We start from the raw sequence: 121,896 nt of genomic DNA, 5'->3' as shown, positions 1-121,896 counted from the left end.
TTTTAAAATCAGCCAGAGGACGACCAGAAGTTTGTGGATGTATATCAGAAGCACCCAACTGAGGTGAAAATGGCCGAAATGTAGTGGGTGCTCTGAGTTGTCTGTCGACCTGATCTATATGAGGGAAAGTTCAAGTCTATTCATAACATTTAGATTGTTTTTTCTGCTAATTATTGCCAAATGTCCCAAGTGCCTTGACAAAATAATACTGTAGGTATTAAAGAGGTACACGTGTCATACAGTAAATAAAATTTATTTTCATTGTTGAGACAACACACAGATTCCTCAGTCAAATGGAGTAAAAAGTCACTCATCAGTCAGCAGCCATGCCTGCATTTCACATAGCTCCTGATGCTGAGGGGAAGCAGCTTTATAAATATCAAGGCTCCTCAGGACTGTGTGCTGTGAGTGGGGGGAGGGGAGGGGAGGTGGGCTACATGTGGCTGTGGAGGCTCATTTGCGTTGAACTTGTGTAAAAGATGAAGGCAGCTGGATTGGTTGGACAGACTGGAAGGGCTGGATGGATTTCTTGCGGGAGTCTGGGGAGACCCTCTGGACTGCAGAGGGCAGCAGCTGGTTCCGTTTGATGATCTGCAGGGCCAGCTGAGTGTTTCCTGAAGACACATGACACATCAACATCATTATCTCTGGACTGGCTCAGAGACAGCGCATACATCAGGTTAAACCACGCTGTTCAGACCAGATGAACATGATGACTGCTTTAGTATTCAGAAAGCCATCAATAATCCCGAGCACTCTGAAGACTGATACCAGCATCACTGTGATGCCTCTGTACTGATCCAAATTATACTACACTGGCAGATATGATCTGATCTGAGAGCCAAACTTCTCAGCGTCGCTTTTACACAAATACCTCATTAAGAAATTTGTCAGAAGGAAAAATCTGTATCAAATGAACACAATTAGGGTTTCAATCAAAAGATGTCATTTATTAAACAAGTTAACCAGACACCTTTCTGTTACCGACATTTCACATTCACTCTGTTTCTGTTGGAACATTTTTAACTTGTGGATCAAAAAGCATCAAAACTGTTGGTCTGATGGTTATTGTGGCTATATAGGTTCTACACATATTTTTTGATCTACACAATGTGGGAAACTGACATGAGAAGATGCTTAACAACTTCTAATTGTTTCAAAGTGGCTAGGTAGAGTGTGCCAGTGAGTGTTTGTTGAAGATCTGACCGTTCTGTAGCTCTAAGTAGACTCCCAGCAGGATGGCCTCCGGTGGAATCTCCTTGGTGTTGACCATAGATGCAGCCTGATGAAGACGACACAAATCACAACTGGGTGAATTATAAATTGTTACTGCACTGTAAAATGATTTGGATAGGAGAGATTGTTTGGTGGAACATTTGCACTTTAGTCTTTGTTTTTCATGGATTTGAATGCAACATGGTGCACACATCAGACGCTTCAGTATCTTGTAATGTCAATATAAAGACCACTTTGGTTAAGTTTTGACCAAATCACCGGGTCTGAAAAGTCATCAACAATCATGGCAGCCTGAGGAGTCCAAATCATCACTTGAGAAAATTCCATGAAAAAGGAAAGACATACAGACACTGTACACTGTAAAACACCCACCAACCGCTGTTAACATCCGTTTCTCTTCAAATGTACAATGGAAATTTATTCCCGCATCAACTGACTCTGCTGTTGTCACAGATATTTATTGTCTCCACCACCAATTGGCTGTGATGGGAACACAGTGATATTGCTGCGACGTGTAATGAAGCTGAGGATGCTGGCTTTTCCCTTTTTCCCTCTGTCACTGTCAAGCAGTTTTAATGTCGTTCAATCAGCACTTCAAATTAGTTTGAACGAGAGATGTATGTAAATTACACTAAAACATTGTGCCAAGTATTGCCTGGTCAGTCCAGCACATGTGCAACTCTCAACAGATCAGAAAAGAAGTGAGATGTCTCACACTAACCCAATTCAGAATATCATTCATTATTGAATTATAGATTACGGTGACACTTTCAGGACCTGCTGCGGTCATGGAGCTTATGTCATGGTTACCTGATGCAGGCACTTGCGGGCCTTCTCATACTCGCTCCTCAAGCAATAGGCGCTCCCCAGGTTGAACAGCATCATGGCCCGAGCTGACGTCACACTGCTGGGGTAACACATAGGAGTCTGCTTGCCTGCTATACACACACACAGACACACACACACACACTGAGATTTTGGGAGTAAAAATCAGGCTTTAATGTTTGAAGGAGGTAGACTTACGAGACTCGACAGTATCATCTCCTTTCTCAGACCCTGTTGAGGAAAACAAATCAAGCATTTAGCACACATGATGAAATCCCTTGTTTTGTAGAATTATGTGTTAAACTCACAGACCTTGATCTTGCTCGCTGGTCAGCACTCCCATTGAAACATCACTGACATTCTCTGGGTTAAGGTGAGCAATAGCATCAGAGATTCTGTCCAATGAGATGAGGGCTTCAGCAGCGTACAGGTGACCCAGGAACCTAAAAACAAAGCAGAGGAGGAGAAGGACAAAGCAGACAGGTAGAGAAGGATCAGTGCACTCAGCTCTTTGGATTCTGGAAAGACTCATCAGCAGTTTGAGAAACTCAGCACTTACTTGAGGGACCCAGACACCTTAGTTTGATGGAGTAGTTTCTCAGCATGGTTTAGAGCCATCAGGTTGTCTCCCAGTGCTAATGCCACATAGGCACTACAGGCCAGGATGGAACATCTAGACATCAGACAGTTGGCATTAGACTTAACAGTTGGCTTGCTGTAGCAGTCTGCTGTTTTACTGCTGTTACACAGTGCACAGGGTTTAGCTTTAAATATGGTGCAATCATAAATTCAGTCAGAAATGGCTGCTCAGAAATGCTCAGAGCCTCCGCTGTATGGAAGATATATTGGGTCATAGTCAAGCCCTTGTAGAATTGAAAATGAAACGATATACAATTAAAAGATTATTATGTTATTTCACTACAAGCGACAGTAAGATTGTAATTTTATAAAAGGGGAATCAAAAGAGTACATTTAAAATATAAAATAATAATTTGAAAATGTATAGTGAGTCAATGAAAGAAGTGACATTTAAAATGCAAAACCTTAAAATATGTAAGAATTTTAGTTTATAACATTTTAGAAGTAAGTACAATTATCAAAAGAACATGAGGAATTAACTTAAGTCGTCTATGTATTGTGTTGTAGAGATATCTCTGGAAATTAGCGTGCTAACTGGCTAACCCAAGGCCTGAAACCCCCTTTCTCCCAGCAGTCAAATGGTCCTGTGCCAGAGATGTAAACGCAAACTCTCTGGCTAGCTGCAAGACTATCTGAGTTAACAGTAGCCAACATCATAAACAGACCATTGTTAGCAGCAGTTAGCTACTGTGGTGATATGCTGCCTGTATTAGTTTGGAGTGTGTTCAATAGGTGGTCAATTCTTATATATTGCACCTTTAAAATGAAATGCTCAAACTGACAGCATAAATGGTGACAATGAAAATGGCAATGCATATAAGATGGGAAACATCAAACGTAAAAAGGTGTATCAGACAAGCTGTAAATTCTTGAATAGCGTATTGTAGACTGTAACTGACATGAGTCAAACACATTGCATTTCCTCTGACTACTTCAGAATAAAAGCTAACTCCAGTTTGACCAGTTTGATACTGCAGCAGTAGGAAATGCTCAATTTTGCATGAGCACTGATAGAACTTAAACGACCCTTGAGTGTCAATGACACGGTATGATCAGGAACACCGACATCACAAGCTTACGCGGTGGAAAAAAGACCTGGCCGCGGCATTCTGACTGTACAGCCCTCTGGGTTGTACAGGTTGGTTAATGTTCCTGAATAATGACTCATGTCAGTAGAACTGAGGGGCGAAGAGAGAATGAGAAGAGATGAGAAGTCCCATTACCTGAGGTTTTCTACCTCCTGTTTTCTGAGAGGAGACGATGGTGCTGCAGATAAGAACTTATCAGCTTCCTGCCCTTTCCCACTGCAAAACACATAGTCAAACACAGCATTCATCAAAACAGCAGCTGTATGCAGGACAAACTCCTCTGTGGTCATTACAATAGGTTAACCCTAACGCTAACCCTAATGAGTTAAACAAACATCAGCCATTGGCATGAGGGGGTGCACTTGAACACACCATCCACCCAAACACCAATGTGAACCAAGTGGCATCCACATGAAAGCCAGAATCCAAGGTTCCCAAATAGAAAAATACTATGACAAGAAGGTCAAAGTTATGTAGTTTGTCTGTCAGTGGTTTTAGTGTTGTGGCTGATCAGTGTACACTGTAATATATTAATATATTAAGCCCATCTTCACTCCCACTGTCAATTCATCAAGATCACTGAGTCTTGTTGAATTTGAACCACTCATGCCAGTGTACTATATGGTGCCACATGTGTAACTAGCAAGCTAAAAGGTAGAACTTGGAGGTAGAAAACCCAGCATCACTGAGCTTACATACCATTTTAATTGTGTTTTTTAACAATGTTGCTTCACTGTGTTTACATCTTACTCATCAACATATGTTTAATGCTCTCATTAAACAATCCTTTCACTAACGTTTGGTTTGAGACTTTATACACCTTTAAGAAAATATGAGAATTTAAGAAAATGACAGCTTGAGTTTACCCAAACCTAGCAGTTAGTCGAACCTTCTATAAGATGACGTGTCAGGTAGATTAGGTTCATTAATGACACAAAACAGCACCATACATAAAAGACGCAGGGCAAAAACACAGACAGGTCGGACCTCCATGTTTAACACTTCAGTCACGTCCAGACCTGCCAACCTTGGAGAAATTTTATGAGTACAACTCTCCCACTCCCCCAAATAGCACAACCGTAACCTAAATCCTGTTCTGTAATTACTCTATTTATTTATTTTATGTTAATCAGCACCTATCCTGTCTAAAACCTTCTAGATCTCTAGACATTTGACCACTTTTCTAACTGAACAGGTGTTTAGCCTTAAGAAAACCACTAATCAGTGAGGCTAATCCGAAAAAAAAGGCTTCAATTTGCTAGGGAGCATAAAGATTGGACTCCGGAGCAATGGAAGAAGGTCATGTGGTCTGATGAGTCCAGATTTACCCTGTTCCAGAGTGATGCTGCATCAGGGTAAGAAGAGAGGCAGATGAAGTGATGCACCCATCATGCCTAGTGTCTACTGTGCAAGCCTGTGGGGGCAGTGCTATGATCTGGGGTGGCTGCAGTTGGTCAGGTCTAGCTTCAGCAACATTATGTGGCCAAAGAATGAGGTCAGTTGACTACCTGAATATACTGAATGACCACGTTCTTCCACCAGTGTATTTTTTCTTCCCTGATGGCAAGGGCATATTCCAAGATGACAATGCAAAGAGTGGTTCAGGCAACATGAGACATCATTTTCACACATGGATTGGCCACCACAGATTCCAGACCTTTACCCCATTGAGAATATTTGGGATGTGCTGGAGAAGGCTTTGCACAGTGGTCCAACTCACCCATCATCAATACTAGATCTTGGCAAAAAACGAATCCAACACTGGACATAAATAAATCTTGTGACATCGCAGAAGCTTATCAAAACGAAGCCACAGTGAATGTGTGCTGTAATCAAAGCCAAAGGCGGTCTAACAAAATATTAGGGTGTGTGACCTTTTTTTGGGTGGCAACTTTTTTTTTTTTTGGCCAGGCGGTGTCAATCTGAACTTGCATAGAAACTGAAACGGACGAACTGAGAAATGCAACAAAATGTACATTAGGAGAGCAGCAATTCGTTCAAGCGTACTTAAGGGTCAAAATGCGTACCGAGTACACAAAATGCGTACAAGTTGGCAGGTCTGCACGTCTTGAAAGTGACAACCAACATAAACAAGATCGGTGACTTCAGATATCCTTGCAGTGCCTACCTGGAAGTGACAACTGTTGTTAGCACGATGTCACAGTGATTCAGTCAAACCCTCCAAACCCACCTTTGTGAATTTCACAGGTAGAATGGAAACACTGCTCCAGTTCTTACCAATTAATCACTTCAATAACAAACCTTATATGTCTGTTGATATTAACCAGTGTGATCTGTGTGTGTGTGTGCGTGTGTGTGTGTGTGTGCACATGGGTGAGTGAGAGAGAGAGAGAGACCGACCTGCAGGCATCACTGTTCTCACTGCCACTTTCTGTGCTTCCTGACTGACTGGAAGTCTTGGAGCCTGTTTCTGTCTTGGTGTCCTGCTGCTGCTGATGTTCAGGCAGCAGCAGCAGAGCGTTCCTCAGGCAGATGGCTGCAAACTCCATACTGGCAACTGGGATAGCTGCCGACTGGCCCTCACTATCCAAACACAAAAACACACAGGGCTTGGGATGGTTCTGGGCAAGAGGAACATCAGCAGTATTAGTCGCTAATTACCTATCACTTAGTCAGTGTTATTATAGACTGGGAAACAGTGTGAGAATGATGTACATTGTATGTAATTCCATCAATAAAATGGTGCAGACATTAAATAAAACTCAAGTCAACATACAGAACAACCATACTGTATAAGAGATAATTCCATACAATCAATTTACTGTTTCAAAGAACCTAAAAAGTCCATTCAAGCATTTTGTATTGATTATAGCACCTTCAAGTCATGTAACTGCATATGTTTGATGAGCACCTCTTAAATGCATTCAGTGCAGTTTGAGATCTTTAGGTGTACAGTCCCAGCCCTTTATAGACATCCACAGGTTTGCATTTACATGAAACTCAATTAGCAGACTCTGGAAATGTGCCCGAGTTATGTCATCAAAGTGAAAATCATGTAATCACAGAGAGCAAAGCCCAGTAAAATGGCAATCATAACCAGTGAAGCGATGGTACAATACGTGAATTTTGGAACTTTGGTCAGATTTACTCAAGGCTCATTTAGTCCAAGTTCAAGCTTTAGGTAATGAACAGACATGAAACTTAAACTGATCTTTTTGCTTTTGGCAAGTGAGCAATAACTATTTTTTAAGTAGAAAACCAAGATTAAGAATTGATCATGGTGTCAGCATCTTACATGGATCCTACATGCAGCCTTCTGTTGGATAGCAAAGGTAAATGCATAAATAAGTAGTTCCTTTAGTGACGTTCAGGCAAGGGGGATACACTTGTTGGAGTTGATCCTAGGCCTGTCATGATAATCAATAAATCAATTAATCCTACGATAAATAAAAATGAGCTTGATAATTTTGTGAGCCTCGATTGTTTTCCTCGTGTCTCTCACGTGAACCCTTGTCAGTCACTCTTTGCCTCTGTGTGGGGAGGCGGGGCCCCTGATATAACACATAGTGCAACATGGGAGCTTCGTGAGGAGTAGCAAGCCAGAGGTAACACTAGTTGAGATTTGACGAAATAAAAACAAAAATGGTTTCAAAGCCGAACACGACAGCTGCAGTGTGGGAGCACTTCGGATTTAAACCGAATGACCGTGGTGAACCAGTTAACCTGGACGAGCTGGTATGTCGCATTTGTTGTTAAACAGTAGCAACTAAAAGCGGTAATACAACAAACATGCATCTGCACCTAAAGCATAATCATCCAATGCAGTTTTCCCAGCTGGGAAAAAAAACTGCAGCTAAAGCTACAGAGGGGCCATCTCTGTCTTCCAACAGTCCACAATCACTGGGGCGTTTAGTTGACAAAATACAAACAGGACAGTGCAAAATGGTGCGCACTCACAGAAAGTGTAGTTCGCTACATTGCTAAAAAGATACAGCCCTTTAATACCATGGAAAAGCCAGCATTTAGACAAATGCTGAAGACATTTGACTGCCAGTACAAATTACCTGGGAGAACATACGTGTCACAAACGGCAATTCCACAAGTGTACTGTGTGAAAGACGATATACTAAAAGGGTTAGGGTTATTATTTTTGGTTGCGTGTAATTCAAGTGCAATTTTTGCTAACAGAGACCGAGAGTCCTTTTTATTTATCGTTTCTGGTTGTTTTGTTAATTTACTTTGGATATTTAAAATGTCTTCTTCAAATTCCAATTCCAATGTTAAATATTCTTTAGAAATAAAAGTTTATTGATCTTTGAAAGGGTGTACTTGCATTATTATGACATTATCATTATGTTAGTTGAAAAATTGTCTATAAATGACAATATTATCGTTTATCGCAATAATTTCTGGGACAATTTATCATCCAGCAAAATTTGTTATCGTGACAGGCCTAGTTGACACTGACCTGTAGATAGTATTCTGAGTAGACTGGGATGCCAGGACAATCTTGCGATGGTAGCCCTGCCCGACAATAGACTGAACTATACCTTTCTTACAAGGTAAACCTTTGCTCTCCTGCTCTGAACCCTGAAAACATAAACAAAGAGGACACAACATTAAAAAAACTCAGCTAAAAGAAAAATCCAACAATGCCAGCGGTTAAACTCAAATAAGGATCTACATCAGTGGAGTCATACCCCTTTGTTAGCAGATATGCAGCACTCTGCGAGCCGCAGCCACAGTCGAGGGTTGGAATGGTAAACCTGCACAGCCTCCATCAGGCACTCAAACGCTGCCAGAGGCCTGCCGATGTGCAGCAGCTGAATACCACAGTTATACAGAAGCTCATAGCGCTTGTTGGCTAGTAGAGCACACATGGGGATACCAGTGAACGTCTTAGCTGGATATTAAAGGTAACGAGAGAAGAGAGGAACTTGTTATTCTCTAGAATGCATGTGTTAACAATACACTGGCTCAGTTCAAAACTGAAACAACAATATTACACAATGAGTGTGTTTACTGAATAAAGGGCAGTCCACACCAAGAATTATGATTATAACTAGAAAGAGAACTATGAGAGCCCTCACAGCTGAACAGTAAGATTCTGCAATGCAGAGCATGTGCTGCTCACTCCAGCTATGGAGGCTAGGGAAAATTGATATTGATGACCTGTTACTTTGTGAGAAATAAAAAGAAAATCCACCCAGAAGGCTGTTGTTGTATTAAATTCTTAATTAGTTGAGTTAGAATTTGACATTTTCTTCTTTTAAGTCAAATTCTATTCATATTTTTGGCTGAGTGACGGCAGCTATCCTTATGAACGGTATATAAAATACTTACCCCATTAGCACCAGTGACTGTTTGGCAGTAAATTGGTGTTCTTTGTGTGTAATTTGCAGCTTTATATGGGTCATTTAAGCATTTCATAACTTGCATGAAAAAAACAAGAGGGGGTTATTAGAGAAGACCAACTACAAAGTATTTCCTGAATGCCATCAATTATTTCACATAAGAGGTCAGCCACAGATTCAGAAACCAGAATTACAATCACTCCTGCAACATTATTTTATGGGAAAATAACCCTGACATCAAGTGACGGCCTTGTTAAACTGAGATGGATTCTCATTGGCTGGCTGTGTTTATATCGTTGATCAAACCACTCTAACAGTGATCCCAATGTTATCATTCACCTCTGTCAGTCCACACCACAACAATAAGGATATTGTTGTGGTGTGGACTGACGTTACTGTTATGACTCTCATGTACTTACTGTTATAATCATTGTTTCTGGTGTGGATGGCCTTTAATTCAACATCATCAATACTTAGTATGATCTTCATCATCATCATCTTAGAACACTTAAACTAGATGTGCATATTCCTCACAACGAAGCAGTACTCGATACAAATTCTGCTCCTGTCGGTTTGAAATATGACCTTGTAGACATGAAAAGCCTCTTCACATGAAGACAAAAGAAATATTTTTGAGTTTGGAGTGTGCAGTGGGATCTCTCCACACAGACAGTTTTCATTTTGTAAGTGGATATCTGTCTCTGAGATTATTGTCCACCGTAAGTATATATTCATATTTTCTTAAATGCTGCTGTGCAAAGTAGACAGTTTGGATTCCAATGTTGATGACTCCAATGACTGAGGTACTGTCTTCTATAAAGGTGTTTTCCAGCCTAAGGGTCTAAGTACTTGCTAAAATAATTCAGTATCACTTTAAAGCTCATCAGGTTCATTCAGGAAAGAGTACTTGCTGTGACCCACATTGCCCGTTACTTCCGTCTCCAAGCTGTGCGCATGTGTGGTCATTCTCTTGCAGTGCCTTCTTGAAGTAGAAAATGCCTAGGTTATGTTTCCCCATTGCAAAGTGAATGCAGCCCAGATTGTTCCAGAACATACATCGAACACATTCACCTGAATGAGACAAGACAATACAACAATCCATTACGTGGCCCAAAAATCATCAGATGTTTCAGTGATATCTTCAGTGCATACAGTATTTGAAAGCACCATTTAGGACATTAACATTACAAATCATGGTTTTTGACGCCAGGCTTATCAGAGAAAGCCATCAGTCATGAGAGATGTATGAGTTGTCACCTGTCTTGATGGGTCCAGGATGCTCTGCGATGTTGGAACTGTTCAGCAGCTTCACTGCTTTCCGGTAGTTTCCTCTCAGGTACTCAAAGTTACTCTTGAGGAAGAGTGAGGGTGCAGACTGATGGATGGGACAGGAAACACAGGTCAGAGCGAGAACCAGGAGAGGGTATGCACTGATGTCACTTATCCACATAGTTACCTGAACAATGAACTATAAAAAAAAGAATTCTCTTCACGACTTTTGCAAAGTACAGACACAGTTAATCCGATCTACTCCACAGTGGGTGTGTTGCTGAGGACCAATCAAAGTGGAGTGTTGAGTGGGAAGTTGTTTTGATCAGAAATGTTAACAATGTCATTAAAAGACAACGTTTAGCTTATCCGAAGCTCCAATATGGCGGCAACACATATATAAAACGACGGTGTACAGCAGTCAATAAGTAGTTTTTCTAGACAACCGTTCATCTGAGCAACTTCACACTTGGCGGTTGTGTAGCTGAGGACCAGAGGAAGTGCAGTGTCGAGGGTGAAGTTGTTTAGACACACAACACGTTTAATGAACTTCAAATAAACACACAAACAGTTTGGCGCAGAGCTTTCACTTAATAAAAAAACATAGTCACATCACATTAGAGCAGGGTGGGCTTCAGGGCTCTGACTGACAAAGGCATATATTCCTCTCAGTGAAACTACCTGGGAGAAAATGTGAGTGCACACAGGACAAAAAACAGAGGCAGTTTAACGAGCCCGCAGGAGTGCAGACATGTTGGTGAACAAAATGCTTCAGTTTGACTTCCTTTCATCAAGATCAGGCATCTGACGAATAGGGTCTACAATTATCATTATTCATATTTTATAACAATGGAGCGAAATGGACTACCTCAGTGACTTCACCCAAGCCGAAGTCACTGAGGTAGTCGGGAAGCTCCTCAGTGGCAAAGCACCGGGGGTGGATGAGATCCACCCTATTTAAAAAGGGGGACCGGAGGGTGTGTTCCAACTATCGGGGGATCACACTCCTCAGCCTCCCTGGGAAAGTCTATTCCAGGGTACTGGAGAGGAGAATTCGTCCGATAGTCGAACCTCAGATCCAGGAGGAACAATGCGGTTTTCGTCCGGGCCGCGGAACACTGGACCAGCTCCATACCCTCCGCAGTTTGCTCGAGGGTTCATGGGAGTTTGCCCAACCAGTCCACATGTGTTTTGTGGACTTGGAGAAGGCATTCGACCGTGTCCCTCATGGCATTCTGTGGGAGGTGCTCCGAGAGTACGGGGTCGGAGGCCTTCTGTTAAGGGCTGTACAGTCCCTGTACGAGCGGAGCAGGAGTCTGGTTCGCATTGCCGGCAGTAAGTCAGACCTGTTCCCGGTGCATGTTGGACTCCGGCAGGGCTGCCCTTTGTCACCGGTTCTGTTCATTATTTTCATGGACAGAATTTCTAGGCACAGCCACGGGCTGGAGGGGATCTGGTTCGGGAGCCACAGGATTTCATCTCTGCTTTTCGCGGATGATGTGGTCTTGTTGGCTCCTTCGGGCCGGGACCTCCAGCATGTCCTGGGGCGGTTTGCAGCAGAGTGTGAAGCGGCTGGGATGAGAATCAGCACCTCCAAATCCGAGGCCATGGTTCTCGACCGGAAAAAGGTGGCTTGTCCCCTCCAGGTTGGGGGAGAGCTACTGCCTCAGGTGGAGGAGTTTAAGTATCTTGGGGTCTTGTTCACGAGTGAGGGAAGGATGGAGCGTGAGATTGACAGGCGGATCGGTGCGGCGGCCGCAGTAATGCGGTCGTTATACCGGTCTGTCGTGGTGAAGAGAGAGCTGAGTCGAAAGGCGAAGCTCTCAATTTACTGGTCAATCTACGTTCCTACCCTCACCTATGGCCATGAACTTTGGGTCATGACCGAAAGAATAATATCCTGGATACAAGCGGCTGAAATGAGTTTCCTCCGCAGGGTGGCAGAGCGCTCCCTTAGAGATAGGGTGAGGAGCTCTGTCACCCGGGAGGAGCTCGGAGTAGAGCCGCTGCTCCACCACATCGAGAGGAGCCAGTTGAGGCGGCTCGGGCATCTGTTTCGGATGCCCCCAGGACGCCTCCCTCGGGAGGTGTTCCTGGCATGTCCCGCTGGGAGGAGACCCCGGGGAAGACCCAGGACACGCTGGAGCGACTATGTCAACCAGCTGGCCTGGGAACGCCTTGGGATCCTCCCAGAAGAGCTGGAGGAAGTGTCCGGGGTGAGGGAAGTCTGGGTGTCTCAGACAGACAGCTGCCCCCGCGACCCGGTACTGGATAAGCGGAAGAAGATGGATGGATGGATGGATGGATGGAGCGAAATGGAAGTTAGATAATGATGATGAAATGATCTAAATGAATGGTTATATCAATTGAGTTATAAAAATAAACCTTTACAAAGTCGAATGAAATAAGTCATTAGTCATGAGCTGACTAATTACAAAAAACTACTGATAGCTTAATCGCTAAAATAACTGTTTGCTGCATTATAGACTAACCAGAGAGAAGGTGAGGTTAACTCCCTCTCTCAGCAACAGTCAGTGTGAGGTGTGGAGTAGGGCTGCACGATATGAGGAAAATCTGCAATGTGTGATAACACTGTTAAATATTGCGATGACGATATAAGTTGCGATAAATAAACAAATATTGAAGTGTGCATATGAGCTTGATGTTAAGCTTTTAGCCAAACTTACCAAATTTCTTGTCTGAAATGGAAAAAGTAGGCCTATTTTTAACTCCATAACCCTCTGTAGGCCCCAAGGCCTATTTAACACTATTAAGAATAAAAATATATATTCTTACTGCACTTTATGACTAGTGCAGTAATTAAATATTCAAGGGCTGTCAATATAAATGTATTATCTTTCTGGCAATCAATTTGAAAACCTTAACCTTACAAGAAATATTTTGATTAATGCAATTTAATCACATTACCTTTTTTGACCCTAATCACCTCCCATAACTTGATCCACTTGTTGTTTACCTTCATGAGTCCTCTGACACACAAACTGGGAGAATGATGAGCGAGCAGACATCCCCTGCTCTGCTGAACGGATCGTTTCATTATAAAAAGTTTATAAATGGACCTTTTGATTAAACCAGTTGTTGTGCAGTCACAGTGATTAACGGTCTTTACAACGAAGCATGTGAGCATGCTGCTAACGTTAATGATGCTAGCGGTGTTTTCCCAGTGTGACAGAGCCGACAGTTACTGCACGTTTACTGCACCTTTACATCAGAGACAAATGGAATATATCACCATTCAGCATTACGTTGTTGAAGACTCCTGTGTACGTGATTACTTTGAAACACTGTAACACTGGCCAACCGCCTGGACCGAGACGCTCCGTCTCTCTGTCCTGAACCCCCGGGTGAACCTCCCCCCTCTGCGGGTCTCTGTTAAACACTAAGCAGAGTCTCCCATGTATGTTCTCTCCATGTTGTCTCGCTTCGTCCTGCCACTCCCGGTGCCGCAGTCCACAGCACGCATGATGCGTGTAAATCAAATGATTTTTCTTATTCATCGCATTTCAGGCAGTCTTTTGATGTGTTTATCGCACATGTAGTTTTTATGTAGAATGTTTGCCATTCGGGGGGGGACATCACATGCTGGTTTGAACAAGACAATGGAATAGCATTAAAAGAGACTGAGACTCACATTCCCTGCTGTGTTCATCACTGATTTGATCTCCCTTTTACAGGCCTTAGAGGATTTCATCTGAATGTAGGCTCTTACTTTGTACTGTAAAAAAAAATCAAACATCAATCACAGACAACAGGATGGAGACTGAAACAGAAACAGTGCACGTAAAAATCTAGAGGCAACTTGCCTGATGCATCTTTGATTTAGCCGCCTCAATCATGGCTGTGAACTCTGCTTTCTGGTTCGCTCCATCTTTGTTTGAAGTGTTGTTCTGGAATCCAGCATAGCACACAAACAACTGTCATCTGGATGCTTATCTAAGTGATTTCACTTTTTTCTTGATAGAGAACATCTCCTACCTCTCCCTTGCCATTCTTGTTGCCTCCTTGTACAGACAGCTTGTCTAGCACAGCCAGCAGATGGAGGGCCTTCTCTGGTTGGAAGGTGAGCAGGTACAGATCCACCAGCAGGAAGCACACGGCCTGAGCAAACTTCTCTTCTAGGACAAACACCATGATGAGTCTATGTCAAACTCAAGGTTGACACATGGACCTTATAAAGCATCTGTTCATCACTGGTACAACAGTCAAGTATATAAATTTTTTTTCCCATGTTGTGGATTTTATCATTGGAAATTGTTCTATTGACAACAGATGATGACCATCTTACAAACCATTAATGCTTGTGCATATAAGTAACATCATGTTAACAGAATGGTTTCTGTTCCTGCCTGCCTGGCTGCCTTCAGTGCCCGCCCCTATCATGGACATTGTGATGGTGTTGTGTTATATATTCAATATTAGATCGACTGAAAACAGATGAGCGAGCTCTGGCTATGACAGACTACATATGACTTGAATGCCACACCTATCAGCCTCCGGTACAATCATTTGATCCAACATTTAACAATACAGCGGTACTGCAAAGACTTAACGGTAGCCCATGTTTCCTTTCACCAACACCAGTGGAAAATTCCTTTATGAAAGAAATATCTTTAATGTGATACTTGTGACATGTCTCTTACTTTAGTTTACATTGAAAAACATTACAGTGATTAAAGTCTGTCATGCATGTATGGCTGCTGTATATCTAACGTTAACATACATCAGTTACCTGTCTGAGTCAGTTTTTTTTTTGAGGGGATTTAGATATTTTCATCAGAACTGGTCCTCAACTGATGATGAGGACTAGCCCATCCTCCATGCAAAATGGTGACAAAGTAAGATATGTTAATATGTTGAAAAATTTAACAATTTTTTTTAAAAAGTTCAGCCGATAAGTGGGGATGATCATTTTTGCATCACAATTTTCATTTTCACTGAAAAAATAATTGCTCGGTGCAAAACAAACAACTTTTTTGTTTTTTTACATCTGAAGAGCCAGATTTGTAAGGCAGGACACCTCTGCAGTGCTGCAGTACTCCATATAATTATTTAGATTCATTGTGCGGCTCTTCTGACAACGAAGATATATTCTTAAAAACAGCGCCTGCTCACACAATCACTAAATGTTATGTAGTTTTGTTCTTGATAAAAGTTTTAAAATGCCAATCAAAACTGCAACTGTTGATCAACTGATTGATAATCCAATTAAACCATCAGCACTAGATGTTACCAGACCCATATTAACAGCTTCAACATACCAAATGGTTCCAGAAACTGGTATAGCCTCTCCCCTATGGAGATGGCTTCAGAGAACTGCCGCATATGATAGTGGATGATGGCTTGATTATAGTACAGCAAGCTATTTTCAACATCGTCCAACCCATCTGCGTCCTCTGCTGATGTGTGAACCTGAAAAATAAGGACAGGATAAGCAATCAAGTGTTGTGTTTGAACTTCACTGAAAACAAATTCAGCTGAAAGCATGACAATAACACAACACACGTTTCAACAGTTACCTGGTTCTTCATTGCCATGAGAGACTGCTTCAGAATCCCTGTGGTAGTCTGACCACTTTTGTAAAACTTAACGACAGCTTTATTCATGGTGATCTTGTAGTCCTCTTTGTTGAGCTCCTGCAGGGCTTCAAGGTGTTTGAGAGACTCTTCATACTTCCCAGCCTGTGAGGAACACAGAGGCCCGTTTCACCACATTTGACAGCTGTCATTCTTGGATCTTAAAATCTAAAAACTTGTCACTAATAGGGGTGTCACGATTCTCAAGGTCAAGGTAAACTTTATTAACCCACAGGTGGGAAATTCATATGGTTACCAATGGTAAATGGTAACTTACCTTTGCACATAATAAAACATAACAAAGCATTTAACATGAAACTCTCACCAAAAAGCAACCGAAGCTTTATTTGTGATTGAATATGAGTCAAACCTTCATGGTAAAGCGTAATTACGACGAAAGAGGCACTTTTGAGATTTACCATAGTTTTGTTTTCGGGCAAGCTAATTTTCAATGGAGTGCATGGGGCACTGGCACGCTAGCATCAAATTGGCTACTTTTAACTACTCACTACTCACCGTGGAGCTCAATCTCCGGCGTTGTGCCGTCATTGCAGACAGTAAGTGTTGATCCCCGAGTGTGACCTAACAGGCAGGAGAGTAATGGTGGACCCATAGATATAACATACATAGACGCATCATAGATTGAGGAAGGTGTATCCCCAGCTACAATAATCATAACTCCCCAAATATTTACCGGATTTTCACACAGTTACAAATGGCAAAGATTTGGTTATGATACAGGACGCTGTCACAAAAATTATTTAAAATAAAAATAAAATTGTGAAAGGTAATGCCCTGTGATCTGGTAACAATACTGAACCGGTTATTGCAACCGTGACCTAGTGCTGGGCGGTATGACCAAAAACGGTTTACCGGTATATGACGGTATTTTTTTTTAATGCATAATCAGGTGTTCACAGCATTTTCTACTGGTTGAGAGAGGAGTTACTAACCCCTTTTAGATAGAAAAGTGGCACATTTGCTGCAAGGTAAAGGTTGCACTCTGCCGCCCTGTCTTTCTAAAAGGGAGGTTTAATATTCCTTCTTTCCCAAAAAGCCGCCACGGGGTAGGCATAAACATGTCATGTGACGTGAAGCACGAAGTTGGGCAACAGTGTGCAACATAAGCATCGGAAGAAATGGGGCGAAACTTGATAGATTTACTTAATTATAGACCTGTGGCCCATATTCTCGCCTCCTCAGTCAAACACAAGCTGATGTTAAACCCCCACTGTTAAAGGAAACGTGCAGCGGAGCGCCTCGCGTTAGCTGCCTCAAGCAACAGACAGCTAACCGGAAGCAGGTCGAATTTGTCTTCAAAATAAGAGCTTTACATTGCACCCCATTGGAGTTTAGAACTGGGTTCCTAGCGGGGGGCTTTTAATTTGAAAGTACTGACCGTAGTAGCGAACAGCAAGCTGACAGCTACAGAGACCGAGGAGAGCTTGCATCTCCCGGATCTCAGTGGCTTTCCAGTTGCTCATCTTGACATCCACAGATGAAGTCATGAACTGCTATCCTCTCCATCTTCACTGTAACGTAACACCAGAGCACTACTGTTTACCCTCACCATGCCTCGTAGTTGCAGCATGCCTGTTTAGAAGCGCAACACTGAAAAGGGTCCGGTCTGAAACAGTGTCGCGCTGATTCATATCACAACAAAAATATACACTGGTATTCGTTGTGAACCGGTATACCGCACAGCACTACCGTACACTGCACAAAATATGGTCATAGTTGCTCACTCTCCGTTGATTCCAACTGACTCTGGTGCCAGCCTAGAGTGAGGAGGCCCAACCAATATGGCGGCGACGCTGAATTACATTCCAGCACGTCATGAGGCGTCTACATATATTATGTCTAAGGGTGGGCCTCCTACCTGTTATGTTGCACTCGGGGATCGACACTTTTTGTCTGCCATGACGGCGGCGCATCGGAGGTGCAGAGGCAACCGTGAGTTGTTCAGAGAGAAAATAAAAGAAACAATAACAGGACAGGCAAAACAGTAAGAACACTGAGGAGACATGACAAGCATGTGTGAATAAATAAAATAGTTGAATGTTCATTTGAAATAGTTTAAAATACTTTTTTTTATTTTGTTGAATAATGTTGTACAGTCTAATTGCTGTAGGCACAAAAGACTTGTACCTTGTGGTCCTAATTTTCCTCTGCAGGTTTCTGTCACTTGACCTGCTACTTCTTAAAAAAGTCAGGTGAAGAGGGTGGGTCGGGTCATTTAGGATTTGATCTGTCTTTTTTAAACTGAGGTCACTGTGAAATTGAGCAAAATCCTCAATTCGATTAAATTTTCGATTCGTCACGGTTCAATTTGATTCTCGATTTTTACATTTTTTTTTTTTTTTAAAGCACAGGTTCCTATGCCATTTTTTGACTAGACTTTTATGCAATATAATATCTGACCTTTGTTCCCAATGTAGCACACCACATTGTCAAATTTAAAACATTTACTAACAACACAATGTAACAATAACCTATATCTTCAGTAAATTGGAAACTTAATAACCCGACATCTAGTTGCTGAAGAGCTTACAAACTGTGGCTTTTTTGTCGACACTGCAAACATTGTCAACATAACTCACTGGAAATCCAAAACACTTCCACACCAGCTGCTTCAGTGAAAGAGGAAGGTGTTCAAGTTCTGTTAGGGTTGTCAACCGTCCCTTGAAAAACGAAATTGTCCCGTATTTAGAAACAAAGTTGCGTGTCCTGTACTGAGCTGAAATGGGAGGCACTTTGTCCCGTATTTCCGTGAGAATTAAAATGGTCTTTAAAGTGTCAATGGAATCAATTAATGACAGGGTGTTTCATATGAAAATTTACGGTAATCTTATTGCCAGCCCTCTCCTGCTCTGTGATCAATGAGCTGACATGCTGGCACATTCACACAAGAATAATAATACAGAATCTGGTTCTTCTCATTGGTCGAAGTACTGTTGCTTGCAAGAAGATACTGGAAGAGACTGGGGCAACTGGGAAAACAAACCAGCATGGCTAACACGGAGGACACGGATTGACAGGACACTGCAGATGGTACACCTCCCACCATGTTACAGACTCAAGTGGGAAAGAGAAAACATGTGGCTAGAAAAAGTGTAGATAATGTCTACAAGGTGTACTGCACTGTCTGCCGGTGCACTTTTTCTGTAGCCCATGGTGGACTGTTTAACGTTAAACAGTGTGCTTCTAGGGGTCGACACATTAAAAACGTGAGGGACAACCAGGTGGACCCTTGAACGGTTTGTTGTCCATCAGGCAACAACAGAGGCAGATATGGTATATAAAAAAAATATTTATTTTATTCTGTCAAGGTTAGCAGGACAGATTTCAGTTAAAAATATTTTTTATTTTGCACTCAAATTGTTGAATGGAAGTCATCCAGAGGCTCTGTGCCAAATTTGGTGCAAAATGGCCTATAGGTGGCACTATGACAGATGCAAATATGTTTTTGACTTCAACTTACCCATTTTAAAGAACACATTCATAAACATCACATTTATGTATTTCACGAGTAGAGAGGTTTTCTGACATAGGCCCCGCCCACTTCTGCTGCACTTTTCCTTTGTTCAGTCACCACGCTCTAATCAACATAAATGCATTTTTCTTTGTCACTCCCCTTTTTTGTTGCCATAATAAAAATGTAATGAAATGCTATTGGTATGAAAACTTTTTCTCAAATATTTTTTTTTTTCTCTCAGATCATTTATTTTCTCGCATGTAATAAAGACACAAATCCAACTCCATATGTATCCACCCCTGTATAATAGGTTGGCCAATATTATTAGTCAATATTGGCACGGATTTCACAGATATACAGGTTTGACATCTATGTTGTCCAGTATGTACCCATGTTAGAGATTTCAATGCAGAAAGAGATGCTAAGGATAACTTAAATTTACCAGTGAAGTTTAACATTTCAGTGCACTGGTGTCATCTAAGACAAAAGTTTGTTTTTAAACTGCATGGATTAAAGCAAAAAAAATCTTTTGACTGAAACGTTTTTTCGAGTTGAAGCCAAGTCATATTTCCAATTTGTAATTTGTGAAACATGTTACAGGGCACGTTACTTGACACATGCTAAAAAAAGTTTAAATATTTGACCAACAGTGTTTTACAGGAGGATGATCTGAACAGCTGTTCTATTCACACTTGAAATGTTTTTGTCTTTTCAATGTAATTTTCAATTTATGAAATCAAACTGTGCCTTTTTTGCCAAGCTTCTCTCAAGTTTTACTCTTTCTTGACACTCATATTTGAGGGATCACTGCAAAAAAACTGCACCTGTATCGGCCGATATCAGAATCTTTATACTCGGCACAGCCCAATATTGGAGTATCAGTGGGGCCCTAATGGTGTGCATAACTGGTCCAATGAGAAATATTTGACAATCTGAGAATGAGACTCAACAGTCAGCGATCTTTCTCCATCATCAATACTCCTCTTGGAATACAATTCAAACTGTGAGTGGGAATCTGGATATCATGACTGGAGAAATGTAATACGTTGGACTTCAAAAGATTTTTCAAGTTTACATACATCACACCATTCCCTTAAAGGAGGGTAAGTGTGACATTTTGAAATTAAGCCTGGTGTGATTCTATCTCTTACCCAGAACTTATTACTCAACTGCTAGTGCTAGATGTACAGTAGCTGAGCTGGGCCATTTTGATGGGTGTCAAGGTGTTATAGCAGAGAATTGCCGAAGCTGTTGTGGATGGCTTTTTGAGTATGTAAGGAAAGAAAGAGTATGACATACCGAAAATGATTCATATGCACTGGCTGCCACTTCTTTCTCTTGGTCTGTCATTCCAGGAGACGATGAGCTGTCATGTTTTGCCTCATTTTGTTCTGTTGAAAATGAAAAGACAAGAAATGTCAGTCTTACGTAGCATTGGTCTCCAGCTAAGGCTAAAACTGCAATGGGGATGAGTTTCACTTAGTGCCACTTTATTAGGTAAACCTTTCTACTACCCCCAGAAAAGTCTGAATTCACTGACTCAACATGGATCCTCAGTGAGTCTGGTCCATGTTGGCACAAAAACTTCATACAGTTGCTGCAGATGTGTCAGCTTCACATTCCTGCTGCAACACCCCTGTTTCACCACATCCCGAAGGTGCTCTAATGGACTGAGATCTGGTGACCATGGGGGCCACTGGACTTCAATAAACTCATTCATTATAATAGAGCCACCTATGCTGTGACTTGGTCTGATATATAGCTGAAATAAGACAGACATAAGAAAACAGACTGTGGCCATACGTAGATGTCTGTAGCATAATATGTAATCATACTCCACTGATGGGAGTTTGGTGATATGACAGCCGCTTCTCTGTGAGAAGATAGTCAACAGGCACAGATTCTGCCATGCAACAGTGGTCTCAACAATGGGTTAGTAAGGTGGCTCAGTGGTCAGAACCGTAGCCTCACAGCAAGGAGGCCTGAGGTCAATTCTTGGCAAGGACACAGATTAGGTTTACTTGGTTTACAATGTGTAAGATTGTGACAACTTAAGACAATAAATCCTGATTCACATCTACATATTCTGTGGGAGTTCTCCCTTTAATAAATATGTTTATATCACTTTTTCAGTGCTTAATTATAGGGCTTAATTTGTGCCAATAAAATATCCCCCACACCACCATCCTCACCAACACCACTGCCAGTACCAGAAGCATGAACTGTTGACACAAAGCAGGATGATCCAGCCAGTATGTGGCAATAAAAATGAGAATTACAGTCCTGTTCAGCTGTGTGAGCCTGTGCCTACTGATGCCTCAGTCTCTCGTTTGAAACCAGTCTTCCTTTAAAGGGTCATTCCACAAGTTTTCCACATCAAAGCGTGTTAACATGTCTTGGAGAGAGATGCTGCACATGCGAATAAAGTAGTATAAAGCCTGTCTCCAGGGGAAGCTGCAAGTAATCTGATAAATTCCCTGTATGATGTCACACTATGGCAGAGTTGCACTGTGGATAATCTAGACACCTGACTTTGAAAAGCAGTCCACTAGTTTAACATTGCACTACTACAACAAAGTTGGACTCATTATGGACAGTTTAAAGACATAATCAAAATCGACACATTACAGAGATATTACCTTTTTCATTTCACACATTCTTCTTGCCTTTCAAAACACTGAGCCTACATTACCCACAATGCAAGTTAGCAAGAGTGAATTCACTGGAGGCAATTTATCAAATTACACAGAGCTTCCTCTGGAGCCAGTACAGGCTTTCTACCTCCTTTTTACATATGCAGCATCTCCCCAGGGCAAGTAAACACACTTTGCTGGAGTGACCTCCACAAATTTACCACAGCAACATGTGTTAACATGCCTTTAAGGCATTCACTTGGCAGTTTAGAAATACCCTCGGTGTAAGTGACTCCCTCCAGTCAGCTTGAAGCAGTACAAGGCATTTTCACCTGCATGCAGGCTGTTTTTTGTGTTTGGCAAAAATCTGTGTGAACAACAGGCTGGTGTGGTGAAATCCCAGGACAGCAGCAGTTTAGACATGCTGGCTTTAACAATCCTTCGACAGTCAAAGTCACTTACATCACACTTTATCCCCATTCTGGTGTTTGCTCTGAACAGCAACTGAAGCTCCCGACCATGTACTGACTGCCACACGATTAATTCAGTTTTGATAAAGTGTGCCCTGTGTGCTAGAGGTGAGGAGATTTCAGCTGGACAATAAGTTACATCGCAACATTGCTCCCATGCTTTGAACTGTGGACTGACGTAAGTAAGTCTAGATAGATAGATAGATAGATAGATAGATAGTTTATTCATCCTGAGGGAAATTTGGAAACAATTACATTACTTACATGGAAGGTATGTCAGAGGCAGGCAGAGATCATCTGCAAGTGATAAAAAAAACTAAAAACTTCAGAGTATTTTTTTCTAACAGACATCTCAGGGTACATGTCAGAGTTTATGAAGCACGAATGGGACGAGACCCATGCTGAGCATGACTAATGCCTCACAACAATTACTAACTGCATTAGCCATTTTCACCTGAGCTCAGTCTGCAGTCATCCAGCAAGTCCAGCTAATCAGCCAAGATCTGAGAAGCCCAGTCAACTTTACCATCCAACTCTAACAGATACAAATGCCTTATCTAAAAGCTGCCATGAGAAAACAATATTACTGTTAGATCACAACAAACGTGTAAGGCACTGCTGATGGATACATGTTTTCTTGTTTTGTAAAGACAGCTTGCAGCTTTTATTTTGCAGACTGCTGCAGTCTGATCATTGGAAGGACTTTCTGAATAAGAGGGGAATTTAAATAATGAAAAAATAGCCAAGTAAAGTAAGTTAGATACATGCCATACACTGAGATGCATCGAGAATCGTTTGCATATGAATCATAATTGAATCGAATGCTGAGTCCAGTGAAGATGCACCTGTGTACTGTGTTCACAGTACATGAGCTGACAGTTGACCTTAAATTGAGAACCTCAATCAAAACTGTGACATGTGATATCCCCGCTCTGGTGTCGCTCTTTACCTCACTGTGAATTAAAATCACGTCACCCGAGAGCCGTTTACATCGCTTCTCCACGACAACCGTAGCTAGCAGTTACTAATGAACCGGTGAACCACCGTAAATGTTACTGTGGGCAGGAGCGCATGGGGTTAATGCTAGCCTTGGATAGTGTTACTGCTCGGTGTGTGTGTGTGTGTGTGTGTGTGTGTGTGTGTGTGTGTGTGTGTGTGTATACGGTACCGACAGAAGTCTGCATGCATTTTTGGCTCGCTGATGCTCGGTTAGGAAGGAGCTCCAGAACTACATTTCTGTCTAATTTCTCCAGAACACGTCCTCGAGCAACATGCATCACGGCTAGGCTATCGTTTAACGGCGCAGGCGTCCCGGGGGGCTCTCCTCTGCGCACAGCACAACCTTAGCATCAACCGAGGGTTACATGAGCGATTCACTTCAGGGTTAAATCCATTCTTCATGTGATCATTTAAGTGTAAAGGTGCATCTGTTCAGGGAGTTCAAGCTAGCTCAAATAGGCTATAACTACAGTTAGCTATCCAGCTACCTTTAGCTGACACTCACCTGTATTTTCTGCCATTTGTGGGACCGTTTAAGGACGGTTAGAAATCTTGATTTCGTAGTTAAGATTAGATTAGATTAGATTAGATTACGCGAACTGGCGCAAAGAGTGTTAAATTAATGCGTGAATACTCAACATTCAGTGTTTCACACATAAGATGGCTAGCCACACTCTGTCCCGTCCGCTCCAAACAGATTCTTCTTTGCTGTCTACTGGCGGTTTGCAACCAGCGCTCTGTAGCGCACTGCCGCCCCCTCATGGACATGTCAGGACATGTCAGGACAATAGGTTTGGTTAGTAATTTCAAGGGGCACTATGTAGTTGTAGAGAGGAGATTTATCAATGGAAAGGAGGTTTAAATGCATTGGACTTATGCAGGGAAAAGGTAAATTATGGTACATTATACCAGAACTTATTTTCAAGAAAATGGGATTGAATTGAACTGTACAGTTCACCAGGTGTTCCCGCCTCTACTCGTACATCACTATTTCTGCAGCCCAGGTCCGTGAAAGTGACAAGAGTAAAGTTTGACTGTCAGATCTGTTTGAGCTACAGGAATTCCTGATTTACTTTTTAATCCTCCTGCTTGTGGAGAAAGAGGAGAAGCAGCTGGTTTATCTCGGGCTGAGAGGACCGTGGAGAGGTAAACCTCTTATTGATCCCACAGTAATGTTATCAATATTATCATTATAAGCTAGCTAACAGTTTGGGGTAACATACCAATACATTACGTTAATGCTGACATAAACTGCTGATCGCCACATATGATTTTATTTTCATTTTAAAGGCATAGTATTGAAAAGGTTTGGTAGATAGTTTTGTTTGTTGTAATTTATTATTGTTATTATTATTATTATTATTATTATTATTATTATTATTATTATTATTATTATTATTATTATTATTATTAGTAGTAGTAGTAGTAGTATTAGTATTATTAGTATTATTATGAAATTATCATTCTTGCCTCTTAAAACATTCTTAGTGACATGGCAGCTGTGGATGGAGTCAGAACTGCAGACCCAGTTGATGGACGATGTGGTGGACAGAGGAGACTGGACTCCCAAACACCCTGAGTACCGACCCAGATGATGTCCCACTGACACCATCCAGCCCAGCAGCACTGCAGGGACTCCTGCTCAGCCTGTTACTGTACATCATCTGTAACTGTTTTAATATAGTTTTTAATAATAATTGTTTTTGGTAATAGTGAATAATAATCTGCAAATAGTTATTTATGCTGTAATTTTGTCAATAGTTGTAAATGTTAAGACCTTAACAATAAAAGAAAACATCCAATCCCTTGTTGTCCCTGAAAAGTAGCACTTGATGCCGTTTGCTGTTATAAATTGTACTTAAGTTGTAAATAGTGAATGGAATAGACAACGTGTAACAATAAAACCATATTTTATTTCATGAATGATATAAAATGAACAATTATTAACAAATAATTTAAAAAGAACCCATACATTAATTAAATAACAGAAATAATGTAAAGATTGTCCTCTGGAGCAGAGAAGAGCCTCTCCATCCTCTCTGCAGCCTCATGTACTCCTTCATCCTCCCTCCTCCTCGAAGCAAGAGAAAGGGTCAACACAACAGTACATTAACACAGGGATGCAAAGATTTACAGAAAGTGACATCAGGACTGATGAATCGGCTATTTATTATTATTATATATTATTGCTTTTCTTCCATCCAGCCGCAGAATGTTTCGCCCTGTGAACAAATGTTGTTCTGACCTCGGACAGATGAAGCTCTCTGTTTGCTCCCTAAAACACAATGAAGTGTAAAAGATGTTTGTGTTACGTCAACAGACAAAAGAGTTCTAATACAGCAAAAAAATTTATGTAATCATCATAAGGATAATCATAAACTTAGCTCTTTATTCCAACGTTTAGCTAGACTTTACATGGATCACAGCCTGATCTGAATCTGTTCATCTTGGTCCATTTATGTACATGAAGTAAAACGAGTCTATAATGTCTCCACAGTCACAATGCGACGATATAAGATATGTCTGAACATCTAATGTTTGACAGTAAAAGGCATCAAGCTGAGTGTTACCAACGTATTTTAACTGATACTTTGAGGTTTTAAGGTCCCTTGAATTTTAACATGTCTGGCGTCTGATGCTCAAATGAGTAAAAACCGAGTATAAACCCAATACTTACATTTGAATGCGTGATCTGCGCCACTTGAGGTCTCCATTATTTATTTATTTATTTCTTCTCTTTGGGCGCGCAATGAATCTTGGGCAATTTGTGGCCACAAGGGATAGTAGTGGTGTGCCCTCCAGGAGCAGGCAAAAGAAGGAGGCATACAGTACAGTGAGCAAGGAAAGACCCAAAAGGAAAGACAGAGGATATCATTCCCCAGATAGTGATATGGATAACCCTCAGACCAAAGCAACGAGACCAGACAAAAAAAGAGACGACGGGTTCAAAGTTCTAATCAAAGTGAAGGGAGGTGTAGGGTTTTTGGCTGTTAGTCCCCTTAAATTGACAGATGAACTTAAAAAAGAGATAAGGGATGTAATGCATGCCTCTATTCTGCAAAATGGGATGATTTCTATGATATGCAAGACTGCAAAGTGACAAGAGAGAGTGCTCAAGATAAAAAATGTGATGGGTAAGAGAGTGGAGGTGTTCAAGCCACGATCAAGTTCAGAGGTTAAAGGAGTTGTGTATAATGTGTCATTGGAAGTGTTTGAACAAGAGATGTTAACTTGTCTAAAGGGGGGCAATGTTTTAGCTGCAAAGCACATGGGAAAGGGGGAGAATTGAAGAGGAACCACACCTGTCCTTGCAGGAGAGCAAGTAAATTGACATATAGCTGTAAAAGATTATTCAGTCTCGTATAGCAAGAAAGGGCTAATGGCATTCATGGTTGAAACAATGTGGAGAGTTAAAATTGTGGCAAACAAAAAATCAGATGTGGCACAAGTAACTGCAGTTTACCTACACTCAGAACAGTGCGGATCAAAGTCCAAATGGAAGTCAACGTCTAGGCTTAGATGATAATGACGAAGAAGAAATGGGAAGTACATATGGAGAATATGAGGGTGATTAGTATCCTCTGCATTATGTTTTACATAATGCAATGGAATGCTAGGAGTCTAATTGCAAATGGGCAAGAACTTAAACACATGTTAGATGGGCTTGAAGATAAACCAGAAATAATATGCATTGAGGAAACTTGGTTGACACCAAGATTTGATTTTAAAATACCGGGTTATAAATGTGAAAGGAAAGACAGAGAGAATATAGTGGGAGAGGGATGTGCAACTGGAAATGGAATTCAGTATAGAGGAATATAAATGAATACAGTGTTAGATTGTGTCATCACAGAAGTATGGACTGACTATATGGAAAATCACCATTGTCAATTTGTATAACCCCAGCATTAACTTTGAAGATAATTATTTTCAACAAAGTGTGGATAAGATAAGTGTACCAGTGGTGTGCGTTGGGGATTTTAATGCTCACAATGAGCTGTGGGGAAGCAAGAAGAGAAATGGAAATGGGAAAATTGTAGAAGATTTTATTGACAAAAACCAGTTAGTTGTGTTAAATGATGGTCGTCCTACATGATTGAGAACAAGTTGGGCAGTCTCTTATCAATTTCTATCAATTTCATAAAGCACATAGGAGGAGATGATGTGAAGTATTAGGAAAGCAACAGGATAAACTGCAAATTAACTGTGATAATTCTGATAATATCAATCTGTTTTTCTCACTAGGAGAGTTACAAAAAGTTATAAATCAGGGAAAAGACACCTCTCCAGGTAGGGATGGACTGGGATATCACTTATTTAAACATTCAGGAGAAGTGATGAGGGAGGAAGTGCTTGCACTAATTGATAATGTGTGGGAGAGTGGATGCCTTCCTAAAGAATGGAAACATGTGGTAATTATTCCAATTGTGAAACCAGGTAAGCTATCAGATAACCCAGGTTCATATAGACCAATTGCCTTGACCTCTGTCTTATGCAAAATTATGGAACGTATGATAACAAATAGACTTGTGGATAAGCTGGAGAAAAGCGATTTTTTTGTGACACATCAGAGTGGATTTAGGAAGGGACGATCAACAATGGACGCTGTGTTAAGTTTAGACATGGACATAAAGAAAACTATTGCAAATAAATAAGCAGTTGTAGCAGTCTTTCTGGATATAGAAAAAGCATATGACATGCTTTGGAGGGAAGGGTTATTAATTGCACGTTTTGACACGGGAATCAGAGGGAGTATGTTTAATTGGATCAAGAATTTTTTATGTAACTGGACAATTCAAGTGAGGATAGGAAATTAACTTTCAGATGAGCATGAGGTGGAAAATGGAACCCCTCAAGGAAGCGTGATTAGTCCAGTTCTCTTTGATATCCTAGTTAATGGAATGTTTAATAAAGTGGGGAAAGGATTTGGATTTTCATTATTTGGGGATGACGGTGCCACCTGGAAGCGAGGGAGGAACCTCCCCTACCTGTTTAATCAAATTCAAGGAGCTTTAGAGAAAATAACTGAGTGGACTAATGATTGGGGTTTTAAAATTTCAACAGATAAAACTAAATATATGGTGTTTGGAATGAGAAAAGCATGCCATCACAGCAAATCCAATTAAACAATAACAATCTTGAAAAATCAAGTATTTTAAATTTCTAGGAATGTGGTTGGACGAAAGGATGACAGGGTAAAAACATATTGAAATGGTTTCGATGAAGTGTGGGAAAATAATTAATGTCCTTAGGTGTGTGGCTGGATCTGACTTGGGGGCTGATAGAGAAACAATGATAAGGATTTTCAGAGCAATGATAAGATCAGCTATTGATTATGGATGTATGATTTATGGATCAGCAGCTTCTTCAGTGATCAGCAAACTTGATAGAGTCCAAGCAAAAGCCCTAAGAGTGTGCTGTGGAGCATTCAGTACAATTCCAACACCAGCGTTATTAATTGAAATGGGAGAGATGCCATTAGAAATTAGAAGACATAAACTTTGAGATATTCAATGAAGCTCAAAGGACAAAATGAAATGTTACCAACAAAAAGCCTTCTGAGGGAACACTAGGAGTTTATGGGAAAATCAAAAAAGAATGAAACTAATTTTGCAGAAAAATTAAAATAGGTGGCACAGGAAATTGGAATGGTGGATATTAGTATATGTCCTCCAGTATGTTGTCCAGTTGTACCAGCATGGTTAATTCCAGATCCCATGGTTGACCTAAAGTTGTTGAATAAAAGCAAATCAAGGATATCGGAAGTTATGGTAAAGAAGGTTAAAATCTGGCAGCAACTAAAATGGGGAGACTACCTACAAATGTATACAGATGGGTCAAAGGATCATGAGAGTGGGAAAGTGGCAGTTGGTATTAGCATACCTGAAGTCAGTTATAAGAAAGGATATAGAATTTCAGACCATATGTCAGACTTCACAGCAGAAATGGTGGCAGTTCTGTGGGCATTAAGATGGGTTGAGGACAATAAACTGGGAAATTCAATTACATGCAGTGATTCAGCAGTAACTTTAGCTACAATAAAAGAGAAACCAAATCCAAGTCCAGACCTGATGTAGTTGTAGAAATTTTACAGTCTCAGAATACACAAAGCAGGATATGGGTGGAATTTCTTTGGGTTCCAGCACATATGGGTGTGAAAGGGAATGAGGAGGCAGATGAGATGTCAAAGACTGCAGTGAAGGGGGAAAGAGTACAAAGTGATTTACAATATGGGGCACCAGGGTACACAGAAAGAATAAATATAGGTCTCTAAAAGAGAAGTGACAAAAATCTTGGGAGAAGGAAAGGAAGGGAAGGCCGTACTTTATAGTGCAGGAGAGTGTAAGTAAAAACAAGTGCACCTTTAGATGTAATAGAAAAGACTCTGTGGTACACTCAAGATTGGGGCTGGGACACTGTGGGCTGAGGAGTGGTAAGCATCCTGATGGCAAATGTGAATGTGGAGATAGCGAGACAGTAAAACATGTTCTACTCCAGTGCAAAATATACTCCAAACAAAGAAAGACTCTCTTCAGGAAACTTGGAGCAGATGGGGAAACTGTTTTTAATATGCACACGCTTTTAAATCTGGATTCTTGGGTTAAAACAAAGAAGTTGATGGACTATCTACACAAAACAGGAGTGTACAAAAGGATTTGATGTAGGTCTCGATAGCAAACAATAGGGGCAGCAATACGCCATAGCTGTGTCTGGTCTGCCTAACTAAAGAAGAAGAAGAAGAAGGTGGAGCGGTCAGCAGCCCGGTGTGTCAGCGTGAACACACATGTAGTGGTGATGATTGTTTTAACTTCCAGATAACCTGCCGCGACACCAACATGACAGACTACGCCGAGGAGCAAAGGAATGAGCTCGAAGCTATCGAGTCCATCTACCCAGACTCTTTCACAGGTTTGACTGCATTACTGTAGACAGAAAAGCGCTGACTGCTAACTAGCTCTCTGGCTAGCAGAAACGTCAGTTAGCTGCTACTAACAGTACAAATCAACCCAAACGTAGCGACTTCACGGCTGACTCGGGCACGCAGTGGTATCACGTTAGATCAACTTTAACTTTAACTTCGCTCGAGCTAAATTTGAATCGTGCAGCGGGTGAGTGCCACGATGGGACACTGGGCCTTAATTCACATTTATATGGAGAGAAAAATGCGTCCGGCTACATCGAGTTTGTCCCACATTGCAGGACACCATATTAAATAGATGAACGTTATTACGTATTATTATTACGTCTTCATCGATATGCTGGGTGCTGCTTTAAATCTGACTAATCCTTACTTCTGACTACCGTTACAGGTGAATACACTGTAGCTGCAGGGCAGTGAGTGTTAATGCTGTAAATGTACCAAACATTTTAGATTACAAAAAGGTGATCTTGTCCTCAAAGTTAGTAAGACTTGGGCAAACTTTAATGTTTTCTGATAGATGATGATGATTAGTGGGGCGCAGAACATATAGATAAATTAAAAGCACTTTACATAGCCGCCATCATCATCATCATCATCATCATCAACAACAACAACAACAACAACAACATCCTCAGTCACACAATCCAGCCATGCATTTCAACAACAGCGTAGCCATAGAAATAAGTAGTGGGAATATTGTTTGTCGATGTGCGTCTAGCCCCCTGGTCCAGGTTGAGTAATGCTGTGGGAATAACATTATATACCCTGTGAAAGTCTCAATGGCATTAACTGTAAGTTTGTGATGTTGGACAGGCCGCTTGCTCTCGTCCATCAGGTGTTTTTATTGGCGTACAGAGAAACAAGATGAACCTTTTTCAAATAGCGGCACGTGAAACTAATCTCCATCTGTTTGCAGTGCTGTCAGAGGATCCCACCAGCTTCACCATCACTGTGACGTCAGATGCAGGGGAAAATTGTGAAAGTGAGTATGCTGACGTGTGTGGAATGCCTGTCACCTTGTTCCTCGTGGCAGTTTGATGTGATATACAGGAGCTGTTGGTCATGATGATATAGACAGCGATTCAAAAAATATAGTGAGAAAAAGCTAGTGTGATGACTAACACCGGATTGGTATGAGTTGTGTAAGCGGTAAACACCTCAAAACTAAGCTTAAAAGTAAAATAATAGTGTCTGATTATATGAGCTGTCTGTTTTCTTCTTGCAGCCGTGGAAGCAACATTTAAGTTTACATATGTAGAGAAATACCCAGATGAGCCTCCCCTGTGGGAGATCAACTCCCAAGAGAACCTGGAGGACAGTGATGTGGAGGACATCCTCACCCTACTGCAGCAACAGGTCTGGACTGATCAGGATCTCCTTGATTTGAACAGGTCCCCTGTCCACTGCCTGTCTGTAAGCTTGTCATGTGTCCAGGATTTGTTCAGTGTGTCACTCTTGCTGATATTTCTGGATTTTGACTGCCAAAGGAGAAAACCAATACTTGGACTAAACATCATGACCTCTTCTGTCTGCCCCAGCATACGTATCTACTCTGTAATCACCTGATCTGTGTTCTGCTTTGGTAAAAAACAGAAAACAAAAAGAGCCCGAAAAAGTGCAGACTGCTGTTAGTTTGTAGGCTAGATGGATAATTGGCTCAGTTTCAGCACATTTTTTCTCACTTACTAAGGTCCACACTTTAATAAGCCTATCCATTTCTTCAACCATTTGAAGACAGTTTTGCATGAAAGACAAGAGCCATATAACTCATTTGTCCAATCAGCACAGCCATATAGTTGGCCGCATCATTCTATTGGTATGTTGATGTAGCACAGATTTTCTAGTCAATGAGGTTTTGTGAAGTTTGTAAAAAAAAAAAAAAAGTAGAGGACATTAGAACCATAGTCAATGTGATTTACCTGAAAAGTGGATTGTGGTGGCCTTGGAGGTCCATCATGATCCAAAATAATAGCATGGCCCACTGATAACTAGACTAATCCTCTCCATAAAAAAATAAGACACAAACTTGAGACAATTGTAATAATTCCAGTGACAAATTAAGAAAAATACATGTTTAGTATAGTGCTTTTGATAAAATCCAACAAAATCCCTCTTCCCATAGACAACCAGTGGAGTATGAATCTACTCTACAAGAATCATCTGTTATGACCATATGATAAATTGAGAACAATGACTAGCTGCTATCTGAAGATAATATTCATAAAACCATCCATCCATCTTCTTCCACGTTATTCGGGCCGGGTCGCAGGGGCAGCTGCCTTAGCAGGGACACCCAGACTTCCCTCTCCCTGGACACTTCCTCCAGCTCCTCCGGGAGGATCCCAAGGTGTTCCCAGGCCAGCCGAGCGACATAATCACTCCAGCGTGTCCTGGGTCTTCCTCAGGGTCTCCTCCCAGTGGGGCATGCCAGGAACACCTCCCGAGGGAGGCGTCCAGGGGGGCATCCGAAACAGATGCCCGAGCCACCTCAGCTGGCTCCTCTCGATGTGGAGGATCAGCGGCTCTACTCCGAGCTCCTCCCGGGTGACAGAGCTCCTCACCCTATCTCTAAGGGAGCACCCCACTATCCTGCGGAGGAAACTCATTTTGGCCGCTTATATCCTGGATCTTATTCTTTCGGTCATGACCCAAAGTTCATGACCATACAGGGCTTGATGCTAAGCTTTTTCCAAGTAGCACTATGCTACCATGCTGAAAAATTTAGTAGCACACAACATTTTTTTAGTTTCACAATGAGTCATAATGCGTTAGGGGGTTCATTTTCACAATGCCGGCACTCTTTCGCTTCTTGTGTTTTGATTTTAGTTTTCGCGCTGCAGTCTTCACTGTGTGTGCGTGTGTGGCAGGGATGGAAATTAAGTTTTTGTCCACCTGCCACTGTGGCTAAATTCTAAAATCTACCAGCCACTCAACATTGTTACCAGCCACTTTTATTTTGCCATGCTGGAGGTCCCAGCTCGAAGGACCCAACAAGACCACATCATCTGCGAAAAGCAGAGATGAGATCCAGCGGCTCCCGAACCAGATCCCCTCCAACCCGTGGCTGCGCCTATAAATTCTGTCCATAAAAATAATGAACAGAACCGGTGACAAAGAGCAGCCCTGCCGGAGTCCAACATGCACTGGTAACAGGTCTGACTCACTTCCAGCAATGCAAACCAAGCTCCTGCTCTGTTTGTACAGAGACCATACAGCCCTTAGTAGAGGGCCTCCGACCCCGTACTCCCGGAGCAACTCCCACAGAATGGCGCGAGGAACATGGTTGAATGCTTTCTACAAGTCCACAAAACACATGTGGACTGGTTGGGGAAACTCCCATGAACCCTCGAGCACCCTGCAGAGGGTATAGAGCTGGTCCAGTGCTCCACGGCCAGGACGAAAACCACATTGTTCCTTTCCAGTACCCTGGGATAGACTTTCCCAGGAAGGCTGACGAGTGTGATCCCCCGGTAGCTGGAACCGATTCATAAAACCTGCTATATATTTCAGTATAAAGTATCTCCGTATCTGTCTGGTGCCAGTGTGCTCAGTATCAACGCTATGTTTATGTGGTTACTCTGCAGGCAGAAGAAAACCTGGGCATGGTGATGATTTTCACCCTGGTGACAGCCGTTCAGGAGAAACTCAATGAAATCATGGATATGATGAAAAACAGACGAGAAGAGGAGAAGTTGCGGAAAGAGCAAGAGGCAGAGGAAGCGGAGAAGGTAGGAACTGGGGAAAATTTTATTGAATAAATTAGATACTGTATGAAATAATAAAAAAAATGCTTGATTTTAGGGCTGCAACAATTGGTCGACATAATCAATTACTTAATAAATAATAAATTATTTCATAAATGCTTTACGAATTCAGCTTGCATTGTCAACCATAGCCACCATAGCCATGTGCACACCAGAGCCAATCACTGCAGAGCTTAAACACGCGACATACCTTAAGAAACAAGCGGATTTATACCTGCAGCAGCGTGAGCTGGACCGGGATTTTGCTGGCGGTTCAGTTCTGTGCATCTAAACTGACTGTTGTAGATTAATGAGACTAAACAAGTCCTGACCGAGTCTGTTCTGGTCTGAGACCAGACGCACAAGCACGCCATCACGTTTGCTTTTGTGTCTGGTGCAGGAAGAAATGGTAAAAACGGGCTTTTGTCACCAAAGTGTCCGCAAGCAGCAAGTTTGGTTGCTGAGGAACAGGGGTTTGGTTGTGTGAGGGACGTCGGCGGTGATACAGACAGCGACAGAGATAGCCAGTTTTGAGGGTTGAGAGATTTGTGACATATAGCATGTTTGGAGTGTATTGTGCCTGCATTTAAATGTAAACAGTTACATATAACTTTGTAAATTTCAAAAACTTATGCACAAATTTAGCAAACAACAATTTATATTTGCATTATAAGTAATACAGTTGGTTCATTAAACACATTTGTTTTTTTTGTTGTTTTTTTACAGTAAAAAATTTAACTTTTTCCTACTCTGATTTTGTTATTTTGTGATTTTAGTATGTCAAAATGAAAAAATAACTGTACAGTCACACATGTGAGGTTGTGCTGAAAATAATGACACCAAACAAGGCAAGGTAGATAGTTTTTACAGTGAAATATAATGGTATAATCAAGTAGTCGAAAACAGCCAATTATATCCCTGATGTCCCACCTTCAAACACAACCTCATTTAGCCATCTATGAAAAACCTACTTAACCTCCCACTTTTCTATAGTAATACGTGCTTTCTCCGGGCAGTGCATTAGTTTAAAAAAGAAAAAAGATTTGAGGCGAAGCAAATGGCTTTAGCACATAGAGACATATTATGTCAGACATATTCATCCATTAGTGTGCAACCAAAAAGTAATTTATTAAAATTCATAGTTATTAAAAATGCAACAGATCTTGAATGACAACGACGAGTGCGGTTGTTGTAAACCCATGCTCCCCCATGCATCATCAGATAAGAGGCCAGTTGCAGACGAGCTCTTTAAGCACACAGACGTGAAGAGTGGCCAGTAAAATCTATTATTATTAAAATCTATTATTAATTTGCAAATAAGAGTTTTGTGTCTGACAGCCTATATCAGTAATAATTCTTGTATAGGATATTAAATCAGTACCAGACAGTAATATAATATATAAATTGGATAAAACACTGAATAGTAAACCTCCACTTAATGCAATGATTCATAACATAATAATTCATTTATACGACATGTAATCAATTAAAAACTGTAATAATTAGTATTAATTAGTTCAATTGAAAAATCCAGTTGAGTTTCAAAATATTGTTTTCAAATGCATGTTTCATGGGTTTTTAATTTGCTCTGAGAATATGAAGTAAACCCAAAGTTGAAACAGATGCCGTCAAAATAATTGTGACTAATCGAAAAAATAATCGATAGATCAGTCGACAACCAAAATAATCATTAGTTGCAGCCCTACTAGATTTCCATATTGTGATTAAAAAGTATCATGAGCTTTAATCATATTTCTCAGCTTTAGTTTTAGGATGTAATGCTGCTATACAGTATGTTAAAGGAAGTCTTCACGAAAACCAGGCTTCTGGACCAGATGCTTTCCTGTCAGCTCTGGTTGACATTTGTCTCAACGTGTGGTTAACTTGCTCATCCTTCTGTCCATTTTCTTAGCTTCAAGCTAGCATAAGTAAGGTTAGGTTAAGGGAAACTTAAGCCAAAAATGAAAAGTCAGTCATTGTCTACTGACCCCCAAAACATTTCTGTACTTTAGCTTGTCCAACAGAATCCAATTCTTGAGTCACATTTGTGTGAACACTTGGTGAACATTGACTTAAAGTCAGGAACACACCGGCCCAAAAGTTGGACGTCTGAAGCGTTTGGGGAGACTCGGACAAGGTCGGGAACAAATCTGTTCGGTGTGTTCAGCTGCATTGGAAGCCGTTGAGAAGTCACCACGTCTGCTCCGATTCAACATGCGAACTCTGAGGAGGTTGGCTGTCGGACATCTGAAACATTGGATTCTCTGATTGGCGGTGTGCTAGCGAATCAGCGCGGTGTGTGGTGTGTGGGAGGGACGGAATACTCTTTGTTTTTCTAAGCAGTCCGTTCCGTCATTTCTTGTTTTCATGTTTTGCAGTACTGGCACGAGACTAGCTGTTATTATGTCCATTAATCTGTGTTTGTTTGGTAATGCCTTGCTGCATGTTTAGTATGCAGCTGTTTTTGTCTGAAATAGTTAAGTTTCGTTTTGATTGAAAGTAATGAGAGTTGTGTGCATAAACCTCTCGTCCAGCGTCTTTTTTATACACCAGCGCCACCCGCTTATTGCGTCTCGTGCAAGTGCAGAATGTACACGCTACTGTGGAGCTGGCAGCACGTCGAAGCGGTGTGTTCATGCAACTTTTCTGCCAAATGGGTCAGACAAGAGGCAGCAGAGTGGTTTGAGTCTGGGCGCTGTGTGGGGGGCCTTAAGAGACCAGATAACCATTGTCTTGCCACGGTTCATTAACAGTGCTGCCCATTGCCATTTATCAAATGTAATAATAACGTCAGTTGTATTTAAGTCTCAGAGTGACAAAACAGCGCTGGAAGTGACTGGTAAAACAAACACAGACAGAGAGATAGAGGCTATGTAATGCCTGGCTAGGTTAAAAAGGTAGAGATAAGAGATAGACTACATATGACTTCATGTCCAGTGATGTCAGTGCCACTGGGTTGAAGTCATTTATCTCCTTAAGGTGTTCCACCTTTAGCTACTGGGATAACAGTGTATGCCTTCCATAACCTTAGAAACCCTCTGCTGCTCCAAAGGCCTTTTAAATATATCACATAAACACCTCACCCAGCTGCTCTGAACAAAACCTAAGCAGTCTCCCTGTGACAGCATCTGGCCCGGGCTCTCAGTACTACCGTTACATCATGACATTCAAACATCAGGTTTGACTTTGTAAGGGGGGCAGACTCCCTGCATATTTCCTTTAGTTCATCTGCAAACTCATGAGAGTCAAATCTTATTTTTATATTTAGTGCTTCTGCTAAGTCTAAGTATGTTGCTATCATAACCTGAAATGCTAACTGGCTTGTTTTGAGTGTTTTTTTCAGTTACAGTATGGTTATGTGTGTGTGTGTGTGTGTGTGTGTGAGACAGGTTGCGTTCCAGGGCACAGTTGTAACCATTGAAAATTTCCTGCTGTGGAAAGCCAAGTTTGAACTGGAAGTGGCTGAGCTGAGGAGGAGAAAACAGAAGGAGGAGGAGCAGGCAGGAAAACCCAAACTCACTGGTAAACTCTGCTGCCGCCACACAAGCCCCTTTCACACTCCCTTTTCGAAGCAGGATTATTGCTCAGTTACGCCAGCTTGCCGTCTCTGTGAAAGTTACAGAGGTGGAATGGGGAGACAGTTTTGTTTCTGCTCCGATCGTCCAGTTGAAGTAGTAACAGAGCTGCAACAGAAGTGAGATGATGTCACCAAATTCATTGAGAAGTCACCACGACAGTCAGCCCTTCTGACTGAGTCTTCAGCGAACATCTCTCTGAGAGTGAGAGGTAGACAGGGTCCACTGTGAACAGTTTGCTAAGACATTTTTAGATTCACAAAAAAACAGACAACACAGATGTAAACCATATGATGTTGACCGTCACACCTTTTGGTCCCACAACATCAGAAAGGGGAGCGTTAGTTGCTGCACTGTAAAGTCTCTATAGAGACAGTGTTCTGTTGAGGCTCACAGCCGGTCGATTGTTGAAAGTGGATTACGTAAATACAGTGGTGGACCGATCGATGTACTTTTACTTTCAAACTGTACATAAGTCCAAACGTTAGGTACATTTAACTCACCTACATTTATCTGGTAGCTTTTATGTAAAAAGGGTTAGCTATTAAACATATGAAGTTTTGTTATAAATCCTTGCAGGAATGTCGTGCTTTTACATTAATGACTTTGAGTTATAATGATGATATCATAAAGAGTAGTGCAACAGTCACAGGGGACATTTTACTGCATTGAGTACTTTTACTGTGAATACTTACATACTTTTACATAACCACACGTTTTCAGTGCAGGACTACTACATGTTACAATGAGGTAATAGTATTTACTTGGGCATCTGTACACAGCTCTGATGCTGAATACTGTAAATATATAAGGTAAAACAATGTAACCTCTCCATCACCAGGTAAACAGCTGTTTGAGACGGACCACAACCTGGACACATCTGATATTCAGTTCCTGGAAGAAGGTAACAAGCGTGTGTCAGTGTGAATGTTTGGAGCAGATGCAAACAGTGAAGACATTCAAAAATATTTTTTTCTGAAAATAATTACAGATTTGAATAGAGAAACCTTTTCCATTAACATGTTGAATTCCTTCACTGAAATCCATTCAATGGGAGCACAGATCTGAAATAGTTTTCAGCCCTGATTAAAGAATGTGGCTGGGTTTGTTGACTATTGTCTTAGTAAGACACTGTTTTTAATGACAGTGATGTGTGATTATAGCGTCAAAATGTCATTTCGTGTAAATTAATCAGAGTTAATCTTTAGTGATACAGCAGTGAACTGATTTTGGGAGATATTTTTTACGTTTTAAGACTGCAAGGAGCAAAGGCCTGTTCTAGCAGAAGATGGCTCAGCCATATAACAAATATTTAAAAGATAAATGAAGTCCTGTGTGCTTCTCTTCTCTCACTCTCAGTCCAGCTCCACCTCACTCACAAGTTCTCTGGCAACACTGAAAGAGACACAGCACCGCTGCTCTCTTTAAATAAGTCTGTTAATTAGTCTGCATTGCAACATTGATCTGCACAATCAGTCCGTGGGATGAATGAAATTGTGTCAGGTGAGGTTTTGTGTGAGGTGGATCACATCACATCACTATTCTAGTTGTAATCTGCGGTGTGAAAGTGAGACCAGGTCTGGATGTGGGCTTCAGGTGCTGTCCTAAAAATGCAGCGTCGTGATGTTGGACATGTCATAAAGAGGACAGAGCGTCTCTGTCACTCCCTCCCTCTCTGTTCATGCATAAATGAGATTAACAGCCTGAATAAGTACACGTAAAAGGATTGATTGATTTGAAAGGCCATGGAAAATGACTTTTCAACTCCACAAATAATTTGACTTGCCTGAATCTATAATGAACCTACTCAATGCTTCTATAATCATGCCACTGTTTTTTTGTTTGTTTTGCCTGTGGTCTACTGCAAAGCTTTTAACCTCTGTAGCTCCAGTGCTGTGTGAAAAAGCCCTGTTGTGTATTTTATATAATCTTTCTTATACAGGTAGTATAGCTGTATATTTTCGGACAGGGAAGAAAACCCTATTTTAGTTGATTGTGAGGTACATCATGTATCACCACTCAGCCTTTTGGAGAGTACTTTTATTCTGACTTACGCCTGCATTTTTTTTTTTTCTGCAGCTGGAAACAACGTTGAAGTGGATGAGTCACTGTTCCAGGAGATTGAGGACTTGGACTTGGATGAGGACGACCCAGACTTTGACCCTTTAGAGATGGGCAGTGATGAGGATTAAGACAACAGTAGGACAGAGCACTGCTGAGGACAGTCTGGGCCAGACCTGCTCCTCTCTGGAATTTGATACATTGAGAAGATCAGCATCTGCATTTATTTTTAAAGACTCCCAAAGCATTTCACACTTCTTAAATGTGATATAAACATATACACCCATCAGTTCTGATTTTTATGCCTGAACAATTAAATTTACCAGATAAATGTCGGACTTGGCTCTGGTGCTGTTTGACATGCGTAGTGTCCAAACAACAGGCCTGGGTTTGGCCAGAAGAGGGCAGTAAAACATCAAAAATAGCTATATTACAGAAGGTGAATTGAGATGCACTTTTGAGGCTGAAATAGCATTACATGTAAGGGTGTATTGCAGCCACAGCTCAGTTGTGTTGACTTGGACAGATCGTGTGTCACGAGAGAACACTTCTTAATTACACATCAGGTTCAAGTATAGAAAGTGTTGACTGCACCATATACATGTAAATCAAATGATGATTGTCACAAAAGGCTTACTTGCTGTTGCCAGTAGATGGTGCAATGAGTAAACCTCAATACCTCTAATTTACATGTATTAATCTTACGGCCAGGACTATGATCAAACACAAGATATCTAATAATGGACTTATACATATAATATTGAACTGCCACAAATACAAGTAAATCCTCTTAGCCTGTATCCCTGTAAGAAGGGGGGGGGGGCTCTTATGAGCCACATCCATTTTAATCAATCCTAATTAAATCTAAGAATCCACTCTGACACATGACCCTAATTTGTGCACACTGAATTTCCAATGAATCCATGTGGTACCAGGAGATAGAAGTATTGTCTGTGTCCCCTTGTGGCTGTTTGGCACCAAGCTCTGCAGAGCCATGATGTATGGTGGGAAGCTCGGGTTTTGGTTTTGTGTTAATTGTGGGCTACTGTTTCAAAGATATCTGACACTTAGTGTCTTGACCTCTAGCTTCAAGATATTGTTGCTTCGTAACTTGAAGAATTTTGGATTTGAAAAAAAAAATTTCAAAAACATTTTTGACTGTAGCACCACTTGCTGGCAGTCATGTCACTTTTGGTGTCAGAGGTACAGGCAGTCTGCGGTACCAATCCTAAAAGTCTCACTTCTATCACTTTTACTCTTGTATATCAGGCTGCAGTGTAAGCTCTATGGAAAATTAACTATAAAAGCCGGAGCGATTTCAATATGGTCCCTACCACCGCTAGTGCTGGGAGCCACGCTGTGGTGTGGGATTGTTCAATGTAAACTCAAGTGACAACAGCTTCTTTTTTCATAGCATCTAATGCATTGCTATGGCAATGGCATCCAATGAGAAGTCACAACGCTTACCATACGCCATCATCATGGCCTTACAAGTTTTCTGAGCACATTTCAGATGGATCAGGTTGATCTGCGAGGAGCACATACTGTTCATGCTGTGTGGCTACAAATATTAGTGTTCTTACATGTATATAACATACAGTTTGTCAACAGAGCTCGAACTGCTGCTGTGGGCCTGTGAAACCTGTGTCCAGTATCAGTATCGGTCAGTGCTACTAAGTGCACTATATTGACATGAAGTATCAGAATTCTAATTATATAATGTATGCATTTAAATTAAACTGGAGGGTTGTCACATGGAAGAATCAGTACATATAAGGAGGAATGAGGTCACAGACAAAAACAAAATTAGATTAATTTCTGGAATGCATCAGAGTTTAATATCAAGCAGTCACAACACAAGAAGTTTGCCTGAATCAAACACGGAGTCATATAAAAAAATATATAATTTACCTCTGGAGGTAAATTCTGGACAATCTGAGCATAGAATGAGTAAGTTAGGCTCAGCGCTTCATGGTTTCAGACTTGTTTCAGCAGCTACCTATACAGCATTTTGTTTTTCAGCCAAAGCCTTCATCTTACACCTGACACGTGACCTGACCTGCAGCATCATCATCCTCATGTGATACTGCTACACCACAACATATTTAGTGGAATGTATTCTGTGAGTATAATAAAGCTCTTACTATGTTCAGCATACATGAATATGCAGTGTTAATAATTGTTTCTTAAGAGTTATCCATTTAAAAAAGTTTCAGAGAGGGATAAAGTCCAGTGAGTTCAAGTCATCCGGTAAATCCTGAACTTTGTGTTTTTAATTATTAACACGTCATTATGCACCCTTTTGGATATTGTGTTTAAATATTTGAAACAGTGTCACACTTTGGTGCATGGATGCATTTTCCAATCTGTATTTGCAGAATTACTTTAATATAAACTGAGTCAACTAAGGTTTTAAAATAACTAGGCTACTTATACATGTACACAGACGAGTCTGATTGATAGATGAGGTCTGAAGTCATGCAACTTGATTCCCCCCTTCAGCAGTTTAGCAGCTGTTTCCATGGAAGTTGACATTAATACAGAACTTTGTCCCCTGCACAGACACAGAGTTACGCTTTCACTATTATTTTCATGTTTCAGCCCTGATTCATGTGACTATCAATATAAACTCTAGTAGATTTAGCGTTCATAGAATTCCATAAAAAATATTGATGTTACTTTTCACTGCGGTACAAAACTAAACAGGATAGACTTTTTAGCCCCATACCAGCTCTGTGGTAATACTATTGTAAGTGAAGATTGTTTTAAAGTGTGTGCAGTGCATTACTAAACAATAATACAATAATGCAGCTGTGTAGAAAACAAACATGACAGACCAAACTCAAGAAGCTGTTCATTATCTACAGAGAGAAGCTTAGAGTCAGACATCTACAGGAGATTTGTTTTCAATGAGCACAAGAAAACAAGTGTTGCTACACTGAGAAAAAGTCTGCTTGCCTCTGTAACAGAGCTTTGCATAGATTTTCAAAGTATAATAAAATGAATGGAAACCAAAGATGGACGGAAGGAAGAAACTACAGTGTGTCTGATCAACTCTGTGGAAGCAACAAAGACACCGCAAAAGCTGAAATGAATAATGTTTTAGAATGGTGTTCATAAAGCTGCACTGTGACTTTGGCTGAACTTGGTGTCTCTGATGTCCCAGATTAAAGTCAGAGCGAAGTCCTCCATCTCTCTGCAGAAGACTTTGTCAAAGCGCTCATTTTGGGCCACAGTGAAGTGATTCTTCCAGTCTCCAATGGTGCCTGATGTTCACAGGGCATGAAAGGAGAAAAAAAAAGGTTGTGGTCATTCATCCTCACTCTGCCACATCACGTCATTAGATTTCCAATTATTTATTTTCTGGTATTATTTACTTCCTTTTAGAGCCTCATTTCAACTAATCATGACTACATCCGTTTCATTATGAAATATCCTGTCATTCCTAGAGTGTAGTTAGGTATAACTGCTTATAGTTTGGACATGGTAGATTTATTTTGTTACCAGGAGTCACAAAAACGTCAAATTATTAAAGCTGTAAGTAGCGATGAACAGGCCCTCGCTCCGTGCACGTCAGGCTGCGGCAGTCAGAAGGTTCCTTCAGTGACTTCCTGGGTCCAGTGGGTGGCGCTATGGATATGACACGATATTGATGCATAGACGTATACAGGGTGACACCCTCTATGTGTGTGAGCAATTTGGTCCAGATGGGACATTGTATGTTGAAGTTATAAGGACTTCGACCGCACTGCCATGCCCACCAGGTATGATGGGGGCGAAAGCTTTTGGTAACTTTTTATCTTCAAGGTCTGAGGATCATACTGAGTGAACGTGAAGACTGGTGTTAAATCTGTAGGAGGAGTTCCTTAAAGTATGAGGTATGGAAATGGATAAAAACGGAAACCAAATCCACCGACTTCCTGTTGGACTGAGGGCATGTGTCCATGGATCTTTTTTGTGTGTCTGGTCATGATACATAAGCTTATCAAAATTCATAAATGTATGTGCATGTAGGAGGCTGGGATTTACAGCCATAGAATTCCCTGGCAGAAGTGAAATATTTGCCAGGTGTGACGTATGTTCCATGTTTGGTGAGTTTTGGGGTTCAGGCCTCCAAAATTGTGCTTATACGCACAAAAGAAAAATAATAATCCTAGATGATTCATTAGGTCCTCGCACTGTTGGTGCTTGGGCCCTAAAAAAGATTACTGAGATGTCCGTAGACACCCACAAGTCCCCTGCTCACCCACGTGTACCCAAACCATCTGTAACATCACAGCAGCAACTCAGAAGAGCTTGTTGGTATCTTTCAGCTTCATGTTTTGGTGAGTGAAAGAGCTCTAAAAACCAGTCAGAGACTAGGTTGTGAACACAGTGGAGCATTTAATAGCTAAAGAGCAACTTATTTTGCTCAGGAGTTGGTGCAGACCAAAAACAGTGAGAATACAGCGAGCAGTGGACTACCATCCATCATGCGGACACAAACACGACTCCTAATGAATGCTGATGTTGCTCTGTGTCTGCTGGATGTATGAGGAGGCAGCTGTCTGCTGACAAGGTGGAAAAAACTGAAATGTCCGAGCTGTGTTCACAGCTCGTTTCTGCAGCCTCCATTTGGCCACAAAATAAGATGTAAATTTTATCAGAATAATTGCATTAAGATTCTATACATAGGTGCTTTATGAAAATAACCTTATTAAACCCACTAAATGTATCACTTTCATCTCCTGAAATATCACAGTTTCAAACTTCCTGTCTCATCCTGCCTCTGCAGTGTGTCCATGGACCCTCAGCTCAGGCCTCCAGTACCTGTCTGTTATTGGTTCAAACTTTTCCAAAGCTGTTTTGATGTTCTTGTTTTACTATGCCGTCACTCATTATAGTGAACTAAAACCATTCTTTGTCTTCGTAGTTGAGTCCTTTGTTTTTAAGAGGCTTTTAAGCAAAGTGAGCCACAGCGTTGAGTTCCTTTGTCAAACTGATGTAGTAAATATTCTCACCTTTCCTCATGAATGTTCCCTGGCGATGGTTGAGCAGGTCACCCGACACCTGCTCATAGTTGGCCTGAGGGATCTTCTTCATGTTGTTGAAGGTGCTGTATCTCACCACATTTGCCAGCTGCTCACCAGTCAGCTCTTTTCCCAGAAACGAGGAGATCCTCTCTACTGCTGACTGCAGGTCCTGAACAAAAGCACGGCAGCATAAATGTGCAGATAATCTCTTCTTAAAAGCGCACACAAGCCTACAACACAGTATGATACACTTAGGCAATTACAGATTCAAATGTTCTGAGACCCTACCTGAATCATTTCTTCATAAGTGATGAACAGCATGTTCATATCATCCTTGTGTGAGTACCAAGACTTAATGTGCTCAAACCAGCTGCTGCCAAACACTGCAACAAAACAATGCACACCATCACCACCACATATGTCCAATCATCATGAGCTGCAAGCAATATTCTCTGCGCATGCATCATTGTGTGAGTGAAAGATGAGAGCTGCTCTTACCTTCTCCTCTCATGAATTTCTCAAAGAAATCATCAAAATCCTTTGGAGTTTCCAGCATGTTTGCAAGCTTATGGAAGTGGAAGTAGGACACGAGGACATCTTTGGGATTTCTCGCCACATAGATCACCTGAAAAAGGTAAGGTCCGTGTATCAACAGCCTACTAGTTCATCCTACACTCTATCCTCACTCTACTTTGACTTTATAATTGCCTTATTCTTTTTTAAAACTACAATAGCTCATCACAGTACACACAGTAAGTTTGGCATTATCACTCTGTAATTGTAATGTGAAAGCCAAATTCCTTCTGCGGCCTGAAATTGACCTCTGAGTGTTAATGGGATGATTTGGACATGTGCCATTTCCCACAGCTACAGGGGAGGAAGTCACATGGCCAACTGCAACAAACAACCGAGGAATGCAGGGTGAAGAGAGCAAGAAAACAACCAGATGCACATCAGAGATTCTTTTTGTTGTCACTGTAGCAGCAAGCCCTGTAAATGGCAGTCTGTCAAACACTGTCCAGCACTTCCACAGCAGGCAACAAATACTGGAGGGATTTCCATATTTCTGCTGTGTACTTAATGTGCCGTTCTGGCCACAATTACATCTAAGCATGCGGTTGTGTATCGTTTAAATTTCTCAGTGCTGATGTATGACATTTTGACACAAATATTCTAGCTTTGTGAACAAACACTAAATACCACACCATTTTATTTACAGTTTATACACACAATCATTTAAATGTATTTGTTTTAATGCTACTGATTTAAGGCAGACTTTAGTAACATAGTAAGCTATGTCCCACTGACATCTTAAATTGATGAATGACGTTACTGAAGCAGCTGAATGGGCCCCTACTTAGTATTCATAAGCAGTACATAAATATGGTTATAACAAACTGTAATTTTATAACAAATTGTAATGTAACTGTAAGCAGGATGCAGCGTCTGCAGGGAGCTGAGCAAAATTCTCTGAGATTGGCCTAACCCATCTTATTTGACTCTCCACAATAAACCTTTATTATGAAAAAAACATCAACTTAATGTAATGTGCACAGACTACAATTACATCTTAAATTCATGCATGGCTCTTACAAGATGTTTTCATGACAGTGCAGCTACTGCTGCTCCAGCGGACAGGAGGCCAGTGTGTAATGAATGTCACTATAGAATCCCACAGCTGCTATACTATAAAATGTGTCCTCTAAGAGAGGTTTGTACTGTTGACAATTACTGCTCATCAATAAACACATAACAAACACATAACAATGTCCTTATATGCACATGACATGACTGTGTGTCAGTTAGTCAGTGTTTGTCAATGTTTGTATGCTGTGTATAACTGTTTCAGAGGGGCCCTAAAGTACAGTGTTGCTGTCAAAGCACAGATGAAAGGTGGGTGCTGGAGCGCTGACCTTGCCCTTCTTCTGGCTCAGAGCAGCAGGCATGAACTGGTACTGCAGATGGGTGACCCTCAGCCTGGGTGAGGGGGCTGTGATGAACGCCTGTCTGCTGCCTTTCACCTCAATCCAGGGGATGAGATCAGCGTTGCACTGGCTGTTGAGCTCACTGACGGCTGTCACATCTCCCTTCACCTCGAAGAGCAGCAGTATCTGCTGCATCCAGATGGTCCCTGTGGAGCAGAGCACAGGCCTCAGGTCTGTCTCCCAAGGTGTACAATGAGGACGCGTCTCCTCCTCTCTCTGTCACCTATGTCCTCGTTTCTCTTTGACTGTTTTTACAATACACACTGCAGATCATTTGCAAATCATTTGACACCCTGCTCTCTGCTCAAATCACAAAAGAGTGGGACATTCATCTGGAAATGCTGTTCACACTAATCCACTCTGTTCCTTCCTCTGTGCGGAGTCCAGCACAGGACATGGCACACAGCAGCCTGCATTGTCACCAGAGACCAACACAACACTCCTTCTTTACTTTCCTCTCACCTGATTTTGGGTAGGTCACGACAAACACGTCCGAGTCTCTGATCTCTAGGTTATATATCTTGTCCACATCATCTGGATCATGCGTCCCGTGGATCAGCTTGAAGCCTCGGTGTGACACCAGCTCATGCTGCTTAGGCTCCACATCACTGACATCCATGACAGCTGGAGGAAGATGAAACTGAGCTCACTTTGTGCTCCACCTGTTGATAATAATGTTATCACTTTATTACCTTTATCACCCTGAAACAATCAAGAGACAGGGTGCTCTGTTAGAACCACCAGCTTAATGTCCAAAGGACAGAAATCAAGGCACAGTGTGCAGCTCTGTCTCTGTTAATGATACTGAACACACACACAGCTTGTACAATGATTACCCACACATACGCGCGCGCGCGCGCACACACACACACACACACCTGTGTCCTGTCGCTCTCTGTGCGGCACTGAAGAGAAGAAAAGACGAGCACAGCGTGCTTAAGGTGATCCGCTCGCTCCGACCATTGGGAAATACTTGGGGCGAATCCAGTTTATCGCTATAAATACGTTTCAGAGGACCAACCTCCCCTCTCCTTACCTCCCTGCCTCCTGCCTTCTCACCTCCTCCCACCTCACTTCCCCATTCCCGAAATCTTAATGAGCACTGAGAGGGAGGGAGGACCTCAGCAGGCCAGTCATCGGATGATCTCACACTGACAAACTACCGGAAGCAGTTCCACCTGCCTCTGCGCTGGCCAGTACCAGCGCGTGAGCCTACGTTAGAAAGTACGGACACCACACACACAGTGGACCGCAGCCTCCAGAGGAGCCACACACACAGGGCTTGACGTCAATACACTTTTCTTAAAGAAGCAGTCTGTAGTTCTGGTGATGAAATGTTAATGAGCAGAGAAATATGATCATTTGCTGATATTTTTTTTTCTGCATTAACAAACTAAATAATCAAACTCTTTTTTGTTTTCACGACTGAATGGAAAACACAGTTTATACTGTTGTACACGAGGATAACTTATATGTGGTGGACCCTCGATTTGACTTGTCGTTGTTCCTTTTGGTATCCATTACAATATTAGTTTAGAAAGAAATCAAATATGTACTAACAATGTCATGTGAATGCTTAGATGTCTAGCTACTGACACTGTATATATGAGTTAACATCAAGTCCCACTTAAGTACACTTAAAGGTACATTCCAAATAAAAGAAATTATATCTAAATAGTTCCCTAATAGTATACTTTAAAGTACAAATGTAATACATAATAAATAGCTGACTGTTAATCTTAAGACAATTACTTTTTGTATTATGAGTTTTCTGAAATTGTATGTTTAAATACGCAAATGATGTTCTAGGATTGATTCTCATATCAAAAGATCAGTGATTTGGCATAAATGTGTGTCATCATCATCAACATTGTGACACAGTGAAAGTAGTCAGATTATCACCAGGATCCAGTCTAAAATGACACCAGGTTGATAAGAACTACTTCTTCTGCCTGTCGTAGTCACGTGAACTACATCTGTCCATCACAGAGTTGTCACTGAGGATGGCTGACCACAAACGCAGTCTTTCTTTTCAACCGTTATTTATTCAGGGTGGTTCCACCGTGAGCAATGCTCCTTTCAATCACATTCACACCTGGTAGCTGTGTGGCCACTGAGTGTCTCCACTGAAGCAGCTGGGGTTAAGGGCCTTGGTCATGAGCATCTCAGTGGTGGTCATGAGGGAGGAGCCAGTCCTGCCTTTCACTTCCCCCACCCAGAACTAACCTGCCAACATCTGAGACGTCACAGTACAGAATATGAGGTTCTGCAGCGGTGGTCTGAGGAAAGAGGAAAAGAAAGGTGCTGCCAGGTTTCAGTCACCGAGCTCTCAGGCACTGGCTGGTGTTATTGACGTACAGAGATTAAAGCTACTGCACTCATTAAAACTCTTTGATGAGCTGTTCTCTCCTGAACACTGTTTTATCAAGCTTGTGAACAAAGCATTGTTATCATATTGGAACAGGCAGTACCAGCCTGGATTATGCTGTGTTTTTGCTGACGATGAGATTTAGAGACACTTAAGACTGCAAATACATATTATATACTTACAACAGAATATAAACTAATTCAGCAACACAAACACTCCTGCTTAGTGGTATGTGAGGATTCTAAAACACATGTTAAGATGTTAAGTCCTGACATTCTAAATATCTGACAGATCAATAATGACAGTGAGTGTCTTGTATTCTTTGACTATAAATGTTTTTAATGTGTGTACATACGTGTCTGATTTATAGGCCTATACAACAGCTAAATTCAGATATGAAGCTGAATTAAAGGAACATGCCAGAGTATTTGATTTGTTGTTTGTTGTTCTGAAATTTCCCAGCTTGGGGTCAATAAAGTCTATCTATCTATCTATCTATCTATCTATCTATCTATCTTAGTTAGTGTGTCTGAATGATTCCATGAGGGATGGTTCCAGACACAAAAGTAAAATATCCATCCATCAATTCATACATACAGGAGAAATCATGTATAAGTGCAGCTGTCTGTCTCTGCCTGCTTGTTGTCAGACCTGTCTGTTTTCCAGGCCAGGTGCAGCTAATTTCCACTGAGCCTCATGACTACCAGCTGAGTCTCGCCATTTGATCACATTCAGCACCCTGGAGGATTTCAAACGTACAAAAGAAACTGCATCAAATCACAGATACTGTAAACTCAACAAATCAGCTGTTCTCAGGGGAAAACAAGGTCCCAGAATGCTGTCTGAAGCTAGAAAGGTGGCTAGAAAGATGGCACCACATATACAACAAAGTTAAACAGTATAAACTGTGTTGTCAGTTTGTTTATTCAGTTTATTCAGTCATGAAAATGAAGACAATTTGTTAATTTTGTTTGTTTCGACAGAAAAAAAATCAGCCAATGAACATATTTCTCTGCTCATTAACATTATTAACAAAACCACAGAGTGCTCCTTTAAACCTTTTGTTTTGTAAAAGGACATGTCAGTCATATTTCATGTGGCATATTTTATTTTTTATTGCAAACACAAAATTATAGAAAACAGCGGTAAATAATTGGCGGTTCTTTTATTGTGAAAGTTCGGCGCGGAAGTGCCACAGTCTTCCGCCATAACAGTCACGGAGAAACGAAAGCAGTGAATGGACGTCTAGCAGAGGTAAGATCTGTGTGTTTGTGTCAGAAGACATGTTCACCCTGAGACGTGCTGCGGTGTGTGACTTCATTGTTTCAGCGCGTCTGCCCATGTCCTGCTCTCTGACCTATGGAATTAGATTTGTGCAAAAATAAGCAAACAAAACTTCTTAAATGTCAAACAAAAACAGGAATTTGAGAGACCATAAAATTCATTTTTCTTTTCAGCAGAGCGTCCCCACTGGCTAATTAGATTTTGACTGACGCATATCAGTACCTATGTGTAGATAGCAAGTGCGCTAAACGACCCTGGCTTTAGAACGGAGACAAGAAGATGACGACGACAATGAAGAACAACAGTAACAAGCCACAACAAGAAAAACTAATGAAATATAAGTAGTTATCACATACATATATTGTTCTTCATTGTCGTCATCTCTTCTTCTCTCTGTTTTTAAGCCGGGGTCATTTAGCGCGCTAGCTAACTACACATAGGTACTGAGCAGTCGGGGACGCTCTGCTTAAAGGCCCGCCCACCCGAAAGGTTTGTGCTAAAGCCGCAAACAAAAAGTCAGGGAGCTCAAACGAGACAGGGCTACAGAGAGACTGCAAAGCTGAGAGTCAGCGCAAAAGTCTGAGCAGAGAGAGACCAGCAGAGGGAACCGTAAACAATAAAATGCATTATTATAAGAGTAAAAGCCCAGTATTTTACACTATTTGATAAATTATTTGATTGCTAGTTCTAAGTTTTATTTTTGAAATGAGTTTGAGTTTTATGTTCTCTCAGATTTCAGTTTTCGTTTGACATGTAAGAAGTTTTGTTTATTTCTTTTGGCACAAATCTAATTCCATATCTGTCCTTGTTCTGCTCTCTGTCCATGTCCTGCTCTCTGCTCTCTGTCCATGTCCTGCTCTCTGCTCTCTGCCCATGTCCTGCTCTCTGCTCTCTGCCCATGTCCTGCTCTCTGTCCATGTCCTGCTCTCTGCTCTCTGTCCATGTCCTGCTCTCTGCTCTCTGTCCATGTCCTGCTCTCTGCTCTCTGTCCATGTCCTGCTCTCTGCTCTCTGTCCATGTCCTGCTCTCTGCTCTCTGTCCATGTCCTGCTCTCTGTCCATGTCCTGCTCTCTGCTCTCTGTCCATGTCCTGCTCTCTGCTCTCTGCCCATGTCCTGCTCTCTGCTCTCTGCCCATGTCCTGCTCTCTGTCCATGTCCTGCTCTCTGCTCTCTGTCCATGTCCTGCTCTCTGTCCATGTCCTGCTCTCTGCTCTCTGCCCATGTCCTGCTCTCTGTCCATGTCCTGCTCTCTGCTCTCTGTCCATGTTCTGCTCTCTGCTCTCTGTCCATGTCCTGCTCTCTGCTCTCTGTCCACGTCCTGCTCTCTGCAGTTGGGATCTGGACACTCAGAGCAGTGACAGGCTGTGTGTCAAATAGCAGCGTGAGGATTTCATTCAGCAGAGATAAGTGAAAAATGTTTCACTGAAATATGTTGCCTTACTTTTATCCAGGTAAACAGTTCATGCTTGAAAATGAGAATATGTCTCCATCATGTTCATCCGGAATATCTGCTAACGTTGCTCTGCTGGCTCGTCCAACACATTTGGCTGTGTCCTGCTTCTGTTCATATTGAGCTGCTTTAGTTAAAGAAGAGGCCTTCATGATCACACAATCACACATAATGACACAATGATCCTGTTCATCAGTCAACAGCAATGCTCCAAATTTCAGATTTTTTTAATTGAAGAGTGGAACTTCATCCAATTAGAGCGCAGCACTGGAGACTCTCTGAACTCTTGTCGTGTCTGAAATCCCCTCCTGGTTGGTAGAAGGCTTTCCAAGGAACCTTAGAAAGAAAACAGGGTCATGACGTCACTGAATCCCACTCTAGTGCTAGACTGTGGTGTCAGCTGTATTGAAGTGTATAGGAGATAATGGAGAAACACAGTAAAACCAACATATCTGCATCATATGACCTCTGATGAAGAGATGCCTCCACAATATGAAAGATAACTCTTCAATACAGTCTGGCACTACAATGAGATGCAGAGACATTGTGACCCTTCCTTATTTTTAAGGTTCCTTGTGGCTAACCCTGAAGTCAGCATGGCTCTAGTTCCCTCTGTAGGATTATTGAATTGGATTTTGGATTATTTCAGAAAATAATCTGTGTCAAACACAAGTTTATGACACTAACATGCTCTGTTCGTCCAGATAATCTCAACAGATGAACACCTCTCTGAAGTTTCTCTAATTAAGTGTGTAGCAGTTAGAAGCTAATGTTAAAAGGCTACAAACAGACAACATCACTGTCACATGACTTAAACGTCAGCACCACAGAGTCTTACTACACAATTACATACAGGTTTTCCAAAATTGATCAATGTACATGTTGTAAAGTCAGAGTTAAAATAGTGTGTAACTAAAGTGGCCTGTAAAGACGGACTAGTGAGTAGATGAGTCTCCGTGTTCACAGTGAGGACGTTTAATGTCCCGACAACCTCTGTAGTCTCATTTAGACACTCGTTAGCAACCGCTAACTGTTTTTAACACACAAAGCTTTCTGATTAAACTGTGGGACATTTAATGATGGATTTTATTTTGGAGAACAAAACGTGTAAATATGTTCAGCCAAATAGGTTCAGTGGAACCACACACCTTCTTTCACACATTTAACTGACAACTGAATGTATTTATTTTGCAAGAAAGATTAAAAACTGGCATTTATGTTCTGTGACCATCTATAGTTGTTAATGGAGGTCACTGATTAATCTGAGTCCTGAACAGTGATGTGCCATACAGTTGGTTGGATGACCGATTTGCTGCTGTAGATATCCTGTTGCAGACGTATCGCTATTAACATACATGTTTTTAAGTTGCTAACTGGTGTGTGAGCGAACGCTACTAATAAACAATAACTCCTTTTCAGTATCACTGATATAAAATTAACCCTGTTCCTGACAACTGTCTTATCACTCAGGTTTATATGACATCATATAGGTTTGACTGTGTTCAGAGTTCACTTCATGCTCTGTTCATGACCTCATCTGTGAGAGGCGATGCTGGAAATGAAATTAACAATGTGCTCCTCTTTTACGCTCATTGACAACGAGCTGATCGTACTCATTAATGCTAAATGTTGAAGTACTGCTTAAGAGGACATGTGTTGATAATGTTTTCCAGTGATTTGTTATTGATTAAGTTCATTGAAATAACGGTTCAGAAGTGGAACAAAGCTTCAGCATGAGTCTTACAGCCAGCTTGTTAGAGAAGCAATAGGTCAGTAGAGAACAGTGGTGGAGAGTAACATTTACAAGTACATTTACTCAACCACTGTACTTTAGTACAATGTGCAGGTACTTCTACATTACTTGAGTATTTCTGTGGCATCTTCCTCCACTTTTTCTGCCCCACTCCACTTCAGAGAGAAATATTCTACTTTTTTGTACATATAATATATGATCAGTTTCAGTTTCAATCAATTCTACATTTTTCTAAATCAGTGCACAATCCAAATAGAATAGGTCTTTTTCCATTTCAGCTCAAACACTCCCTTTTTTTTCCCTTCTTTAGTCTCAGTCTCAGAAATCCCCAATTGGTCGGGCTCTACACAATGCAGCTTACTTTAGGTATTATTATTTGATGGAAACTAAGTGTGCTCCAGGTAGTTCAGAGATCATAATACATATAAACAAAAGATAATGTAATTCTGGATCACATCCTTATAAAGCTCTAGTTGTCACAGCTTGAGACTTGGTGCAGTGTATTTTCATGTGTCCTGGTCAGATTTGAAGAAGGATTTGAAGACGGTATGGTCAGTTTCTGTTTTGTAAATTTGCTGGTTTGTTTATAGAATTTTGCAACAAAAAAAAGAAATAAGATTAAAAACATCAGCATTTACTCGACTGACATTTCATCAGCAAAAAGGCCAAATGAATTCAATGTTGAGATGAAGTTGTTGTCTAATTTTTTGTTTAAATGATTAAGATCAAACTAGACAGACTAAAGGTGCAGTCCCCAAAGAGATGAGTAGATGTTTAATCTGTGTGGTGACAGAAGGAACATAGGTGATGTCTGTGTAATGTTCCCACATACCTCTCGCACCTCATTTGGAACAACAAAAAAGTAGCTCTGTAATAACCACATCCATATCACCATACATATTATGTATTTAAAAAAAAAACATATGAAGCAGGTTACCAGTTGTAACTTCCTTTTGACCATTTTCCTTCTATGTTTGTGACCAGTTTTTGTCCAAATGAAAGGATTACAGCAGAGTTAGTATCTGATGGAACAACATCAACTGTCGAGATGACAGGAATGTTATAATGAATTCTTATCAGCATATAAGTTAACGCAGGATCCTCCTCAGACTTTTATTATTAACCTATATCTTCAAAAACATTTGCATTTAAAGCATATACCCTGGTTACTGCAACTACAGCATTTATGAGGGGAACGATGGAAACTCCACCCTCACTTTACAAGCCCAAAGTGACACAGTAACATGCACCACTGGCGAGGACATACACACCTGACAGCATCTCATATTCTTCTATGCTACTAATGATTCCCAGCTGTGAACACACAGAAAGCTGGAGTGACTGCACCCAAACTCAGTGCTCCAGCACCTCAGCTGCCTTTCATTATGTAAAGTACATGACAAAAGAACCTGTTACTGATTCATAATGGTCTTATGTAACTCAATGTCATGACACATGTCACTGGCACTTTTCTGTATCTTTTTGCTCTGCCACTGTTCTCTTGATATGCAGGAAAGTAAAGTGACTGTCTCTGTACTTATAGCCATGCTGACCTGTGACATCTGTGGTGAGGAGATCATGTTTGAGGAGGACATGAGGACACATCTCCTTCTGAGCCACCTGGAAAATGACATGCATTGTCCACTCTGCTCCCTGTCTGGAGTGTCCTACAATGAACTCTGCTTCCACATCAGCTCTGCACATCCAGACGAACAGGATCAGGCTCACCTCACGTTGCCGTCAGGCTGCTCAGCTGAAACAAACACTGCTGTGATGGAGAGTGTGGACGGCCAAACAGCCACGCAGTTACCCTTAACTCAGTCCTGCACAGCTGGGGACACCTGTGATGGCGCTGGTTCAGTGACACCCACTGGTGCCTCTAGTGTCACCACAGACTCAGTGCCACATAAACTGAATATTACAGCTGAGAGTGGTGGTTCATCACCTGGAGAGACATTACCCACTACTTCAATTCTGAGAACACAGGGTGCTAAAACACGACTGAAGTCTAACGTGCTCTGTGATGAAGGATATATTGGGATGAAATCTGAGCATAGCAAAGCCAAACAGAAGCGTCTCTCATCTCGAAGAAAAGGTGACTCAACTTTTTCAAACTTTATGGCTGCGTTACATGGATTTTTTTTCCAGCTGATACCAATAAGATAACTGCTCATTTCACATGTTTTGTACTTTAAAAAGAAGTTCCTAACCTGTGGTTTGTGCACATGTGAGGGTGAGAAAGACATGCAACAGGTTGAGGAGTTACTCAGCTGGTCAGGTCTAGGTTCAGCAACGCCCTAGAAATTAGGTCAGCTGACTACCTGAATATACTGAATGACCAGGTTTCTCCATCAATGGATTTTTTGTTTCTTTGGGATATGCTAGAAAAGACTTTACACAGCGGCCCAACTTTGCCATCATCAATACAGGATCTTGGCGAAAACTTAATGCACCTCTGGAAGTAAATAAATGTTGTGACATTGCACAAGCTTATCAAAATGATGCCACGGAGAATGTGTGACTGTATTCCAACTGTAACGTCACCATTGACTTTAATTGCCCTTCACTTTTCACAGAGGAGCTGTTCTCCTGCCCCATGTGTGCCCTGGTCTGCAGCAGCAGCTTCATCCTGCAGGAGCATGTTGAGTTGCACCTGCAGGAAGAGCCCTCAGCTGAAGGTAACACGTCTGCTTTTTTTTTTTTTTTTTTACATCTTTGCTGATGTGTACAGAACACAGTGTTCAGTCACACAGTCACTGTTGTCAGCACACAGTTAATCTGTAGCATCTTATCATTTATCCAGTGGCGCAAACAAGTTCCACAAATACCAACTTGGCCAGCTGAGTTTAGAAAGATGGAAGAGTTCATTACCTCGCAAAACTAGGACACACGCACCCACATGTACATGATGTGTCCTTACTGGGTGATTGTTTGTGGAGGGTCAACACTGGATGTGTGTATACCAGCGGTGACATCAGCTTCAGCCAGCAGTCTGTCAGTGTGTCTCCTCTGACAGCATGTTTAGCTCATAGTTGTTTTGTTATGGAAGCAGTGGAGTATGTAGAGCAACACAATGTTATATGTTAGTTAATTTGTACAGAAAAACACAACATGAAACTGCAGAAAACTCTTATCAGCTTACTGATGATGCAGTGCCTTGCTATACCTGTCATGCATTTTAGCCATGCTAGCTGTGTGGCTCTCTGGGCAGCGGTGCCAGTCCCTCTGACTTTTGTTTTCACACATCCATCCTTTGACCTGTGCAGACCAGGTATAACCACATCAGCCCAGGACCTCAACATTCCTCCTCTTCAGCCCGTCAGATGCTCTGAAAGCAGCCTCTCACACAGCCGATGGAGCAGGAAACTAAAGAGTTTGTGCACAAACTGTCAGAGAGCATCTCAGAGAATCTCACCTGTGTGCTCGTCATCCTCACCAGGGTCTTCATCTGTTAGGGGAATAGTTTGGGGTATGGCTGAGGATTTTCTAAATCTTATGCAGCAGTTAAAATTAGTAAGTAATGCAATTTTTATGATATTTTATTCCATAGTCCACTTTTACACACTGTTTTTTTTATTTTTCAATGTCAGAGCCACATGAGTAGAACAAACTGGGGTAAGCAGAGAGGTGTGATGTGAAGGTAACGTTTTACTTGTTGGTGAGTTGATAAAAAGTAGCAAGGTGATAGTTTTGTCAGCTGTCTGTGTTCATCTCAGTTTGTCAAGAATCTTACAATTCAGCAAATTGTTGCAAACTGAGCCCTCCAGACCACTCTGGGTGTTGCTAGTATGTACAGTCATGATCAAAAGTTTCTATTCATTTAATTGAATGTCTCTTGGTCACTTCAGTTAGGTGCTTTTGATAGCCATCCACAAGCTCCAGTTAAATTCATTATAGAACCAAACTTCATGAAAGTTTTTGTGTAGTTTCTAGTCATCCATCACAGAAACATGAGGGCCGTAGAAATCTCTGGAACTGCCACTTGTACATTTTTACATGACATTTTCACTGTCACTGTAAATGTACACCTTCCTTAGCCTCTGGTTTACTTGTGCAGGTAGCCCTGGATCAGACCTGAAGCTAGCCAAATGACTTGAGATGAAGGAGGATCAGAGGGATATGAACTGAATGAAGGACTTATGAATAAACCTTTCGCTGTGGTTGTAGTGTCCTGCTTTTTTTTAAGCAAAAGGTGGGAGACCTTTGTTCACTGACATATAGTACATGCTAACTGAGATATAGTGGGCAGTGCTGACTGTTAGTTGAACACGACAATCTATTTTTTTGTGTGGTGGATGACTTCACCTCTCAGATTATCACACCAAGTTTTTTCCACTTTGTCTGGCTGAAACAAAACAGAGATTAGACAGAACAAAAAATGATTCATATGAATGACACTGATGGTAGAATCAACAGCTAATTCTTAGTAGGAGTCTATGAAAAGATTTATAGGCGTGTACTTCAGAGTTAACTATATACAACAGCACGTGTTTTATCAACTATTATACAAACTTCTTTACAAGTGCATGTGAACTGGATGAGAACTGGATGTTTCATGCAGGCTGTCAGTGGAAAATCCTCCGAGGAGTTAAATACTGTATGTTAACAAAATCAAACTTGGCGCTCAGTGGTTGACACAGAGTGGAGCAGAGAAAATCCCATCCGTCTCAGATAACCCTTAAATCAGTTTGTAATAAGTGGACCTGAATGGAGTTTCCTGTGTTTTGTAGGAGAGAAGAGATTTGAGTGCCCTCTGTGCTCTGTGGTGTGCAGCAACAGCTTTTCTCTGCAGGAACATGTGGAAGTGCATTTAGATCATGAAGCAGCTGTGAATCCTGCAGGTGGGCATACATTCATACCTCCCTGCTGCATAATTCACTCAGTGACCTCTACCACACTTCCAATTGTTTTCTTCCGCATCTGTCAGATGTGTTGCACACCTACAGTCACGGTCAAAAGGTTATATCTTATATCATTGGAACTGAAGACTACCATGATACACAAGTTCTTTATGAGTGGGGAGAAACTTTTTACCGTGACTGTACATGTACACCTAACTGAGCCTTTGGTTTACAGGTGCAGGTAGCCCTGGATCAGACCTGAAGCTAGCCAAACAGCTTCAGATGGAGGAGGAGCAGAGGATGAGGCAGGAGGAGGCCCAGCGGGAGAGAGAGGAGTTCAAGAAGCTACAGGTCTGGATTTTACTTCACACAACACCTGCTGGACAAACCGTAGTGGATATGTAGTTATATGTTCTTGGTTTGATATAAATCACTGACTATAAAGGTAAACTGTCAATGGTGTCTTTTTATCTGGTGAGTACAGGCATCTGCTCCTGTGTGTGTCCCATCATTTCTTTGTTTCTTATTCTTGATTGTTGGGTATGTTGTGGAACACTTTGTCAGGTGTTTGTCTTTAATTGTCCTGTCACAGACACAAAGAGAATTTCCAAAAATATCATTGCTACTTTGTCGCCTCATCATATATAGTTGTACCTTATACTCTTCTCTCCTTATATTTACAGATTTACAGAATTGATATTCTCTGTAGATATTTATTTTTAAATATATGTCTCTGTTGCACTAGTAGTTAGGATAAGGAGAAATGGTGTTTCACACCTCTGTGGGCAAGTAACAATAAAGTTGACCTTGAGTATGATTCACCAGAGGCACCACAACAAGAAATCATCTCATTACTTAAGTCATGATTCCATATTACTGTAATATCATATATTGCCACATATTGCATTTGTTTTCCCATTTTTAAACTGCAAATCATGTCCCCAAAGAAAAAACTGTCAGTGTCTCTATTAGCTACTGTGATGAAGTTTTCAGTCAGTTCATCTCACTCATTTTAATGCACTAATTTGGTGTATTGGTCAGACACAGGCAGAGTGTCTGACTGACACTGACCAATAAAATAAATCAAAAAGAAATATCAAGATGTATTCTGGATTTGTGCTGCTTTCTCCTGGCACACAATGTCTTCGGTTAGCCATATTTTTAAATCCACTGGTGGTTTTGAGTTGGAACTTTGACCCTTTGAGGTTGCTGTCAGGGTCGTCCAGCTGAGTCGAGAATGGTTATGGATAGAAAGAGGGATAAGAGAGATCATTAAAATTTTAGGTTTAGATTTGAGCTCAGCAGCTCAGTTTTCCAGCTTCGAGGCAACACATTGAGGTTGCTCTGTTTTGAGGTGGCTTTGCAAGCTGCTTCTTTGTACTTTTGGTTTTGTCCTTTTTTGGTCATGGGACACTGAGGTCCTCTCTGCTTTCACTAGTGTGCATCCTGGATTATTCATCCTAAAGTTGAAGTGTAGGAACATGGAGTCTTAGTCAGTTAACTATAGGACAAATGGCTGAGTAAAGCTGTATACAACACAGATGCAGTGGAGATGAGGTCAATATATGAAACTCAAAGTAGATGTAGTCAGGGAGTCATACTGTATGCTGTAACAATTTGCTTTCTGTTGTGTGTGTGTGTGTGTACTGTATGAAGTTTATGTTTTTTCTCTGTGTATGTGATGCAGTAGCACATCTTTGGGCATGTCAGCTGAACTGTGTTGTCTGTCGTCTGTGCAGAGGCAGTTTGGTCTGGACGGCAGTGGAGGCTACTGCAGACAGATGGAGAGGACTATGGAGAAAGCTGTGGACCGGGGCCTCATGGCCCCAGCAGAGTTCCACAGTAAGAGGGCTGAGATGATGGAGTCCGTGGCCTCAGGAGTTGATGATGGCAGTACGAGAACTCAAGGTATCTACAACCGCAGCACATACAAGAAAGAGTGATCCATCCCAGCCCCATCTTCCTCTTGCTCCCACCACGGCACAGCACCCACCCACCATGCTTGTTATGTTGTTGTTGTTTGCGATACAGACTAATGCCTCTTTCACGATCTGTGCTTTATGTGACATAATAACAGCTGTTGTTACAGTTGGCCTAATGGCCTACATTTAGTACAACACGATCTACATGATTTTTGGCTTGAATTGCTTGAATTTTATGTAGGCAAAGTGAAGTCTGTTCTCAGATAAAGGTCATGTTCCTGCACATCATCCAGATTCTCAGCATTTGTCAACCTTATTTGTCGGTCCGTGTCTTTATCCTGAACCAGTTCTTCAGCCTTCCCTCAACTTTTACAAAATGCTCTTTGGTTAATCTATTATCATTGTCTTGTTGTGGGGATAAGTGCGTTCGTGCGTGTGTGCCTTTTTCAGCTGCTTGTACCAACTATTGTCACCTCTATAAGCCATGAGCTGTGGTCATGTGAAGGAAGAATGTGTGATCATGTATACAGTTTGCAATATTATCAGGACTGGACCTGAATATTGGACCTTTGGTCCGTTGGATAGGTATTCTGTGTTTAATTTTTGCATTCAGATGTTTGTTTGTTTGTTTGCTATATGTAGACTATTAACAAACTAGCTGTTATGTCACGAGTGTGTACCATTGCCAAAAGAGTTTCCCATAATTCATGTTTGACAGCCTGCCACAATATCAGTGTGCTGCTGCACATTTATTTTCTATTTTCAGAGCTGCAGTATCTCACAGACACACTGAATAGTGTTTCCCACACATAGACCCGAATCAGAAGTAGGGCGGGACTTGGCAGAATATTAGTTTTATTGTAGCTGGCAGGACGTGAGGATTTAAAACTTGGTCTGGAAAAGACTTTCAGTTCAGATGTTTTAATTATGTATTTTTATTGTCTTGATTGCCATTCATATTTCATATTAGTGATCAAAATTAGAATTCTTTAAAAATCGCTCACTGATGCATAAATGTCTGAGCTAGTGTTTCAGTCCACTGTGCATACGCTTACTGACACATACTGCATCACCTGCCAATGATTTTTGTGTTTTGTGCTCTATTGGTAGTAGAACTGGTCTGATGTGATATGTTCTGGTTTAACTGCTAAGCTGCAGCTGGAATGTGCTCAGCTTGTTTTACACATACTCTGTTCCCCTCTGTGTCTAGGTGTGGTCACAGCCTTAAAAGAGTACTACCAGACTGAGTGCAGAGACTGTGTCCATGTGTGGCTGAGTGCTGATACTGACCACTACTGCTCCTCAGCGGGGGATAAAGGCTGGGGCTGTGGATACAGAAACTTGCAGATGCTCCTCTCATCTCTGCGCAGAACGGACACATATGCTCCCATCATACCAGGTGTACATTCACACTACAGAACATGTGATCAGCACTCCCCTGCTCTTTCTCTGCAAAACTCTTTGTTTTATACACTACCGTTCAAAAGTTTGGGGTCACTTAGAAATGTCCTTATTTTTAAAAGAAAAGCACTGGAGCATCAGCATTTATGGGTTTGATTTAGACTACATTTACACATAGCCGGGTATTTTCAGAAACAAATCTTCCTCTCCCCCCTCTGTTTTCAATAATAACATTGTGTACACAACATCGTTTTCAAAAAAGTTATTAACATCAACCTGCATAAATACGCCGTCGAGCGCCATTATAACTATGCCAAACGGCGGCAGTGCAGGGAGAAAGATAAGCCATGCAAGCCAATCAGAATCCTCAGAATCAACAACAACGAATAACACCAGCGCCTTCCTGTTCCCTTCAAAACAACAAATATGGCGCGAGATTCGTTCATGTGAACAGACAGATAAGGTGCACACATGATGTTAAGCATTTTCTGGTGCACAATGTGACATTTGAGAACCTAAAACCCTGTTTCTCCCAGCTGACACGGCAACACATAACCAGCATTTTCAGAAATCTCCACTTTGGCTAGAGTTTTTAGAAATAATCGTTTTCTGTGATAAAAACAGGGTTTTCGTGTAAAACCCCATTTGCTGGGAAACATCTGCCTATTCTCGTGATGTAAACAGGGCATTATATTCTCAAAATGGCCAGAAAAAGAACTTTCGACAGTCTACTCTTTTTCTGAGAAATGAAGGCTATTCTATGCAAGAAACTGCCAAGACACTGAAGTTTTCCTACAATGGTGTGTACTACTTCCTTCAGATAACATAACGGACAGGCTCTAACCGGAATAGAAAGAGAAGTGGGAGGCTCCGGTACACAACTAATCAAGAGGACAAGTACATTAGAGTCTCTAGTTTGAGGAATAGACACCTCACAGGTCCTCAAGTGGCAGCTTCATTTGATGGTACCAGAAAAACGCCAGTCTCAATGTCCACAGTGAAGAGGCAACTCTGGGATGCTGGCCTTCTAGGTAGAGTGGCAAAGAAAAAGCCATATCCGAGACTGGCCAATAAAAAGAAAAGATTAAGATGGGCCAAAGACCACAGACATTGGTCAACACAGACATACAGGAGTGTCCTCGCTAGATCGATGCTGCTGAAACTAGCATAGTTAATGTAGCCATAGTTACTGAATTCACTTTAAAGATGAGTTGGTCCTGTTGAATTATAAAAAGTCAAAGGTTAAAGCCAAAGTTGCAAAACTTAACTGAGTGCAAGTCCTTTTATGCTATAGAAGAGAAGCACAAACAAAATATCATTCTAGACTGGAGGAGGAGTCTCTTGGCCTGGGTGATGAAGCTGCTCTGTAGTCTGGTGGTATGGCAGAGGATACTTCTGTATCTTTTGTCAGATGGCAGCAGGGTGAACGGACCTCCGGTGGGCTGATATGTGTAATGTTATGTCTGGATGATATTACTTCCAAACACCTTATGTGTATCAGCTGACCTTCCTGCAGCTTTCACTCAATATTTTCTGTGTAGTTTCCTAACTTAAATTGTTTAAAGAAGTATACAGGCAGTGACTTTGTTTATGGCAAGCCTGTGGATATACTGTGCAAGAGGTTGTTGTCAAATATCTCAGCAGATCAGGATCAGACTGACCTGAGAGTTTCAACATGGCTGCTGCTTGGTTCAAGGGTGTGCCACGTCAGATTTGTTGCAATGATACCGTTAATAAATTATTTCATAAATGCTTTACAAATTCCACAAGCATTATCCACTGGAGACACCACAGTCACGTGCGCACCAGAGCCAATCACTGCACACCGTAGTCACGTGCGCACCAGATCCATCACTGTAGAGCTCACTTCTACGACATACCTTAAGAGGCAAGCGGATATATACCTGCAGCTGCGCGAGCTGGACTGGGATTTTGCTGGCAGTTCAGTCCTGTTCTGTGCTAGTGATGGGAACGGCAGTTCTTTTTACTGAACTGAATCTCTAGAATCCATTCATTAAAATGATTTGTTCAAAAGATTCGTTCACCGAATCGTTCAGCGCTCTCCAACTCCCTAAACTGATAAGCAGCCAAACGGTCTGTCATTCAGTTCATGTTTCAGTCCTGAGGTTCACGTTCACTTACTGAGGGACGGTGCGTTCACAGACTACAGTCCACATCGTTCGTGGGAGACGCAGTGCTGCTCTGAGCGGTATACATGCACTAAAATTATTACACGGTGAAAGTGTCCTCTCTGCACAGTAAAATTACTTAACTTGATGCTACACGGATGTTAGCAACACAGTGCTAATTTTAGCAGTACAGTTACTGCACATGAATCAACTCCTCTGCCCTGAGTGAGTGAGTGAGTGAGTGAGTGACACAGCGCCACTTTCAGAACAGTACGTGACCGTGAATCAGTTGTTCGCGAACGACCTGCTGAGGACGTGATGTTCGCTCTGAATCAGTGTGAACGTGAATCATATCCTCAGCGGCGCGAATCGTGAGTGAATCAGTGGTTCGCGAAAGACCTGATCTGAGAATCACGTTCGCGAACGTGAGCGACTTCTACTGTGCAATAAAATCACTTAACATGATGCTACACAGATGTTAGCAACGGTTACTGAATGTGAATCAACTCCTCTGCCCTGAGTGAGTGGGTGAGTGAGTGAGTGACAAAGCGCCACTGTCAGCACAGTACGTGAACGAGAATCACATCCTCAGCGACAGTTCTGTGTGCAGTAGGTTTATGAATCACAGCGCGAATGTGAATCATGTCCTCACAGTTCTCTGAGTGAGTGGCAGCAGTTCCACTCCCAGCCGGCATGATCGCGGCTGAGCTCAACTGAACTGAGGAAGGAACGAATCAGTTCATGAAGTGATTCCGTTCACTTCGTTTACTTAAAAGATTTGTTTGTTCGAATGACATGTTCGCGACCAACACAACACTATTCTGTGCACTGCTGTGAATTAATGAGACTAAACAGGTCCGAACCGAGTCCGTTCGGGTCTAAGGAGATCCTTAGGACAACAAAGTGGAATTGGAATCTGTGGATGTTCGTGTGTAGCTAGCTGCTAGCCCAACCCCACGGCCCACCTCCCGAGTCGACGTATGCACTGGCAGGTCCAAAACTGGACTTAGGGTAAATAATGTCCACCATGCTTTTTCGCGAACATTGCCATCACGTTTGCTTTGTGTCTGGTGCAGGAAGAAAGGGTAAAAACAGGCTTTTGTCACGAAAGTGTCCGCAAGCATCAAGTTTGCTTGCTGAGGAACAGGAAGTTGTGTGAGGGACGCCGGCGGTGATACAGACACCGACAGAGATGGAGTTTTGAGAGTTGAGAGATTTGTGACATATAGTGTGTTTGGTGTGTATAATTTGCGTGTTATATAGTGTTTAGTGTAGTGGAGTGTTTTTTTTTTTGTGTGTGAGTCAAAACAAAAACTGGGAGGAGACTGCTGAATGTGAAACAGGGAGGAATGAGCAGAGCTGGCATTGCCTGCATTTAAATGTAAATACACTGCTCACAAAAATTAATTTTTTATTGGGCCTGGCATGAAATCAGTTAAACCTGTCTGATAATTTTCTGGTTGGTTAAGCAGCTGAGGGCATCGTTAATCACTTTCAGCTGTATTGGTGTTCATGGAATTAACAGCAGGTGCACCACAGTGGCAACAATTAGAAAACCCTCAAAACAGGACTGGTTTTACATGTGGAGGTCATTTCAAGTTTCTCCCTCTTGATCTTTTTTGGCAGATTTTTCACTCATGCTGGTTTTGGCTTGAGTAATTACCTCTACTGGCAGTATGAGGCGATTCCTTAACCCTACAGAAGTTGCACAGGTTGTCCAACTTCTCCAGGATGGCACATCCACACGTGCTGCAGCAAGAAGGTTTAATGTGTCTCCCAGCACAATCTCCAGAACATGGAGGAGATTTCAGGAGACTGGTGGTTATTCTCAGAGAGCTGGACAGGGCCGTAGAAGGTCCTCAAGCCACCAGCAAGACCGATACCTGCTCCTTTGTGCAAGGCGGAACAGGCTGAGCACTGCTCGTGCCCTACAGAATGACCTCCAGAGGGCCACTGGTGTGAATGTCTCTACCAAAACAATCAGGAACAGACTTCATGAAGGTGGCCTGAGGGCCTGACATCCTGTAGTGGGCCCTGTGCTCACTGCCCAGCACCGTGGAGCTCGACTGGCATTTGCTGAAGAACACCAGAATTGGCAAGTCCGCCACTGGCGCCGTGTACTTTTCACAGACGAGAGCAGGTTCACCCTGAGCACCTGTGAGAGACGTGAAAGAGTCTGGAGAAGACAAGGAGAACGTCGTTCAACATGACAGGTTTGGTGGTGGGTCAGTGATAGTCTGGGGAGGCATATCCATGGAGGGACGCACAGACCTCTACTGCCTAGGAAATGGTTCTCTGACTGCCATAAGGTATCGAGATGAAATCCTTCAACCCATTGTCAGACCCTACGCTGGTGCAGTAGATCCTGGTTTCCTCCTAATGCACGACAATGCCCGGCCTCATGTGGCAAGAGTATGCAGGCAGTACCTGGAGGATGAAGGAATTGAAACAATTGAATGGCCTTCACGATCCCCTGACTTAAACCCAATAGAACATCTGTGGAACATTATGTTTCGGTCCATTAGGCGACGCCAGGTTGCTCCTCAGACTGTACAACAGCTCAGGGATGCCCTCACACAGATCTGGGAGGAAATGCCACAGGACACCATCCGTCGTCTCATTAGGAGCATGCCGCGACGTTGTCAAGCATGCATACAAGCTCGTGGGGGCCACACAAGATACTGAAAAGCATTTTAAGTTGCAGAAATTAAGTTTTTTTAAAAAATGGACTAGCCTGCCAGATCTTCATTTCACTCTGATTTTAGGGTGTCTACACAATTGAGCCCTCTGTAGGCTGAAAACTTTTATTTCCATTAAAAGACTTGGCATCCTTTTGTTCCTAAGACATTGCCCTGTCGTTATTTGTATAGATATCCAACTTCATATTGAGATCTGATGTATCTAATGTGTTTCTTTAAAGTGCTCCTTTAATTTTTGTGAGCAGTGTAGTTACGTTTTTGAATTTTACAAAGTTATATGTATGTGCAAATTTAGCAAACAACAATTTATATTTGCATTATAACTAATGCAAATGGTTCATTAAACATATTTGTGGTTTTCACAGTAAAAAATCTAACTTTTTAATGTTAATTTGTGATTTTAGGTCCATTGTGTTAATATAGTGTGTCAAAATGAAAAAATAACTGTACAGTCACACATGTAAGGTTGTACTGAAAATAATGACACCAAACAAGGCAAGGTAAATAATTTTAAGGTGAAATATAGTGGTAAAATCAAAAGTCCCACCTTCAAACACAACCTCATTTGACCATCCATGAAAAAGCTACTTAACCTCCCACTTTGCTATAGGAATACATGCTTCCTATGGGCAATGCACTAGTTTTACAAATACACTAACCCGTAAACAATATAGGCTACTTCTTTGTTACCTGCAGAAAATCCCAGATTCCCAGAGTTTTGAGGCCTGTGTGAGCTGACAGCTGAGAGCTGTCAACCTGTGAACAGATCACTCAGGATGGCTGTTAGTCAGGTGTGAGTATACAACTGGCTGGTAGTTCCTGAAATTCGGGTTGTGTCTGCTGACGAGCATACTCAAAGCACATCATGTCCCGTCCTTGTTCTGCGTTCTGGTCTGGTGAGACTGTTGTACAGATGAACACAGAGATGTATTCATCTCTACAGCAACATTTCCTCCTGTACAACTGTTGACACACACATTTGGCCAGTCAGTATGACAACAGAAATGTTGTTGGGTGAATTAGCAAAGATAACAAATATCTAACTTGAAAGGAATGATGATGTGATGTGAGCAAAGCTCCTCCTTCTTTTTCTTCTAGATATTATCTTCCTGAAACACTAGTCGAACGGCAGCGGGTCACACATGGACTGGCCCGGTTGTGTGTGTCTCTGATTATGGTGCTTATCTTCACCGCTTGTTGCAGGGCTGATATGTTCGGTGGCACTGTGGTGCTGTTCACCAGGATTGTTTCACCTGTGCTCCTGTAGATGTTAAGTTGTCTCTCTGGGAGCTTGGCGTGTTTCAACATCCTGAGGAAAAAGATTCCCTGTTGGAACTTTTTTTTGTTTTACAGGTAGTGAGGTGTTAGCGGTCCATAATAATCTTTGGACACACTGGATTTCAGGAGCTTCAGGTCCTCATTCACCTCTAAATGTATGTGGAGGAGAGGGTGCATTCTGCCCTCAGCTCTTCTGTCGTCTGTGATCATCTCTTTTGTCTTGAGGTATTTTGGTACTTTGGGGGTGGAGGGCTGTTGTGATGGCATCCTGTCACTAGAGTGGTTTGCCCTGTAGGCATATTGGTCCCTTGCTGTTCAGGCAGGTTGATGTTCGAGAGCACGAGCCTCTCAGAACACATGGCTATAGGTGCTAGCCTTTTGGTCAAAGAGGATATACGTAACGTAAAATGTAAATATAAACCAAAGTCTGATTTGACACAGAATGACCTGCATGTTCATAATTCAGTTATTTTCACTGACTTGAATCTCTCCATCTCCTCCAGAGAAGGCAGTGCCTAATATCACTCAGATGCAGAGTATGATCGAGGGGGCCTGGAAAGAAGGACTGGATCCACAAGGTGCATCTCACTTTAACCAGCGGCTACAAGGAACACGAGCCTGGATCGGAGCCACAGAAATCTTTACCCTCCTAACCTCTCTGGGAATCAGGTGAGCACTGTACTTTGTTTTATTACTGTGCCACAGCACAGTGTCTCGGCTTCATGTAGCATGAAGATTTAAACAATAAGACATACTGACGTGACTCATCACACCAGGGGTTTCCTCATTCCTCATTCCACAATGCACCACATTTAGCCTCTGAATGAGGGCTGCAGCCACTATCTATTTTCAGAATTGATATCCATATGTAATCGCATGCCCAGTGTGTATCCTTGTAATTAATGCAGTTCTTCCCCAGAAAACATTTGCAAAGCCATTTTCCATTAGTTTGCAGTGTTAGCATTCTTCTTCTTCCTTGTCTTTGAAATTGCTCATTGCTACATTTATCGCTGAGTTAGCTCCAGCAGTGGTGGATCAGTGGAATAGTGTAAAACAGGGGTCTCAAACTCAATTTACCTGGGGGCCGCTGGAGGCAGAGTCTGGGCTACATCAGGTATTTCTCAAAAAAAGCTTTGTTAAAAAAAAAAAAAATCCATTCGTCTCAAACGTCATTTTTAACAGTTCTTTAACTTGAATGGGTTCTTCTGAACATTAACGGTTCTTCTGAACATGAACTGTCCTGATCATGAATGGAACTTTCATGTTCCACTCAAGTCCTTTGAATCAACTTACTAAAAAAGATTTGTTCAAAGGACGATTAAAAAATACAAAACAATGTGCATTCTCTCATTGAAATAAATACACTGCCTATTGGGTTTATGTATATTATTGATATTCATTGTTATTTCTGATTATTATGGTGTTTACATTTGATAATGTTAAACATTGAAACAAGTGAAACAAATTATATCATATAGAAATATCTCTGTAATGTTTATTGTGTGAGGCATTTCCTATGAAGTAAAATGTTTTGATGAACAAATCTTTTTCCGCAAATGATTCAGTACATTCCATTCACCCAAAAGATTTTTTTCGAATCTGTTTAACTTATAAGATGAAAGTGAGGTTAAATACATAACTTGGAGAACAAAATTTTCAGCTTTGCTCAAATAAGGGTGATGCAAAAATGAGTACACCCCACTGAAAGTGCCTGGAGAGAGGTTAAATTTTAGACAACAAATGTCTAATTTAACAATAAGAAACCACAGGTGAGTTTAATTATTCATTACACAGGTGTCCAGCAGATAGTTGACTGTAAAAGGGTGTGGAAAACCCCTTCCCATTTCATGTTGTTAGCAATGGTACCACATGGAAAAGAAATGTCTCAAGACCTACAAGAAGATCAGCAAAGATTTACTTTGTCTCAGTCAGAATACTGTAGCAAAAACTTAAAAAAGCTGGAACTGCAACCATCTCACAGAGACGTTCAGGTCGTCTATGGAAATTAACACCTTGACAGGAGCATCTTCTGATGAGAAGGGTCAAAGAAAATCAGCACGCAAGTTCACTGCAGTTATCCAAGGAAGTAGAAAGCCAAACTGGGGTGACTATTTCCCGTGACTCAATACGGCGTACTCTGCAGAGGAATGGCATGCATGGGTGCCGTCCCTGACAGAAGCCTCTCCTAAAGCCCAGGCACAAAAAAGTCCGCCTAGAGTTTGCCAGGGCCCATGCTGACAAAGATGAAGACTACTGGGACTCTATAGTTTAGAGTGATGAGACCAAGATACAGTAAATGTTTTTGGAACTGATGGCTTCAAAACTGTAAGGTGTCACAACAGTGAGGAATACAATAAAAAATGCATGGTGCCTACAGTGAAACATGGTGGTGGCAGTGTCCTTATGTGGGGTTGCATGAGTGCTGCTGGTGTCGGGGAGCTGTGTTTCATTGATGGCATCATGAATTCACAGATGTATTGCTTAGGGATGCACCAATCCAACTTTTTCAGTCCGATACTGATGCCTGGACTTTGTGTATCTGCCGATACCCGATACAGATCTGAAACCGTTGTTGAATTAATAATAAACTGTATACCGTCCACCTTATACCATGTACCATGTTTTGTCAATATCAGGGCTGATATCCGATCTTAATGTCGGATCGGTGCACCCCTAGTATTGACCTATACTGAAAGAAAAGATGCTACCATCACTCCTCGCCCTTGTTCGTTGTGCACTTTTCCAACATGACAATGATCCTAAACACACATCTAAGGCCACTGTTGGATTTCTGAAGAAGAACTGGGTGAAAGTGATTCAGTGGCCAAGTATGTCTCCTGATCTGAACCCAACTGAACACCTATGGGGAATTCTGAAGAGACAAGTTGAGCATCACTCTCCATCCAGCATCCAGTCTCTAAAAGAGATAATTCTTGAAGAATGGAAAAAGATTGATGTAGCAAAATGTTTCCAACTTGTTCATTCCATGCCTAGAAGACTTGGTGCTGTCATTAAAAATCATGGAGGCCATACAGAGTACTAGATTTAGTAGTTTTTGTTGTGGGGTGTTCTCATTTTTGCATCGCCCTTATTTGAGTAAAACTGAAAAATGTGTAATCTAAGTTATGTTACTGACCTTAATTTCATGTTATAAGTTTAACAGATATTATATTAAACTTATATTCGACATATTGTTTAAAATGGTATTTTTCAAAGGGGGTGTACTCATTTACGCTGAGCACTGTAATTCTAACTTTTAGAATTGCTTTAATGGTTTTGGTCATAAATCCAGAATTTTACTCTTCAAGTTAAGTTCTCATCTCTATGAACCCAGCCAAAAGTCTGGACAGCTTTACAGTGTGGTGCAGGAGGACAGATAGCAACAAGAGATCAGTTAGGTCGATCCGTTATCTACCCTCAAAACACCAATGAATACACACAAAGTGTCCATCCTCATTCACTGCATGTAACCATGTGTGCATTAGATTACTAGAGAATGTCAAAGGTCCAAATAAACAGAACCCTGAACTGACTGAATCCGTAACATATCTCAGTAATGGAGGTGGATGAATGAAATGAGACCTCTGAACATTTCTTTATGGATATTCAACTCATGCTGGTCACATTTTGGTTGTGACTTTACATTCTCATAAAGCTGGTTTGACTGTGCGACAGACGAGTGAAATGTCACAGTGAGTAAGGCTTGTCCTGTTGGTGTTTTTCAGCGCCCGCATCATTGACTTCCACCAGCCGACGGGCCCAGGTGACACCCACCCCCGTCTCTTTGACTGGGTGAAGCAGTACTTCACTCAGTCGAACAGGAGTAGCAGGCTGCCCCCCAGACTCATCCACACCAAACTGCCCCCGCTGTACCTGCAGCACCAAGGTACACAGCAACACCACCTGCCATGTGGCTTCATCACACATTGTGTAGCTGCTTCTGTACAGGATCAATGAACCATGAGTGTATCTTACTGGAGGATTCTCACAGGCCTGAGCTGAACAGTTGTCACATCTAAGTTGACAAGGAAGCTTCCTTTACTGTGACCTGTAGTTTTGTGCCATAGTGTCGAGACTGAAACAAGCCGTCCATGCAGACTAACATAAAGCTCAGAAGACAGCCCACTTCCCTCATTGTAATTACAAGGAACATTATTTACATGACTGAGTAATCCTTCAACTTCAACTAGAATCCTGGCCTTAACCCTGTATCAGTACGCCCCTCACATTAACAGATTATCTGGGCCGACCCTCAGGACTGGCCCAGCTCTCCACCGATTGTCTGGAGGGCCAGATCTAGGTTCAACCCCCCCCGATACTCCTGTAGTCAGTGGCAGCTTGTTTTAGGGGCATTTCCTAATATCATTGTGTTAAAAGTTATGACAGCAGAATGGAATCATGTAAATTAGTAGATTTTGAAGGGGAGTTTGAGTTTGATAATATCAAAATGATTACATGTTCTGGAACACAAGATGGATATATTGACATATTCAAGACGACCGTTCTGACCAAACCACACATTTTGAGGAGAGGAGGGAGAGAGCAACACAGTGAGGATTGTGGTATATTTCTGACTCTTGACAGGTTTAAGACAGAAGAAGAGGATGCAACCAACAATATCACAGCTTCCACCTATCTTTGAGCGCCATTTTGTATGGAAGAGTGTGAGGGCCAGGGGTGAGGGAAAAAAATGAGAAGAGGAATTTGTTTTTTTCATTGTGAACTCCAAAAAAATGTCAAGAATAAATGTGACATACAGTTTTGTGAATAAGGTCTAAATGTGTAGAATAAAAAAAATTCAACTCCTCTGGTTCATCAAATGCAGTTAGGGGAGCAGCTGTGTGAGCTGCCCGAGCCGACGGTCTCATTGATTACTACATCCTTGGAGTGTAACGTTGTAACAATCTCTTCAAAGTCCTAATACTGACAACTGCTGTGTTTTATGAGCTAAAACAGAAATAATGTATTTGTTACTAAAACTGATTATGAAGAACAGTTCCCCCAATTCATCTACACAAAGCATTTTGTTGAGGCGGTCATGTAACTGTTTGATGTAGTCACAAAAGTTCTAACCTCTTTCAAGAACCGACATTTCAACTTGTAGCTCTTGAGTGCAGGACAAAAAAAATAACCTCTTGTTTTTTTTTCACCCCTGGCCCTAATACTCTTCCAAATGTTGTTAATCCTACCTTGAAGCGTTCTTTTCGAGCAGTATTGTCCATTGCTCTTTGCTCTGTGTTCTCCTTGCAGGTCATAGCCGCTCTATAGTGGGTTTAGAGCAGAGGAAGAACGGTAGCCTGTGTCTCCTGCTTCTGGACCCTGGCTCCTCAGTGTCAGACACCAGGAAGCTGCTGAGCAGGGGCACCGTCTCCACAGCCGTCCACCGCATCAGGAAGTTTCCTGGGAGCCTGAAGCACAAACAGTACCAGGTGGTGGCAGTACATGGTGTGCTGTCTGCCGAGGAGAAACAGGTGAGCTGGCGTGAACAGACTCTCTTATCACCCTGATGAGGTTTTGAATGAAACTGCTTCACTTTGTGGACTGATCAAGAGTCAGCTCCAGCCTCTGAAGTCAAATCAAATACGTTTTATTTTTATAGCTCCAAATCACAATAACCTTGCCTCAGCAGACTTTACAACCTGTACAGTGAATGACATCCTCTGTCCTCAGAGCCTTGAACTTCGTGAGGAAAACCTTCACATATTGAGAAATATAACTTTCAACAGAGAGAAAAAAGAAACCTCAGGAAGAGCCCCAGAGGAGGGATCCCTCTCCCAGGACGGACAGAGAGACAGTGGATGTCACATGTACAGAACAACAGAATCATAGTTTACAAGTTGCATTAACAGAATATCTGATACAAATTATGATATATGGAAATTGTGTGGATCCAGGATACAAGGCATTGCCAAGTGGTGCCTGAGCCACCTGACCTCCACTCCACCGTGGTGACCTAGAAGAGGGCAGGACACACAAGATAATTAGCAGTAAAACAGACAAGATTAGTGTGAAGAGGCATCAGATTTAACAGAAATACAGATATAAGGAGAAAGTAAAACAGAGGAGACAGAGGTCTCCTAGTTTAAGTTAGTTCTGACTGAGTGTGTTCCTCACTGTGACTTTCTTATTAACCAGAAAAACACCTTGCTGGCTTACAGACCAAAGACATCATTGAAGTGAGAAGTGGTGCAGACTGTGGACAAACTGCTCTCCATTTGTGTACTAGCTGACTTTGTTGTTTGATTTTTACAGAACAGCATCATGACCTCCAGGACACTGTGTGCTGAAAGGATTCCATGAACACCTCTGTTTTCTCCTCTGTTTTTACTGTGAGCACACATCAGGAGCTATTTAATAAAGTTGTAATACATTTTAAAATTGAGACCATTTTTGTTTTTGTTAAATAGACTACTACAGTATGTGCTCTCCATGGTGTCCAGATACTTAGTTAACAGTCAAAGTTCTAATTTGTGAGAGGAGAAGTGGAGCAGGACGAACCTGACTGTCTTCGCTGTATCCATCAGGCTGTCAGAGGAACATGCCATTTACCTGGAAATATGCTATGTCCACATGAACCAGATCGTTACAGTTTGACTTAAACTTCGGTAAAAATGCAAGAAATCTAATATTTGATTGCATAACTAATCTGTAGGGATGCACCTATTTGTTGGCCTAACATTATTATTGGCCGCTGGTTTCATTATAGACTGTATCAGCCTATTGGCAAAAAAGATTTACAGATGGCAGCGGCTGATATTTATTTGTTGTTCCATCAGTTTTGCGCTGTCCAGTATCACCTTTTCCATGACTCTGGCCATGAGTATTAGTGCTAAGACTTCTTAATAAAATCTGGAGGGATGGACAACAAGCCAGGGAAAGCTCCTGTTAATCCTGGTAACTTAAAGCCCATAGCACTGATGGATGGAGGTGATAACGGTTTGTAGCTATTGCATGTATGGAATTGAGAGGGATATTGCGCAACATTCAGAGTGGGTTCAGAAAAGGATGAGCCACAATAGATACTCGAGTTAGAGTGAGTGATGAGGTGGAAATGAAGACTTGATGATTTTTTGAGATGAAATTCCAAGTCCGAATTTTTATATTTGCTCTATGAATGAGGTAATAATAGAAACTCAGAAATATATATTGTTTCACCAACTGATCAAACCATAGATTGTGTTGTCCTTTTAAAGTCAGTTTGTTTATTCAGTCATGAAAACAAAGAGAGCTCGTTACTCATTAACATTTCTAACACAAAACTACAGACTTTTCCTTTAACAGTCAGGACATTTAAAGTCATGGTGGGAGCAGATGGATGGAAGGATTTCAAAATAGAAAAGGTCTTTCCCCAGGTGAATCAACACAGTATTGTTCATTATTATGATAAATGGCATCTTTCTTAAATTTAGATGGATGCATCAAGTCAGCTCTTCATGCAGATGTTGGATCTGGATACAATACACAGCAACATACACAAAGTACATACAAAGTTAATCAAACACTTGCAAACAAAATATAACAGTGAGAATTGTTTTGAGGAAAAACAATGAAGTGGAATTAAAATGTTTACCTGAGGAAACAGTTTTCTCAGTTACCTCAGCAGTGGATGTCACATGTACAGAACAACAGAATCATAGTTTACAAGTTGCATTGACAGAATATCTGATACAAATTATGATATATGGAAATTGTGTGGATCCAGGATACAAGGCATTGCCAAGTGGTGCCTGAGCCACCTGACCTCCACTCCACCGTGGTGACCTAGAAGAGGGCAGGACACACAAGATAATTAGCAGTAAAACAGACAAGATTAGTGTGAAGAGGCATCAGATTTAACAGAAATACAGATATAAGGAGAAAGTAAAACAGAGGAGACAGAGGTCTCCTAGTTTAAGTTAGTTCTGACTGAGTGTGTTCCTCACTGTGACTTTCTTATTAACCAGACAAACACCTTGCTGGCTTACTGACCAAAGACATCATTGAAGTGAGAAGTGGTGCAGACTGTGGACAAACTGCTCTCCATTTGTGTACTAGCTGACTTTGTTGTTTGATTTTTACAGAACAGCATCATGACCTCCAGGACACTGTGTGCTGAAAGGATTCCATGAACACCTCTGTTTTCTCCTCTGTTTTTACTGTGAGCACACATCAGGAGCTATTTAATAAAGTTGTAATACATTTTAAAATTGAGACCATTTTTGTTTTTGTTAAATAGACTACTACAGTATGTGCTCTCCATGGTGTCCAGATACTTAGTTAACAGTCAAAGTTCTAATTTGTGAGAGGAGAAGTGGAGCAGGACGAACCTGACTGTCTTCGCTGTATCCATCAGGCTGTCAGAGGAACATGCCATTTACCTGGAAATATGCTATGTCCACATGAACCAGATCGTTACAGTTTGACTTAAACTTCGGTAAAAATGCAAGAAATCTAATATTTGATTGCATAACTAATCTGTAGGGATGCACCTATTTGTTGGCCTAACATTATTATTGGCCGCTGGTTTCATTATAGACTGTATCAGCCTATTGGCAAAAAAGATTTACAGATGGCAGCGGCTGATATTTATTTGTTGTTCCATCAGTTTTGCGCTGTCCAGTATCACCTTTTCCATGACTCTGGCCATGAGTATTAGTGCTAAGACTTCTTAATAAAATCTGGAGGGATGGACAACAAGCCAGGGAAAGCTCCTGTTAATCCTGGTAACTTAAAGCCCATAGCACTGATGGATGGAGGTGATAACGGTTTGTAGCTATTGCATGTATGGAATTGAGAGGGATATTGCGCAACATTCAGAGTGGGTTCAGAAAAGCATGAGCCACAATAGATACTCGAGTTAGAGTGAGTGATGAGGTGGAAATGAAGACTTGATGATTTTTTGAGATGAAATTCCAAGTCCGAATTTTTATATTTGCTCTATGAATGAGGTAATAATAGAAACTCAGAAATATATATTGTTTCACCAACTGATCAAACCATAGATTGTGTTGTCCTTTTAAAGTCAGTTTGTTTATTCAGTCATGAAAACAAAGAGAGCTCGTTACTCATTAACATTTCTAACACAAAACTACAGACTTTTCCTTTAACAGTCAGGACATTTAAAGTCATGGTGGGAGCAGATGGATGGAAGGATTTCAAAATAGAAAAGGTCTTTCCCCAGGTGAATCAACACAGTATTGTTCATTATTATGATAAATGGCATCTTTCTTAAATTTAGATGGATGCATCAAGTCAGCTCTTCATGCAGTTGGATCTGGATACAATACACAGCAACATACACACAGTACATACAAAGTTAATCAAACACTTGCAAACAAAATATAACAGTGAGAATAATTGTTTTGAGGAAAAACAATGAAGTGGAATTAAAATGTTTACCTGAGGAAACAGTTTTCTCACTTACCTCAGCAGAGGTAACAGGACAGGTAGGAGTATTTGTATAGGCCCCTTCTGAGCCTACGTCATGATTAGGTCACGTGTTCAGCTGGAGGCAAAACAAACCGATTTTGGAGGCAACTACTAACATTAGTAGCTCCAGGGGCCCGTTGCACAAAGCTAGGATAAGGGATTAAGCCGGGATATCTTGGTTATCCTGGCTCAACTTAGCCATGATCCGGTTGCACAAAAGCGGGATAGGGAGCAGTAGGATATGTTATGGTATAAATTACCATGGAGATTTTTTCTGTGGAGCTAGCCTGCTCCAGACCAGGCTAAATTCCAGGATCTATTTCATCTCATCCCTTATCTCAGTCAGCAGTCACCACAAATGGGAACCAATGGTTATTCCTTTGCCCACTACACATTGTTATCACATATAGCTAGACCCACTGTCATTATTTAAACGTTTGTGATTATTAATTTCAATCATTTTGAATAAATCATGATTTTAGATGATGTTGCTATCATTAGATAATTTACAGTTTCCCATAGACTATAATGCTATATATAAAGGGCCACAGAGAAAAAAAACAAAAAAAAAACTGACTTCGAGAATAAAGTCATACATTTACGAGAATAAAGTCATAATACTGTAACCTGTTTTTTTCGAGGAGGAGAGTTGTTAAAATGAGGGCTGTGGAGCATTTTGTGGAATCAGTATAGGTTTCACAAACAAGGAGATACTTAATCTTTTGGCACATCAGCATCACATTGTCATAAGTATCAGGACTTTAAAAAGAATATGCAAGAAAATGCATCTTTTCTGCAGAAAGAACCAGTCTCATAAATCTGACTTTTTCCTTCTTCCTCAGTGTGGCCCTAATATTCCGTCGTATAAAACACACATCCCATATAAATATAAATACACATCAAAATGTAACATTATGTTCCTTTATTGAATAAGGATAAACAGGTAAACCATCAGCTCCTTGCAAAACTTAAGTCACACAGTGACTCTACAAGATGGAAAGCACAGAATCAAAGCATATTATACAACACAATGATAAATACACATTCAAAGGTCTGTATATAACACACCCCACATGTCTGCACACTGAAATAAATGCAGGACAAATCCATACACATCAAATGAACAGACAAATGAATGGATGCAGTAGCCTCCCTGCAAGCTTGTATACACGCAGTACACAGCACAACCATCATAAGAGGCCAAATCAATTTAAATTGAATTAAAACAGACACAAATTCCACTGCCACTACAAGACATATTTAACTGAAATTCTCAGCATGAGTCTCTACCACTGGAGGACACTACTTGCCATGTTGAATCAATGAATCTGTGATCGGTGGTGGGGTCTATTTGAGGGAGCCATGAGTGCACACTTATCCAGGATTAGTTTCACCTGGCTTGATGAATCCGTGTCTGCTCATCCTTGCTCAATCTTTGTGCAACCAATTAAGCCTGGACGCTCTTGTTTCGGATTCATTAAGCTCAGCTCAGTCACTTATCCTGGATGTCTTAATCCTACTTTTGTGCAATGGGCCTCAGGACTTTGCCATCTCTGCTACCATGGTGTCATCTTGTTGTGCTGTCGGGTGCCAGAACTGAAAGAGTAATGGCTTAAATCAGAAGAAAGGACCAGATGGAGGTAATCATCAAAAATGCTCGTGTTTACAGTACAGACTGCTACACTGCAAACTTGCGTCAGACTACTTTTTTGTCTATTTTTTCCTGTATGTAAAGTTTATACTGAGTCAGAAGTGAAAAGTTTGACTTGACTTGAAAGTAAACTTAAACCTCAAATAAAGGCATTATTTACTCAGAACTTTCTATTATCACAAACTCACTACAGAGACAAATATATTTGAAGTAACAACAGTAGAGGGAGGGAGAAGTCTCCGTCTCCCTCACTCGCGCCCTCGTATGTTTGTCATTGGTTGGCTTGACGATCCACAGCAAGCATTAAATGAGGTTTGTAGTTGGCTGGCCTTAGCGGTGCATTGAAGGGCAATCATAAAAATGAGGTTTGTTGTGACTGCCCGAGCTGAACATGCAGGGCGAGCGGGGGAAATCTATATCGTTTATATTGTTTCTTTTTTGATATTAATATCTTGAAATTTCATATCTAGGTATAGATACGATAACGATATATCGTTCAGCCCTACTAAACGGCACTGCCTGTTAATTGTCTTACTGTTTCTGGCCTGTGCTATAGGCTACCATCACAATAACTTAACACATGATGTGAAAATAGAAAACATGAGATGTAAGTTACTTACCCAGCCATGCAAGTGCAGTTTGCAATGAAGACGTAGTTCTTTGTTCGACTCAAGATATGGTAAAACTTTGGCTCGCACGACACAAAACTCATCTGATACATCTTTGTATTGCAAGTCTTGGACATGACCATTCAGGACATAGTTGTAGGCATCCAGCGATTTATACGCACTAAGTTTTTCTTTACTGTAGATGCTTGGTTTCTCTATGAAAAGTGTGTAAATCTCTGGCCATTCAACAGAGGGTAAAGCTGTCATGTCGTCCTTCCATTGAGTGAGCGCGTAAGGGTCGATCAAGATGGTCCCATCTGATAACGTCATTTTTTTAAAATAACACTCCCGATCCCATACAGTGAGTGTCTGTACGTACTGCGATAAATTCTCACCTTCTTTAGGCATTTTGTGTACAATAACGATAGCCAAACAACCCTAAACAATACTAGCTAGCTAGCCACTGTGTTCCTCTGCCTCCAGTGATCGCCCTGCACTAGTGTTGTGTCGGTTGCGAACGTGTCGTTCGAACGAACAAATCTTTTCAGTGATTGAAACAACACTCACCCGCGTTTATTTCAAACCGACCGACACACATGCGCTCCTACACAAAGAAAGTTATCACCCTAAACACACATTCAAAGGCATCGTTAAATTGCAAATAATTCGTTTTCACCGCATCTCATCCCGTCCAAGCGACTTGCATAACTCCATCTCCATCCTTTTTAGCGGCCTCTGACACAGGGGGTACTCTAGGAGCTTCCTCCGCTATGTCAAAAGCTCCACACTTGCCGCCCTCACGCCCACTGAAACCACCGGTCACCGCTCCACGGTAATGTCTGACCAGCGGGGTCATGAGGTCAACACGCGCACAGAGGGAGAATTATGTATACCGGTAATCACTACTTGCGCCAAACAATATCTACAGCTACAGGTAGAAATGAAAAATAGGTTCCATACTTACCTCCACAGCCACCAACGCCTCGGAGAGTACCGAATAATCTCAGCCTACAGAAAAAACAAGAATTTACACAATGCACTAATTAAGACACAATTTAGTAGACAGGTGTTGACAGTAGAGCCAATCAAACACTGGGCATTCAAGAGTAGAAAATTCCTGTGTAATCCACACGGGGGAGCAGGAGCCCCAATAAGCACAAGAATCACCCCAGAGAGTAAAAACGTCATTTATTGCATTGTGTGCCAAACCTGCAATCTCATCTATATAGGCGAAACCGGGAACACCCTATTGGCACGACTCAAACAACATATATACAATATTAACCAGAATAAACTCAACACCCCCCTAGTTAAACACTTCCAGGTGCACTCTCCCCAACACCTCTCTATCACAGGCCTGCAGACATGCGCGTCGTGGACGGTCGGCCAGCGAAGGAGAAATGACTCTGGATCCGCAGACTGAGAACGGAGGCTCCCTCTGGTCTCAATCTCCCCTAAAAATGCAGATAAATCAGGACCTAGTTATTCCAACATGACCAATTCTTGTTTTCACTGCTCTTGAAAAATAAAACCACCATAAATACACCTGTATACAATTGTGTGTTGCCTCTCTCCTCTCTCTCCTTCCCTCGCACAGCTGCCGGCGTACCACACATTGTCTTCCTATAATTAAAAAAATAATAAAATTAACAAAAATTAATAATTGATCATGGCCCCTCAAGAACAGTCTAATAACAGAAACATGTTGATCCACATTTACTTACCTTTACATATGGGTGGTGGATTTTGGAGGCACCTCTCAACTTTCCCCAGTAGAGGGCCCCCTTACTCCTTTTTAGAACTTTGGGCCTCTCAACCCTGTTCCTCAAGGGCCTTATAAGCCACCGGCAGGCCTAAACAACAAAAAACAAAAAAAACAATAAAATAATAGACAATCTTGTGGTACCATGGTGCTCTTTGCATTATTACTTTCCTCTCCCTTTTCCACCTTTTTAAATCTCATAAGGGGGCCTCAGTGGAAACCCAAAAATGTGACCCACAGGGCACTTTTTCATCCTCCCTTTCCTTAGTGTCTGTTGTCTATATGTATTTATACTGCTCAGGCTATGGGGAGGTTAGTTTGGGCTGTTCTGATTCTCTAAATTATTTATACTGATTATTATCGTCTTATATTAAAAAATACATAATATATTTTCATGTGTGTCCCCTGATTTTTTTTGGTCTACTCCTTCTTTGTGTGTATGTTCAGTTATCTCTTTAATTCCTGGTGTTTTATTCCATCTGACACAGGTGTTACTGCCACACACAAACACAGACTCAGACTGTTTTCTGAAATTTTTGTGTGCATATATTTATCTTTTTCCTTCACTGTTTTGATTTACTACATGATATATGATGTATATATGAACATTGTGATTGACTGTGTATATATTATACTGTGATAATCAGCACTTACTGTGGCTCATGACCCTTTGGGAACTTATTTACATCTCCATAAAGTTTGGGGACAGATTTGGGTCTTCCACTGACTTCCTGTGCCCTCTTTCTTCCTCTTCTCTCTTCTTTCTCCTCCTCTCCTCCCCCTCATCTGTCGCTCTCCTCCTCTCCCCTCATCTCTCGTGTGCTTCTTCCCCTCTCTCTCCAATGCCCTATAGGCCACACAAATACAAGGTTGTTAAAACATATATAATCACATGAATCCTTGTGTAATATTGGGCAGCGTGAATTTATGCAATTTTGGGCAGACCTCTGCGCCAGTGCACTGGACCCACATCAGTGGCAATTTTAGAATCAATTACCCTCTACCTAACCCTAACCCCCCACCCCCAACCCAGGGCAAATCTTTGTTTCACTTTCTTAAACGAGCTATCTAAACTCTGATTTAGAACAGAGCCCACAGACCCAGTTCATTGGACGGCGAAAACTGCTAAATCAATTCTCGAACATTGGCTGGATCAATTAAACTTATGAGCGGGGACAGGAATCTTTCCCATCCCCCCTCTAGTAATGTGATGGTGCTCTGTTCTTCCTTTGCACTTAGCTCTGCTGAACTAGCACTATTGGAGAGAGGCCTTAATTTTATCCCTACGCTGACTGTTTTTGATAAAACATTACTTCGCAAAGACCTGTATCATAGGAGATTGAAGATTTTAGATCATTTTAATTTCAACCAGAACCGGACTGTGGTCCCCTTTAAAAATCCATCGACTTGGGAGCCTAATGAATCTCTGATTTCCCCCACTTTCCAGTCTTTGATCAGAAACGACATTGCAGCTTTTAATTCGTTCAGAGCCCCTACAGCGCCCTTGAGGCATAACATCACTAGGGAGCAACGTATAGCTCTGTCGTCTTTAAGAAAACTGGATAACATCATCATCAAGCCGGCTGACAAGGGGGGACAGATCGTCTTACAGGACAGAATTAGTTATCTGCTTGAAGCTAACAGACAGTTACAGGACACCAAATATTATATTGAACTGTCAAATTCTATGCAACAGGCCACACAGAGGCTTATACACGGTCTGGTTCGGAAATTATCTGATCAAAAATTCATATCTCACAAACAATTTATTTATATGGTCCTGAAAATCCTCGCCCTCGCTTGTTCTATTTACTGCCTAAGATTCACAAATCACCTGAATCATGGACTGTACCGTCCAAAATTCCAGCTGGCAGGCCCATAGTCAGTGACTGTGGCTCAGAATCGTACAGAATAGCGGAGTTCATAGATTATTACATTAATCCTTTATCTCAGTCACATGCAAGTTATGTTAAAGACACTTATGACTTTGTTGGTAAGTTAAAACAGCTGAAAGTACAGAGTAATACATTACTTTTTTCTATCGATGTAGAGTCTCTCTATACTAATATTGAGACTGACAGAGGCCTTAGAGCTATTAAGTTAGCCTTTCAACAAAATCCGCAAGACGATAGACCAGATGATATTATATTGGAATTACTTAAACTTACCCTTACTCGTAACGACTTTGAGTTCAACGGAAAATTCTATTTACAGATTTTAGGATGTGCTATGGGGAGGAAATTTTCACCGGCGTATGCGGATATTTATATGGCAGATTGGGAGCGTTCGGCCTTTCAGAAGTGTACGACGTTACCGTTACTGTATTTGCGATATTTGGATGATATTTTTGGCCTATGGGTGGGAACGGAGACATCTTTTCTGGAATTTCTGTCTTGAATGAACATCATCCCAGTATTAAACTTAAAGATAATCTACAAAAAGAGAGGGTTGAGTTTTTAGATACGGTCGTCTTTTTTATGCCTTCCTTTGATGGTCTGACAAAAAACTTGGCCACAAAAGTGTATTTTAAACCGACTGATAGGCATGCACTTTTACATAGGAAGAGCTATCACCCCCAGCATACGTTTAGGGGATTAATTAAATCACAGTTGATCAGATTTCACCGTATATGTACTTACCCCGACGACGTAGAAGAAGCGACTCTTACGCTGTTTCAAGCCCTAGCAACGAGGGGTTATTCACGGCGCTTTTTGCGTAAGATAAAAGCGGAGGGGGCTAAGATCTTTAACGACCAGAATGAGTATAAGAGGGAGGGTCAGGGCCCCCCACTTGTCCCCATGGTTTTCACACCACCTTTATAAATTTACCTCTAGCATGAAGAATAACTTTGCTCGGGCTCAGCAAGAATGTACTCCTCTTCGAGATTTTAAGACGATTACAGCATACAGACGGAATAAAAATTTAAAAGATGCCCTAGTTCATACGGCTTTTAATCCAAAACGATCTATTAGCGACCCCTTTTGGCTGTCTCAAGTCTCGTTCATTTTTAATAAGCCCTCAGGCAGAGGCCTTCCTGTTGCGCAGCAAATTACCCCGCAAAATAAAAATGTCATATATGCTATACAGTGTCAACACTGTGAAAAATTATATGTTGGAGAGACGGGCAGAACACTCAAGATGCGCATGTCAGAACATCTGCACCATATACGTAACTCCAACACAACCACAGCGCTATATAGACATTTTATCACGTACGGTATTCACCATCTAAAGTACGTAGCCTTAGACAGCAATAGCTTGTGGAGTAAGCCTCAACGTAAACGTACGGAAAGCATTTTGATTAATAAATTGGCAACCATTGTACCGCTGGGTTTTGATGAGAAACCATAGGATTGCAGAATTTTTCTTTTCTTTCATCTTTATTATTATTTTCTGGGTTACAGAGCATTTAACAGACACGTGCATTCATCTTGGGGCGGGAGCCTCTCCTGAAGAGCTGTTGTATATTTATTTATGATTTGTCATCACTTTTTCTTCCTTTTTGACTTTTGTATATATTTTTCTTTATTTTTGCTGTGTTTCCCCCCGATTATCTGAGCACGTATTGTTTGAGCACTTATTTGTCTGTGGTGTTTTGTGTGTGTTTGGAAGTTTATATTTTGAGCACTTTCATGAAGTATTTCATTGATTTAGCACTTAACCTTGTTTGTGGTGATAATTTGGATGATAGCACTTATGTTTCTTTATTGTTTCTCATTTTTCATGATTTATTTCTCTTCTGGAGATTGTTTCTCTCCCCGGGATGATTGCAGGGTTTCATTGTGGTCTTAGGAGTCTACGGATGGCAGGGAGCAGCTCCAGGGAAGCCCGGTTCCTGTGAAATAGAAAGAAATGCATTTAAGTTATTGTACATATCTTGCTTTATATTAAATATTTATTTGGTTTTGGATTTTCTGGTTGTTATGATTTGTTTATGAATTTCGTGTCTTATTTTTGTTTGATCTTTCTACTTCACTTTCCTACCTTCCCTGGCATTGTGTCTCTCTCTGACTGCATTTTCTCTTTGTGATCTTTCTACCTTGTCTTATCTTATCCTAACCATAACCATAACTTTCTCTGTAGGGACCCTAACCATAACCATGTCTTGTTCTTGTTTAGGCCTAACTTCTCTTCATCCTTATCATAATCTTCACTTCATAGGGCCCTAAACTTAACCATTACTCCCTCTGTATGTAGTATAGTTTTCCCTTAATGTCTGTATTGATGTTAGTTTCTTAACCCTTTTCCCTTTTTCTCAGCCCCTAACCTCAACCCTAACCCTCCCTTGGTTTCCTCTTTGTCGCCCTTTTTTTTTCCCCTTCTTTTTCTCTTCTCCTCTCTTTTTCTCCCCCTTATTTTCTATTTCTTCTATTTTCTTTTTGATTATTCTTATTTTTTTAGTTCTCTTTTAGTTTATTCCATAATTCTATGGTCTCTTAACTGACGGTACCTGATGGTTAATAGGGCCCCTGCCTGAGGATTTTGTCTTTTATTTAGCTAGTTAGTTTGCTTTTTCTTGGTTATTTTTAGCTGATGATATAGGTCTGATTAAAGATCCAGAACTAGGGAGTTCGTTAATATTCCCCTTAATTAACTTACAAAGGATTCAGCCCGTGCCCGCGCATAAGCAGTTCATCTTCTTTGATGACTGTATTTGTTCCCCTACCTACCCCCCCCCCAACCCAGGGCAAATCTTTGTTTCCTGACCCTAACCATAAGCCTCGACCACTTTTCCCCTCCCCTCTTGTTTTTGCTGTTTTCCTTTTTTCCCTCCTTTTTCTCTTCCCCCCCCCCAACCCATCTCCTTCTTTCCACACCCACACACCTACACACTACACATACACACACACACACACACACACATTAGATAGAAGGAAGTTACCACCCATTCAATTTACCCATTTAGCTCACTTAGCCACACCCCTAGTAGACGCCCCTACACTAGCCAATCCCTCGGCTGGATTAGCCTTGGGGGAGGGACTTCCTTCCCTCTCCCAACGTTACATCTAGGAGCACTGTGTCTGCCACTAGCTGATACACCCTCTGATGAAGCAGTGCTAACTGCGAAACGTAAGGGTTTCACTTGGCTGAATTGGGCCCAACCTTACAGCCCTTTTCAATTTGACTTCTTTTACCGACTGCAGGCCTCTAAAGCCTGCAGTGGAGTTTTTTTAAACAACTTTTTTAACTACCAATAAAACGTAAACTTTTAAAAGACATTTGGTCTTAGTGAGGTCTTACCATCTCTGGCTGGCTTCTCCACATCAGTCTGAACACCTGAAAGAGAAGATTTAAGACTTTTTTTGCTGCTTTTGCCTCTTTTTTTCTACTGCTCGGGAAGAAACATGAACATGCATTCTCCAGTCTTTTAAAACAACACAGGAGCTACACACTTCCCGCCATTAAGAGCATCTAGCATCTCCAGTCATCCAGATCCAGGCCCTGACGGGAGGCCGAACCAGCACCACTAGGCCCAGGACTGCAGCCTGCAGGAGCCCTCAGGCTTCTGCCACAGGTAGGCCCACTTTTGACCAAATAAAATGTCTCTTCCACACAGGTTGAAGGCGGCCCACTTCAGCCATCCAGCGAGTGACCAGATCCACGCTACCACTGCCAGACACAGACAACATAGACATTACAGACCTATTCACAGAGGCCTAACACGAACAGGACCTCCACCCCCCCCCCATCAACCGGGTGAGGAAACTAGGAAGCTAACCAAAGGTTATTTCAGACTTTTACAAGCAGTACATCATGAGAACATTATCGATGCTGCAATTTCTACTCAGGCCCCTCCTAAGGGCATGGCCAAACATGTGTTGAAGCTTACGGCCTTCATTAAGCCCTCCACACCCACAGACAGCGTTAGACAAGCATTAGCTGATAATACAACCTCCTGGATGAAGAACAACCTAAACATTCTCCAGGAACATTACTGTAATACCATCCTCACTCATAGTAATTTGCCCTTTGAGGACAGAGCATTTCAGACAGCCACCAATTGGGCAAAAAAAGGCTACAGGGCCAGACTAACTAGCTTCACTATTGAAGCGGCCCAGTCCCTCCTGCAACGTAGCCCAGATCTGTCGCATGTCTCTGATTCACTGGCCTCCTCACCCACGACGTCCCTGGTGGGAGACACCCCCCCGAGAGTGGATTTGAACTGCAGACTGGAGTTCCCCCCTCTAGATCCCCCACAAAAACCACCCTCGAATCCTAGAAGCCTTTATCTGGGACCCAGAACTCCCCTGACGATACAAACCGCTCGTCTACAACAAAAAGACAAGGCCATGAGCCGGGGAGACAGCACAGAAGCCACTACACCCCTAAACACTCACTCTATTCCCTGCCCGGACAGAGGAAGCCGAGCAACGTCCACCAGATGTGGCGACAATGTACTCCCCCCACCGTCACTTTCCCCCATTGTACATAACAGATATATCCCAGCCAGGGGGAATCCTCCCGCCTGCCTTCAGACCCGCTCTCACCCTCCACCTCCTGGTCCTGACCCCGCTCCTCCTTCTTCTCCTCCTCCTCCTCCCCCTCCTGGTCCCAACGGACAGGAGACAGAGCGGCAGACCCGAAAACAGACCTAGATTCATCCCATCTCTCCCTCTTCCTCCTCAGACAGGGACTTTGTGAGACGACCTCCTCCTAGAACGCGCCCGAAGGGAGTGAAAGATCACCCCACGGGCCCCTGCACAGATGGAGTGTATAGAAGTGAGGGTGAAACAGCCAAAACTAAAAAGTCTAATCATAAAACTTTAAGTCTGAATAAGTCTTTGCAGACACACACACCTAAATTATCCAATGTGGCTATTCTTGATGATGATGCATCTGTCCTGGCAATCACCAACTCTCCCATTTTTCCCAATCTCGGGCCCGCGGAGACAGCCTGAGGTGGTGGGGGAAAACATGATGAGAAAGAGGCAAATGAGACATAATTATGTCAATCTCATGGCGAAAGCCGCCTCCTCTGACCCCACCTCTAAAGGCACCCCCGCTGGCCCGAGCCGCCGCACCTCCTCGGACACTGCACACGCACCTGCCGAACCGCACATGGCGGAAATGGGGTCGTCGCCACAAAATGGCGGACAGCAGCCCGACAACACTTATGGCCCCACCTATCACATAGCCAGAAGAGGCAATAAGTTGGTGGATTGGCAATTTATAGGCAAAAAATCAATTTGGTTCTTGCGCGACTCAAATCTAAATCGTGTGCCTGCACATCACAGTTCAGACATTCAAATTGACAGCTTTCCGGGCCTCACCTTTTACCATCTCTGGCAAATCCTGGGTAGAACACCGGCACATCCACATGTTAAAATACTGGTGCTGTCAGCGGGAATCAACAATAAAGATCAGGACCCCTATAAGACATCCACTAAACAACTCGGACACATTTACAACAGGGCTCGTTCTGTTTTTCCTAATGCCTCTATTCCTATTCCCCTATTAAATTTCTCTACATCCCTCTTTCAGGAGCAGCAGTCGAACCTGACGGTTATTAACAGCTTCATCCACAGCCACTTCCATACGGCGAACGACGGGGTCCACTGGACACCTGCGACCGCGAACAAAATGTTCATGAATTGGTGCACCCAAATGCAAATAAATTTATAACGGACATTGAACCTAAACAGGTACCTGCGAGCGCCGACAACATGCGACTCGGGAAGCGGACCGCAGACCAAACGGCGAACACCGCGTGGCCCCCTACTCCCACGACCCCAGTCGACCTCTCCTGGGGATCGTCATCTAACATCCTTAATCTCTCGACTCTTTTTCAGCCTACACCAGATCAAATTAAATTACTGGAGATGGGTCTGACATTTATTCCCACTCCTTCCGCGTTTGACGAGGAGGAACTGCGTAGAGACCTGCATCAATATCACCGTAGAATCAAAATCTTACATCATTTTGCGAAGCCTAACCAAAACATAGTCTCCTTCACTTTCCCGTCTAGCTGGGAACCGACCTGGGAACAGCTGGACGCAGATGTTAAAAACCTGATCTGCGCCGACCTTCCGGGGCGTCGAATCCTTCGTCCCCTCTCCAGTGACGGTAAATGGCGATCTGGGCAAACAAGCCATTAGAACACTACGTGCCAACCGCAACATCATAATAAAGCCAGCAGACAAGGGTTCCAAAATCGTCCTCCTCGACGTACAACAGTACGCCCTGGAGGCGAATAGACAACTGGAGAATACAAAATACTATAAACAGATTCCCCGTAGCATCCAGCCGCTCACACTCACGCTCATCCGGGATATAATTCAAGATCTGTACGCACAGAAAGCACTTACCGCAAAACAGCGCGACTTTCTGTTCGGCCCGGATGACCCCCGCGACAGGCTTTTCAATCTTCTCCCTAAGATTCATAAAGATCCGAGCACCTGGATGGTCCCCAACGCAGTTCCACCCGGCAGACCCATCGTGTCTGACTGTAGCAGCGCTACCTATAATGTGTTACTGTACATAGATTTGTTTCTCGGCCCACTGTCTACCAAACACCCGAGCCACTTAAAGGATGCTTACCATTTCTTAAATGTCCTCCGGCTGCTGAAACTACCTCCAGGCACCTGTCTCTTCACCCTTGACATCGATAGCCTATATACAAACATAGACATGGACACGGGCTTACAAACGGTGAGAAAAATATTCGAGTGCTACCCGGATAAATCACGACCGGACAACGAGATCCTTAAGTTACTAGAAATCTGCTTAAAACGCAACGATTTCATGTTCGATGACAAATACTACCTGCAGGTCCAGGGCACTACCATGGGACACAGGTACGCTCCGTCGTACGCCAACCTGTATATGAGCGAGTGGGAGAGGGAAGCGTTGGACAAATGGCCGCTTAAACCGACCTTCTACTACAGGTTTTTAGACGACATTATCGGAGGATGGGAACACAGGGAAAGTGCCTTCCTTCTAGTCATTGCCGCCCTGAATGAACACCATCCTTCCATCACGGTCAAACACCTCCTGAATAAGCAGTCGGTCGATTTTCTGGACACCACCGTCTTCTTCTCAGACCCGGACCCGACCACGGGCTACAAAACAATTCTCACTCGCGTATACTTTAAACCGACAGACACACACGCGCTCCTGCATAAGGAAAGTTACCATCCCAAACACACTTTCAAGGGTATTGTTAAGTCGCAAATAATCCGCTTCCACCGTATTTCTTCCCGTCCCAGCGACTTACACAATGCCATTTCCACCCTTTTCAGTAGCCTCCGACGCAGAGGATACTCCAGGCGCTTTCTCCGCTCCATTAAAAGCTCCACACTCGGCGCTCTTACGTCCACCGTAACCACCGGTCACCGCTCCACGCCAGCGTTGGACCAACAGGGTCGGGAGGTCAAAACGCGCACAGAGGGAGAATTGATCATACCGCTAATCTCGACATATGCTAGGCAATACCGACAATTACAAATAGAAATCAAAAACAGATTCCATACTCACCTTCAGGGCCACCAACGTCTAGGGGAATACAGGATTATTTCAGCCTATAGGAAAAACAAGAACCTATACAACGAACTAATTAAGACGCAATTTACCAGACAGGTGTTAACTGCACAACCAATCACACGTTGGGCATTCAAAAATAGGAAGTTCATATTCAACCCACATGGGAGAACAGGAGCTGCAATAAACACAAGAACCACCCCGCAGAGTAAAAATGTCATTTATTGCATCGTATGTCAGGTGTCAGGACTCTTGTTTTTGTTTGTTCTTGTGTCTGGTTTTTGGTTTCTTGTATTTGATTTACATCTTTGTATCATGTCTTGTGTTATGTTTTGCTTTCTCCATGTCTTGTGTTATGTTTTGCTTTCTCCATGTCTTGTGTCTCATGTTTTGATTTTCCATGCCCTCATGTGTCCTTTAAGTTTCTCCTATGTTCTCCCCTCTGGCTCCCTCTGTCTGTTGTCTTGTTCCCTCCTGGTCTGTTCCTCTGTGCTCCTCCTCCTCATTATCACACCTGGCTTCCTTCCTCCTCTCTCTCCTCACCTGTTCCTCGTCATGTCATTAGTGTCTGTGTATTTAGTCTCTGTGTTCCCTTCACTCCTTGTCTAGTCATTGTTTTCTGTTTTCTGTATGCTACGGCTCTATGCTCCTGTTCCATGCTCCTGTTCCATGCTCCTGTCCAGGCTCCTGTCCCGTTTGGTATGTTTTTGGTTTTGAGCTTTCCATGTTTTGAGTTGAACTTTGATTTTTGATTTGTACTTTGTCTAGCTGTTTTCTTTTGCTACTTTGTCTCGTTCTTGTTTGCTACTTTGTCTTTTGCCCTGTTTTGTCTGCTTTTGGTTTTTGTAACAGCTTTCATTAAAGCTCGCCTTTTGTTCCTCCTTATCTTGCCTCCCGTGTGTTCCGCGTTTGGGTCCACCTTTCCCTTCCATAGTCTTCCCTTTTTTACCCCGACCTGACAGAATGACCAGACCAAGAATGGACCCAGCAGACTACAGCCTACAGCTTTGTAGGCTGGGAGACAAACTGTTGGAGATTTTGAGTGGTGAGGCTGACACAGAGAGTAAGCTAAGAGCCATAGCAAGTTTTGATAAAGAACTGTTTATTAGGCCTTGGTTGAGGAAAATCCCATGTGTCGCACTTTTTAAAGCAGAGCTGGATAACCTCAGAAAGGTCTTGGTGGCTTCAGCCACAGCCAAGCTACCAGCCCATGTCTCAGCCACAGCCAAGCTACCAGCCCCAGCCTCAGCTCCAGCCTCAGCTAAAATGTCTCCATTCTGGGGGACCCGCCTCGCCTTCAAAGGGTCCCCACCAAGAAAGCGACGAGCCCGTCCACGTCCTGGCTCCCTGAAGTCAGGCTCAGGGGCCTCAGCCCATGCCTCAGCTCCAGCCACAGCCGAGCTCCCAGCCCAGGCCTCAGCCTCAGCCGAGCTCCCAGCCCAGGCCTCAGCCTCAGCCGAGCTCCCAGCCCAGGCCGCAGCCACAGCCGAGCTCCCAGCCCAGGCCGCAGCCACAGCCGAGCTCCCAGCCCAGGCCTCAGTTTCAACCCCGTCGACACCTGCCAGTGGTCCCCAGTCGGCGTTCCGGTCGACACCTGCCAGTGGCCCCCAGTCGGCATTCCGGTCGACACCTGTCAGTGGCCCCCAGTCGGTGGTCCGGTCGACACCTGCCAGTGGTCTTAAGTCGGCGGTCCAGATGAGGTCAGTTCCTGCACCTCGGTCGGAGGACCGGCCGAGGACCACGCCAAGTCTTGTTCTTGCCCCTCGGTCGGAGGACCGGCCGAGGCCTGTACCTGCCCCTCGGTCGGAGGCCCGGCCGAGTCTCACACCAAGTCCTGTGCCTGTTCCTGTACCTCGGTCGGAGGCCCAGCCGAGTCCCATGCCAAGTCCAGTGCCAGTGCCTGCACCTCGGTCGGAGGCCCGAACGAGTCTCACGCCAAGTCCAGTGCCTGGTCCTCGGTCGGAGGCCCGGCCGAGTCCCACGTCAAGCCCTGTGCCTGCTCCTCGGTCGGAGGACCGGCCAGGTCCCATGCCAGGTCCAGTGCCTGCTCCTCGGTCGGGGGTCCGGCCGAGGTTGTTTATTGCCAGAGACCCTTCATCGGCTCCCAGGCCACCAGCTCCTGGCAAAACTCCGTCGGTGGTCCGGCCAAGACCCTGGAGGGTTTCCCAGCCAGTGGTCTGGTCACCTGTGGGTCCCAGCCCACTCCTTCGCCACCGGCTGCCTGTGGGTCTCAGCCCATGCCTTCACCGCCGGCCTCCAGTGGGTCTCAGCCCACGCTTTTGCCGCCAGCCTCCAGCGGGTTCCAGCCCTCGCCTACGCCTGTGGCCCCCAGTCGCCAGCCTCCAGCGCCTTCGCCTTTGCCTTTGTCGCCAGCTTCCAGCGAGTTCCAGGCAGCACCCACGCCTTCGCCACCGGCCTCCAGTGGGTCTCAGCCCACGCCTTCGTCGCCAGCCTCCAGGGGGTTCCAGTCCGCACCTTCGCCTTCGCCTTCGTAACCAGCCTCCAGGGGGTTCCAGCCCACACCTACGCCTTCGTCTACGTCACCAGCCTCCAGGGGGTTCCAGCCCGCACCTTCGCCTTCGTCACCAGCCTCCAGGGGGATCCAGCCCGCACCTTTGCCTTCGCCTTCATCGCCGGCCTCCAGCGAGTTCCAGGCCGCGCCTACGCCAGCCTCCAGCGAGTTCCAGGCCGCGCCTACACCTTCGTCGCCGGCCTCCAGCGAGTCCAAGGCCGTGCCTTTGCCTTTGTTGCCGGCCTCCAGCAGGTTCCAGCCTGCGACTACGCCTTTGTCGCCAGTCTCCAGTGCGCCTCAGTCCACGTCCCTGGTCCCCAGTGGGCCCCAGTCCTCGCCTCCACCCCCTTGTTTATTTGGACCTTGGCCCTCCCCCTGACCCCCTCCACCCTACCGGCTTTGACTCTGGCCCTCCTCCAGACCCCCTCCACCCTCCCGGCTTCACTTGGACTTTGAACTCAGGTATTGAGGGACATCTGGGAGCTGTCCCTTAAGGGGGGGGGGTTCTGTCAGGACTCTTGTTTTTGTTTGTTCTTGTGTCTGGTTTTTGGTTTCTTGTATTTGATTTACATCTTTGTATCATGTCTTGTGTTATGTTTTGCTTTCTCCATGTCTTGTGTCTCATGTTTTGATTTTCCATGCCCTCATGTGTCCTTTAAGTTTCTCCTATGTTCTCCCCTCTGGCTCCCTCTGTCTGTTGTCTTGTTCCCTCCTGGTCTGTTCCTCTGTGCTCCTCCCCTCATTATCACACCTGGCTTCCTTCCTCCTCTCTCTCCTCACCTGTTCCTCGTCATGTCATTAGTGTCTGTGTATTTACTCTCTGTGTTCCCTTCACTCCTTGTCTAGTCATTGTTTTCTGTTTTCTGTATGCTACGGCTCTATGCTCCTGTTCCATGCTCCTGTCCCGTTTGGTATGTTTTTGGTTTTGAGTTTTCCATGTTTTGAGTTGAACTTTGATTTGTACTTTGTCTAGCTGTTTTCTTTTGCTACTTTGTCTCGTTCTTGTTTGCTACTTTGTCTTTTGCCCTGTTTTGTCTGCTTTTGGTTTTTGTAACAGCTTTCATTAAAGCTCGCCTTTTGTTCCTCCTTATCTTGCCTCCCGTGTGTTCTGCATTTGGGTCCACCTTTCCCTTCCATAGTCTTCCCTTTTTTACCCCGACCTGACTTCAGGCATGCAATCTCCTTTATGTGGGCGAGACTGGGAACACCCTTCTGGCCCGTTTTAAACAACACCTTTACAATATCAATCAGAACAAACTGAACACCCCCTTAGTCCAGCACTTTCAGGTACACTCCCGCCGACACCTCTCCATCACGGGCCTGCAGACTTGCGCGTCGTGGACGGTGGGACAGTGTATGAGAAATGAGGGACTCTGGATATGCAGACTTAAAACGGAGGTCCCCTCCGGGCTTAATCTACCCTAAAAAGGGAGATAAATCAGGGCTGGAGTACTAACATGATCAATTCTTGTCTTCACAGCTCTTGAAAAATAAAAGCATCTTAAATTTTACCTGTATGCAATTGTGTGTTGCCTCTCTCTCCTCCCTGTTCTATGCCTCTGCACAGCCACCGACGTACCACACATTGTTCTCACAAAAAAAAATAATAGAAAAAATAAAATAAATGATATTGGCCCCTTTTAAAAAGAATCTAATAACATAATCATGTTGATCTATACTTACTTACCTGTATATCGGAGTAGTCGATTATGGAGGCACCTCTCAACTTTCTCCAGCAGAGGGCCCCCTTACTCTTGTATAACTTTGGGCCTCTCAATCCTGCTCCTCAAGGGCCTTTTAGGCCATTAGCAGGCCTAAAAAACTAAAAACTATAAAGTTAGAAACAGTTATGTGGTACCACGGTGATCTTTGCATCTTTACTTTCCTCTGCCCCTCTCTATCTTCTCAAATCTCATGGGGGGGTCTCAGTGGAGACCCAGAAAATGTAACCCACAGGGCACTTCTAATCCTCCTTTCCTTCAATGTCTGTTGTCTACATGTATCTACACTACTCAAGCTATTGAGAGGTTGGACTACCTCTACATCTCCTAAATATTTATATGGATTATTATTGTCTTATATATTAAAAATACATAATATAGCTCTATGTGTGTCCCCTGATTCTTTGGATCTGCTTATTCTTTGTGTGTATGCCTAGTTATTGATTTTTAATTCCTGATGTTTCATTCGATCTGACACAGATGATACTGCCACACACAAAAACAGACTCAAAGTGCTTTATGAAATTCTTTTGTGTGCATATATTTTTTTATGTGTGCTCCTATTGCTTGTGATATATTGCATGACATTGATGTGTAAATAGGTACACTGTGATTGAATGTATATATTGTATAATACACTATGATAATCAGCACTTACTAGGACTCATGACCCTTTGGGAACCTTTTTACATCTCCAATAGTTGGGGAGCAGATTTGGGTCTTCCACTGACCTCCCTGTGGGCGCACTCTCTCCCTCCCTCCCTCTATTTCTCTCTGTTTCTTCTCTTTTTCTCTTCTCCCCTCCTCCTCTTTCTCTCCTCCCCCTCGCTGTTCCTTCTCTCTTCTCCCCTCACCTGTCGCGTCTTCTTCCCCCCCCCTCTCTTCAATGTCCTACGGGCCACACAAATACAAAATTGTTAAAACAACAAAATTTCTCTGTGCTCCTCCCCTCGTTACCTCACATGGCCTCTTCCCTCCTCTCTCCTCACCTGTTCCTCGTCATGTCATTAGTGTCTGTATTTAGTCTGTGTGTTTCCTTCACTGCTTGTCCGGTCATTGTTTGCACTCTGTCTTTGGGTTAGGGTTAGGGACGTTTGATTTGAACTTTGATTTTTCTTTGTACTTTGTCTTGCCTTTAAGTTGCTACTTTGCCTTGCTGTTTTGGTTGCTACTTTGCTTCTTGCCCCCGTTTTGTCTACCTTGGTTTTTTGCATTCAGCTTTTGTTAAATAAAAGCTCGCCTTTTGTTCCCCGTGATCCTTATCTTCCTGTGGAACTGCATTTGGGTCCACCTCCCCTTTCCATAGTCTTCCCTTTAAACCCCCACCCTGACAGAATGACCAGACCAAAAATGGACCCAGCGGACTACAGCCTACAGCCTTGGTTGCTTCAGCCACAGCCAAGCTACCAGCCCCAGCTTCAGCCCCAGCCTCAGCTCAAGCCTCAGCTAAAATGTCTCCTTTCTGGGGAACCTGCCTGGCCTACAAAGTGCCCCCACCAAGAAAGCGACGAGACCGTCCACGTCCTGGCTCCCTGAAGTCAGGCTCAGGGGTCTCAGCCCATGCCTCAGCTCCAGCCACAGCCAAGCTCCCAGCCCAGGCCTCAGCCACAGCCAAGCTCCCAGCCCAGGCCTCAGCCACAGCCGAGTTCCCAGCCCAGGCCTCAGCCACAGCCGAGCTCTCAGCCCAAGCCCAGGCCTTAGCCACATCCGAGCTACCAGCTCAAACCGGCTGGTACCTCGGAGTAAAACCCGGCCAATACGAGCCAGTGACCCTCAGTCGGCGGCCCGGTCGACACCTGCCAGTGGCCCTCAGTCGGTGGTCCAGTCGGCCGCTGAAATTACCTCGACAACGGCCTCCAGTGGGTCTCAGCCCACGCCTTTGCCGCCGGCCTCCAGTGGGTTCCAGCCAGCGCATTTGCCTTCGTCGCCAGCCTCCAGGGCAACATAATTAAGCCCGCAGACAAGGGCTCAAAAATTGTCATCCTCGACGTGCAACAGTACGCCCTGGAGGCTAACAGACAACTAGAAAACATAAAATATTACAAGCAGATCCCCCATAGTATTCAGCCTCTCACTCTCATTCAGGACATTATTCAGGACCTCTATATACAGAAAGCCATCACCGCCAAACTTTCTTTTCGGCCCAGATGACCCCCGCGACAGGCTATTTTATCTTCTCCCCAACATACATAAGGATCCGGCAACTTGGACGGTCCCTGACGCAGTCCCACCCGGCAGACCCATCGTCTCAGACTGCAGTAGCGCTACTTACAATGTGTCGCTCTACATAGACTCTTTTCTCTGCCCCCTTTCCACTAGACACCCGAGCTATTTAAAGGATACTTACCATTTCCTAGACGTTCTCCGGCCGCTGAAATGACCTCCGGACACCTGTCTCTTCACCCTCGACGTCAACAGCCTATACATGAATATAGACACGGATACGGGATGAAAAACAGAACAATTTTGGAGCGCTATCCGGACAAATCGAGACCGGACACTGAAGTCCTCAAGCTGCTAGAAATTTGCCTAAAATGCAATGACTTCATGTTTGACGATAAACATTATCTGCAGGTCCAGGGCACGGCAATGGGTCACAGGTATGCTCCGTCTTATGCTAACTTGTACATGAGTGAATGGGAGAGAGAATCGCTGGACAAATGTCCACTCAAACTGACCTTTTATTATAGATTCCTAGATGACATCATCGGAGGATGGGAGCACGGGGAAAGCGCTTTCCTCCAGTTCGTCGTCACCCTTAACAAACATCATCCCTCGATTACGGTCAAACATCTCCTTAATAAACAGTCGGTTGACTTCCTCGGCACCACCATCTTCTTCTCGGACCCGGACCCGTCTATGAGCCAAAAAACAATACTCACCCGCGTTTATTTCAAACCGACCGACACACATGCATTCCTGCACAAAGGAAGTTATCACCCTAAACACACATTCAAAGGCATCGTTAAATCGCAAATAATTAGTTTTCACCGCATCTCATCCCGTCCAAGCGACTTACATAACTCCATCTCCATCCTTTTTAGCAGCCTCTGACACAGGGGGTACTCTAGGAGCTTCCTCCGCTATGTCAAAAGCTCCACACTTGCCGCCCTCACGCCCACTGAAACCACTGGTCACCGCTCCACGGTAATGTCTGACCAGCGGGGTCATGAGGCCAACACGCGCACAGAGGGAGAATTATGTATACCGTTAATCACTACTTACGTCAAACAATATCTACAGCCACAGGTAGAAATGAAAAATAGGTTCCATACTTACCTCCACAGCCACCAAAGCCTCGGAAAGTACCGAATAATCTCAGCCTACAGAAAAAACAAGAACTTACACAATGCACTAATTAAGACACAATTTAGTAGACAGGTGTTGACAGCAGAACCAATCAAACACTGGGCATTCAAGAGTAGAAAATTCCTCTTTAAGCCACACGGGGGAGCAGGAGCCCCAATAAGCACAAGAGTCACTCTGGAAAGCAAAAATGTAATTTATTGCATTGTGTGTCAAACCTGCAATCTCATCTATATAGGCGAAACCAGGAACACCCTATTGGCATGACTTAAACAACATCTATACAACATTGAGCAGAATAAACTTAACACCCCCCTAGTCAAACACTTCAAGGTGCACTCTCCCCAACACCTCTCTATCACAGGCCTGCAGACATGCGCGTCATGGACAGTCGGCCAGCAAAGGAGAAATGAGGGACTCTGGATCCGCAGACTGAGAACGGAGGCTCCCTCTGGTCTCAATCTCCCCTGAAAATGGAGATAAATCAGGACCTAGTTATTCCAACATGACCAATTCTTGTTTTCACTGCTCTTGAAAAATAAAACAACCATAGATACACCTGTATACAATTGTGCTCTCTCTCTCTCTCTCTCTCTCTCTCTCTCTCTCTCTCTCTCTCTCTCTCTCTCACAGCGGCCGGTGACCACACATTGTCTTCCTATAATTTTAAAAAATCAGATAATCAGATAACTGTCCTTTTCCAGATGAAAGATATCAGATAATGCTATTTTCTCTCGCCCCCTCTCTCTCTTTACTTTCAAATGTGTACAACTCCAGAATGAATATCATGTGTAATAATAGGATCTCACACTTGTGACAATAATGCTAAAAAAAATCTGTTGAAAATTCAGTTCAATTGGAGATTGACAGAGACTGCAACATTTGACTCAGAAATGAAAAAATCTGTTTTAAAAATAAAGTAGATACAGTATCTACTAGTTAACTGAACATATGAACATATTTCAAGATAATTAACTCTGGATAACTGGATAAAACCTTCCTGGAAATAAATCTAAAATGTCAGTAATATCTGAGCTGAACAGCTTTACTGGAGGGGGGGGGGGGAATGTCCCCCCTGGGATTTCCTCCTATGGCGCCATGTAAACGCACTGACAGTCAAGACTGACAGGCCCTGTTCATGACACAGGTGCAGAAATGCTGGAAATAGTCTTTGGAAGTGGCCAGTCCCGGACAGCAATCACTTTGTCCTTCACCGTGCTCACCCCCTGTGCCCTCATTTTGTGGCCCAGGAAGGTCAGTTCTTTCCGCATCAGTCTACACTTCTCAGGGTTTGATTTTAAGCCTGCTTGTTGGATCTTAGAGAAGGCCAATCTGAGCGCCTGCAAAGCGGTGTCGAAATCCGGCCCATGGATCAGCACGTCATCTAGATAGACTTGCTTGCTTTGCGACGGAATGTCCATGAGCACTTTCTCCATGAGCCTCGCGTTGCAGAGCCCGAACGGCATGACAGTGAATTGCCACAGTCCTGAGCCAGTCGTGAAGGCCGTCTTGGGGCGTGCCTCTGGTGACAGAGGTACCTGCCAGTACCCACTCCTCAGATCGAGTGAGGAGAACCAGGAGCCCCTGATTCCATCCAGGGCATCTTTGACTCAGGGAAGGGGATATGAGTCCTTGACTGTGATCTCATTTACTGGTCTGAAGTCGACACAAATGGAACGGAACGCATATAGCAAGTCCCATAACTGCTGATGCTGCTCCGTGGACAACCCCTCTTTATTACTCTCCAACAACGTCTCAATAGTTTCCTCCTGGGTTGGAGGCTTTGGTGGGATATCACAGATCATGGTACCACTTTCGGTTGCATTACTGGTTGCCAGTTCGCCAACTGTCTCCGGTTGGGGGTCTAGGCTGAGCGGTTGTGACAGGAGTTCACTGAAAGGAACAGCCCCTGTGGCTAAGGGTACCAACCATGTTTAGCCTTCATCCATGTTTGGCCGTCAACTCCTGGGCTAGGGTTTCCGTCTCAACAATAAATGGCCTGGGGCCCAGAAAGGAAAATATTGGACATGGCTCTAGCTGGACCCCCAGCTTGCTTAGAGACTCCAAAGGTTTGGGCTGATGCACCACTGGACATACTGGGGTACACATGGCCTGCTGTGGTCTGTCCGGTGAGCTGGGCACTTGTAATGACTTACACCGGTCTCCATCACATATCAGGGGTAATGGTGGGCCATCCATGAATGTCACTGTTCCCTGGTCCACGTTCAACACAGCCTTGGTATCCTTCATGAAATCAAAACCCAGCAGACAGTACTCCTGAATTTCAGCCACCCACATTTGATAAGGGAAAATCTGTTCCCCCAACTGGACATGGATGGTGCACCGGCCCAGCACGGCTGACTGGTCTCCTGTCACTGTAATGAGGGGCCGCATGTTGGAGCACCACTGGAGTTCCCCCGGGAGCACGTCTGGGCGGATGATAGTCACTGTTGAACCAGAGTCCACGAGCGTACATACTGACTTACTGTTAATCCCGGACCACACCCGTGAGACTTTAGGTCCTGAGTGGGGAAATGCGGGCCCCCCTTCTGTAACACAGTTATTCCTCGCAGGTGAGTGCATGGCCAGGAGTGGAGTAACCTTCCTCCCCTCCGCTCCCCACTACGGTTCCCGGTGGCTGGCGTTGTGCAGGTGGCATAAGATTGTAGAGGTCAGGGTACTGGTACTGGATGTGACCTATTTGGGCACATCTCGAACAACTCTACGGTGGACACCTCCCTCAATTCAACCCCCTGTAATACTCACACAAACATCAGTAAATCACCCAGCGTTACGATATTCTGTAAGTACAAATGTGTTTGTTGGTAATCTTCAGAATATTTAAAGTATTTTCCCACTCAAAATAGTTCTGAAGTTTATTTCTCTTAGTAAGCGATTGTTATAAGTATGCATCATATCAGCGTGCAGCGTTTTCTCTAGCTATCTGTCTACACTCACTGAACATCTGTAGAAGCTCAGTGATATTTCACAAAGCTCAAGTTCATGTCTATGTATAAAGAGCTGTTTACTGTTCCCATTTCCAGCACTTGGATTGGTAATTACGCGCGCGCGCGCGCACGCACACACACACACACACACACACACACACGCTCTGTCTCGCTCTATCTCACACACAGAGAGAGAGAGAGGGGGGAGAAAGAGAGGAGAGAGAGAGAGTCCTCCTTCCTCCGATTTGCTGTCAGAGAATGCGTGTGTGTGTGTGTGTGTAGATGGTTCAGCAGTGACTCTACAGCTGCTGAGCGCACAACACAGCGGACATACTAAACTCTTTCCTCTGTCTCTCTTGAACTTGAGCTTTTAAGTGAATGAGAGTCTTTGGGTGGAGGACACAGAAACATGGAGGGACATTGCTACTCTTTGTCTTTACGTGGAGTGTTATCTATCTTTCTATTCACGGTGCTGCTGGAGCCCGGAACTGCCGGTGAGTTACGCATGCATCCTAAACTTTACCAATGATGTGTTCACTGCTATGATCTCACTACACCCTTCACTGATGTCAGTGTCGGCGCACTTACACCAAACAGACTATGGCCGTAATGAGCCTGAGAGACTTCCCTTTCTGGCACGTTAGGCATGGCTCTTAGGAGACCTGACAACAGCCAAGCGCAACAGGTGAGTCATGCAGTGATACATTCACTGCTCAGCTGTGCATACGTGTGCGGCGACGTTTGAGAAGTGTTCTGCTGTTACAGACAGCACACGTGTCCACACCTCCTCAAAATATTCATGGTTTTACTGAAATAAAGTTGTATTTCTAAAGATATCAGTTTGATACTGAGTGTAATAAATGACCCGTAAGGTGTTTTTAAAATGAACCCTTGTAGTTGAATTTCATGTAGTATTTCTCCTCTTTTCCTGAACAACTTGCATATTTGATGAAAGCCCCTGAATATACAGTTTTCTGAGTGTAATTTCTACTTAAGTAGCTTCAAAGGGACAATCAGTTTATGTCATATGGGTGGGTTTTCTCTCTTTTTCAATGACCTCCTGTTAACTATAACCGCCACTTCTAAAATGCAAGTTCTTTTATACGCGAGGGTGAGCGGTACTCAAAAACCCAAACAAAATGTTAGACAGTAAACATTTAATGTACAAGAACTGGTTGAAACAATGTCTTTTCTTAAAACAGTGGAATCTTCTCTTAATAGCAGAACTAAAAAAATGTTAAAATTCACAGTCCAAGAGCTCACGACCATGATGCAGTCGTTGTCCTCCTGTATATTAGCCGTCGTCTCTCCCGCGGCCCGCCACGCTGTTAGCCACCACGAGCCGTCCTTCACTGAAAATCTTGCTGTTCGCTTGTGGCCTTCGGCTGCTCCCATCCCTTGTCCAACCTCCACCTCAGCTGCATCGCTTCCTGCAATGCCCGTGGACCTAGACCTCATGAGATGGCCAGCAGCCTGCTCTACAATCACAGGAGTCATTTTCTCTGCTTCAGGGTTCGTTTTGGCTTGTAGCTAGCAGCTTGTTGGTTAGGGACTCACTATTTCCAAAGGCACCCTACGCCGTTACTGGTGTCTCTGGTCAGGCCTCGAGGTTCCCTACATGCAGTTAAACAATATACGCAAAGCATGGCACATAAAAGAAAACAATATAACCAGTAGTAATGCACAAACATATGACACTCAGCATGACATCTACGTGTCTCAAGAAAAACAGTCTACCTACACTGTTGTACTGTTTATTTTACCTGTGACATGTCCAGCCCTCAACACTATCTGACTGATTACATGAGTGAGACCACAAAATGCTGACAACAAACAGAGAGGACAGAGACAGGTAGCTGCATCAGAGCTACAGTATTACATTTTTAAATTGATGTATTTTATTGACAATAGGGCACAGAAACAATGGCACTAGTCATTGGAAATTAGCGGAATTGGTCTTTCCCTTTCTGTGCGACCCGTAACTTTATCTGTCAGTATCACAGAGTCCATGCTCCGTTCAAGTGTGTGTTGACGCAATGTGATGTTGACACTTCTTTCTGCATGTCTGTATGGCTGCACCACTCCACTAGATGGAAATATGTTGGATGTCTTGTGTATCATTTTAGACACATTTTAGACACAGATCATTTCCCCCAAAATGTAGTGTGACATATTTGCTATTTTTTGTAACCGCTTGGATCTCCACTATTATTTGAACAATGTTTGGCTGCACAGTATGAGATGGATTGAATTTCTCACCAATTAGTTCCACAGTTCCTATAGAGGAAAGGTGTTTTGGGATACTGCTTTTAAGTCTTCTTCTAAGTTTGTGTGGTGTCAGTAGCACTTCTGCACTGCATTCCCAAATGTTCTAAGTGGTAATTCAACAGTCTTGACCTCACACCATAACACCTCCTCCTATCACATTGAGTCACAGAGACTTCCCCACGCTTGATGACAGGTGGGTAGATCAAAGACAGGAGAGGAAAATTTAAATTGTTCCTTAGTTAATGTGAACATATGCATCACGTGTTGCCCCTGTTTCCTTCCCTTCCCTGCGCTTGTTTTTCTCCCCCTTGCTCTACTGTTTGTTCCTCTCCTCCCACAGTGGGCATATTTTGAACCAGGAGGACTGTGTGGTCCTCCTGTATTGTATGTGTTACAAATAGACAGTCACATTAAAATAATTAGATACAAACACAAGAGAAGCCAAACAAACTTGCACCCACATTCCCCTGTGCTCCTCACCAACACACATTTGGACCCACACACTCCCTCTTATTCTGACTTCTCTGGAGCACCTTGGACTGGAGAAAGCTCCTCACCACTCCTGCAGTGCCTGAGCAGCTTGTGGTTATCCAAACACTACAGCTGGACTCTGTTGTTTTTATCTTTTCTTTGTGTTTTATTTCAGTTGATGTGGATGACCATCTGCTGGATGGCCTGTCACAGAAAAGTTCCTTCTTTCTTCCTTTCCAGGGAACTGTCAGAGTGTCTGGGCAGAAGGAGAAGGTACAGAATAAGAATCATGGCTGAGAGCTGAACAGGAGGTTGTATGAAAGTGACAATGGATAAATATTTCTCAGAGCAGCAAACCTCTTATTCTTGCTGCATTTAGACTGATTTCACTGAGCTCCAGTGAGCAGAAGAGTAGAGTGGAGAAGAGACGAGAGGTTCACCCACTTTTCCTTTGATTTTTTACCATGTAGTCAACTTCCCCTTGAGCTCTCCTGCTTTGCTGACTGCGGGTCAAATAGAAGAAAGAGAGATGGAGGCAGAGGTTGCAGACAGAGAGGGTTGGATTAAGAGGAAGTTGCAGAGGTGGGAGGATAACTTTCAGGAGCAGAGGGAGGGAGCTGAGCCACCTGCTGTTGCAGTTATGTAGACCTGTGCAGCTCCTTGCCAGTTGTCTCTCCTCATTTCTGTGACAGGATGAGAGCAGAGAGAAGGATTCCAGAGTTGGTATTTGCCATGCAGAAAAGTGTCGTCTATTTTAGAGATTTATTAGGTTTAAATTTGGAGAACCCCTAGCTGTTTGAATTTGGAACTCCACCTACTGCTCAATGACACATCTGTTTTTTGAACCCCCTCGGCCATTGCAAGATTAAATGAGTTGTTTGCAATAATAAGAGGAAATATGCAGTACAAGGATCTAGTACCCAGTAAAGGGGTCGCTGCGTGACTCTGTCACTCACTTCACAGAAGTCTCAGTCAGGAGGGCTGACCATTGCAGTGATTTCTATCAACACAATGACTTGAGTGAGTTACAGGTTTTTGCTGGTGACGCTGTTTTTCGGGCAGAAATGTGACGAAGAGTCGGTAGGACAGGCGGGAGGACAGACGCTGTATTTTTTTCCTCATATAAGTTACCAGCGACATTTACAGTTACTGTGTTACTTTAGTTTGGTCATGTAATGATAAAATAATCGTTAGATTAGTCAACTAATTGAAAAAATAATTAGACTAATCGTTTGACAAATAATCATTTGGAACAGCTCTACAAGGATCGCGTCTAAAATTCCACCAGATCCGTGTCTGGTCCGGTTCCACTCTGTCATGCCAGCGGAGCAGATAGATTTCACTCTAGTCTGTGTTAACTTCCACTGGCTCCACAGCACTGCATATCTGCTCTGTTCCAACTCCGGCAGTCCAGACCCTTCCGGAGCAGATACACAGGGTGTAACATATGAACAAATGTTGGCATTGTTTTATGCCAGGCATGCGTTTGGGCAGCCCATTGAGCAGCACTGTGGGCATGGTGGTGTATCCGTGGGTGTGAGTGCTGAGTGCAGTGTGCGGTGTGCTCATTGTTAGCAGGAATAAAAACCGTAGCTTAAGACTTAGTCTATCTGTTTTACAGCACAACATACGACACAGGCTTCTATTTTTGGCAAATGCCGGAGCATGATGCAAAGTTAAAGAGCAGTTTATGTCACAAAAAAGCAAAAAAATCTTTTCCTTTAAAACATTGTGTGTTTGTGAATCAGTACGTTTAAAATGTTTGTCACTTTCAAAATGATAGGCTTACATTTAGCAAATGCTTTTGGCTAAAGTGACTTACAGTAATTCATACATACATTCAAACACTGATGGTAGTGGCTGCCATGCAAGGTGCTGACCAGCACATCAGGAACAGTTCGGGGTTTAGTATTTGCCAAAGAACACTTTGACATGCAGACCAAGGAAATGGAACCAGCAACCTTCCTATAACAAGAAGCTGGCTCTACCCTGAGCCACAGCCGCCCCTGTTATGGGCTGTGTCAGTATTCTTACAGTTCCAGAGTTTACCAGGTTCTGTCAAGCAGCACTATAATGCTGTTGGTATTATGTGGTGTGCAATCAAGAGTCTTGCTAGTTGCCAGTTTGTGGAAAAAACGTAAGTTGGCTGATTTCTACAGTACGTGCCGGATGAGACAAAAAAAAAAAAAAAAGAAAAGAAAAAAAAATAGAAATCTCTCATGTGAAAAACCAAGAACTGTTCTAGTTGTGGCTGAAACATTTGTGTTCATGTAGGATCCCTTTGTTATAGGATGAACCTTTTTTGATGATGTCGGAAGGTGCAGAGTGCAGAGTTTTCACTGTTTCCGTTCTGAGTTGAGCAGTTGGGAGCAGTCTTTCCTGCTCATGGGTGAGAAACTGCACTCAGGTTTCCTGCGTGTCCTCCCAGCCACCATGAGCTCTCATCCTCAGTGGTTTGGAAAAAGAGGGGAAGGGGAAGAGAAGAGGGTATTTTAGCTCATGGGACAGTGTGATCTGTTTGCATCTGTATGACAGGGATATAGTGCTGATATGCATAGTACTGCTTTACATCAGCTCCTGAAAATGTTTTCAGGAACTTTGGTAGCTTGTGAAGGATTTGAGGGAAAATAGCTCCTACATGTTCCAGTATTTAAAGGCAGTGATGGTCCAAAGATTAGAGAAGCAAGCTTGTGACCAGAGGTTTTGATGATTAAAATCCCCAGAATGACAATAATAATAAATAATCTGTGAGCAGTGCTTGCATTAGCACCAGTTGTTAATGCGTAACTGTGTAAATGTGATCAGGACATTCCTGGAAAAGAGAGTATCGCTCTCAGCAAACAAGGGTTGTGCTGCTACTAATCGGCCTTAGAGATGTCTGGAGAGGAAGCCGATAACTACAAACTTGGCAATTCACATCAACACAATCAAACTGATAAATGGTATTACAGGTATTGTCATTTCTTTAATGTCATCTTTTTTAATATAGCCACTTGTCTTGACCTCAAAGTAAAACAATTATTCATCAGTGTTATTCTTTGCAATCTTATTCTGCAAGGGACAGGTTATAGTAGCATGATTTCCTATTGCAGCAACAGCAGCACAAAGATATCTCACATTTCAATTGCAGCCCCTTCAGGAGCTATCAAGAAAGTGTTTGATGACAGTGGACACTTTCCTGTGATGCACTGAGACACTCATGATTTCATACTATGATTCTTACACATGGATTAGCAGCAGGATAAAAAGAGGGAGTTAGAGTGCTTTAGCAGCTGAAACAATGATCCACACACCACCACAGACCTTCATGCACAGTTATGCTTGAACTTTCTGCACAGTCTGTTGGAACTTCGAAGTAAAGGGTGTAAAGCTGTAACCTCTAACTATGTAAGATCAACAGACCTGTTGATTTTATCATAAATCCAGAAAAGTAAATGGAGATGTTTTCTTTCTTTTGCTTTGGTTTAAGCTTTGATCGTGTTGATGCAAACTTCACATCATTTTTGCTTGTACTCATAACTCACAGATCAAAACATTGTAGACATTTAATAAAATCAGCAAAAAAATGTTATTTTCATTTAACCCTTTCTTGACAATCAAAAGGCATTCAAGTATCCTTCCAGTGAAAACAGGAACTTCAACTTGCTAATGCCCTATGCATTCACCAAATTGTATAATTTATTATCCAACCTCTGACTAAAAAACTGGGCTGAGATGTGGCCAACTCAACTCAAGGACTCAACATAAAATAGGGACATTAAGCAGTGATGGTAGGGGGACAGCTAACTTTCCCAACAGGTTACCAGTGTATTGGAAAACAAATATCACAAGCAACATTTGACTTTCACAACAGCTACTTCTGTAACTACCTTCTTACATTTTTTGACTCATATACAATATCTACCTTTTTTTATTCTCTTATGAAAATATAAGGAAATAATATACCAAATAATAAAGTAAGTCTGTATGTTTTGGATTTAAACATCTTTACAGTTTTGTGCAAACCTCTTCATCATGGTATGTACAAAGGTTCACAGTATAGAGAATGTCATGGGACATTAGTCAAAGATGTCAGCTGATGTGATGAATAGAGACAGACATCCACTGGGTGGGGTTGTTGATGAGACTAGCTGCAGATGAAAATAAAAGGCAGGGTGGTTATTCATCGCTGGGGGTAGATGGACTGGAATTCTGCTCCTAGACAGACAAATATGTGGCAGGACAGTTAGTTAAATTCAGAAACATTGTTTTTATTAGAATATGAACGTTCTGTGTTTATTATACAGTGTGAACAGTTATATGATTAGGCTAAGAAGTTGTGGACAGTGTGAACTCTGTAGTGCAGTGGTGTCAAACTGATCCAGTAAAGGGCCATGTGGCTGCAGGTTTTCATTCCAACCAAGCAAGAACACACCTGATTTGGATCAGGTGTGTTCTTGCTTGGTTCTTGCCTGATTTGGATCAGGTGTGTTCTTGCTTGGAGTGAAACGGAGATGGGGAAGACTGCTGCAACTCCAGCTCTTTCAGTCGAACCTGCCTTTTTGTTTCTTCCTCCATCTCATTACTCAACTCCTTCTCTCTCAAATCTAAATGGCGCATCTCAATCTCCAACTCCTTGAGACGCACCGCTTCACTCACATCTGAACCTGCACCCTCCACATTCACTTCACTCAGCAGAAAACCCTTTTTAGACAATATGGATGAGATTTCATTTTTAATAGATGTTTAGATGGATAGATGTTTCTTCATCTGCTTAGATACAGGAATTTCAAGGAAACTGGCCAGAGAAATTAAATGCTCTTTAGTACAGGACTTAAACTCCTCTAATGTCAGATGAGCGACAAATTTCTCAGCATTAAACTCCATAATGACGCGAGGGGAAAAAAAACAAAAAAAAACAGAGAAAAAAAAAAAACCCACGGTGCACGAGTGCACAGTTTAACAAACACACCAAAACACAGGCTGTAAACACTCTGCTCAAGCTGTGTCATGGTAACGTGTGTTGGCACTATCATTCATAGTACGGTTAGATTTGCAAACATCACAAAACCAAGAACAAGCCAAAAAAAAAAAAGAGGCCAGTAACATATAAAGGACGCCGACTCAACACAGTCAATTTTAAATGTTTTTATTTAACAAAAGAAAAGGGCAAGAGTTCCTGGCCAAACTGAAAAAAGAAGAGAGAAGAGACCCCAGACCAGCCATGACCGTCGCATCTGGGGAATCCTCCCAACTAAAGCTGCCTAATCAAAACTACTAACCTACTAAGAGAAAGAAAACAAAAAGATACGAAAACAGGACTACCAGGAACTCAAACCCAAATTAAAACAACAAAGCCCTGGCACTCTAACAGGCCAGGGAACTGAACCCAAACTCAAATCAACAACAAAGTAGAAAACAGCAAAAGACTGTGAGGCCAGTGCAGCCTCCCTCCTCCTGCAACACACCTGTAATGAGAGAGAGAGCAAGAGCCGCCCTGATACTGCCTCCTTTTACCTGCTCAGGTGATTGCCCACACCTGAGCTCAGGAAGGCGGAGCAGGGCGGAGACAGAGGACACACAAACACACAAACACACACACACACACACACACACACACACACACAGGGCACTGACCTGGCCACACGTAACATACCATTAGAGAGGTGTTAGTGAAATCATAGTTAAAAGACACACAGAATGATTTGTAATATAACAACTACAAAACTACTGCAGGGAAAAAAATCGATTGGGACTTGTAGGTGTTTGTACACTAACAAATGAATTGTTGCCAGTTTAGTTTTGCAGATTGTAGTTAGCAGAAGAATGCCAGTAGATGAGAAAAAAAAACCAGCCACAAAGACTCAGTGCCACTGACAAAGTCTGTGCCTGTTGTTGTCCATCCCGTGTATCTAAAACGGATTGATCAAGAAATTCATGTAGCTTGAGAGTGGCTGTCTATTGATTCAGCAGTGGTTTTCTGTGCTGATCATGTAGTGTGGTTGTGGCCGATATGTGTATCTGGTATCATTGTAGTGCAGTCGACAGGAGTTGCTAATACCTTTTTCTCTACCTTTTCCTTTGTAGTTATTTGGCCATTTTGATGGTAGGGCTCCCCTTGTGCAAAACAAGTTAACCCGACACCACTACAGGGGCATCATCACTGCATCCTGGGCTTTACACCACCCAAGATGACTGTGGTAGATTAGAGGACCTTTCTCCAGCGCTGGGACAGTGCTGTGGCGGGTGCTCTGGCAAGAATAGGGGGCCTGAGTCAGGATTTGAATTGATTAAAGTCAAAAAAATTCAAATTTGAGTTGAAAAGCCTCTCTTAGCAGCATTTTAACATTAACAATGAGCATGTATCATGTAAAAAATGGATACTCCACTCAGCTATATGGAGCATTTTTTTGGTTTTACAGCCCTTCAGCTTCACATTTTTGTTTCAGGGTCAGTGTTTTAATGAACCTTGTTCTGCAGCAGAAGGCAGCTGTACCCATTGTACACTGGCAGATCAAACAAAACAAACCTGCAGACAGACACAATTAGGGACTTGCTGGTGAATATAGTAGTAGAAGAAGTATTTAGCAGCTAAGGAGCCATGTGTTTTTTCGAGGAGTTGCCAGGAACGTGATGAACTCTTGTGTTTGTTCTGCAGGTATGCCTCTTGTTTACCAAATGAGGCAGCTGTGTAAGTTCTGTGATCTGGAGCTGTCCTCATGTAGTGGTACAGAGACCTGCTTGTCCAATTGCTCCATCACATCCATCTGTGTGGACCCCAACGAGGTCTGTGTCGCTATCTGGTAGGTACCTGAGAAAAGAAACTTGCCTTTATCTCTTAGATGTGATTTACTACAAAACTAGATAGCTACTAATGTGAATTGTTTTTACTTTCTGTCTGTTTCTCTCTAAGGAGAAAGAATGAGACAGACTTTTCCATCGAATCTCTCTGTCATGACCCATCCAAGCCACTGTATGGCATTATGCTGGATGACTACAACAGCTCCACCTGTGTGATGAAGGAGAAGAACACAACGAGTGGGATGGTTCACCTTTGCTCCTGTACTGGCGAGGAAGAGTGTAATGACATGTTGTTATTTTCTCCCAGTGAGTACATGAAACCAACACACTCCAATGAGTTTAAAGGTGCAATATTATAATACAATATAATGTCTAAAGCCTCAAACAACAAAATTCTGCAGAACTACACCTCTCTAATGTAACAAAAAAGAATCAGACAGCTTCAGGAAACACTTTAGTAATGTCGCTAGAGATGTATGACAGGCCCAGGTAATATACATTTTATGAATCAACTTGCTAAATAATGGAACAGTTGATGAACTTGATGACGTATACTACTGTTAACACTAATTACTCCTAAAGTCTGTGGTTACCACAGTATTTAGATCCCATTATGGTTACTACTGTCTGTATGGAGAATGCATCATCATCACAAACCGGAGGTGGAAATGTAGTTTTGCATCATACATAATAAAGTTGGGGGGAATCCTCAGTGTGGTCGCAGTTCGATGTCTGCTGTGCTGTGTTTGCCTGCAACCTCTCACTGTGCTGAGAACAAAAATTGAGTGTCTGTCTTAGCCTCCGAATGTGTGTATGTGTACACATGCGTTACTGTGTGGGTGTGTAGAGCAGCCATACTGGATAGCTCAGATATATGGTTTCCTAACTCAAATATGAAACAGCTACGACACATGGTGAACAGGCCTCATGGACACAGAAGACCTCTGTAGTGAATAACAGGGAGGTAGGCTGAGCCTGCAGCTGTGGGGCAGCTCATTTTTCCCTCTTCTTATGTTACAGTAGCATTACAGCAGATACACGTACACACACGCATACACACACACAGGGGTAAGGGGTAAGGGTCTTGCTTCCTTCCTCCCATTGAGGAGATATGCAGCAGGAAGTCCTTGTTTGTTTATTGGAGCACTGCCATGTCTTACTCCTTTACAAATGTCTCACATTGTTCTCCCCCAGCATTACATTCTTTTGGCATGCCTGTAATAGTTTGCATGTGGTTTACTGCTTGAGAGTCACAATTGTAGATTCTCGAGTGTGTTTGTGCATCCAAACGTGCTACAAATGTCACCATGAGGAAGTAAACTTTGTGATCCCACAGAGGGGATTATTGGTTTTGATGGAGGGCTTAGTGGAAGCCTGTCAAAAGTTTATCAGATGGGGAGATGTGTGCTGTATGATAACTTTCTCTGTGTGATGAGATGATAAAATAGGTGATCAGCGATGGTGTTTGTTGTGTGATGCACAGTTGTGTCCAGTTAAGAGACACCGCTGTTATGGCACAATGTTTTAAGATTTCCCAGTGTCTGCTGTCTTGCTCAACAAACATGGTGTCTTACCATGCTGCTGCCTGAGCAGGGACACCCAGACCTCCCTCTCCCTGGACACTTCCTCCAGCTCTTCCGGGAGGATCCCAAGGCGTTCCCAGACCAGCTGGGCGACATAGTCACTCCAGCGTGTCCTGGTTCTTCCTTGGGGTCTCCTCCCGGCGGGACATGCCAGGAACACCTCCCGAGGGAGGCGTCTCCTCTCTTCTTAAAAATGAAATAGTTTCAATAAAATGTTTGATAGTTTCACGTGTATGCATTACATGCAAACTTATATAAATATGCCCTGGCTCATGAACAGTCTGTCATATCCCTAAATAGTAGAGCAAGAGTGACACATCATTAACACACAAATCCCACGTGTATCTCCTTGGCTCATTTAAACAGCCTTCCCTTGGTGACACACAAACAGACAGTCATTTTCAGCTCGACTGCATCTTCATGTGACAGTAGTAGTGTAGACCATGTCTACTCCTCCTGTAAAACTGCAACCCTGCCTGTGAACACAATAACCTCTATGTCCTCTGTCTGGGTCCTTTGTTGCTCCTCTCTGTGTCACTTATTTTCCCGCTCTGATCGTTGCTGTAGGAGTGTCTCTGGGCTTGTTAGGTAGCAAACAGGCTGGCTCTGGCTGCTGCTGCTCTGCCAGCAAAAATCCTTGGAGTAGTTTTAATTTTCAAAAATAATTTGATCAGTGAAGCTTTAAATTTTGATGTTTTAATTGAAAAGTCCATCCAACATGTACCATGAAATGTGTTTATTGCCCTCCACAAGTAAGTTAATGTAAAGTCTCTTTTCAGCAGTGTCTTATCAGGACATAGCTGCCATTGTTATGCTTTGTGGTGTGAAGCAGGACCCAAAAACTGACATCAAGTCAGTTGAGTGTAGGCAGATTTATTGACAATTTAAAAACAGGAATATGCTGGGTAGGATGTAGCAAAACTCCAGCTGGAGAATTTGTCGGAGAGGGGAGAAGTGTTGGAGGCAAGGTAGCTCAATGTGGTGCCGGTGGACAAGGTGGCATGTGGCGGCTCAGCTTAAGCTCGATGCAAGGGTGTCGGCTTCAGAGGTGCTGAGAGCTGGGTTGCGGGGTGTGGAGCCACTGGTAGCTGGGGTAGTTAGTGAAAGCTGGAGGAAGCACAAAAGATAATCAGGTTTTAAAGTAACATAGACAAGAGGCTTAGTGAAGCAACTAGCTGGAACCATAATCCACATTGATGTGGCAAATCATATGGTGGCAGGTAGTGTGAAGACAAAGGTTTATAAGTAGTGCCAGTCCTGAGTAAGATTAGACAAGATTTTAGCCGACACCCCCTTGCATCGCAGTCAATTTCACAATCAATTTTCATATACTCACACAGAAACTGCATGTATGTATTCAAGATTTTTTAAAATCTTTTATGTCTAAAATGTCTCACCAAATAAAAACTGCAGAAAGAAACAAGTAATAATTAAAGTTGCAAGCAGCAATGAACAGGCCCTCGCAGTCAACGCATGTCAGGGCATGCTGCCATTGGGCTATGCCATGTAGATGTATTCAGGGCAAGACCCTCTACATGTTTGTGCAATTTGGAGTAGATGGCAAATTGTATGTGGAAGTTATAATGAGTTGATCGTTTTATCAAAATGGACGTTGCCACCAGGTGTGACATAGGTGAACATTTTTGATAAGTTTTGTCCACAGATGCTACTTACAAAGTTTGTTGCAAATGGGTCAAATGGCCTAGGAGAAGTTGGAAAAAGTTGGCAGAAATGGGCGTGGCTTATATCACCAGATTCAGCACAATTCAGTGAACACGTGGATATGAGGTTTTGAACGTGCAACAAAGTTGTGAGTTATAAGCCAAAACGCAATTTCCTTGATTACACCTCATGGTGAAAACTGAGGATGACAAAAAAAAGTGACGAAAAAGTGCTCATTCAAAAAACAATAGGGACGAGACCTGCTCGGGCCCTAATAATGAAAATGGTGGATTTCCTGTTGGAGTGACAGTTTGTGTGTTGGATTTTTTGTGCGTCTGGTGATGATACATATGCGTGCCAAATTTTGTTCATGTATGTGCATGTAGGAGGCGGTGCTTGGATTGTTAATATTCCAGGGAATATACTCATATCCAGTCCCTTGGTAACGCCTTTCATCAGCGATCATCTGGATTGTGTTAATCCGACCATCTGACAATGAGATAAGAAATACTTCAATTCAAACTGTGGAGACCTGCTCGGGCCCTAAAAATACAATATAAATAAGGCATTCCATCCATCCATTTTCTTCCGCTTATCCGGGGCCGCAGGGGCAGCTGCCTGAGCAAGGACACCCAGACTTTCCTCACCCTGGACACTTCCCCTAGCTCCTCCGGGAGGATCCCAAGGCGTTCCCAGGCCAGCCGAGCGAGTGGGGCATGCCAGGAACACCTCCCGAGGAAGGCGTCCAGGGGACATCCGATATAGGTGCCCGAGCCACCTCAGCTTGCTCCTCTCGATGCGGAGGAGCTGCTTTCGGCTGCTTGTATCTGGGATCTTATTCTTTCAGTCATGACCCAAAATTCATGACCATAGGTGAGGGTAGGAGTGTAGATTTACCAGTAAATTGAGAGCTTCGCCTTTCGGATCAGCTCTCTTTTCACCACGACAGACCGATACCACGGCTGCAGCACCGATCCGCCTGTCAATCTCACACTCCATCCTTCCCTCACTTGTGAACTCCTCCACTTGAGGCAAGAACTCTCCCCAACCTGGAGGGACCAAGCCACCTTTTTTCGGTCAAGAACCATGGCCTCAGACTTGGAGGTGCAGATTTTTATCCCAGCTGCTCCGCACTCGGCTGCAAACTACCCCAGAACATGCTGGAGGTCCTGGATCGACGGAGCCAACAAGACAACATCATCCGCAAAAAGCAGAGATGAAATCCTGTGGCTCCCAAACCAGACCCCCTCTGGCCCCTGACTACGCCTAGAAATTCTGTCCATAAAAATAATGAAAAGAACCGGTGACAAAGCGCAGCCCTGCCGAAGTCCAACATGCACCGGGAACAGGTCTGACTTGCTGCCGGCAATGCGAACCAGACTCCTGCTCCGGTCTTACAGGGACCGTACAGCCCTTAGCAGAGGGCCTCCGACCCCGTACTCCCGGAGCGCCTCTCACTGAATGCCGCGAGGGACACGGTCGAATGCCTTCTCCAAGTCCACAAAACACACGTGGATTGGTTGGGCAAACTCCCATGAACCCTTGAGCACCCTGTGGAGGGTATGGAGCTGGTCCAGTGTTCCACGGCCAGGACGAAAACCGGATTGTTCCTCCTGAATCTATCGGCCGAATTCTCCTCTCCAGTACCTTGGAGTAGACTTTCCCAGGGAGGCTGAGGAGTGTGATCCCCCGATAGTTGGAACACACCTTCCGGTCCCCCTTTTTAAATAGAGGGACCACCACCCCTGTCTGCCAGTCCAGAGGCACTGTCCCCGACTGCCACGTGATGCTGCAGAGATGTGTCAGCCAAGACAGCCCCACAACATCCAGAGACTTGAGGTACTCAGGACGGATCTCATCCACCCGCGGTGCTTTGCCACCGAGGAGCTTCCCAATTACCTCAGTGACTTGAATTAATCCACCTCTGTATCCCCAGCCCCTGCTTCCTCTATGGAAGGTGTGTCAGTGGGATTGAGGAGATCCTCGAAGTATTCCTTCCACCACCCGACGATATCCCCAGTCGAGGTCAAAAGCTCCCCACCGCCACTGTAAACAGTGTTGGTGGAGACCTGCTTCCCCATCCTGAGGCACCGGATGGTTTGCCAGAATTTCCTTGAGGCTGACCAGTGGTCTTCCTCCATGGCCTCCCCGAACTTTTCCCAGACCCGAGTTTTTGTCTCCGCGACCGCCCGTGCTGCAGCACGCTTGGCCTGCTGGTACCTGTCAGCTGCCTCAGGAGTCCCCCGAGCCAGCCATGCTCGATAGGACTCCTTCTTCAGCTTGACAGCATCCCTTACTTCCGGTGTCCACCACCGGGTCTGGGGATTGCCACCACGACAGGCACTGGAGACCTTACGGCCACAGCTCTGAACAGCTGCGTCAACAATGGAAGTGGAGAACACAGTCCATTCAGACTCAATGTCCCCAGCCTCCCTCGGGATCTGGTCAGAGCTCTCCCAGAGGTGGGAGTTGAAGACCTCCCTGACAGAGGGTTCTGCCAGACGTTCCCAGCAGACCCTCACAATACGTTTGGGTCTGCCGAGTCTGTCCAGCTTCCTCCCCGAAACACAGTCCATTCAGACTCAATGTCCCCAGCCTCCCTCGGGATCTGGTCAGAGCTCTCCCAGAGGTGGGAGTTGAAGACCTCCCTGACAGAGGGTTCTGCCAGACGTTCCCAGCAGACCCTCACAATACGTTTGGGTCTGCCGAGTCTGTCCAGCTTCCTCCCCTGCCAGCAGATCCAACTCACCACCAGGTGGCGATAAGTTGACAGCTCAGCCCCTCTCTTCACCCGAGTGTCCAAGACATACAGCCGAAGGTCAGATGACACGACCACAAAGTAGATCATTGACCTCCAGCCTAGGGCGTCCTGGCGCCACATGCACTGATGGACACCCTTATGCTTGAACATGGTGTTCGTTATGGATAAACTGTGACTAGCACAGAAGTCCAGTAACAAAACACCACTCGGGTTCAGATCGGGGAGGCCGTTCCTCCCAATCACACCCCTCCAGGTAACACTGTCGCTGCCTACGTGAGCGTTGAAGTCCTCCAGTGGAACGACAGAGTCCCCGGTTGGAGCACTCTCCAGTACCCCTCCCAGGGCCTCCAAGAAGGCTGGATACTCTGCACTGCCGTTCGGCCCGTAAGCCGAAACAAGAGTGAGAGACCTACCCCCTGCCCGAGGGTGCAGGGAAATGACCCTCTCGTTCACCGGGGAAAACTCCAACACATGGCGGCTGAGCTGAGAAGCTATAAGCAATCCTACACCAGCTCGCCGCCTCTAACTGCGGGCAACTCCAGAGTGGAAGAGAGTCCAGCCTCTCTCAAGGAGTTGGGTTCCAGAGCCCAGGCTGTGTGTGGAGGAGAGCCCGACTATCTCTAGCCGGTACCGCTCAACCTCCCGCACTAGCACAGGCTCGTTCCCTAACCCCCCAGCGAGGTGACATTCCATGTCCCCATGGCCAGAGTAACCATCCGGGGATTGGGTCGCCCATGACCGCCACCCAAATCACATAGCACCAGCCCCTTCTGAACCCTCCTGCGGGTGGTGAACCTACTGGAGGGCGGGCCCACGTCGCTCTTTCGGGCTGAGCCCGGCCGGGTCCCGCGGGCTAAGACCCGGCCACCAGGCGCTCACCTGCGAGCCCCAACCCCAGGCCTGGCTCCAGGGTGAGGCCCCGGTAACGCCATTCTGGGCGACGTGAACGTCCTTGTTTTTAAATAAGGCATTGTGCAAACATATTATCTCTCAGCCTCAGAGTGCCATCTCTCGCTTATCTATTGTCAGCCGCTTAGCAAAATGACCTCCAACTCCTTCCATGTTGCCATGTGGGTATTGTGCTCCTCATGAACCTATATATATATATATATATATATATATATATATATATATATATATATATATATATATATAGGTTCATGTAGGTTCACGTGTCTTTTGATTTTTTATTCACTCGCACATACCTTGAAAGGCTAGCTGGATGCTTTAGTTTAATGTGCCATTTCAGGTTTGCTGTTGTTGATGTATGGAGTTGCTTCTTGAAACCCAGTAGGTAAAGTTTACACCAAAAGGTCCAGTTCTTCGCACCTGTATCATCACTGACCTTTTCATAAAATTGTTTTTTGAGTAATCATTCGAAGATGCCATATTAATGGTGGAGTGGGGCTGGGTATTGTTAAGAACGTATTGTTAAGAACCTCATGATTCGATTTGATTTTGATTCGATTCGATCTTGATTGAAATTCATCAATATTGATTCAGTAATAAGTAGTAATAAACAAATAGTTAATTAGAGTACCTGCTGATAATTTTTTAATTCAAAAGAGTAATGTTAAATTATAAATCTTTCCTCTAGGAAGTTCTAGTTCGAAATGTAAAGGCAAACGATGTGTTTAGTTATAAAATAGTGCAACCATAGCTAAGCTTAGAAAGGGCCATTGTTTCTGGGACTACATGGTACATTTTTGTCTGACATAAACATAGACATAACTGCGGTCCCACCATTCTCCAGCGACACACGAGGGTGTAGAATTTTTAATCACATTTTTAATCTAATTAGTAATTTAAACATTTTAATGATAAAAAAGTGACTTTAACATTGTAATATGTTGGTACCAAGACTATTATTCCATGGAAAAGAGAGAAAAAAATTGGCAAAAGTTTGAACGCAAGATAGCTAACTTACCAACGGACATTAACGTCAGAGACAGAAAGAAGATGACTTCCAATGCTAACTCTGAAAAGTCAGTAGAAATGAATGCACCACGTGAGGAAAGTATAGAAACTACTCCTGAAGATACAATGGACACACTTTTGGGCCGCCCTGTAACACCCAAGCGAAACATATCAACAAGCGGGAGAAACAGAACTCTAACTGTCACGGTGCAAATGTCAGAAAGTCTTCTACAGTTGAGCAATTTGTGGTGGATATTAATCACCACAAAGACATTGAACAACAAAAGAAAGAGAACTGGAATCTGAGGGCAGGAGTTGCTGAAAACAAGCACTACAGTTACAGATGGACAGTGAAACTACACGGAGTAAGAGAGGAGATGAACTAAGACGGGTGATTAACATCCTTGGAAAAGTTGCCCGGGGACTTCATGAATATCTACAGGAGGGTGTCAACACTGTGCATCGCCTTGGTCCGAAGAGAAAGAACGGATCCCACTGGTGCCTAATCATCCTCTTCACGCTGCGCCATATCCCTGATGCTGTTTGGAGGAGTGCCAAAGGCTGCAAGTTTCTGTGGGACAACAAGCTGCGTATTACAGAGACACTTTCTCCGGAGGATCGAGTGGCTAGAGAAAAACTCTGGCCCCTTGTGGAAAAAGCAAGGAAGGATGGTAAAAAGGCGTCCTTTCTAGGAACCTATGCTCTGATATAGGGGAAGAAGATCGGCAATTTAGACTTGATTGAAGCCTTATCCTCAGACAAATGAAGAGAAGAGTCAGAAGAGTTTCGGTGATGGCCCTTTTCCAGTACACACCCACTTCTCCTAATTGGTCACTTTGGTAAATTATCGAATAGACTAAAAGAGGAGTTGACCTGTCTCCCCCGTAAACTCATCTAACTTGGCTGCATTCAACTTTATGTCTCGTCCCCAAAATGACCCAAATGGGTTCCCTGCTCTTCTACGGGAACATAAACTTTTAAGCATTTCCCACCATTTGGCGTGTGGGCCAACCTCAGGTTTAATATTTTATGATGGCCTGCCGCCTGCTAACCTTTAGCACTCACACAGTTACTACTCGGACCCCTGGAGCTGTGAGCCTCACTCTGTCTGCATTCTTAACTCGCATGAGGAGAAACAATTAGTCATCATTCAATCTAAACTAAGTAAACTCAAAAATCAGAATGTTTTACCATCCAGATACCTCGTGTGTGGTTTCTTCCTGTAACTTATTTCTGATGCCCACCTCAGGGCTGATCAGGGCCCCTGGTTATGGGGACCCTTGGATGACCCTGTCCACCAGAGGATGCCTTCATTAAACACAGTACAGACTACCCACACACTGTTTGCTCAAATGCATAGTAGAGAAGCTTAGCTAAAAGACATCAGTCCTGCTGGTCCTCTCCTCACCTACCAGGGATATTCAGGGATGAGAGGGGCATCATGAGCAACCCAGTGGCCACAAGTGTGACTGTAACAGAGTGGGGAGTTCCTGGGTCTGGAGATGTGTTCATTTTCATGTGTAACTATTAAATGACTGTAATCATTAGACTTTCCTATTGTCAGATTGTCAGTATTCTATTAATTCTATTGTATTTCTGGAATACAGTTAAACACAACATTACACTATCATGCTGGCAACATTAATAACTTTACTTTTTTGTGCCAAACATTTTATTGTGTTCCAATGCCAAATACTCCAAAGTAGAAAAACAAACATCCATCTCACATCTCGTCACGTGTTGCTGTCCCCATGTCTTGTGCTGCGCATGCTCTGAAACACTCAATCCTCTGACAGCATAGAGGTTGTTAATTTGGTCAATGGATGTACTTTGTAAGTGACATTGTGATGTGTCATTTACTTGGCCATGTTTTCTTTGGATATGTAAAAATGAATTCTCTTGTACAAAACCACTGGGCAGTGCGGGCACCTCACATGGGTTGGTGGCACATCCCATGTTACGTCTTCCTTTGGAGCAATGGGATCCTCTGAGGTTGGAGCTGGGGGTGACTGAGATAGATATGGGGTCGTCGGGGATGCTGTTTGTGTGTAGGAATGGTTAATTTTGATGACTGACACAGAAGGCGGGAGTGTAGATGAATGTTCCACACTCATTAATGATAAAACAGTAGGGAGGGTCTCTAGTGAGGGTGGTTGAGAAGGTGGAGCCAAGGTGAGTTGAGCCATATCACATTTATTTTTGCACTGTATGAAATGGGACATTATGGTATCATTCCGGATTATTGTAAAAAATGGACAGTGAAAATGGCCTCCATCCCTGCAGGGCAGATTGCATCTGCCGATGATCTTTTCTAAAAAGGGAGAGTAACCCTCCTTGAACCGGCACCTTATCGTGGTGGAAGAGTTTGAGCACCCAAATGATCCTAGGAGCTATGTTGTCCGGGGCTTAATGCCCCTGGTAGGGTCTCCCAAGGCAAACAGGTCCTAGGTGACAGGTCAGACTAAGATCGGTTCAAAAGCCCCTGATGACAGAGCTAAGATCGAGGATGCGTATGTCACCTGGATTGGCGTTACCGGGGCCCCACCCTGGAGCCAGGCCTGAGGTTGGGGCTCGCAGGCGAGCGCCTGGTGGCCGGGTCTTTGCCCACGGGACCCGGCCGCAGCCCGAAGAAGCGACGTGGGCCCGCCCTCCTGTGGGCTCACCACTCGCAGGAGGGTTCAGAAGGGGCGGGTGCGGTGTGATTTGGGTGGCGGTCGTGGGCGGGGGCCCCGGCGACCCAATCCCTGGATAGTGACTCTAGCCATGGGGACATGGAATGTCACCTTACTGGGGGGGAAAGAGCCTGAGCTGGTGCGAGAGGTTGAGCGGTACTGACTAGACATAGTCGGGCTCTCCTCTATGCACAGTCTGGGCTCTGGAACTGAACTCCTTGAGAGAGGCTGGACTCTCTTCTATTCTGGAGTTGCCCGCGGCGAGAGGTGGCGAGCTGGTGTGGGCTTGCTTATAGCTCCTCGGCTCAGGACACCCTAGGCCGGAGGTCAATGGTCGACTTTGTGGTTGTGTCATCTGGCCTCTGGCCGTATGTCTTGGACACTCGGGTGAAGAGAGGGCCCCTCTGTCAAAGTGGTCTTTAA

The 121,896-nt window shown here is 43.1% G+C and overlaps 5 protein-coding genes and 1 long non-coding RNA gene across 13 annotated transcripts in view; 3 read left to right on the top strand and 3 right to left on the bottom strand.

Annotated features, from left to right (window-relative positions):
* Positions 1–237: 237 nt before the first annotated feature.
* cnot10 (CCR4-NOT transcription complex, subunit 10) lies at positions 238–24,233 on the bottom strand. 4 transcript variants are annotated; one of them, XM_037075204.1, is made up of 19 exons: positions 23,713–23,877; positions 20,741–20,832; positions 15,910–16,071; positions 15,652–15,802; positions 14,369–14,508; positions 14,197–14,280; positions 14,025–14,108; positions 10,361–10,478; positions 10,025–10,174; positions 8,450–8,652; positions 8,218–8,339; positions 6,150–6,332; positions 3,924–4,004; positions 2,621–2,734; positions 2,374–2,504; positions 2,260–2,292; positions 2,047–2,171; positions 1,207–1,282; positions 238–614 (listed from the first exon to the last, which is right to left on the bottom strand). In XM_037075204.1, exons 1-19 carry the CDS (start codon positions 23,819–23,821, stop codon positions 454–456), a joined length of 2,319 nt encoding a protein of 772 aa, XP_036931099.1. In that variant the 5' UTR covers positions 23,822–23,877; the 3' UTR covers positions 238–453. The 4 variants fall into 4 exon arrangements, with proteins under 4 accessions (XP_036931099.1, XP_036931097.1, XP_036931100.1 ...); XM_037075202.1 differs by having other exon boundaries at positions 2,047–2,174; positions 23,713–23,864; XM_037075205.1 differs by lacking the exon at positions 23,713–23,877 and adding an exon at positions 24,049–24,233 and having other exon boundaries at positions 454–614; positions 2,047–2,174.
* A 6,026-nt stretch (positions 24,234–30,259) lies between these two features.
* On the top strand, positions 30,260–40,182 carry rwdd1 (RWD domain containing 1). The gene is made up of 7 exons (XM_037073107.1): positions 30,260–30,452; positions 31,382–31,447; positions 31,691–31,821; positions 34,050–34,193; positions 37,598–37,730; positions 38,625–38,687; positions 39,863–40,182. Exons 1-7 carry the CDS (start codon positions 30,380–30,382, stop codon positions 39,973–39,975), a joined length of 723 nt encoding a protein of 240 aa, XP_036929002.1. The 5' UTR covers positions 30,260–30,379; the 3' UTR covers positions 39,976–40,182.
* Positions 40,183–41,650: 1,468 nt separating this feature from the next.
* Positions 41,651–48,069, bottom strand: LOC119005473 (amine sulfotransferase-like). 2 transcript variants are annotated; one of them, XM_037073106.1, is made up of 7 exons: positions 47,720–48,069; positions 47,304–47,465; positions 46,770–46,987; positions 45,355–45,481; positions 45,145–45,239; positions 44,845–45,025; positions 41,651–43,110 (listed from the first exon to the last, which is right to left on the bottom strand). In XM_037073106.1, the coding sequence occupies exons 2-7, from the start codon at positions 47,458–47,460 to the stop codon at positions 42,959–42,961; spliced, it is 930 nt and encodes a 309-aa protein (XP_036929001.1). In that variant the 5' UTR covers positions 47,461–47,465; positions 47,720–48,069; the 3' UTR covers positions 41,651–42,958. The 2 variants fall into 2 exon arrangements, with proteins under 2 accessions (XP_036929001.1, XP_036929000.1); XM_037073105.1 differs by having other exon boundaries at positions 47,304–47,503; positions 47,720–48,066.
* A 2,303-nt stretch (positions 48,070–50,372) lies between these two features.
* Positions 50,373–74,348, top strand: LOC119005471 (zinc finger containing ubiquitin peptidase 1). Of its 2 annotated transcripts, XM_037073103.1 has the most exons (11): positions 50,374–50,463; positions 55,240–55,791; positions 56,273–56,374; positions 58,427–58,537; positions 58,773–58,888; positions 60,277–60,445; positions 61,670–61,858; positions 68,470–68,635; positions 71,692–71,852; positions 73,217–73,437; positions 74,219–74,348. In XM_037073103.1, exons 2-11 carry the CDS (start codon positions 55,242–55,244, stop codon positions 74,264–74,266), a joined length of 1,833 nt encoding a protein of 610 aa, XP_036928998.1. In that variant the 5' UTR covers positions 50,374–50,463; positions 55,240–55,241; the 3' UTR covers positions 74,267–74,348. The 2 variants fall into 2 exon arrangements, with proteins under 2 accessions (XP_036928999.1, XP_036928998.1); XM_037073104.1 differs by lacking the exon at positions 58,427–58,537 and having other exon boundaries at positions 50,373–50,463; positions 74,219–74,266.
* A 3,654-nt stretch (positions 74,349–78,002) lies between these two features.
* On the bottom strand, positions 78,003–82,902 carry LOC119006226. Its single transcript, XR_005070722.1, has 5 exons — positions 82,050–82,902; positions 81,358–81,486; positions 81,180–81,256; positions 79,646–81,087; positions 78,003–78,970 (listed from the first exon to the last, which is right to left on the bottom strand). It is a non-coding gene; the product is annotated as an uncharacterized LOC119006226 (long non-coding RNA).
* Positions 82,903–101,658: 18,756 nt separating this feature from the next.
* LOC119006792 (TGF-beta receptor type-2-like) overlaps positions 101,659–121,896 on the top strand; it is a 65,482-nt gene continuing 45,244 nt past the window's right edge. For all 3 annotated transcript variants that reach the window (XR_005070893.1, XR_005070894.1, XM_037075861.1), the window contains exons 1-3: positions 101,659–101,853; positions 110,736–110,880; positions 110,991–111,184. Coding sequence is in view for 1 of the 3 variants with exons in the window: in XM_037075861.1 (XP_036931756.1) it covers positions 101,769–101,853; positions 110,736–110,880; positions 110,991–111,184 (424 nt within the window). In the remaining 2 variants the exon portion in view is untranslated. The remainder of the gene's footprint in view (positions 101,854–110,735; positions 110,881–110,990; positions 111,185–121,896) is intronic.

This window comes from Acanthopagrus latus, chromosome 17 (genome assembly GCF_904848185.1).
Source record: "Acanthopagrus latus isolate v.2019 chromosome 17, fAcaLat1.1, whole genome shotgun sequence".
Lineage (NCBI taxonomy): Eukaryota > Metazoa > Chordata > Actinopteri > Spariformes > Sparidae > Acanthopagrus > Acanthopagrus latus.
This window is presented reverse-complemented; position numbering and strand designations above follow the sequence as displayed.

What these genes read in the sequence shown, in the direction of transcription:
- cnot10 (XM_037075202.1), bottom strand. Translation starts at nt 23,821, where the DNA reads ATGCATGTTGCTCGAGGACGTGTTCTGGAGAAATTAGACAGAAATGTA. An exon ending in GCATATCTGCTAACAAAGGG is followed by an intron (nt 8,340 to 8,449) that starts GTATGACTCCAC and finishes TTATGTTTTCAG; the next exon opens with GGTTCAGAGCAGGAGAGCAA. An exon ending in CTACTTAGAGCTACAGAACG is followed by an intron (nt 615 to 1,206) that starts GTCAGATCTTCA and finishes ATGTGTCTTCAG; the next exon opens with GAAACACTCAGCTGGCCCTG.
- rwdd1 (XM_037073107.1), top strand. Translation starts at nt 30,380, where the DNA reads ATGACAGACTACGCCGAGGAGCAAAGGAATGAGCTCGAAGCTATCGAG. An exon ending in CTACCCAGACTCTTTCACAG is followed by an intron (nt 30,453 to 31,381) that starts GTTTGACTGCAT and finishes ATCTGTTTGCAG; the next exon opens with TGCTGTCAGAGGATCCCACC. An exon ending in TCACCCTACTGCAGCAACAG is followed by an intron (nt 31,822 to 34,049) that starts GTCTGGACTGAT and finishes GTTACTCTGCAG; the next exon opens with GCAGAAGAAAACCTGGGCAT.
- LOC119005473 (XM_037073106.1), bottom strand. Translation starts at nt 47,460, where the DNA reads ATGGATGTCAGTGATGTGGAGCCTAAGCAGCATGAGCTGGTGTCACAC. An exon ending in CTTATGAAGAAATGATTCAG is followed by an intron (nt 45,026 to 45,144) that starts GTAGGGTCTCAG and finishes GCTTTTGTTCAG; the next exon opens with GACCTGCAGTCAGCAGTAGA. An exon ending in GGGAACATTCATGAGGAAAG is followed by an intron (nt 43,111 to 44,844) that starts GTGAGAATATTT and finishes TGTGAACATCAG; the next exon opens with GCACCATTGGAGACTGGAAG.
- LOC119005471 (XM_037073103.1), top strand. Translation starts at nt 55,242, where the DNA reads ATGCTGACCTGTGACATCTGTGGTGAGGAGATCATGTTTGAGGAGGAC. An exon ending in GGAAGAGCCCTCAGCTGAAG is followed by an intron (nt 56,375 to 58,426) that starts GTAACACGTCTG and finishes TGTGTTTTGTAG; the next exon opens with GAGAGAAGAGATTTGAGTGC. An exon ending in AGCAGCTGTGAATCCTGCAG is followed by an intron (nt 58,538 to 58,772) that starts GTGGGCATACAT and finishes TTTGGTTTACAG; the next exon opens with GTGCAGGTAGCCCTGGATCA.